General features: G+C 41.6%; 3 protein-coding genes and 1 pseudogene across 5 annotated transcripts; 2 read left to right on the forward strand and 2 right to left on the reverse strand.

Annotated features, from left to right (window-relative positions):
• The first annotated feature begins 6,084 nt into the window (after positions 1-6,084).
• Positions 6,085-45,671, forward strand: DSG2 (desmoglein 2). The gene is made up of 15 exons (XM_061597816.1): positions 6,085-6,385; positions 16,918-16,953; positions 18,429-18,557; positions 19,343-19,504; positions 19,687-19,831; positions 29,136-29,302; positions 30,517-30,651; positions 30,749-30,934; positions 32,823-33,085; positions 33,961-34,103; positions 35,610-35,837; positions 38,558-38,785; positions 40,462-40,589; positions 41,514-41,852; positions 42,905-45,671. The coding sequence occupies exons 1-15, from the start codon at positions 6,338-6,340 to the stop codon at positions 43,838-43,840; spliced, it is 3,273 nt and encodes a 1,090-aa protein (XP_061453800.1). The 5' UTR covers positions 6,085-6,337; the 3' UTR covers positions 43,841-45,671.
• A 1,839-nt stretch (positions 45,672-47,510) lies between these two features.
• Positions 47,511-47,627, reverse strand: LOC133375862 (5S ribosomal RNA; annotated as a pseudogene).
• A 15,964-nt stretch (positions 47,628-63,591) lies between these two features.
• TTR (transthyretin) lies at positions 63,592-74,418 on the forward strand. Of its 2 annotated transcripts, XM_061598571.1 has the most exons (5): positions 63,649-63,718; positions 64,984-65,026; positions 65,718-65,857; positions 72,148-72,283; positions 74,168-74,418. In XM_061598571.1, the coding sequence occupies exons 3-5, from the start codon at positions 65,754-65,756 to the stop codon at positions 74,273-74,275; spliced, it is 348 nt and encodes a 115-aa protein (XP_061454555.1). In that variant the 5' UTR covers positions 63,649-63,718; positions 64,984-65,026; positions 65,718-65,753; the 3' UTR covers positions 74,276-74,418. The 2 variants fall into 2 exon arrangements, with proteins under 2 accessions (XP_061454477.1, XP_061454555.1); XM_061598493.1 differs by lacking the exon at positions 64,984-65,026 and having other exon boundaries at positions 63,592-63,718.
• A 1,072-nt stretch (positions 74,419-75,490) lies between these two features.
• Positions 75,491-103,674, reverse strand: B4GALT6 (beta-1,4-galactosyltransferase 6). 2 transcript variants are annotated; one of them, XM_061598792.1, is made up of 9 exons: positions 102,926-103,674; positions 97,810-97,926; positions 93,819-93,932; positions 89,467-89,591; positions 87,518-87,634; positions 86,844-87,031; positions 84,500-84,622; positions 82,304-82,405; positions 75,491-76,640 (listed from the first exon to the last, which is right to left on the reverse strand). In XM_061598792.1, exons 1-9 carry the CDS (start codon positions 103,038-103,040, stop codon positions 76,556-76,558), a joined length of 1,086 nt encoding a protein of 361 aa, XP_061454776.1. In that variant the 5' UTR covers positions 103,041-103,674; the 3' UTR covers positions 75,491-76,555. The 2 variants fall into 2 exon arrangements, with proteins under 2 accessions (XP_061454776.1, XP_061454690.1); XM_061598706.1 differs by lacking the exon at positions 75,491-76,640 and adding an exon at positions 77,570-78,350.
• Positions 103,675-125,918: the final 22,244 nt, after the last annotated feature.

A 125,918-nucleotide genomic window follows, 5' to 3' on the forward strand; every position in this document is an offset into this window, starting at 1 on the left:
GATTTGCTGTCTATGGCACAAGTCCTGTGGCACAGCAGATGACCGGAAGGTGACATTGCAGCAACTAGCTTGGCTGAGATCTTTGGGTTGTTATGTGCCTTCAAGTCGATTATGACTTATGGCGACCCTGTAAATCAGCGACCTCCAATAGCATCTGTCGTAAATCACCCTGTTCAGATCTTGTAAGTTCAGTGCTGTGGCTTCCTTTATGGAATCAGTCCATCTCCTGTTTGGCCTTCCTCTTTTTCTACTCCCTACTGTTTTCCCCAGCATTATTGTCTTTTCTAGTGGAGCATGTCTTCTCATGATGTGTCCAAAGTATGACAACCTCAGTTTCATCATTTTAGCTTTTAGTGATAGTTCTGGTTTAATTTGTTCTAACACCCAAGTATTTGTCTTTTTCGCAGTTATCTGAACAATTTATGCCCAGACTACCAGCTTGCCTTCAGACTACTAGCCAGCTGGCTCTTATAACAACATACAGCAAATTTTATATTGAAGCCCACCAGCCAAAAATTTAGATCCATTAAAGTCTAATACAGATAACAGAGTAGAAACATACACTATTTTTATAGTGATGGTAAGACTTTACAGAGGTGAGGTATGGGCTCTTTTCAAATGGATGACTCATGTTTTAAAGTATAGTTTTCCCTAAGCCAAAGCTTTGAAGCAAATGGCAACTCAAAAAAGATACACATTGGTCCAATTACTATTTTTAATGAGACAAAAAATACAGTGGCCTTAATTGTGCAACCTTCCACTGGTATAGCAGTTGCTTTGCATGCAGAAGGTTCCAGGTAGAGTCCCTAGCATCTCCAGGTAGGGCAGGAAAAGACTCCTGGCCTAAAATCCTGGAGAATCACTTGTGTCGCCAGGTACACTCATCACAGTCCATCAATGGAGGAGGGTGCCCAGGCAGCACTTTGCCCAGATCCCTATAAAACCTGGAACTGGCCCTGTCAGGTTGGATTCTGAGGGGAAACCGACCAGAGGGGGGGGAACATTTGTGGAGAGAAGTCAGCAAACACAAATAAGCTTATATATCCCCTCCTTCCACCTACTGCTTCTCCCCTGGATATACCCCCACCCCAGATAATTCCCATTATCTCAGCAGAAGATGGCTTGGGAACACATGTGTGCTGAGATATCATGGACATAGTTCTACCCTGAGTCAGAGACTGAAATGTGTTATCCCCTTGTCCAGGGAACTGTTTACACTCTACTGGAAGGGCCATGGTTCAGTGGTAGTACACATGCTTTGCATGCAAAAGGTCCCACATGCAGTCCTCGGCATCTCAAAGCAGGGCTGGGAGAAGACTCCTATTTGAAACCCAGGAGAGCGGCTGCTGGTCAGTGTAGACAATACTGAGCTAGATGGACCAATGGTCTAACTCAGCTGTCTGTTTCCTGTGTATCGTAATACCAAATTGTATTCTAAAACTGTGAGGACTCACTATGAAATGACTACTTTAATGTGCCATACCTGGCATCAAAGCCTGGTGTTATAGGTATGGAAAGAAAAATCTTCCCCTATAAACTATGAACAAATAGCTTAGAGACATAATCAGAGTTTCTTTTTCTTTCTTTTTTGCTTGTTTTAGTTATTACGGTACTTTATGATACAAAACTATAAAAAGTGATCAGTTCAATGATAAAAGAACATTGCATCTTTTTTTCTTGCTTTTGTCATACAGACAACAAGAACCTTTGCCAGCTCCTTTTTGCCAACAGCAAGAACTGCAGAACATTGTACTAGCCTTACCAGTTCCAACCTATTCATTAACCCAAATCTTCATAACTTCTATTATTTAACTACTATTTTTTCCAAACTTAAATTCTTTTTTTGTGTGGGTGGTGGGGTGTCTTGTTGCATTATTTTTGTACTAAAAGAAATAAAGTTGTTCCACACACCAACATATGATTGTTTCACTAGTGCTGTGATCACACTTACCTAACTAGTAAGCTTTTCTGATACTGCTGTCAGATGGCCACCAAAGCGGATGGCTTTAAAAAAGGATTAGACAAATTCATGAAGGATAAGGCTATCAATGGCTACTAGCCATGATGGCTATGCTCTGCCTCCATGGTCGGAGGAAGTATGCTTTTGAATACCAGTTACTGGGAATCACAGATGGGGAGAGTGCTGTTGCACTCAGGTTCAGCTTGTGGGCTTCCCCCAGGGATCTGGTTGGCCACTGTGAGAACAGGATGCTGGATTAGATGGGCCTTTGGCCTGATCCAGCAGGGCTCTTATGTTCTACTTCCCAAAGTTTACTGTATTGACGGTCTGTGGATAACTCTATAGAACTTTTCCAATTTTGTCTAATAACAAGTCTAGCTGCAACCAACATAAAGCATACTAGTTCTTTTGGTATCATGTATGTTGTCTGCTTCAAACACAGAAAGCAATATTAGTTTTGAAATTTTCACAATGATTTGCCGTATAATTTTAGACATTTCTCACAGCGCTCTATTCCAGAACCTCTGTACTTGCAGACATTCCCACCAAACATGCGTGAGAGTCTCCTTTCCCCCACCATCCTTTACAACAGCTTAGGAGACATTTCTCAGCACACATATTAGCTGCACATACAATACCATCTATGCAACATTTCAAAACATCATCCCAAATATACACCAACACAGATTTCATTTTCATTAACCACAAACTTTCCCACTGCGTTGGAATTATTTCTTCTCCCAAATCCTTTCCTCAAACTATCTTTAATCCTCCATGGTCCCCATTACTGCCTTCACTAATGCTGAGTATACAGTAGGGCCCCGCTTTACGGTGCTTCGCTTTATGGTGCTTCGCTAATGTGGCGGTCTCTATTAGACCCAATTAGACTAAAGCCCCACTCATACGGTGCTTGTTCCACTTTTATAGCGGTTTTGGGCGTTGCACACCATTCTATTCAATGAGTTCCACTTTTTGGCAGTTTTCGCTTTTCGGTGGGGGTCCAGAACGTAACCCACCGTATGAGTGGGGCCCTTCTGTATTCTGGATACCAGTCACCTAGATTCTGCATCAGCATCCAATACAAATGATTGAAATGGAGGGGGAAATGGACATTTAACCTGTGTTATACATTTGTCAGAGTATCCCTGATGTGGTTTTTAAAAATGTGAGATGTATAAACAAAAACAGCATCCTCCTCCTATCCTCCATAATTCCTCATCTTTGTCCTTTATCCCATCTTTTAAAAATCCATCTTCCCCCTCTAATCTGCTCACAACTTTTCTTCCTGTCTTTTATTTGTTATTAATTTATATTATGTGTCCCACACTTCCTCCAAGGAGGTCATAGCAGCATGCACGGGATTTATCTTATTTTATCCTCACAACAGCTCTGGGCTGGGTGAGAGAATGTTGCCACAGTGAGCTTTGCAGCACAGCAGGAATTCATACTTATATTCAACTTTTTATCCATTTCACAACACTGCTTCTTTTCTGTTTGTTTTTTCATCTTGTCTTCACCATCCACAGCTTCAATCACATTACTTTGGTCTCACCAAAATTTAAGGAGGAAGAGACCAAGGAAAGATTCCTGGTGGGGTATGGACCTGTGCAGGGGGAGTGTTTGAAGGGAGCAGAACATCTGTAATAAAACAAACATGAAGTCTTTCCAATAAATTAGAACTACCACAATAGTTTTAAACACCCCTCCCTTCCTAAGATCCAGTGCTCTGCAATGCCGCACCTTTAACAAGAATTCACATTGGAAAACAATGTTGAACACATCGTAACACTTTGTGACTTGCAGTAAGTTTTTAGCTTTCATGTAATACATATAAAATCCCTCACCTCTAACTGTGGATGCTAGCCTTCCCTCTTATCAAAGACACAAGCGGGACCTGCAATGAACTGTTGCGGTGTATCATCACACCCTAACAGCAGTGCCCCTTTTCAGGGTTCCATCCAGTCACCAAGGCCTCCTCCAAGATACTGCAAGTTCTAAGGGGCTCAAGGTCATTCTGTCCTCCCACCTCTGCAGTTCTGTTTTTCTTTTCCAACTGACATTTCAACATTCCATGGCTACTAAGAATGCTCTGTCTGCATCGGGTGTGTGCGTGTGAGAGGTGATTGCCTCCTAAGAGGGCTTGCCTTTTTAAACACTTCTTGTACTTCTGCAATCCTTGGTGTTTTCTCAACACATCTGCTCATCTTGTTTCTCATTGTCTTCATTTTGTCTCCAATTCTATCAGCATCTGAACAGTTTGATAAGAACTACCTTGTTGGTTCAGATGAAGATCCATTCAGGTGTATATGGCTGCCTGGATGCAAAGTGGTGATGATCACAAGAATACATCATCTCTGGAGCAGTGGTTCCCAAACTGTTTTTTCCCCATGGACCACCTGAAAATTGCTGGTGGTCTTAACAGACCACTTCATGATTTTTCTGCCCGTTGTAGCTACAGTATTGTAATGTGCTGTACTGATTGATTTCAGTTGTATTTTTACTGCTTCTTTTGTTTCTTATATTGATCAAAGAGGTGCAGCAACTGATATGATTTGCAGATAATGCCAGGATGGCATTCCATAGAATGCAAGTTGTAATACAATAAAACAGAATATAAAGAAGACCTATATGTTGAAAGGTGGGATTTAATTTTAAAACATAAATAAATAGATGAAGCAATTAAAATCAATATGAATATTGAAAGCAGACTTGATGCCATGGACCACCTGGATGAAGCTCATGGATGACTGGCAGTCCACAGATCACAGGGGTCTGGGAACCCCTGATCTCAACAAAAGGCTAGAAAGGTTGGGTTTGTTATGGTTTAGAAAAAAAAGGCAATTAAGCAAAATGATCTCACTTTAGATATAATATTAGGGACAATGTGAAGAGAGTGAAATGGGAGAGATTCTTCTCATCTATTATACTACAACTCATTCAACTAAGTTAATTGTCAGCAGGTTCAAGGCAATAATGACTCCAAACGTACAAGCAGTCCATTGGGGCTAATATGGTTAGGAAGCAGCACTCCCGAGAGTTACCTTCTCAAAGTGCCATGATCTGCAAATCATACCAGTGGCTGCACCTCTTTGATCATTTGGCTGAACAAAATACCTTGGGCCAGCACTGAATTCAGAAGGAAGGATATTGTGACTCCATCCCCCTTCAGCTCCAGCCAACAGGGCCAATGATCAAGGGTGATGGGAGCTGTAGGTTAACAACTTCTGGAGAGCTGCAGGTTCCCTATCCTTGACCTAGACAAGGGCAAGCCACTACGATTTGCCATCATCCTTCACGCTTTGCTTGCCTGCTATTCAGGGGCATCTGGTTATTGCTGAAGACAGGATGCTGGACTAGATGGACCATCCAGCAAGGCAATTATTACATTCTGTGAAAGAAGGAAAAATTCCTAAATAACCAACGTTTAACGTTTTTACTTTTTGTTTTGATTTTCAGTGGGGGTGTTGAAGTCCTGATAATCTTATAACTTACTTACAGTTTTCCCCCTTGGTCTGGCATGTACTTTTCCTTTTCTCTTCGAAGGAAATAAAATCTCAATCATCACTCTGATTTGCATGAAATACTGGTCTGGCTTTGCTGCAGGGCTAGGATTAAGAAACCTCCGCCCTCAGCTGGCACTGACTGAATACCATTGTTTCCAAGAGGATTTTTTTAAAAAGGCAGCATAAAGGTATTAGCAGAGGAATATGTTGCGTCCAAATCAAAAGTTACAAAGAAGCCAGGAGGCTCTTGGAATCCATCAAAACTCATCATCAGGCGTGGAATCGTGAGGAGAAACTGTCAGAACGTTTCTGTGCAAGATCAAAAAGCCGTAGTCTACCGTTTGTTTGTGATAAGTCTTAAACGTAGAATTGGAGGGGTGGGGGCGAGCGCGGCGCAGGCTTGGTCAGGGGTAGGCTGTGCTTGATGCAAAAAGATCTCAGGTTGCAAGGGAGGAGAAATGCGACTACTCTCCCCCCCTTCCCTTGGAAAAAAAATCAAGAATGATTCTGCCGCAAGGCTGCCTTTCAGGGCCAAGAGCTGCAACTATCCCAACCTCTGTGCCCTGTAGGCCTGACTCACAGAAGAAGGGCGGGGTTCCCCGCACCCACCAGGTGAACCCTCCCCAGGAGGGCAAGCGATACACTCCGCCCTCCGCGGCTCTCCTTTTCCTCCCAAGTTGCATCCGCCCCCATTTTCTTATCACCACCGGGAAAGGGGGTTGGACCAGGCAGACGCTCACGGCAAAGAACTCTTTCGCACACAGATATTTCTCTTCGGGAGGGTTCACCCGGCGGGGCTGCTACCGCTTTGGGCCCAGAAAGCGAGACTTGGGGCCGAAGGAGAGCAGGGGAAGAAGAGGCTGAAGCGTTTGCCATGGCTTGGCACCTTGGCTCGGGAGGACTGGGGATTTTGCTGCTCTTGGTGAGTTTTGAAGGCCACCTGTGGCTCCCCCGCCCTGCGTTGTAGAATTTTTTAAGCAGATCTGTCCGAGGTCGATGAGAAACAAATGGGAGGGAGCTTGCAAACTGTAGAAAGATCTTAGGAAATGTAGGAAGAGCGAGGTGGAAAAGATTGCGCTGCAGGCGAATAACGGCTGACTGTGGTGCTGGAAGAGTTTCTACTCTTTAATCGCAGAAGTCCGCGCACCACATCCTGGAACCTGGGCGAGGAAGTTCTACTGTAACCTTAATGGCCGCTTGCGCGGAAACGCACCTAGGAGAAGCGCGCAGGGTCAGAAATCTGCATTGTGTGTTAAAATGGTTTGAATGTGCCTTTTGAGGAAACAAAAACGTTGGGAAATTGAAGTTTTGGGGGCCTTGGTATTGCAGAAAATAATATATTTAAAGCGAAATCTGGATAGCCAGGAGTTTTTCAGGGGCACTCCTATTATTTGAATAAACTTAACGTAAAAGAGTCTATCAGTAGATGCGAATTTAAAAAAAACTTGAGCTGCCTTTTAGGTGGAGAGAAGTATCTCTTGCTAATTGTTGCTAATTTGCCAGTCTCTGCTTAATTCCCACATTTGTAAGAACCTTTCTGAGCATGAGTGAAGCTCTGATTGTAAAAAACCTTTCTGAGCATGAGTGAAGCTCTGATTGTAAAAACAAAACTATAAATAATAACCTGGTCACCTCTGGTAACAAATGGTCATCTGCAGGTGACCATGAAGGAAAGTCTTTTTAAATAGAAAGGGAATTGAGTTTTTGTTGTATTTTACTTTGTGCTATCAATGATGTTCTGTACATGACATGGAAGATGGGTCTATCCGCAGGCATTGGACAGTGTGATGTAGTAGTCAGGCTGTGTTAGAATAAGATGGAGAAGACACAGGTTTGAATCCCCACTCAGCCTTTCTCTCGCCCTAACCTATCTCACAGGGTTGTTATGAAAATCAAATAGAGGGGAAGTACCACATAGGCTGCCTTAAGGTAATTAGAGGAAAAACAAGATATAAAGGAAAATATACATTTTAAAAAATATGGCTAAGTGGAATTTCACCTTCAGAGACAGTATGCTAGAGGAGGGCAATAGTGCGGGGAGGAATACTGTATTACCTTCATATCCTCCATGTGGGCTTCCTGAAAACTTCTGTTTGTCCCCTGGGGGAAACAGGATGTTGTATGAGATGGATACTTGATCTGATCCACTAGGGCTTCTTCTTAGGTTTTTATGGATTAAGAAGCCATATGTGGGCTGGCAGCCTATAAAACATTTTAAACTAATAATTTTATGGGCTTTTACTGGGTCATTGTAAAAAGCAATTCATGTAGACTTTTCTCTGGCTTATGATGCCCAAGACAGTTTGATGTTTTCTCTTCAGAATAAATAATGTTTCTCCCCTACACTGATGGAAATAGCAGGCACTCAATTCTGTATCTTTTTGTTTTGTTTTATTGGAGATCTTCCTGAAACAGACTAGTTAGGAATCAGAAATCCCTCCTTCCTCAAAACAGTAAGAAACAAAACCCATCTATCTTGTCAGCTTTGCTGTGAGTTGCATCTCTTGTTCAATATGCTGATTCTTCTTCATTATTATGTCACCTTGAGGTGTACTTTGACAAGCTGGTGCATATTGAAGCTGCACCCAGACTTTTCCTGGCTCATATAATACTTTGAGGAAATGACAAAGATTCCAGGAATCATGAAGCAATTGTGGGTTCAGGTACATGTAGATATTGTTGTGGAATAATAAGACACCTTGCAACCAGTATTCCTGGCATTGTCACCCAGTGTATTAATTTTACTTGTCCTGGAATATGTTTCTCTGGAATTTGGATTTCCCTGGAATATGTTTCTAGTGTCCTGGTTCAGCCCTAGAACACATGATGTAATGGTAAAGAAAAGAATATATCTCAGAACATATACAAAGGACCTTTTACTACCTGTAGCCAAATCACTGTTGCATCTTGCTGATTATGGTAGGCCTGGGATGATTCTCTACTAAAATCCATTTTTGTAACATAATGAGGGAAGTAGAACCTGCAGCTACAAAAAATGCAGTGTTCATGCTGGGAAAAAGAAAATATTGGATATGTATTGGGCCAGGAGTAGCAAGTCACTGGCCTGGACCACTACAGCTTTGAATCTGGCTTGCAGCCTCCTCTGCCCCCCCATGGGGCAATTAGGCTTAGGGAGGAAATTCCATTGGCACTAATGGTAACTTTTCCCTAAGCCAAATTGTCCCACAGAGGGTAAGACTGCTGGGGACAGAGGGTGTAGAGAGAATGGATGGATGAGGGTGTGGGGGTGAGGTGTGTGTGTGTGTAAGAAAGAAAGAAAGAAAGAAAGAAAGAAAGAAAGAAAGAAAGAAAGAAAGAAAGAAAGTGTTGGGGGTTTAGCCTCACCTATTGTTGGCATCCAACCCCAAAGATTACCCCTGAGGGAATGTGGAGGTTCCCAACCCCTGTGTCAGGCCTTTGTCATACATGTTTTAGCAGTAATTAAATATTTAAAACAAGATGTGTCAGAGCTAAAAATTAAGCACTCCTTGAATTTATATGATGGACAGAGGTCAACCCAAACTAAATGTTTATTGTTCTAACCTCATATGAAGACTCTCTTTTTTCCCCCACGCTCACCTGAGCTTTGGTTTCCTGCTTTGTAATACTTATGCAGATTCTCACTTCTTCATATGCTGAACCATTCTACAAATTGGAAACATCTAGTTCTTCTAGATTAAATTATCTGATCCTAATTTGTACCACTTTCATATTTGCGAATGCCCCCCCAAATAAAAAGTTCTGTGTGAGTAAATGAGTATGTTGAAGAGAAAGATTTAGCACAGTTCTCTTTCTGATGGTGAAAACCCAGATGGAATACAAAGTGGTCCAAAATGTTCTCTTCAAACTGGGTGAATGGGCAAGAAAATGGCAAATGGGGTTCACTGTAATTGTAAAGCGTTGGGGCAAAACTAGCTTCATATACTAGGATTATTCAGACATTTCCCTCCACATATATACTATTTGCTTTGCCCCAAAGCAGTTCCAAGCATTTGGCACATCCCAAAAGGAGAGTTGTACATGTGTGGACTGTCTATGAGGTCAGCAGCCTAGGATTGTGCAGGGTTCCCATACATGTGGAGAATCTATATATGCATATCTATATCTTTTCAGAGGTTGCATCACATTGCTGGACTTTGAGGTGGCAGGAAAAGTGGGTCACATCACATCAAGGCAAACAGGTGTGTTCCTGCGCTCTGCTCCACATGTTTAGTGTACATATGGAAGCAAACATCTAAATAGGCCCGTTTCAAGAGAGGGCAACCAAGAAAGAGATCATGGGTTCATGGGTCTTCAACAAAAACATCAGCTCACAAAGCTGCTTATCTGGGAATAAATCCAATTGAACTCAGTGAGACTTAATTCTAAGTAGACATTTATAGGACTGTGCTGTCAAGTGTATACAAAACAAGTTCCATGCTAGAAATGATTAGGAAAGGGATTGAAAATAAAGCTGCCAGTATTGTAGTGCTTTTTTATAATCTATATAATCTTTGGAAACCTGAATACACCTCTGGTCACCACACCTCAAGAATACCATAGAGCTAGAAAAGATGCAGAAAAGGGCAACTAAAAGGATGAAGGGTTGGAGCAGTTTCCCTACCAGGAAATGCTTTTCAGTTTAGGGGGAAATGCAACTGAAGGGAAGGCATGGTAGAGGTATAGAAAAGTATACATGGCATGGAGAAAGTTGACGAAGAAGTGTTTTCCCCCTCCCCATCTCATTATATTATAATTGTATTATTGTATTATAATTGTTGTAAACCACAGTATACAAATTGCGGTATACATTTTTTAAATAAATAATATAACATGGACATCGCTGGAGGAAAACGTGATGTTAGAGATGGGTCTACTCAAAACATCCTTGCTTCTGCGAGGTGTATATGGAAGCAAATAATGCTCGCAGTCTAATTTCAACTGAAGAGTAATATGCAAGAAGCTCTGAGATCAGAATCTGACATAACAAAGTATATAACAAGCAAGAAGTGCACTCGTTCTTCTCTGTCTGTTTTCAGAGTGCTTCCAGTTTTTGGCTTCTCCAGCAATGATAGCACCTGGAAGCACAACAGGAAGTCCCTCTAAAAAGAAAGCTGTTATCACAGGGTGTTTGGCGCTACCATTATTGGCTTTTGCACACAATCATGTTCCTCCCATAGTGATGGGAGTAGTCAGTAAGGACTAGGAGGTATCAGCATGGGCACTACTACCTTTGATCTCTGGCTTGTGCATATGTGGTGTGCTAATTTAGTCACCCACAGAGTAACCAGATAAGGCCTGTGTATGAAAATCCTCCTATTAGCAAGTCAAACTGGAGCTTCATAAGTGAAGTGAATTGGGCAGATACAGGCATGTAGCCGCTGTTAATCAAATTTAGAATAGACCTATTGAAATTAATGGGCATTACTTGCTTAGATCCATGACTTTCATTGGGTCTACTCTGAGTAGAACTTAGTTGAAAACAACACCTGGTTTGCACTCTGAGAATCTTAACTGTTTTTACATTTTTGCAGTTTGTAGATCTTGGAGAATAATCAGTATTTTATTCAAATACGGAAAAGCTGTTGGAAGGGGGAAGTCTTAGAGTTTGTATCTATGTTGTCAGAGAAATGCATTCAAATATAGTTTAGTTACCCTCAAATTCTTACATGTAGACATGTGACAAGTAAAATTCATTTAATCCTGCCAATCTCTTTGTGTAAATGCTTAATAAAACAGAAACTCATATCTGCATACCTGCTTGGAAAGGTCACTCCTCAGGTGAAAGCAATGAAACTGCTAATATTAGAATGATCAATTTTACTGTTTTGTTTTTTATAAATGCATTTTTCAGTCAACACAATCATTTGATATGCTTCCATAACAACCACTATTTTTAGTATTAAGGTTGTTTTCCCCTTCTGTGGTTTTGATCATGGATATCTTAAAAACTTTACAAAAGAAAAACTTCTCCAATCCATATTAGGCAATTAGCATGGCAGTAACTTTTCAAAACTGGTATAGAAAGGACCCCTTTTCTCTTATTTGTACACACTAATTTGAGCTTTATTCTTGGTTTTTTTATATTCCTACACAAATTTATTTTATCAGCCATTGCCATGAGTCTATTTTTATTTTCTGTTGTTGTTAAGGAGATATGCTGTAAAATGAAGGATATTCATCTTTATTGCTGTAATTCTTCCAGGAAAGATCAGTTTAGATGTCAACTTCTCTCTCATCTGCCCTTAATCTTACCTTTTAACACGCTGTAGTTTAGGTCTTGGTAACTTGTTATTTGCTTTAGAAAACACAGTCCCTAAATGTTTCACTGTAGTATAACCTGCGTTTTTGTCTTATCTTCCACCCCTTTCAATTCCTTATCTTTAAGATGAAAGACTAAACGCTCTACCTTATTATTTTTGTATAGCCTGCTCTTTGATTAAAATATTCAACAATATTTAAAAATTCAATTAGGGATTTTTCAGGTTCAGTGTTTGCTAATGCTAGCAGACCTTCATTTCCTGCCCTCCCACCTTTTGCACCTTTTTGTCTCTGATTTTCCCTGCATCATGGTCAATAGACAAGTTGAAACAAATATGGGGATAAAGGGCATTCTTGAGAGCTGAGAAGGACGGCAATGGTAAACCACCTCTGAATACTGCTTACCATTCATATGGTCATATGGACCCTATTCATATGGACCCTATTCATGTGGTCGCCATAAGTCGGGATCGACTTAAAGGCAGTCCATTTTCCATTTGAGAGCTGAACCTCCCCCCCAATGAAGACACAACATGTAAAGTGGGATAAAGGGATCACTTTATTGAACAATCGGGAACTTGCAGCAAGGAAATGATAATGGGTATAAACGCAGGCATGATAAACTACCTGAGGCTCAGGAGGCAGCATGTGCTCCCTACTCACGTGGTCTCATTCCTCCCAATAAGGAAGGAAAGCCAAACTCATCTGCAGCAGAAACGGGGAACATCCTTGCGAGGTTTTCATGTTGTTCATCATCTATTTTGTTTGATGAGCACGATATCTACTTCTTCTCCATGCTATCTGGTGTGGGGCAGGTGGGCATGGTTAAGTTGCAGTCATACTGGTTCTCGGCATGCATCTCCATGATACATGTCTTTGTCCCATGCATATGTTGTTGTTGTTTATTAAATTTATATTCTGTCCTTGTCAGTATGAGCCCAAGGCTCATACATTTGTAAGTGTAGAGCATTTAGTAATTTTATACAGCACCTAAAACTGCTAATTGCTGTGTAAAAATTAAAAAATAAAGACTTGTCTGCAGACTTGAACTCTAAAGATAAGGACAACACATGTTAGGGAGGAGAGTAAAAAGTAAATGTGTCTCTGCATTTAGGCTGCATGCACACCCTACATTTAAAGCACATGACTTCCCAAAAGAATCCTGGGAACTGTAGTTTACCCCTCACAGAACTACAATTCCCAGCTTCCTTAACAAATTACAGTTCCCAGGATTCTTTGGGGGAAGTCGTGTACTTTAAGTGTTCTTTAAATGTGTGCATGCAGCTTTAGTATCCTCTGAAACTGGTATTTGCATTGGGAGGAAATCCCACCCCCACATACCTCCTCTTCCCACCCCCATCCTCAAGGAAATACTGGCTTCAGAGAAGAACTTTTCCTCAGGGCTGCAGCTGAGAGGAAAGGGTTAAATTCTCTCTCTGTGCCGGCTGTGATCCTCATAATTTATCAGCCCACACCAGCTGATGCTATTTGTGTTGTTACTGTTTTTAAACTTGCACTTTCATTAAAGAGGCACTTCCATGTAAAAACAAATAAAAGAGTCAGGTGGAAGGACTGTGCTGAAAGAAAACTGCAGCATGTGATGGAGTTTTACTGTGGAATTAGATTGTGGAAATAAGTTGGAAAGCAGTTCTGTGTGACAATTTAAGACCGGCCCATTTTGTATTGATGTTTAGCAACAGTATAAATACTGAGTTCAATGTTGAGTCCCATTTTGGTTGAACATGGGATACAGCTCACTTGCTGCTGGGATTAAAACCCCAGCTCAACAACCCTCTTTTGTCACATAAGAAATGTCTATAAGGGAAAGTATGCGAAATGTAGTATTTGGGCAAAATATTTTTTTATCAGTCTGTGTAGGCAAAGCACTTCCATTTTGAGCTAAAGCTTCTCAAAGATCCTTACAAGATCTTCTGCTTGTTTATACCCATAAATTCCTGACAAAAGTCATGAATCAGGTTTAACTATGTTGTGACAGAACGATTAGAAACGTAAGGGCAGGGTTGCTTTGACATAAGACAAAGAAAATGCATTTCTCTCTCAAAACAAAGAAATCCACCCTGGAACAGAAACCTCCCCTTGGTTAGAAACACATCTTGGAAATGTGCTGAGACTTGTAAAACAATGATTTAATATGGGCACACATAGATTTCTGCAGTGAGGACAGGGAGTTGCCTGAACAAATATTTATTGTATACACTGCCAGTTTCCTCAATGCCATTTATAAAAATATAAAGGGTGTATGTCTTCCCGCATTAGAAGTCTGGGTGTAGAGCATATTTCCCAACATCAGAAAGTACTGAATAAGCCCTGCCTTTTTGTTTGGAAGTTCTGTTTACCCCCTGATATATTTATGATCCCTTTCTCAAAATAAATTCTGCAGAACGACTCATCTGAATGAGTGAAAGCTCATTCATTCAGATTGCTTTTTGAAATGTATGTTGACTTTACTTTAAACGTGACTTGTAGATGGGTTATCTTCAATTCTGTTTGTGAAATCTAATCTTGTTTAGTTGCCTTGCTGCTGACAAAGGGCATACATAGACCACTAGATTACTGGTTCAAGTCCTGCTTGGTGCTATCATATATGGGATGACCACTATTTAAGCAAGCATCATGTGACCTGCTGGCTGCGCTGAAAATGGCTATTTCAAGGGTATCAAAGTATTCAGAGTTAGCAGAAATAGATAAATTAACTGATCTAATCTATAGGAAAAGTGGGAATTTTCAGAGAGCTTTGCGGATACCATGGACTGCGAAAAAGGACAAATATTGGGTGTTAGAACAAATTAAACCAGAACTACCACTAGAAGCTAAAATGATGAAACTGAGGTTATCATACTTTGGACACATCATGAGAAGACATGATTAATTAGAAAAGATAATAATGCTGAGAAAAACAGGAGGGAGTAGAAAAAGAGGAAGGCCAACAAGAGATGGATTGATTTCATAAAGGAAGCCACAGACCTTAACTTACAAGATCTGAACAGGGTGGTTCATGACGGATGCTCTTGGAGGTCACTGATTCATAGGGTCGCCATAAGTCGCAGAGGCACATAACAACAACAACAGCAAAGTGTGCTGAGAGATGGATGTGCTTTTTCAACTACTGGAACATAAATTATCAAAAAAGGCTAGCTGTAGGAAGTAAGTAGAACTATGCAGCAGTATAATAGCTAAGCCCATAGTTCAAATCTCACCTGTCTAGCCTGCCCCTAAAATACGGGGGTAATAAAGTAGCCTATTTTATCTTACAGTACTATAAAAAGCACTTTGAACCCTTAAAAAACCCTGCTGTTTATTTATTCTGAATAGTTATATCCCACCTACATTTCTAAAAGTAGCAGAATACGAATATAAGCAGCCATTTTACCAATTAGACATCCTTCAGCAATGAAAATAATTCAGTACCGCAAGTTTAATGCAGGAGCTTTAAAACCATTCATGTCCCCAAAGCCTCCTGCAACAGAAAGATTTTATCCATCAAGCAAAAGGCCATTAAGGAGCAGCAAGATGAGCCTTCTCCCCATGCTTTAATTTAAAAAACAATAATTTAGTAAATCAACACGGTTGAAAAATTGCAGCCTCTCCAATTTAAAGGCTTTCCATAACTGGACCAAAGTGAGTGATGAACTGAGTATATAGCATAAACTACTTAGCTATCTGTAAAAGGTTTATCATGCCTAACGCTAGCAAGGTATCCTTTTTTTATTTGTCCGTAGCATGTTTTTGCTTCAGTAAAGTTCTTGAACAGAATGAAACTGGCTTCCTTTCTGAACAATGAAGTTGTAGTGGAATTCCAACTGGTCCAAAGCTGCTTACGTCAGGGCTAACCATTGTGGGATTTTTGGCATCATAAACCTGGAAGATTGAGGCATTGGAGATCACGATCTTATCTTTGTCAAGACAGCCACCTGATCTGGTCCCCAAAATCAGGACTTGGATTTAACTAGTTAGGTTTAGTAGTTGTGCCTCAGTTGAGATGCCTTGAAAATATTGACCAAGAGTTCACCATTCCCAGAAAGCACCTCAGTTCTGTAATGTTAGTCGCTGCTTTCAGCTCAGTTAATTATATTTACATTAATTGGGTATGGCTTTGTCCAGTATTGTGTGATTACTTGTCCCTAGAGCTCTTTTTGTTTTTTGAAAGCTGTTTTTAACTATTTTAGATGTTTCCATTATATTGATATGTTTGTTACCCTGGGCTCCTATGGAGGAAGGTGTGGGATATAAAAATAGTAAGTCTAATCTAATCTATTTCACCATAGTGAAAATATGTTTGTCCTTGTTTGCTTGAGCCCAGATTTATAGATTCAGTTACAGACAATGACCAGCATTTTGTCATGGTCTTCCACTAATATGCCATCCATGAAGACAATAACTCCTTTTATGCCTCGTAAAGAGTTCCTTTGAAAAACCTTCCTTTGAAAAATCTCCTGAGCACTTGTGATTCCAAATGGCAAACACTGACAACAAAATCGCCCAAAGGGTGTGATAAACATAGTCACTATCTAGTTTATCAGAGTGATTTGCCAGGATACACATAAGGCATCCAATTTGGAAAATACTTTAGATGGTTCTCTCTTAAAAGAAAAATCCTAAGCATGTTTGTTGTAAGTCCTACTATGTTCAATTGTGCTTATTCCTGGGCAAGTGTGTAGAACAGGTATGGGGGACCTCAGGCCCAGGGGCCAAATGCAACCCTCCAGGCCTCTCCATCAGCCCTCATCACTCCCACTATCTCGGCCACGCCTCTCACCTGGCTAGGGATGCCAGCTTTTTGCAGCAGCCCTTCATATCTTGTAATGCGCAGTTCTAGCCTGAGTTGAAGCCACAGCAAACTTTCCAGAAGTGATTTATTCATAGAAGTCATTGATAAGTCAATGGAGTATTTTGTCTTATGACTACTTAAAATAAAATTAATTTAAAGCTGTTTTGGATTCAGCCATACTACACTTAGCAAGATTGTCCAAATCGGGGAAGTTCAGTGGGGCCAGTGGATACCTGGATGGGTTTACATAAAATAATATTTAAGCTTGTTCTGTTTTATTCATTTTTAACATTATTGGGTAGAAGCAGGAGGAGAAATGAATTTACTGAATTTCTTTGCTACTGTGCAGGGATATATTGTTTTGTAATTTTTTGTTCTTTAAAAATACTTACTCTTATAGTTACTTGTCTGGGATTTTTTTACAGAACTGTGTAATCTTTGGGAATGGACTTGATGTAGAGGTAAGAGATCATTTGAAATTGCAATGAATAGAGCATTAGTGTGTAGACATGGTGGAGTGCCGTGTATCATATGAAAGGATGTCTGGGCAGTTCAGATGAATGGATGGTGATGTCTTGGCAGAGAAGCAAGGCAGTTAAATGCCTGACCACTTCTACACAATAAATAAACATACTGAAATAACACATGGGAAGCTTTTTAAGCACTTAAGAAAAAGTATTTAGTATGAGTGTTTATTTCCAAAATTTATATACCATCCATGTACCAAGACATTGTATACACACACACAAACACTGTAGCCCATAGACTAAAACATTATTACTACATAGCCAGTTGGCAATACTCTCTCTCTCTCTCTCTCTCTCTGTCTCATAATCTCTCAGCATCTCTGGACATACATATTTTAAATAAATTATTTAAATCCCCCTTCTGTAGGACTTTAGGGAAAATGCAAGGAAGTAACCTGTCAGTGAAATCCTCATCAGGTTTGAGTCACATGTAGCTCTATGGGACTTAGCCCTTAGAAAGCCATAGGCTATAATTCTAAGCGGGCTTGTTAGGGAGTAAGACCCATTAGACACAAGCCCTCTTCAGGGGATATTAAAGAGAAAATGTGTTCAGTTGTGTGGAGCTGCATGTGCTAACATCCCTGTCATTCCCGGCCTTGGTGCATTGAGCAGCAAGTCTGTAGGGGACTTGTGTGTTCAAGCAAGCATGCTTAGAAGCCCCCTTCAAACTTCCCACTGAATGTGACAAGGTTGAGGGTAGAAGGGACAGGGCTGGTGCATCTTGAACACCATTTCCTGTTAATAAAACCTGAAGACAGCTACATTGAGGCTTACTTCTGACAAAATGTTCATCATGCTGTTTGACTGTGCTTAAGTAAGTAGAGTACTATTTTTTTCATCTGCTCTTCTAATGAGCCTGACTTTATTCTTAAATGGGGAAAAATACAAACATGCCCTTTTGAAATAGTGTATTAATTTTGATTCAACAGCAAGGCCTTAAGGAAAAATTAAGACTGGATGCCCAAAGTATTGTAATTTTTTACTTACATGCCACTTAATCAACAAAAACCTTTATGCCAGAGGTTGTAAATTGTGGTCCATGAACTTCATTCTGGGGTTCCATGGCATGTCTATAGATTTGTGGCTGAAGACAGGAAATGACACATCTATCACACTAAATATTCATATGGATTTTTAATTGTATTTTTACTCCCTTTCTTTTTATATTGTGGTACAATCTGAATTCTATGGAATAAAAATACAATTCAAAATAATATGGCATCTAGCACAGCACATTAAAATTGCTACAACAGGCAGAAAACCATTAAGTCGTCTGCCAAGCCTCTCTGCAGTTTTCAAGTGGTCCATGGGAAAATAGGTTTGAGTACCACTGCTATAAGCATTTTACATAAAACAGTATAAAATATTGATCAAAATATAAGTAGAACTGAAACTTTTTTTTGTGACAGATTCTCGGTGGCAGAAATGACCAGCGCCATCATATGGACAGCCACATTAGACAAAAGCGGGAATGGATTGTCCCACCTGCAGTCATCTGGGAAGAGCGTGACAACTCCAACAGGAATCCAATTGCTAAAGTAAGTCAGAGCCAAATGAACTGAATCCTGAGAGATGTCAGGCAGCTTGTTATGGAAATGGATATTTCTTTGACATCATATAGCACCTCCTGGGTTTTTTAACAAAAACAAACAGTTAAATTCTATTATTGTTTTGTGTAAGCAACCTTGTGAGGGTTTTGATCGAAAAGGCAGCCTAGAAATACCTAGATGGAATGAATGAATGAATCCGTGGTGGAAGCCAGTTGATTGCAGATTAAAGAACTGGATTTTTCATCAAACTGTAATCAAAACTGTTCTGTTCTGATAGCATTCCAGTGATGGTGGTAGGTATCGCATCCTGCAAAAACTCGTCTTCGCTTTTAAGCCTATTCCTTACTTCCCAATCTATATCTCTATCTATAGCCATCATTCATCCATTTCTGCTATGTCAATGTTTCCTGCTGCCTTTATGGGCTCCACACTTTCTCCCTTGCTTTCCCTTCTGCCTGGAGCTTTCTCTCAAATTAGCACCATAGTGGCACTCTCTAGCCATATTCAAGTGTTTGTCTGCACATGCAGTGATTAAAAATGGGCACACGTACAAGCTCGTCCCCAGCATCCTTGCATGTGTCATGCCCCCTCCCCACTCCAGTCCCTGATCTTTTATGTGATGTATGAGGGGAGGTCTGCAGGGAACTTCTATATTATGCATCAGAGATGTGCACCAAGTATTCTACTTATAAAGAAATGTCTCAACTACCAAGGAATGCTGGGACATTTAATTTCCCAAAATACTGAGTGTATGTTGTTCATGTTATTTACAGATACGATCTGATCGGGAACTTGATTCAGGGGTAATTATTACTTACACCATTTCTGGCCCAGGAGTTACAGAACCACCATATCATTTGTTTGTGATTAATGGGAAAACTGGAGAACTAAACATAACTCGAGTAGTTGATCGGGAAAAAACACCAATGTTCCATGTAAGTAACATGTGTATATTCAATGTTCCATGTAAGGAATTAGACTTCCTTTTCCTGTTAAGCACTTAGAGTGATGTCAGCCACCATCACTCAACTTTTACTGCATTGATTTGAATCCACTCATATGGCTATTTTTACTTTCCCATTATGTTTTTTTTTTTTTTTGGTCAATATTGTTTCAGGTGAAAGGGTATGCATTGGATCAGCATGGTAATAACATGGAAAAACCATTAGACCTCAGAATTAAAGTTTTGGACATAAATGACAACAGGCCAGTGTTTTCACAGGAAGTTTTTGTGGGTTCTGTTGAAGAATTGTGTGAAGTAGGTAAGTCCTAGAATTTGATTTATGTTTTCATTCATTCTGACTTGATCACAAATTTTGCATAGTTTTCTGTGCATTTCTGTTTGGAATTCATTGTATTTTTCCTAACTACGCTCTCTCTTGTGCCCTTGTGTATGGTTGAAATCCTGTACTAAATTACACATGTGTCTCTTCTGATTTCAATGAGATTTCCCACAGATGGGCAGGATCATAGTATTGTAATAGATTGGCAACATCTCATACATTTGATATGAAGATGGTTTTCAGAGAGGGAAATTACCGCCCTGTGCTCCTGCTGGGAGGAAGGGCGGGATGTAAATCAAATAATAAATAAAAATAATAACTACTAGAAAATGGAGTGGAGATTAACACTGCAAGGTAACCTGTTAAAATCCCCTCTTCTACAAACTTCCTCTACAAACTTTAATATACAGGAGCCCTGCCGTCTTCTCCATATGGCCATCCTACCCTGCACTGGTCACACAGGATGAATGATGAAAACCCAGTGCTTTCTTCCCTTATGTGATGCTACCTAGAAAACGATGGTTGTAAGGGATAGGGTATTTCCCTTATGCTTGAACTGTTTACTTTTTATTGTCAGTTCATAAAAAATGAGATGATAGAATGTTGAATCATGCCTGCAAGTGGTGGATACCATTTTTGAATGGTCCCTTAGACAAAAGAGATTCTTGCAGGTAGAATCATAGCACAGTACAGATAGGGCTGGGCTAGAACATGTTTCTCTGATGTGCAAGTTTTCTGCTTTTTTTCTGGACTGGATCAGATGATACCATTGTCAGGTTCTGACCCCTACTCAAGGCGGAGGACACGAGTTCACTTTTCCTTAAAGCAGCTCAGTCCTGCCCAGAGCTTGGAAGATTACTTTTAAAAAGTAATAAATTACAGTTACAATTACTTGGCCCAAAAAAGTAGTAATTACCATTACAATTACAATTGCTCTGAAAGTAACTGATTACTTTACTTTTTCTCAAAAGTAATCACTACAGTTACATTTCAGTTACTTTTTTAAAAAAACTCCTACAAAGTGCTGGCCTTGGCTGCTGCACATCTAAGTAGCCTAAAACAATATTAAAAACAAACACACACACACACACGGGATAGTAGAATAAAAAAAATTATCCATAAGATTAACAGAATGGCATAACAGAATCTTACATCCCCCCACCCCTACCTCACATTTCAGGGTAGTTGGGTTGATCCAGTGGGCTGTTACCCCAAAGAGGGAGAGAGCAGAGACAAAGGTGTCTCCTCTCTCTCAGACAGTCGAAGAAGAGAAGAGGGGGAAAGGGTGGAAGGAGGAAGGACAGATAAGCTTCCCTAAGCATATCAGTCTGCAAGGGAAGGAAGTCAGGCAGAGCATCACAGGTAAAGGCAGGCAAGCCTAGCCAAGAGTTTTATCTAAGAATTATGGCTTCAAGAGCTGGTTGTTGGGACAGCAAGAAAAGTTATCTCTTGGAAGCAAGCTTTGTTGTTGTTATTATGTGCCTTCAAGTCAATTATGACTTATGGCGACCCTATGAATCAGTGACCTCCAAGAGCATCTGTCATGAACCACCCTGTTCAGATATTGTAAGTTCAGGTCTGTGGCTTCCTTTATGGAATCAATCCATCTCTTGTTTGGCCTTCCTCTTTTTCTACTCCCTTCTGTTTTCCCCAGCATTATTGTCTTTTTTAGTGAAACATGTCTTCTCATTATGTGTCCAAAGTATGATAACCTCAGTTTCACCATTTTAGCTTCTAGTGACAGTTCTGGTTTAATTTATTCAAACACCCAATTATTTGTCTTTTTTGCAGTCTATGATATGCAAAATGTGTGTGTTGTACCAATCTTTCAGTAACAGTTCCACAAAGAATTTTCTGAAGCTTGCTTGCTTTCTTTTGACAGATGCTCATTCACTTGAAGTGAATTTTTTTAGTCAATAGATTCCTACAAGTCTGAACAGAAGTGAGAAATCAATACATCTTATTGTCATATTAATATTGTCACAAGGTCTTCAGCTGCAGTTTCCCGTAATAAAACCTCCATATGAGGAGGGCGTGGAATGAGTTTCTCCTATGAAATACTAATTTTATTTAGCAGAGAATAGACTTAAGCTCAAAGTTCTCTTGCTGAATAGCATCTTAGATCCAGGCAGCAGTGTGGGGGTTTGTCTCTAGCTTCGCAAAAATGCTAGTCATGGTAGTTGAAGGGAAAGAGGTGCAGGTAAGGGTAGAAACAAAGCAGAACTAATCTTAATGATTTTAAGACAGCAGGTGCTAATGACTTACACCTCAGGGTGCTGAAGGCACAGGCAGTGGAAATATCTAAACTGTTAGCAACTATATTTGAACATCTGTGGAAGACAGTATAAATCTCCGATGACTGTGAAAGAATGTACAATATATTTTTTCAAGAACAAGATTTGGTGATTTACAAATCAATGCATATAACTCATTTGGAAAGTAGTTTGAAAAACTGTTTTAAGAAACCTAATCATTAGCTTATAGAGGGAAAACAGACAATCACTAGAAACTCAGGGAGGTTTGAAATAGTTACAACTTGCTTTGGAAACATTAACACATCATGTACACACTGATCTTTCCCTATATTCTTTCCTTATGACTTACATCTTTAAAAATGTATTTCTGACCAGTCTCAGGGCATGGTCTGAGATCACATGATGCAACAACCTGAACTGAAAGTAAGCCTGGGGTCAGGTCACTGCCTGAATGGGAATCGTTTGTGAGATCACTGAAAATATTTTTAAAGCTATTACAGGATAATAATAATAATAATAATAATAATAATAATAATAATAATAATAATAATAATAATAATAAATTTAATTTCTGTGTCGCCTATCTGGCCAATGGCCACTCTAGGTGACGTACAAGGCAGTTAAAACACAATATGATAAAATACAATGGTACAATATAAAAACAATACAGCAGCAGACAATAACATTAAAACAGGGTAGGAGGCATTTCAGTCTCAGTAATTAACCCTCCCCGGAAGTCCCAGAGGCCTGTTGAAAGGCCCAAAGGATAAGCTTGCTGTATATTTTAAAGACCTCTGGAACTGTTATCTAAAGTGGCACCCTTGCTTTTCCCACTTTGGTCCAGCCAAAACTCTCTGGAGATGGAGCCAGGAGCTATGCCCATGAACAAAATTCTAGTTTGGGACTGAAACAACCTATTGGGCATATTGAAGATGACTTTGTTGAGTGGGTGGGAGTCTTCAGACAGAGATTCTGGCTTCATACACAGACTTGCTTTGTCATGCATTACAAAAGTCTTTTTAGCTTTTGGGAGTGACAAGAGTTTTGACAGCACAATCCTGTGCATGTTACTCAGATATAAATCCCACTGAGTCCAGTCCTGTATATAAGATTCAGCCTAACTACACAAATCTTGGAAATCAGTCTTGTTTTCTCCAGTGGGTCTTACTTCCTAGTAAGTGTGTTTAGGATTGCAGCCTGAGCGTAACCACTCAAACAGCTAACTGGCCAAGTGTACAAAATTCTTCACAACATCATCAAGCTGATCTTACTGATGAATGCGGGTGTTGTGTTGGAACCAGAAAATGTGGGGGAACACTCTTGATCTTAGCTTTCAAAGCAGACACATGAAAAGGTAAATGCAGAAAATCCTCATATTACATGTTCCCCAATTTGTCAAGTCATGGAATTTGCCAACAAGAACGGAAGCCACTTGAGTGTCTTTAGAAGGTATTTGCCCAGTTCATGGGTGTGTGTATGGATGATACCCAATGCTGATGACACTCAGGTAGACCTATTGAAATCAGTGGACTTAAGGAACTTACATCTATTCACACACAGACACACACGTGTATGTAACATCCAACATACAGACACACATACCCTGATTAAAAGTCTGCCTTCCTTATCAACAAAGGTCAACTTGGGTCAAGTTGTGTCACTAAAAGAATATGATTCCGCTTCCACACACACAGAGCCACCCACCCACATCAGTTAAAAAAAAAAATCCATCTGTGAACAGGGGTGTACAAGAACTAGGATGAAGCGGACTCTTTGGCACACCCACAGACCGACCACCTGCCTTGCGGCGGAGACTGCGGGGGTGGTGGTGGCTGTCTGCGTGTGTTCCCTCGCCTGAGAAGAGAGAAAGGCGCACTCTGGCACAGCAGCTGTGAGGCAAGCCGCCGTGGGGAGCTCTGACTGGGCGAGCTGGGGAGTGGAGGGAAAGCATTGCCGTCGCCCGCTGTTTGCTCGGCCGGCAAAAGAGACTCTGCGGAGGAGCGTTACGCAGCTCTACATGCCTGGGAGCCACAGCAGGACAAGGCACAGCCGGCTTGGGTTGTTCGAGGCGCATGTTTCGGCGGCAGCAGAAAGTAGTTGCCGCGTGCCACGAGGGGAGACGGCATGAAGGCTGGTGCCCCAGGGCGCCCTCCTCAGCCTTCCTGAGAAAGAAGGGGAACGGCGGCAGCGGCTCCAAGAGGAAGTGCGGCACGGCGGCGGCGGAGGGGCGCGTGGTGGCAGGGGCGGGAGCAGGACACGCGGTGGGGGCGGCAGGAGCTACGGGGGTATGAGCAGTGGGGGGGTGGCAGGACACACGGGGCACACACGCACACACACCATCCTCACTCACCACAGCTCTCTTCCCCTCCATTCTGCTGCTGCCTTCTCCGTCCATTTTTTCTCTCTCCGGCACTCCACAGCCTCCTCCCTCGTGCCTCCCAACACAGAGCACGAGGGAAGAGTGACGCTGCAGAGACCTCCAGTCACTAGTGACATCATGGGGCGGGCCCTAGTGACATCATTAAACATGATACATTGTATCAACCACAGTTGCTTGGAGCATACCATTCAAAAAAAAATTCTCTGGAGATTAAAATAGAAATCTTACCTAAAATAGGGTGTTCATAGGTCCATCTGAAGTGACAAGGTCATTCTTTCTCACAAACTTAGGGTGATGCAAAATGGAAATGGACTGCCTTCAAGTTGATCCCAGATAGGGTCTTCATGGTAAGCAGTATTCAGACAGAGGTGGTTTACTATTGCCTTCCTCTGAGTCTGAGAGGCAGTGACTGGCCCAAGGTCACCCAGTCAGCTTCATGGCTGTGTGGGGATTCAAACCCTGGTCTCCCAGGTCACAGTTCAACACCTTTAGAGAACATTTAATCTAGCTTACTTGCTTCTGGCAAGAAGCGTTTACATGCCCTCAGACCAGGCCATTATTGGAAGAAAGGAGTTTAGTGTTGCAGAGATGTTAGATGGGAGCACAGATGGATGCCCCTGAAGGCAGCAACTGTAAACATGCTTATTAAGGAACTAAGCCCCATAGAACTCAATAGGAGTTACCTCTGAGTAGATATGGTTGCAGCCATGTTAAGGACAAGGGAGGGCATTCTAGGCAAAACAGACAAATAATTGGGTGTCAGAACAAATTAAACCAGAACTATCACTAGAAGCTAAAATGATGAAACTGGGGTTATCATACTTTGGACACATCATGAGAAGACATGATTCACTAGAAAAGACAATAATGCTGAGAAAAACAGCAGGGAGTAGAAAAAGAGGAAGGCCAAACAAGAGATGGATTGATTCCATAAAGGAAGCCACAGACCTGAACTTACAAGATTTGAACAGGGCAGTTCATGACAGATGCTGTTGGAGGTCGCTGATTCATAGGGTCGCTATAAGTCGTAGTCAACTTGGAGACACATAACAACAACAAATAGCTCCCAAATGTGTCCCTTGCTTCTGATTGCATGGGACAAGAGAGTATGTGACCTATAGCTGTTCATTCACACAATATGCCACCATGGTTTAGCATTACATCTGAACATAACTACTCTGTCTTCAACAGCAGCCAAACAAATTACTTCAAATGCCCATAAGCAAATCGGGATGTGCCAACCAGAAGTATACAGCCTCTGAATGTAGATTCCATTTAGCTATCATGTGCTTGATACACATAATCCTTCATAGATGCATCTTTTTTTTTAAGCCATCCAAATTAGTGGCCATCCAGCCCTGAATTCCTTAACTTGATTGCATGTTGTACAAAAAGACACTTTATTTTCTTTCTACTTCTAACCAGAGATGTAGTCATCCAGGGTTGGGGGGGGGGGTCATAGACCCCTAACTTTTTTGGGACCAGGGTCCCAGCCAGATTCCTATATATGTGTCAATCAGCATGAAAGGGGGGCACATTAGCCACTGAATCGAGTCATTGTTCTTTTATGATGATTGGAGCCAACAGAGTGAAAGAAAGTGAGCCAGGCCCTGAGAAGACTCTTCTCAATGGCTAACATGCAGCCCCCCCTTATTAGCTCCAAGTGACATCTATTGTAGTGAAGTGCGGACTTGGAGATGACAAGGAGAACAAGGAAGATGAGAGAAGATGGAAAGTGGGCATAGCTGTGAGAGGGCATGGAGGCACTATTATGAAGAGACCCTGCACTTTTGAATTTGCCACTAAACACTAAAGGCTCAGCTAGCCCTAATGGGGTGGAAGACACTTCAATAAGTGCAACTGGAGAATTTCTCATTATGAGAATGCAGGGATCTCATGTTCCCCAGCCCTCCCCTGCACCAGGGGTTGGTTAAGAGCTGTGTACAAATAAGGACAATGGTTTCCTGTCCCACTGCAGATAAGGGGTCTCTCTCTCTCTCTCTCTCTCTCTCTCTCTCTCTCTCTCTCTCTCTCTCTCTCTCTCTCTCTCTCTCTCTCTCTCTCTCTGTCTCTGTCTCTGTCTCTGTCTCTGTCTCTGTCTCTGTCTCTCTCTGTCTCTGTCTCTGTCTCTCTCTCTCTCTGTCTCTGTCTCTGTCTCTCTGTCTCTCTCTCTCTCTCTCTCTCTCTCTCTCTCTCTCTCTCTCTCTCTCTCTGGTTTCCTGTCCCACTGCAGGTAAGGGGTCTCTCTCTCTCACACACTCTTTCTGGTTTCCTGTCCCACTGCAGGTAAGGGGTCTCTCTCTCTCTCTGGTTTCCTGTCCCACTGCAGGTAAGGGGTCTCTCTCTCTCTCTGGTTTCCTGTCCCACTGCAGGTAAGGGGTCTCTCTCTGTCTCTCTCTCTTTCTCTCTTTCTGGTTTCCTGTCCCACTGCAGGTAAGGGGTCTCTCTCTCTCTCTGGTTTCCTGTCCCACTGCAGGTAAGGGGTCTCTCTCTCTCTCTCTCTGGTCTCCTGTCCCACTGCAGGTAAGGGGTCTTTCTCTCTCTCTTTCTGGTTTCCTGTCCCACTGCAGGTAAGGGGTCTCTCTCTCTCTCTCGTTTCCTGTCCCACTGCAGGTAAGGGGTCTCTCTCTCTCTCTGTGCGCGACGCTGCCCCAGCCACGGCCTACCAGCAACCCGGACGCTAACCGCCTCCTGCAACCGAGAGGCCTTCTTACCCCGGAGCCGATTCGCCTCCTCTGCAAACGACGAGGTGCTCTCATCGTCAAGCGAACGCCCGGCACTACTGCTGGGGGGGGCCTGCAGGGGCGGCAACAGAGCGGGCAGGGGCTGCTGCTCGGGGGGGCCTACAGCAGCGGCGGCAACTACGGCAGCGCCTCACGTCTCTCCAGTCCAGTCCCTGCCTCAATCAGAAACGGCGGGAAGGCGGCCAGCCACAGCCTTCATGCATGCTTGTGTCAATCACGCATGCATGGCTGAGGGAGAAGCTCAAAAGCCGGAGATCGATGTCTTCAAACCAACTGTGGCCGGAGGCCGGAGACGGCCCCTGGAGTCCAGTGTGAGGCACATGTCTTCTGTCCACCAGTCACATGAGCAGAAGACTTCCTCTTCCTCTCGCCCCTAGTAACGTCCAAATATAACGTCAGAAACGTTACAGTTACTGCTAAAAAGTAGGGAAATTGCTAGTCGTTCTATTACTAGCAAAATGTAGTGACGTTACGCCCTCGTTACTTAAAAAAGGAACGAATTAGAAGTAACTCGTTATTTTTAACAAGTTACTTCCAAGCTCTGGTCCTGCCTTAGATGCCACTGAAAATCCAAAGAGCTTGCATATTGGGGTTCAGAAAACCATGGGCAATGCATATTTATTACCGGCAGGAAATGCAACATTGAGGGCAGGGTAAAAGTGCTCCCCCACTCCAAGTAAACACATTGCTTAGAGCAGGATCCCTGCTACAGATGTTCCCCCTTCAATGCATGGAAATTGTAACGGACGTGTCAGAAAGAGTGGGGCCAGCAAGTACGGCATGTTCTTCCCCAACATGCTATTGCATGAAGAAGAATGCCCAAGTAGGATGATGGTGTTGGAAGCCGGACAGGTGTGCAATATGGGCAGGATGGAAAGACACACTCTTGCTCACTGCCATGGGTAGGGGTGCATCTGGAAAAAGGTATTCTGTAATCCTATCTGAGGGATTAAAACATTTGAAGTGGTACAGTCCATTGTACCAGATCCAGAGGGGGGAAAATACTTGTTGAAAAGAGACACAGTAGTATTACTCTAGCCCTTTGAGATGGCATAACAAATTGCAGCTATATCTAACATCTGTTTAAGAAGGAAGACATTTCTGGGGCAAGGAGATGAGAAATATGCGGGGGAAATTAAATTGGCACTGCCACATGCCCCAATCAAACCACAGAATGTATATTATTTTATCCAATCTTCGTATTAACATAGCTTTTATTTCAAAATATAACTTTTAGTGCATTCTTCATAATGTGGTCCAAGGGAATGACATCAAAAATTCTTAAACCAGTGGTTCCCCAACTTTTTTCCCCACAGACCACTTGAAAATTGCTGATAGTCTTGGCAAACCACTTAATCATTTTTCTGCCTGTTGTAGCAGTTGTAATGCGCTGTGTTAGAAGCTGTAGTATTTTACATAGAATGAAAACTGTAATACAATAAAATACAATATAAGAAATAAAAGAAGCAATAAAATACAATTAAAAATCCATTTGAATTTTTAATATGGACATGCTGCTTACCACCTGAATGAAGCTTGTGGACCACTGGTGGTCCATGGACCACAGTTTGGGAAACTCTGTCTTAAACCATACAAATCTTTTAGGATCTAGATGCATTGGTCTAATGCAGGGATAGAGAACCTGTGTTCCTCCAGATTTGCTGGACTGAACTCCCATCACCCCTGCCCATTAGCTATGCTAGCTGGAACTGCTGGGAATTGGAGTCCAGCAAATCCTTAAAGCCATCCTAAGCTGCTTTTTGACTGAGCATCTATACTTGAGCCAAATCTTTTGAGTGTACCATATATAATTTAGGAGGACAATATTCAGGCATTTGAAAACCTTCAGTTCAATTTAACATGTAAAGCAGCCCTATATAGCCAAGTTTTATTTGAATTCTTAGGTACTCTTGTGATGAAGATAAGTGCAACTGATGCAGATGAGCCAAATACCCTCAACTCCAAAATTGCCTTCAAGCTTATTTCTCAAGACCCTAGTTACCCTCCTGCATTTGAAATTATCAAAGGAACAGGCGAGGTTCGGACTTCAAGATTTCAACTTGACAGGGAGGTAAATTCTTTTACTCTCGTGGTCCATTTTAATGCCTATGTACTTCTTCATCTATGTGGCAGAAATGTAATTGACATGGGGTTTTATCATTATCTCTACAAAACAAAACCAATTAGAACTTAGTCCTGATCATTTGATTTTCTTGCTTGAATATGATTTTAAGAAATAGATTATACTGCCCTTCCACTATAAAAATGTTCAAGGCAGCTTACAAAAACAATGAAAAATGGTGTCAGGCATCTCTACTAACAATAAATGGACTAAAAGCTAATATAGACTAAAAGTTAATATTAAGTTAATATATTTATAAAACAGCAGTAAATACGGCATCCCCCTCTAGGATGCACACCTTAACGTGGTGAGGGGGGTTGAGAGTGTTGAAGAAGCTAAGAGCAATGCCGTCAGGAGTCTAGACCTTTTGGACACATACAAAATTCAACCTGAGCATTTTTAGATAGGGGAAATGTTGTTAGTTCATTTGTTTTTTAGTGTTGGACCTCCACTGGTATGTTCTAAACCAAAATGTGGTGGTGAACCCTCTTGAACTTGGAGGGCAGAAGGGAGAAAGTCACCTTGTCTTGTGATGGGCCCATGTAATAAATGCATTGCCTCTCCTTTCCTAGCTTTTCCACTGATTGTACCTTCTGCCATCACCTCCCTCAGACTACGCAGTGGTTCTTAACCTGGGGTACACACACCCCTGGGGGTGCGAGACACTTTTTCTAGGGGTGCGAGGCATTGTTCAAGAGATTTTAAAAATCCATTTAAATAGAAGCAGAAAATTAACTATACAACCAAAGATTTTGGAAAACTGTCATTTATCTTAGCTTAGTTAGGCTAAAACACATGAGAGCATATTTTGGAAATCCAAGGGGTGCTGGCAGTAGAAAAGGTTAAGAACCACTGGACTAGAGGACTGACGGAACCAGACAGCACTTGTGTATGCATCTCCCTGTAGGAAGAGGGCGGGATAAAGAAGTAGTTTCTGCAACTTTCTGGTATTTCTGAAGGTGGAGCGCAACTTCAAGTGATCATGGATGACACCAATTATCTGGATCCACGTCTAACTGGATTTGGATTTGGGATTCAGAGTTATCCAACTAAATCCTACTTGGAGTAGACCCATTAAAATTAGTCATGCTCATTAATTTAGATTTAAAAAAAACTGTATCCCCTTACATTCACATATATGTACCTCCTTGGATGTCATGCAGGTGCAAAGTAGCTACTCCTTAACTATAGAAGCAAGAGACCGCGATGGACATGTAGATGGGAATGGTCAACAGACGACCGTACAGATCAAGGTTTTAGATGTCAATGACAATATCCCTGTTTTTGAAAAAACCTTGGTAAGTAAATGAATTTGGCTGGAAGGCTTGCATGTGTTTGTGGGCAAACCTGCCCTGATCAAATGAAGGAGATGTTAAAAAGCTTGTTTCCTTGCAGTATGAAGGGAGTGTCAAGGAAAATACAGCTAATGTGGAAATTATGCGAATGAAGGTCTTTGACGACGATGAGCAGTTCACCGATAACTGGCTGGCAAACTTCACGTTTGTGTCTGGCAATGAAGGAGGCTATTTTCGTATAGAAACAGATTCGCAGACTAATGAAGGGATTTTGACTCTGGTTAAGGTTAGTGTTTGGTGTGGAAGGGTTAAAGTTTGAGCCATTGGTCTCAGTCTAGACACGCTTCCATGTAAAATAACTGGTGGCACGTGAAAGCAAAAAGTGGGCTGCTAGTCCAATGTGAATAGACTTCCTGCAGCTAAGGTAGTCAAGGTGTACTTCCAGAACTGGCTATAACTCCCTACTACTATTTTGACCACTTCTGTGCACCAAAAGCAAAACAGCAGATCTTAAATTTTCCCATCTGCAGTGGAATGATGTGAGATGATGAAATATTTTGCATGTAGAACAGCTGTCCCATGCACACAGCATCCCAACACATGAGGAGAATCACTTCAATTGATACAGCTAATCTTAGCTGCTACTTTTACAAGCACTCTGGCACTCTGTCTGCTGGTGAATAGAAAGCATTTCACACAAGAGTAATCTCTGCATTCTGCTGTTCCATTCAAGATTTATACACACACATGAAGCTGTCTTATACTCAGTCAAATCATCTGTTCCATCTAGTCCAGTATTATCTGCTCTGGCTAAGTCCAGGGACTCCAGCAGAAGTCTTTCCCAGACCATTCCAGACCTGGTGCCAGGAGTGCCTGTATCTCATTCTGGACCCGGATGCTTTTTCAAGCTCAAGGTCCCTGAAGTCATTGGCTAGAACTTGATGATAGATCTCTAAAATGCAGCAAGCGGAATATATTGTTGTGTTGATTTTAGAAGATCAGGCTTCTATGATACATATTGAATCAGGCCAATCCAGAGGCTTCTTATTGCCTTCTCTAGTCAAGGGAACTGATGATTGGTACCCCTGTTTCCTCCTGTGCCTGGGTCCCAACATCACATGCTAAGATCTCTACCTTGACCCTTTATTACAATACTTGATAGGTCTGCCTGATTATGTGTTCTTTATACTCCAAATATCATGGGGATTTAGTATGTGTAATGGTGCCCATCTGAGAATGCAAATGGGTTAATTGCAGTTAATCTGTCTGCAAGGACCCTGCCGATGAAAAAGGCTGCTTTGGCATCCATAGACTTGTTATCTTTGTTTATATTATACAGAAAGGGGCCTTGACTCCTTTAGATTTTAAAAATGCTGCCCTCTTTGATTGCTGTTTAATGCAGAGAGCTGAATGTTTTGCACAGAAAAGATGGTGCATGTGGGTCTTCCGTAGTACAACTGTGAATACCAAAGAAAACACCAAATATTTTTGTAATGTTCTAATTGGATGTATAGAGGAAGGCAATGGTAAACCCCCTCTGAATGCCACTTACCATGAAAACCCTATTCATAGGGTCACCATAAGTCGAGATTGACTTGAAGGCAGTCCATTTCCATTTTCAATTGGATGTATTGAGGCCTTTTGCACGTATCCTTCTACTGTCCAGGATTTGTACAAAAAAACTTGAAATTTCAAGGGGCACCTGAAAGTACACACACAAAATGAGGTGCTTTTGATTATTTATTTATTTGAATTTATTGCATGCTCTTCACTGCAGAGCAGAGTAGATGCGTTAACTGAAACATGTTACATACCATTAAAACATACTGCTTAAAACATCACTTAATGATAATTAAAACATCAACAGAAATTACTACGCTGCAGAAGGGGGAAATAACTCATTCTAAAATCATTCATCTGCTTGGGCAAAGAGGTGCCTCCTGACAAAAAGTGTAAATGTCAGATGCACCTTCAAGAGGAGGGACTTCCACAGCCGGGGGGGGGGGCACCACGGAGAAGATCCTCCCATGTGCTGCTGCCTCTCAGACTTCATAGGGCAGTTTCACCACAGCTCTGATTTCAACTTTCTGGCATAGTGAACATTATTCATTCTCCAACTTGGACTTTAGAGTGCACATTTTCTGAGTTGTTTTTTTTCCCCATTCACCCTGCAGGAAATTAATTATGAAGAGCTGCAGCACATTGATTTGAATATTGTTGTTTCTAACAAAGCGGCATATCACAAATCAATAATTACTCAGGGTATCCAAGCAAAACCAATTCCAGTTAAAATTAAGGTGGAAAATGTGAGGGAAGGCCCTGTATTTAAGCCCCAAACGATGATCATTAAAACAAGTGAAACAATGAAAGTGAGCCAAGTGATTGGACGTTTTCAAGCCTATGATGAAGATACTGGAAAAATAGCAGAACACATCAGGTAAGATCCCTTTCTTTTACCAAGAGGCAACACTTAAGCTGCTGTGGAGCAATCAATCTGGCTGAAGGTCCATAAAATGAGCCATAATTTTTCCTCATTTATGCCAGTGCCTTTTGTTTGTAATATCTAGGCTGCAGTCGCACTCTTCGGTAATAAACTGCAGTATCCACAAGATGTAAAGATTTATGCAATCAATTTGGCTCCATTTCAGTTGCCTACCTCCTTTAATCTTATGGCTTTAGTGATGAGTCTTAAGCCCAGGGGCCAAATGCAGACCTCCAGACCTCTATGTCTAGCCCTTGGGACTCTCACCAGCCCGAATTCATATCCTCTTTGAGAGTTTTCACCTGGTTGGAATGTGTCCTTGAATTCTAATAATACCTCTCAGTTGCCTGGATGTTAAATAGAGAGGGGTGTATATAAATTAAAGTGGATGCTTGCCCACTTTTGCCTCTGGCCCAGCCCACCACTAATATGTGGCCCCCAAGAAGGTTGCCCAGGTGGGATTATGGCCTTTGTTCTCCATCTTCTGGCATGGTGGGGAATGTGCTGGACAAGCAAAGTGAATGGCAGGAATCCACGTTCTTACTGTGGAAACCCATGGTGGCATGATGTTCTCCAGGCAACTTTTGTAACGTTACAGATGCATGACTTGCTTCAGAAATGGATGCCTGTGTTATCTTCTTGCATTACCCTGACATGTATCATACACGTGTGTTTATATGTATTTTAAAATGTATGGGATCTGGCCCCAAATTGTTGGAGTAAACCAAATGAAGATGTTTCACTATATCCCCAACCAAGCTTGTGTGTCCTTCAGCTTGCTGTACACTGCTTGCTCTGAACATTCTAACATACATTAAAAATCTGCACAGGTATGCCAAAGATCGTGACATTGCAAACTGGTTTACAATAGATTCTAAAACGGCTGAAATCAAACTTATTCGAGTGCCTGACTATGAATCATCTTTCATTGTGAATGGTAGTTACACAGCAACTATTTTGGCTATAAGTAATGGTAAGTGATGATTCTTCCACTTCTTCCTTAAGAATAATTCATCAGCAGTTCATTCATGCCACATGTTAATTAGTTCACTGTTAAAGCCCAAAGCTAGCTTTGGGAAGTGGCAGCAACATATAAGCAGTGTGCTTCGGGAACGGGTAATGGCTCAATAGTAGAGCATCTGCTTTGCATGCAGAAAGTCCCAAATTCAGTCCTCAGCTGGGAGGGCTGGGAATGTTTGTTATCTGAAACCTTGGAGAGCCACTGCCAGTCCATGTAGACAGTACTGAGCTAGGTGGACCAATGGTCTGACTCAGTAAAAGGCGACTTCTTGTGTTCCTAAGTTTCTGCATAGGGACCAGTGGCTCCATAAACTTTGGCTACGTTTACTAGCTGGACATTATTTGTGGTTGCCACCAATTGTCTTGCCTCCTCCAAAGCCTCTGGAGAGATAGGGTCTTCTTTCATTTGAGCTGGGATATGGAGAAGGCAAGAAACAGAAGGATTATTTCTCCCTGCTCAGGAGAGACTGATGTTATGTCTTACTTTCTTCAAGCCACTGCAAAAAAGAGAGCTCCAGGGAAGGGATCTCTATACAACTAAGCACAGAGCCAGGGCCATCTTCCCCTGTTGAGTAGATTTGTGGATACCTAATAGGGACCAAGTCCCTTTTTTGTTTGGTAGAGTACCTGGCACATTGTTAGCATTTAAGTAGATGCTATAGTGGTAGAAAATGGAAATGGACTGCCTTCAAGTTGAACCCAACTTATGGCGACCCTATGAATAGGGTTTTCATGGTAAGCAGTATTCAGAGGTGGTTTACCATTACCGTCCTCTGAAACTGAGGGGCAGTGACTGGCCCAAGGTCACCTGGTGAGCTTCATGGCTATGTGGGGATTCGAACCCTGATCTCCCAGGTCGTAGTCCAACAGTCTAGCCAAGCTCAGATTACATGCTTAAGCATGACGAAGTCAACATGATTGCACATGAATGTAAATCCTGTATCATGAGTGCTACTAATCCAAGGCCATGAGGCAAACTTCACTGACGTGCTTTTCACAATATCAGTCCTGTCTAATATATATTTTGGAAAGTTGTTTGTTCACTCTGCACTTGGACATCTCTTCACATACTGTAATTTAAGTTTTGTGTGACGGTTCCTGAAATCAAGGAGCACGTTTTTGTCTATGCTTGGATACAACTGGACACCATTTTGAAACAAGATGTTGAACTGAACCTTTCAAAACAGCACTGATTTTAACCACTGATTTGAAAACTACTGATTTGGGGGGGGTGTCTAGACTTCCCAAGCAACACCAGGTACAAGGTAGCTAGCCTTGAATAATTGTCTTATGTCCTCAGAACCCCCCAAAAACTAGAGTGACACTATGGCATCCATCTCCCCAACTTGCATGTCAGTAGCCTTTATGAACTCAAAGAAGCCAATGAACCTCCACAGCAGTAAAAGATTTTGTATTCTTAAGCAGTGAAATACAAATGTTCCACCTTTTATGTTTGCAGACCAACCTGCAAAAACGGCTACAGGTACCATTGTTATTCAAGTAGAGGATACTAATGACCACTGCCCGACTGTTGTGACTCCAAGGCAAAATGTATGTACTGATGCAAAGTTCATTAACATCACTGTTGAGGATCGAGATGCTCATCCAAATGGTGGCCCTTTCACTTTCACTATCATCGATGGGCCTGAAAGGATGTCAGACAAGTGGATAATTGGCCGAGTGGATGGTAAGTAAGAGTCAGTATGGCATGTTTTACAGTAGGGGGTGGGGGCCCTCAGGCCCTGGGGCTAAATGCAGCCCTCCAGGCATCTCTAGCTGACCCTAGGAATTCTTCCCGGGCCATACCACTGACTGGCCCTGCTTCACACCCCAAGAATTCTTGCCTTGCTGGATTATGTCCTTGAACACTTACAGTGCCCCTTGCTTGCCAGGATGGAGGGTAGAGAGGGAGGTGAGAGTGTGTGTGTAGAAATTAGTCCACTGTACAAAGTGCCACACCTATTTTTGCCTCTGGCTCCAGCACCCCACTGGCAAGTGGCCCTGAGACGGCTGGCTAAAAGAGAATGCAGCCCCCAGGCTGGAAACAGTTGCCCACCCCTGGTTTACAGAGATTGGAGCAGTTCCTTGTGCCTCTCCCCCCCCCGCTCGCCCTCAGCTTCAAATCTTGCCAGTTGAGTGCATTGTGGGAAGCATTCCACCCCAAGCTAGCCTTGTTTCTGGCTAGATCGGCTTCATGCCCAGCTCCTCTGGCGGCTGCTTGTGCAGTTGAAAGTTGGGGAAAGAATGCATCTGTTCTTGCGTACATAAGTAAATATGTGGGAAGCAGTGGGATGCTGCCCCACGACAAGCCGTTTCCCAGGGTATTGCAGAGCAATTCCAATCTTTACAATAGTGGGAGTCTATACATGCATTCAACTGGTGCCTGCCTTTTTCAGATTTCACTTGGTGGCATTCTTTTCTCAACTTAGTGCAATGGTAGCAGCCCTGGATCTTTCTCTCTTGATTTTTTATTTTTTTTTAGTTTGCTATATTTGCATTGCTATGCATGGATTGAAGCAAGTTCTTAGAAAGCAGGGCAGCGTGCTGCTTTTTTGCAGCTGTGCGTGTAAACCAGCCTTTCCCAACCTGATGTTGCTGGACTAAAGCGCCCATCATCTCTGACCGTTGGCCATGTTGTCTGGGCATGATGAGAGCTATAGTCCAAACCATCTGGAGGGCACCAGGTTGGAAAAGGCAGTCTGCACTAAAGAAACTAACTAACAGAGGAAGAAAGGATGGCCGGGAGAAGAGGAGAAATTTGGAGCAAAGGGGTGGTTTGAGAAATCATCATAACACCATTTTGTTATCTGAGGTGCAAAATGGATACAAAAACACGTGTTCGCTAATAAAGCAAAATGTGTAATATTATAGTGCTTGCTGCTACCATCCTTGCTGAGCTAGTATGGTGGAATGAGTTCTGTGCAGTCTGACCAAGTTTGCATGCCCGAGATGTTCCCTTTTTAAACCAAGCTTCTTCTAGTAGCCCATAAACTGAATGTGTATATCTGTACTTTACTTTGTACTTTTTAAAATATTGTTTTATTGTAGAATTCATATTGCAGGGTTAACTCCATTCCAAGGAGAAGGTCACACAATTGTACTACCCGTAGATTTCTCTGTTGCTGATCACTCCCCCCCCCTTTTTTTTTCCCTGCTCCCTGGCTGGCATAGTGTTCCAGACCCTGGTGCTAGGAATACTCCAAATGCCCTGGTTGTAGTAGAGTCTAGGCAGAATATCTCATGTTCCTTCTCCAGCATCTCTAGTTAAAGCATCTCATGGAGCTGGGCTTAGAAGGCATTTCTACCAGAGACCTTGTTGTTCTGTTGCCAAACAGTAAACAACACTGTAACTAGATGGACCATTGGTCTGGTTCAATATAAGGCAAACATGTACATTCTGTCATTTTAGTTGCGATTCAGCTGATCCCATCTTGAAGAACATGCGCAGGCCAAACCAGTGCAGCTTAGGAAGTAGAGGGTTAGCCTCGGCAGAAGCAGGGTCTAAAGTGTCTGAAGCTGGCAGTTGAGCTGGTTTGTCCAAATAACAGCCACCATTGCTTTGTTTAGATCCTAGTGATCAGTTTTCATGCTAGGGGAGAGTCTCTCCCAAGTTTTTGTTCCCACTGAAATAGCAATAACTTCCTGATCGATCTGAAATCTCAAGGACTTCATTTCAAATTAAGCCAGACTCTGACGGATCCATTGAAAAGAAGTGAAATTGTTTCAGTTATACCTGAAAAGATGTCCACATTTGAGCACTTCTTGTAAATCAAGAGAAAGAGAAGTCCTTGGGGCTTTTCTGCTGTTCTCGTTGAGATAGGTTAGGAAGTTATCCCAAAATCAGTCTCAAGAAATTAGCACGCAACCCTGAGAAAGCTATTCTTCACATTCAGTATGGGTGACAGATTGGGCACTTGTAGAAGGGATGCTCCTTTAAAGAGCAATGTTTAGTGCACATTGATAATTGTAGTTTTGTAAAGCTTTGTACTGATGATTTTGTGTAGACCAGGGGGCCGGTGGTCCTCCATATATTGGTGGATTACAACTTCTATCAGCCCTGATCATTAGCCATGTTGGCTGTGGCTGATGGGAGTTGCAGACCACCAACATCTCGAGGGCAACAGGCTCCCCATCCCTGATGTAGAAAATGCATTTTTCAAAAGTGTTTTGCGGCTGTCACATAACTTAGAAACTGGTATACTAATACGTCCATCTCCTCTCTGTTCTGTCTCATTGTATGAGTTTGTTCTTTAGAATATCAAGATAGTAACCTTAAAATCAATTCTTGCTTACAATTCTGTAATGACAACTTTTGTTAACTAAAAGATTTCTGATTTCAGCCGCTTCTATTACATTGCATTATTATTATTATTATTATTATTATTATTATTATTATTCCCTGTGAAGGATCTAGAGCACAGCTTATACCACAGGATGTAAAGCAAGGCATATATGACCTTCAACTCTTGGTGAAAGATAACCAAGGTTTTAGCTGTCCTGAGCATCAAATTGTAAGACTGGACGTTTGTGAATGTGCAGAAGGTGGTGGTTGCCAAGGAAGATCCATCGGCTCATCAGTTATGCTAGGACCTGGAGCGATTGCGCTGATAATCCTGGCCTTGTTGCTACTGCTGCGTAAGTAACTAGCATTATTCCATAAGCACTAGCAGCATGCTTTCCACTACACAAGGCTCTGAGACAATGGCTCCATCGTTTGGGAGCTTGCACCCTTCTGTTTGATGGACATGATCCAACCAAAGTTAAGCCCCTTCTTAATTTTATCCCACTAAATTCAATAGGACTTAAGAGTGCTTAATGTTCTCATCGTTTACATATGATGCAGTAAGGAACGTAAAAATACACAGAAGGAACATTGTTAAATTTCTCTTTGGTTGTGATATACTTTCCCCACTCCTTTTTGGAGCTTTTAGAAGCTAACCAGCCAGACATGAAGTCTTCCAAACTGGGAATAGCTAGATAAGGTCCTGAGTGCAAACACTGTTCATGTAAAATAATGATCAAAATACTGTTCCACGAAGAGCTGAATTCTGCAAACTATTTTTATTTATTTTTATCTATAAAATTTCTTACTCGCCCCTCTCCATAAGGTTCCAGGGTGAGTTACAAAAAAAATCATACTATTAAAAACAAAACAGTTTGTACAATTATGAAAACAAGAGAAACCATTCCAAACAAAAGCAGCACAGTATAGGTTAAACAAACAGAAGAGATGGGTCCCACAAAAATAGTTTGACTGTGAAGGGCCAGGGTAAACAGACGCAGCATCTTTAGCATACAGAAAAAGCAAAACACAATGAAGATGCTACATAGACCTCTTGGGGGAGGGAGTTCAACACTTTAGGGGCTGCCACAGAGGAAGATCTTTCCCAGGACACCATTCCCCACTCTTCTGAGGGTGGTGGAATGGCCAAGAGAGCCCCTTCTGCAGAAGGTTTGTAGGGATGGAGGGGATCTTTCAGACATTTGGGCCCTTAAGTCATCTAGGATTTTAAACATGAATGTGAGCAAGCACCTTGAATTAGGCCTGGAAACAAACTGGCAACCGGTACAGCTGGGGAGATTATTTTCCCATGCTTGCTTATCTGACGCAGTTCTGCTTTTTTGCTAAAAGTGGAACATAGGAAGCTGCCTTATATTGAGTCAGACCACTGGTCCATCTAGCTCAGTATTATCTACACTGACTGGCAGCGGCTCTCCCAAGATTTCAGACCAGGTTCTCTCCTTGCCCTACCTGGAGATGCTAAGGATTGAACCTGGGACATTCTGCAGATGCTCCATCACTGAGCTACAGTCCTTGTAAATGCAAGGAACTTTACAGGACAATAAGAGCACTAAAAAGCCTAACCTCCGATTGCTGAAAATATTGGTCAGCCCCTCAGTTGGCGTCTTTTAGGCAGCACGCTTGTACCTGATACCGAATTTGATGTTTGCCTGGTGTAGTGGAACATGCACATCTCTGAATGCATAGGAACTGCTCAACAGCGAGCAAGCTGAAATGAAAGGAAATTGCTTACTCTTGTTACTGTTCAGTTCCGCAGTGCTCTCACCTCACTGGAATTTTAAAATCTGCTATGCCATTAGAAAGAGTGGATTAGTATGAGGTTGGTACGCAGCTTGTTGATCATAGTGAGATACTTGCGTAACGTGGCTCTGTTGTGGAGAGCATTTTAACATTTTGAATAGATGATGGAGTATTTGGTTATGTATGTATGCAGACTTTGCTTTCACAAGTGCAAACGTTGCTGTGACTGTATCCTGCCGTTTCATTGATGTGCTGCTTTCCTTTACAGTTGTGCCTCTCTTACTGCTGGCCTGTGGCCTTGGGTCACATGCTAAAAAAGGCTTTGCAGCAATACCAGATAACAGTGAAGAAATGTTGCGCAACTGGAACAGTGAAGGGGCAGCCCCTGAAGACAAGGTATCTTGTGTTTTACCATTGAGGGATGTTAATCTCCTGTTTAACAGCACAACTCCATGCATGTCTACTAAGGAGTAAATCCTATTGAGTTGAATGGAACTCATTTCCAAGAAAGCGTGCATAGTGATGCAATCTAAAAATCTGCTTTCAACAACAATGGGTTAAGTTACTCAAAATAATATGGTGCTTTTGTCTTACATTTTATTAATTTAGATGGGTATGGTGCAACTACTTTACAGCATTAAAAAGAAAGAGTGTATAAAGCAGTTGTACAAATGTAGGTGGAGAGAATGTGAAGTGACTAGGCTTGTAAATACGCAGGATCGGGCTGTGAGGCATCTATTCTCAGACTAATTTTTCTGGTGCAGCTGTACTGAAGTATGTGGGAAGGAAGGTAGCCATCTAGCAGATAATTCCCAATGACCTGGGAAGCTGCCACACTCCAAGCCCGATTGTTTGGAAAGGAACTTGAGAGGAGCGTATGTAGCCGTGGGCATCCACAGAGCAGGGAGCAAGAGGACAGTTGTCCCCTGCTGGATGAACTGTAATCCGCAGATTCCCAGCTTTCATTTTTTAAAGTTTTGATCATTTGTAGAACCTGAGGTATGAGGCAAAACATACTGGCGCTATGATTTGTAATTTTTGGTGAGAAATTAGCTTTTCTGTGTTTTACTTCCCCACCCCCACCCCCTAGGAAAAATTCCTGGAAACACCCACACAGTTAGCCAAACCTTTTGGTGTTGTTCCAGCATGATGTTTCCTTTTGTGGGCTACAAATCAGCTCCTCCTTTTCTCTAAGCAGGAAGCACATAATCTGACACTGAATCACGTTTGTCTCCTAGCTAGCTGTGTGCTGTTTGAGGATGACTTCAGCAGTCCTCCTTAAATAAATTTTACATTTTTCCTTGTTTCCTTTGATGTTAGGCCATCCTAAACCTCATGACTCCCGTGGACAACTCAGCCCTGATGGTGGGCAGTGGAGCAGCAGGACTGGGCACAGGAGGTGCTGTGGGTGGCGGCAGCTCTTCTTCTGCAGTCAAAGAACATTACAGTAATGCCCAAACAGTCGAGAGACGGTGGGAAGAGCAAAGAGCACTTCTTTCTGGTGCAGGTTATGGAGGCGTGGAGGTTGGAGGAGCCTCAGCCATGGCAGGAGGAGGCACGGCAGCAGGGAAAACCATGACAATGGGTACCGGAAGGTCTGTGGCCATGGAAGCTGCAGGAGTCACGAATGAAGAATTCTTAAGGAGCTACTTCACTGAAGTAAGATTTCAGCTACTTTGAGAAGTTCACTGTCTTGATTGACTCCTTCACCCTTTTTTTTATTGTGAGACCTTTATATTTTTCCGCTCCTTGCTTCATGAGGATTGGTGTGGGTGTTCTCTCATTCTCAGTGTTATGGGCTTTCTGGAAAATTTTGAATCTGAATATTTTCCAAGGCAAATCATGGCAATTTTCCAAACAGTTTCAGTTAGCATCAGAAAATTTCCTGATGCCCTGGAGAGTGTTATGATTTAGCATGTCTATTTTACTTGCATTTATTAAACAAGTCTAAAAACTTTGAGAACTGCCACACCTGCCTAATGTGTAGTCTCTCCTACTAAGGAACTTACAAAATGGAACATTTCCTGCAGAAAGCTTAAAGCACTGAAAGATTTCGCACCCTGCATCACTGCTTATGTTCTCTCTCAGGCAGAGTTAAGCCAAAAATGTGGCCCACTTCCATGACCCAATCTGGTAGCCACAGAAGTGGGGTGGCATTTTCACCAACTTCTAAAGAGAGGAAATTCTCCACATTTTCCAGGGGCACGTCACTTACCAGGACAAGCTGCATTACTGCTGTCTTTCTCCTCACAAGCACCCCTCCTTTTTTCAAAAGTGATGAGAGCTACCACTGGGTGGCCAAAAGCGGGAGGTGGGGAGATGCTGACAGCACAACTTTTGGGATTGGAAAAAGGCTATCACTGTTCTTTGCCCCAGGAAAGCATTCAAGAGACAATTAGGCATTCAGGAGGTAACTGGACAGCTATCTGTCAGGTGTGCTTTAACTTGTATTTCTGCATTGAGCAGGGGGTTGGACTCGATGGCTTTATAGGCTCTTTCCAACTTCACTGTTCTATGATTCTAAATACCTATCCCTGAAAATATGGAGAGTTTCCTTCCTGACTCTCCACACCCCCAAATGGATGGATTTCTGTTATGCCTTTCACCTCAAAGGGTTTGTGTAATCTCCATGCTGACTGCTGTTTTCATTAAAGAAAATTATAATTTCCTAAATACAAGCTCTCATGGTTCCTGTTCTTCCACATTTTTAGAAAGCAGATGCTTTTGCCGACGAGGATGAAGGGCACCTTGCAAAAGACTGCCTGCTTGTTTACTCTCAAGAGGAAGAAAGAGAATCTCTCCACGGCTCTGTTGGCTGCTGCAGCTTTATTGAGGAAGACTTTGATGACCGTTTCCTGGATGACTTGGGAGATAAATTTAAGACTCTGGCTGAGATCTGCATGGGAAAACGCATCGGCACGGAAGCTGGACTGCACAGCTCTCAAGCCCTGAAAGATTGGACTCAAAATCCTGCAGCGAAGGAATCGGGTGTGCAGTACTTGCATCAGAAGAGTGCAGAGCACACCTACACTTCAGGCTCTAGCTACCAAGTACCTGAACCCATGAAAGGCTTTGGTTCCGAAGCGGTGACTGAGGAAACAGTAACTGAGACTACCTTTGCGCCTATGCCTGACATGCAGCCAGTTAGGCCTATACCCAATCCTATGGTTAGCAGCAGCAATGTTGTAGTGACAGAAACATCTTACGGGGCAAGCCCCCCACCAGTCACCTTTGACCCTCAGTTTAAAGAGAATGTGGTAGTGACAGAGAGGGTGCTTGCACCAGCTTCTAACTTGTTAGAAATGCCGACTGGAGTCTTTCCTGACCTTCCAGATTCGAAATACGTTGTTGTAAGAGAAAGGGAAAGGGTCCTTGTGCCTAGTTCCGAACTAAAGGGTTCCTTAAGCATCCCTAATTTATCAGAAGGACAGAATGTGGTAATAACGGAGAGGGTAGTCACACCCACCCCTGGCATGTGGAGCACAACAGAACAAGCCATCTATCCTGACAGTGATAGACAGGAACAGATCTTGATCTCAGACCCTTTCTTTAACCAAGCCAGCACACAGGAAGCAGTTCCCCCTGGTTCTACCTTGAGCAAGTCCTCGAGGGTTAAATACAGCTCTGTGCAGTATACATGCTCGTAGATGGTATACTTTCATCCATCATTTACATTTAACTTTGACGGGTTCATGGTTTGGGTTTCCAAAGTAAATTGCTTTACTTTCCTCTCAGTAGTTTCAGTACAAGAAAGCTCCCGTCACACCCAGAGAAAAGATATCAAGTTTAAGGATGCAGTCCTAAACACGCTTTCTTGGAGTGTGCTGCACTGAATACAGTACCACTTCTCAGTGAAATATTCATAGGCTTGCACTGTAGAAGAACTATTTGAACTGCAAAGCCAGAAAGAATGTTACTAATAATTTTTTAAAAAACAGCCTGAGCCTATGTATGGTATCATAAATTGCTAGGGCCTGGGTGATGATCCAGTGGAAGTCAATTTGATTTAGCTGGTTATCAGCAAACTTTAAATAGTTCTGTGTGATCCTAAAAGACTTGCTTCAGGATGCAGTTGCTCTTGGTTTTAATTCCTAGTAAGTGTGTTTAGCAATACAGTCCATGGCCATATATCAGAGTATTCAAATTTAACTTAGTCATATTGACTTCAGTTGTCTTGCAGTGCAATCCTAAGCATATTTACTTGGAAGTAAGTTCAATTGAAGTCAGTGGGGCTTACACACTACTAAATGTGTTTAGGATTGCAGCCTTAACAGTACAGTGTAGCTGAACTGGTTTGTTGCTCAGACTGTTTAATATCAATATGCCTGTTCTCTAGAAGAGTGGGTATTTACCTTCATTTTTAGGTTGCTTTTTAAACAAATTTCCTTCTATAGATATTCAAACCCTTGAAAAGCAAAGGTAAATATAAAGAGAGGTGGAGTGAAAATAGGAAACCAAGCTAATCTTGTTTCATGTATTTAACAGATATTGTACTCCTTTTACAATGTGTATGATCAGCATATAGTTAGCACCAGTTACTTCTACTGGGCAGTACAAAACTTTAGCTTAAAACCAGAAAACACACACGTTCCTCTGACCTCTGAATCAGGGAGCTTAATAGTTCTAAGGTATCCGTGGAACTCCACTCTCCACAAGGGCTGTCCATTAATTTCCATGGAGACAGCTGATCCTTGCGTACATTCATTTGTGTATGCAGACTGGCTTTATCCATTGAAATGAATGGAATCCACCCATGATACATATCCATCTCTGGGTTGCAGGAGGGCTGCCTTTTTTCAAAAGACACCAACATGTAATAGCGAAATAATTTGTATGTAGATCTGTATAGTACAATCAAGTGTGATGTAGCGGAGAGAGTGGTGGACTTGGACCAGGGAGAACTGCATTCAAACCCTTTGTCCACTCAGTCATGATACTCCCAAGTGCCTTGTATTTTTTTGTTGTTTGTATCAAGCCCTTTGGAGTGTAGTGCCACTGAGCTAGTCAGTTTCTCTTCATCTGCCGTGTACATATCTATTGGATCATGAAAACCAAAGCAAAAATGAATGGGATGAAAATGTTTATCATGATAAATGTATTTTAATTTTTTTTAAAAAAAAAAATAAACTTGGATTTAAGAAACTTTTTATAAGGCAGAAAACAGGACGTCACTTATTTTAAGCTTCTGTTTTTAATCCAGTTTCATCTGTGGTTGGTTGTATAACCAACTAACTGAACTAACATTAAAACTGCGCTGGTAGCCTTCAGAGGACTTGCAGATAATTCCTATTTTCCTTCTCATCTGGAATGGAAGTATAACCGTGTGTTCAATAGGTAATCATGACATTTCTGGATCTTAAACATTGTGGTCTGTTTTATTTTAAGTAACTAGACTTGGTTTTGCACTGATTGTGAGATTGGGGGCAGTTGTGCTATATTTTTCTTTTTTGTGGAATTTCAAATAAAAGAAAAAATTAATTGCAGTGTTGGGTTATTTTAACATTCTATAAAAATGTAACTCAGCTAACAGCTCAAACTACTGTTAGCATTACTGAGAACAGGTCACCAAAGATGAGTAGTCACTACTGAGCCCCATTGAAACTTACGTGATACGACATGCAGCCAGAATCTATGCATGTTAGGCAGAAATCTGAGTTCCATAAGATTTACTCCCAAGTAAATGAGCTCAGGGATTGCAGTTTTAGCAAGATTTCATCTCTGTCTGACAGGCTTGCAATCTGTTATCTTTAATGGCACGTGGGGGGGCAGACAATTCCTGGTGAGCAACAGTTGAATATTTAGTCAGTTATTGATTAAAGTGTTGAGACATGGGTCTAGTTCTCAGCCATATGATAAGCCTGTTACTTAAGCCTGTTACTGACAAAAGTGTGCACAAATTCCACACTGTCAATGGAAGCCAATGCATTTCTAGTTGGACTGAAGTTCCACTTTGTTCAATGAGGCTTACTAGCAGGTAAGTGTGCATGCCTGAGAGTGAACCCTACTGAACTGAAAGGGGCTTACTCTGAATAAACATGCATAAAATTGTGCTGTCAATGTAGTATTTCTCCCCAAAGACACACACTTTCTAAGTCACATGTTTTGTCACATCACTGACAACTAAGTGGTAAAAACAAGGGGGAAATTAAAAAAGAGACTAATGATGATCAGATCAGCATACATTCCACATGGATTATGAATCAGACATACTAATTCAGCACAGCTATCATTCAACAGATCCTTCTACCTGGAAGTGTCCACTAAGAGACAAGAGTGGCAGATAGAGCTATCCAGAGTTGCATAATATCTTCAGTCCTTTTCCATCAGAGATTCCTGGGCCAAGCAGCCCAGGAGATCCATAAGTGGATTTCCCAGTGTCCTTTTCCAAAAGACAGCTGCAGTTTGGACCAAGGGAGGGTGGAGGTTACCCTTTCCCCATTGTGCCAATTTCCTGATGCCAATCACACACACTGCAGCTGCTGTTAGCTGCGGAGGGCATATGGTACAAATATGAGTGACTGTGTTTTCCCCTCTGCAGCTAAAAAACGCAGGGGGCAAACAATATGCATTGGTGAATAAGAGGAACAGAATACCCCTACAAACACACCACACGTATACCATTTCCCTGGCTCAAAGTGGAAAAGAAAAAGATGTTTGGAGAGCCAATCACAGATTTTATGTGTGGTTAGTCTGGCCCTATGTTAGCCAACCAGCACAAATCAGGCATTACTAAAGGCTTACGAAGCCTTGTTGTGTCAGATGCTGTAGTTTAGCTTATATTTCTCTAGATGCCTCTTGGACAAAGAGGAGCAGAGCAATAATTTGCATTCTTTGGGGTTTCTTTTTTTTCCCCAAGACTGGTTTAAGATAAATTAGACCAAGTCAAACAATCACGCCGCCAAGTTCCTCAGTCTCAATGCAAATTTCTCAGTCACATTATCCTTTCTTCTTCCTAATTTGTGCCACTAGATGGCATAATTATCATGCTTGCAGGAGTTACTACTCATGATACCAGAGGTGGACTTGTGGCTAATAGCCTATGCAATTGGCAGTATGCAGCTATATGTAAGAAACACTGGTTTTGAAAGTGAAAAGGGGTGGCGAACAATGACACTATCAGTATGTTTGCACTAGGTTTGCAACCTTTAGCAGTATGACAAAATAAAATAAAAAGCAGGAGCTGCCCCGTTGTTGTTGGTTGTTATATGCCTTCAAGTCGATTACGACTTATGGCTGCCCTATGAATCTTTTTTGATATATTCATAGGGTTTTCATGGTAAGAGGTATTCAGAAGTGGTTTACCATTGCCTTCCTCCAAGCCTACGGCACAGTATTCCCAGGCAGTCTCCCATCCAAGTACTAACCAGGCCTGACCCTGCTTAGCTTACGAGATCAGACGAGATTGGGCATGTTCAGGATAGTATGGCTGTAGGCACCCCATTCTAAAAACATCATAAAAGTAAACACCTGAAGCAAGTAATGAACTACCTTCTAACCCTGAGCCAGCCCTGGAAACATCTTTTCTACTTAGACTGGGAGGTTAAACACACACATACACTCACCTTTCAAGACGCTGAGGTTTGATGAATACTTAAATCTCAGCATCAAATCACGATGCTGAGATTTGAGATTTATATACTCTGGGAAAGTTCAGTTCTTAGACATAAGGAAGGCCCATAGCTCAATGGCAGAGCATCTGCTTTGCATGCAAAAGGTTCTACATTCAAACCCTAGCATCTCCAGATAGGAAGAAGAGTCTGCCTGAAACCCTGGAGAGCTGCTGCAAGTCAGTGCAAACAGTACTGAGCTAGTTGGACCAATGATATGCATAAGGCAGCTTCCTGTGTTCCAGTGAGATGGTATTCTCACGTGTAAAACGCAACAGGAGCTGTGGTGGACCTGTGTTTGCCAGGCCTCCTGTGAGCCTTTCTGCAGAAGCAATTAATGTGTGCATGTTTCTCATTTATTGTGCACGTCTCCTGTAAAGGCTGAGCTTCTGTTCTATCAGATCTTCCCAGCTCCTTACTAAAACAATATTTGGGGGTCCTGCAAGTACCCTGTTTATTTAGCATTCATCCCGATTTGCTTGCACAAAGCTTATGTTGTAGTTAGACTATGTCCGGTCTTTTTGGGCATTCATTCTGTTTATGGGACGGTTATACAACAATGACCTTTCACACATATGCAATATACTTTGCTAGTCAGCCCTGCAGCCAGGCAACTAAGAATAATACTCAAATGCACAGGTATAGAATGGGGAATACCTGGCTTACCAATAGTACAAGAGAAAAGGATCTTGGGACTGTCATTTATCAGAAGCTGAACATGAGCTAAACAGTAGGGTGCAGTTGCAAACAAGGTTAATGCATTTTAAGGCTTTCCAATGCAATTTAATTTCCAAGTCACAAGAAGTAATCATTCCTCATTATTTTGCACTGCACAGACCTTATATGGAGTACTGTGTCCAGTTCTAGGTGCCATACTTTAAGAAGCCAAATTGGAGAGGTGGAGGCATGGAAGATTTCTCTATTTAAGGCATTTATATCCTGCCCTTTAGCAAAAAAAAACCTCTCCAAGCAGCTTACAAAAATCAGTTCTAAGATGGTGCTTGCCCTCAAGCTCACAATCTAAAAAAACTACGAAAAGGGAATTGGAGGGAGGAGGGGAAAGCAAGCTCAAGCATTTGTTCTTAAAGTTACAGTTCTTATAACACAGTCAACTAGTTTGTCTGTGCAGATACTGGCTGTCTAGCAGAGCCACTCCTTGACAATGTGCATGGTGGTTCTGGCTGTCTAGGCCTTGGTAAACAGCAGCAGCCCCTCCCCTGAAGCACTCTCCCCCCCTATCAGATCCATAAGTAACATTGGTGACGGTGTCCAAGCCAGGAAGACAAGGCAGCTCCTGCTACACAGTTCTTCCCTCAGATGGCTGTAGGGTTGCCAGGTTCCTGGCCTGAGACTGATCCTGTATCTTTAGGAGAAGAGAAAGTCAGCAAAGTGCAGGTGTTCTTGCAACCCTGTAATGGGAAAAACCACAAGGTGGAATTCTCCCTTCCCCCTGTACAACTTTTAAAGATAAAAAAGACCTCTTGGTTGCCAGGCCCAGCCTCCAAGAAGTCTTTTGTATCTTTAAAAGTTGTACAGGGGGAAGGGAGAATTCCACCTTGTGGTTTTTCCTATTACAGGGTTGCAAGAACACCTGCACTTGGCTGACTTTCTCTTCTCCTAAAGATACAGGATCAGTCTCAGGCCTTGAACCTGGCAACCCTACCATGGCACCATAGCCCAACTCACCCATACAGGCAGTGCAGGGCTAATAAACTCACCCGCACATCCCACCTACCTCTCCTGTCCCTGTGAATGAAATGTATGCTGTGAGCGCATGCCTATCATCAACCAAAATGGCAACAGGGGCATCAGCCCCTTAGGGAGCCTCTGCCACCATCTTGGTTGATGGCAGACATGTGTGCGCCGCATGCACATCATTCACAGCAGCAGAAAAGATAGATGGGGTGTGCATGTGAGTTTATTGAAGCCCTCATTGACTGTAATGGGGGGGTGCATGGAAGCTGCACGATGCGTGGCAGAGTGGGAAGCTGATGCTGCCGTGGATCGCAGGAGTACTACCCTCCCACCCTAAGGAGGGGCCCTTCTGGATTTCAGGGGCCCTTGGCCAGGGCTTAACCTGGCCGCCCTTTGGCACTGGCCCTGCCCTTGTGTTTTTTTAAGGGTACGGAAAAGAAGTCCTGTTATGAGGATTGGATGAAGGAGCTGGGCATGTTTAGTCTGAAAAAGAGAAAACTAGGGACATAGAGTGATAATAGCCCAAATTCTCTGCAGCCCCAGAGTACTACATACAGATCCACGACTAACATCTTGATGGAAGCTTGGGCAGCCTGAGTTGGGCAGCTAGCACTGTATGAGAAACTCACTCAATGCTGCTAGGCCAGCAGAGGCCCAATATTCAAAGATAAATTTGATCTTACTTGGATGCCCTTCCTTCTGTGAGTTGGGAGAGAATCCCCACCACAAGCTCATGGGACCTTTGGAATGATCTCAATCCAAGGGTTAGTACTGAGGGCCAGTAGGAAGATGATAATTAGTCTGTGCTTAGCCCAGAGCATTCTGGAGCCATGGTTTGGATTTAAATGATGGATCCACCAAAAACATTACACACATTTCAGATTTAAACACTCTGAGAGCTCACCCATCCTGTCTCACTAGCTTTAGGCAGGCAGCAAGTAGAGCACCATGCTTAGAGTTAGGCATGACCTGGTGGTCTTACTATCCTTTTTCAAAAAAGAGAGAAAAGCCATTTTATGTAACAGTCCCACAGGCAATGAACAGAGAAGTCAGGCAGGCTGCCAAAAAAGATTAATCTATCACAGTGGGAAAGTATGAGATGTTTATTAGAGAGGGGAAAACTGCAAACAGTAAATGAAATTTATAATTACTGAAAGGTACTGACTGCCAATCTAATTCAATTTATGAGCTGTTAATCTTCTTTGGCTGGCACTTAGGAACAGGCTTTCACATTGAAGCAGCAAGCTGGATTTATTAATTTATTTAGATTCTGCCCAATCCCTGGGGAAAAAAGCCTTTTACAAGCATTCTACTAGACTGGGAGTCAATTACACAGCCCCACCCCAGCACTTACATTCTGTACATAATGTGGAGGAGGGGGCAAGGGGAGCAGGCAGAAGGGGGAGGGGAGGAAAAGGGCAGATTTGATCATTTGCATGCTTATTGAGTTCAGTGGTATTTACTCCCATGCAATCATGTTTGGATAGGTAAAACTGACGGATGGAGGGACGGCTGGAGTGGTCAGGGGAGGAGGAAGAAAGAAGAGGAGAGGAAGAAGGGAGGAGGAATAGGGTTGCCAGGTTCAAGGCCTGAGACTGATCCTGTATCTTTAGGAGAAGAGAAAGTCAGCCAAGTGCAGGTGTTCTTGCAACTCTGTAATGGGAAAAACCACAAGGTGGAATTCTCCCTCCCCCCTGCACAACTTTTAAAGATACAGAAGACCTCTTGGTTGCCAGGCCTAGCCTCCAAGAGGTCTGTTGTATCTTTAAAAGTTGTGCAAGGGGAAGGGAGAATTCCACCTGGTGTTTTTTCCCATTACAGGGTTGCAAGAACACCTGCACTTGGCTGACTTTCTTTTCTCCTAAAGATACAGGATCAGTCTCAGGGATTGAACCTGGCAACCCTAATCGGAACTGAGCAATGAACCCCATTCCTAGTGGGAGTCAGCGTCAGCTTCTCTCTGCAGCTCTTAATTGTTCGAGGTGGAATCCACAACTGACAGGAATAGCACCTGTATTCTTGTTAATTAACCAGCCATGTCACCAAAGCAAGGAAACCTTTAAGGGTGCCTCCAGGCTGTTGCCATTTTGCGGGAGGGATTCAAGTGCATATTGAAACTGTAGGTTTGTGCAAATAAAGTGGATTACCAAATGTAGACATCTATCTTTTTTTAAAATAGTTTTATTTGTGCATTTTCAGTAGTAAATACAAACATGAGGAATATCTGAAAGGAATAGCTTGAGACACTGTTAGTCAAATTATGTCACACTTTTTCAATTAAGGGGGGTTAAACAATCCCAGGGTATGGTCATAAGGCATATGAGACCACTACCTTGCTGAAGCTAAGCACGTCCGGGTCTGGTCAGTGCCTGGATGGGAGACCGCCTGAGAACTATATGTATGCTGCCTTGGATTGCTTGATGAAAGAAAGACAGGGTATAAATGTAAGAAAAGAAAATTAATAAATGCCACAGATAAGTCAATATCCATCTTTCTCTCTTCAACTACTCTCTCACTGTTGTGTGTGGAGTGGAAGATTTAAAAGTATCCAAAAGTGGTTTTAATGACACAATTTTTATTTTTTTATTTATTTTATTTGATTTATATCCTGCCCTTCCTCCCTGCAGGAGCCCAGGGCGGCACTAAAAGAGAACTGCCATAAGGTATTGATAAACATGATCATTTTTCTGTCCTAATTGGCATACCATGAAGCTGGAGCATTGTAGCAGACCCCTTCCCATGAGAAGCCCCCAGATAACTAAATGGGAAGGCTCTAGCCTATGATCAAAATGCATATTCTGGGTGTTCATCCAGTCTCCTCCTTTCTCCTCTCCCACTTATGTGTTTGAGAGAGGAGAGTATACAAAATCTCCTAGCACATGGCTAGTCCCTAGAGATCAAATTGCCACCTTTCTGGCAGGGCTTGTGAGACTTTAACAACATGGCATACAGAAATTTAACCTGATGAAGCTCCCCTCCTCCCCCCACAATTCTATCTTCATTTTGAGCCATTGTGTCCAGAACCTCTGCTATATTTTATCTCTACAATGAGGCTACTCAAATTGTCAGTGGTGTGCAATAAATACCAACAGCTTGGTTCCCAATAGAAAAGGGTGTGAGACCGAGGTGTATTTTATCACCCTATTTGTTTAATCTGTATGCAGAACATATCACACAGAAAGCGGGATTGGACCAAAATGAAGGAGGTGTGAAAACTGGAGGGAGAAATATCAATAATTTAAGATATGAATACCATACTATTAGCAGAAACCAGTAATGATTTGAAAAGAATGCTGATGAAAGTTAAAGAGGAAAACACAAAAGCAGGACTACAGCTGAACATCAAAAAGACTAAAGTAATGACAACAGAAGATTTATGTAACTTTAAAGTTGGCAATGAGGACATTGAACTTGTCAAGGATTATCAATACCTCGGCACAGTCATTAACCCAAATGCAGACAATAGTCAAGAAATCAGAAGAAGGCTAGGACTGTGGAGGGCAGCTATGAGAGAACTAGAAAAGGTCCTCAAATGCAAAGATGTATCACTGAACACCAAAGTCAGGATCATTCAGACCATGGTATTCCCAATTTCTATGTATGGATGTGAAAGTTGGACAGTGAAAAAAGTGGATAAGAGAAAAATCAACTCATTTGAAATGTGGTGTTGGAGGAGAGTTTTACACATACCATGGACTGCGAAAAAGACAAATAATTGGGTGTTAGAACAAATTAAACCAGAACTGTCACTAGAAGCTAAAATGATGAAACTGACGTTATCATACTTTGGACACATAATGAGAAGACAGGATTCACTAGAAAAGACAACAATGCTGCGAAAAACAGGAATAGAAAAAGAGGAAGGCCAAACAAGAGATGGACTGATTCCATAAAGGAAGCCACAGACCTGAACTTACAAGATCTGAACAGGGTGGTTTAAACAGATGCTATTGGAGGTCACTGATTCATAGGGTCGCCATAAGTCATAATTGACTTGAAGGCACATAACAACAACAATGTGCATACACTTTGGGTATGAATACACGCACACTCCTGTGTAGTATGCGGACCACTTGCACATATATACATGATATATCATGTTTTGGGTGGATGCTTTATGAAAATGAGTATTGAGACCAAGACATCATAATGCAAAGGTGTATACAGAGCTACAGCTGTTGAGTGTGATTTATCTGAGTCTTCTCTTGCATAGCTTAGCAAATTGTGCCTATGGCTTTTAATGGAGTTCAGTGTTCATCAGCTTAACAGCACTATTTATACAAGGTTTAAAGAAGCATCTAGATAAACTGCTCAAGTGCTAGCCAATAAAACATCCATTTCCACGTGGCTATTTGTAGTGGTTTTAAGCAGCAGAAAAGGACCTGAGATAGATCCATTGGCTAAGCAGTTTATAACCTTAACAAGAACAGCAAACAAGCAAAGTGCAAGTCTCAACACCTGAGCCCAAATTCACCATCCACAGTGTGTAAAGATGACTGTGGTCCAGTACAGTATAAGTCTGTTAATGATAATGAGAACCAGAACCAGTAGTTAATAAAGGCAATCAAAAAGTAATATTCACTAATAGGCAAAAAAAACCCTTGTGGTTTAAGAATATACCAATAGCCAGCAGATATTTCTATCAAACTTTAAAAAGCAGGGAAATTGGGCAGCTATAGTGAATGCACCAGGGGAGTAGGAGACCTGACCTCCTTTCTGAGATATTGTACTGCCCTACAAATTTGTCAAAATGCAAACACAATTTGGGTTGGTCTTTTACAGTCCAATCCACGTCCTGTGTAGCTTGGAAGAATTTGGTACCAAATTTGTGTTTGCATTTTTACAAATTTGTAGGACAGTACAATATCTCAGAGAGGAGGTCAGGTCTCCTGCTCCCCTGGTGCATTCACTATAATTACCCAATTTCCCTGCTTTTTAAGTTTGACAGAAATATCTGTTGGCTATAGGTACGTTGTTACACTACAAGGGTTTTTTTTGCCTATTAGTGAATATTAATAGTATGTCAGCATGGCCTAGTTGATATGACTGTGACATGGGTTCAACTCAATGCTCAGCTGTGAACACACTAGATGTCTGTAGACTAATGTCAATCTTTTTGGATTTGGGTTGCACTTGGACATGTGTACAAGCCTCCCATACTTGGGTGTGTGTGTTATGTGCCTTCAACTGATGGTGACCCTATGAATCAGTGACCTCCAATAAACCACCCTGTTCAGATCTTGTAAGTTCAGGTCTGTGGCTTCCTTTATGGAGTCAATCCATCTCTTGTTTGGAGGAAGATCCCATACTTGGAAGCACTACACAATCATGGGATCCTGATTGTTGCAAAGCTTGTAAGCATCTTCACACAAATATGCTTATAAGCACCCCTCGGACCTTGCCACTGAACACAACAAAAGTTACAACTTTTGCATAAACTTGCATGGGATCATGCTATTACTTATGAGTCAATATTAGGCTCAGAAGAGTAGACTTGTGTGTATTACAGTATTGTTATGGGTTTGGGGATTGAGATAGATGAATTCTATGAGTCCCCTTCCAGACTCTGATTTGGAATCCTGCACCTGGAGGTGGGCTCTGCAGCTGAGAAACCTGCTCCTCTGGTCAAACGAGTCTCCTTTGTTAATCTAATAGAGTAGCCTGGTGGGCTAATGGGTCTGTCAAGTGCCCATAGGGAGATCCTATTGTTATTGAAATTCTTCAGGAGACTCTCCTTCCTCCTGGGGCCAAAGAAAAGTTTGTGTTTTTAGCTAGCTGAGGAAAGGCTGAGAACTGGAGACAACCAGGGAGGCCTGTTCCCTGCACAATAGCACAATAGCTTCAGGATGCCTCATATAAGTCTTATGGAAAATCAAGATCTGTTGGACTGCTGATGCTTTGAACCCCTCCATCTTTTGCTCAGGCTATGAATGTGTATAAATAAACCATATTTCATAAAGACACCATAGTCTCCGCTGACCTTCATTCCAAGGAAACCAAACCCTGGACAAGCGCAGGGACCCCTGGAGATCTCTCACAGCTCAGAGATTGGGGTGGCATACAACAATATAATCTTATACATGCCTACTCAAATGTAAATGGTGTTTATCCAGGTGAGTGAGTACAGCACAGCAGCCTTCATCAAAGTTCTGATGCCTTCTTTACTTTGTGCCTTGAGGGCAACTTAAATAATCAAAACAAAAAAAAGTTTATAAATAATAAAAATTGCTAAGCTGTGACAAAAAGTGATGATTACTTTACTTTAGGGTTGTCAGACGCAAAAGAAGATCAGACCTACATCTTTCGTAGCTGTGTATGGAAGAGGGAATTTTAGCAGGTATAGCTTAAGCTACTGCTCCAATGTTCTGCTGGAATCTTAGAAATTAATCATACAAAATAATAATTTAGGGAATCAATTGCAGCAAGAAAATGGCAAATAGGCTCACCCATGTGTTTGGGGATGTGGGAGTGAAGTGCATAGCAACCACAAAGTGGCTTTAATGCAAACAAGAGAATTACCACCCCCACCCCCCAAAAAAAATCATTTCAAGAACAAAACTCACTTCCAGGGAGGTCCTGTTATTAGATTTTTTTAATTTTAACTAGCAGCAGGTGGATTTCAGATGCTTTGGAATCCAGATAATCCACTAGGTGTTTGAATATTTGTGGATTATTTCCATAATGAATATTTCCATAAATGCCCCCTGCTTCCCACTATGAGTAAGCCTGACAACCCCCCCACACACACACACAAACTAATCCTTAGCTTTTGTCTGATTCTGAACAGGCCGCTGTTTTCATCACAATTCCAGCTTCCTTTTGCAATCAATGGACTATGAATTGACTCCATAATCTAACTCCTGTTAGTAACTTGAGGGTTCCTTGCATGTATGGGAGCTCCACATGTGGACCACAAGGGCTTTCCCATTCATCAGCAAGCCCAGAGCCACACATGCTATCCACTGCATGCACAGAGCTGTCCCTGCCTATGCACAAGCTTCATATGTGCATTGGAACAACAACAACAACAACAATAATAATAATAATAATAAATTTATTTCATTTATATCCTGCCCTTCCTCCCAGTATGGAGGCTTGGTTTGAATATACAATGTATAGTTTGTTAAATTGCTCCATTGAGTTCCATGAGACTTAGGCATAACTGAACTACGTCAGATTTGTACTTGTATGCACAGCCTGAGTCACAGAAAAGAACCTCAGAGGCCATCTAATCCAATTTGCTGCCAATGTTGGGAATCCACTAATTGCAGCATCCTTGATAAGTGCCCATCCAGCCTCTGCTTAAAAATCTCTGATGAAGGCGATTCCACCAGGTGGTCTGTTCCACAGTCAAACAGCTCATACCATCAGGAAGTTCTTCTTAATGGTTAATCTAAATCCTTTTTTGAACCCATTTGTTAGGTCCTAACCTCTGTAGCAAATTTGCTCCATCATCCAAGTAACAGCCCTTCAAATATTTGAAGATGGCTATCATAGATTCTCTTAATCATCCCTTCTCCAGACTAAACTTGTTCAACCTTACCTCGTAGGACCCCTTTGTTACACTCATCTGTACACATTCCAGTTTGGCAATATCCTTATTAAACAGTGGTGTCCAAAACTGGACACAGTACTCTAGAGGAAGTCTGACCAAAACAGAATATGCCAGTACCATTACTCCTCATGATATGGGCATGATATGCCTGTTGATGTAACCTAGAATTACATTAGCCTTTTTGCTGTCACATCCCCCTACTGGCTTATGTTTAGTTTATGGTCTACTAAAAACCCCAAATCCCCTTCATGTGTACCACTGTTAAGCTAGGTATCACCCACCCTGTAATTGTGGATTTGATTCTTCCTACATAAATGCAGAACTTTAAATTTATCCTAGTTGAAATTCATTTTGTTAATTTTGGCCAGTTAGGAAGATAAACCTGAATCCTGTTTCTGGTTTACGTATATCAGCAGCACAAACAGAAGCAAACAAAATCTATACATATAAGCCCCAATCCAGATAGTGCAAGTTCCTGATGAAATCAATTTGGTTTAAGTTATTTATAACTTGCTTGTTCCACTAATTTCCACTGCATGTAGGCTCAACCAACGTTCTCTGTTTCTGGTCCATATGTAATCCAGCCAGAAGTGTATTTACAATTTTATCTGTGTTCCAAAGCAAAAATAGCTCTAAGATCTGTTGTTTTTTTGAAAAGGTAAAGGACTTCATTCATTCATTGGCGATCACTCATGGCTGAGTAAGATTGTCTTCTAAGATAACATCCCTTTCGCCCTGTACTCGTGCTTCTTCAAAGGCCATAGCACCTTTGATAATGACTGACTTCCAATTGGGACACTCATGGGCTAAAGCTTCCCAGGTCTCGATGCGCATGCTACATTTTTGTAGAATTGCTTTACGAACATCTTTAAACCTCTTTTGCTGTCCACCAATATTCCCTTTTCCATCCTTAAAGTTGGGAGTAAAGTAGGTGCTTTGGAAGACGGTGATCAGGCATTCGAACAACATGGCCAGTTCAGTGAAGTTGATGTTGAAGGATCATTGTTTCAACACTGGTAGTCTTTGCTTCTTCCAAAATGCTAACATTAGTCCGTCTGTCTTCCCAAGTAATTTGCAGAATTTTCCTGAGGCAGCATTGGTGGAATCTTTCAAGAAGTTGAGAGTGGCATTTATAAATGGTCCATGTTTCACAGGTGTACAGTAAGGTTGGAAGTACAATGGCTTTGTAAATAAGCATTTTGGTCTCCCTGCGAATATTCCAGTCCTCGAACACTTTATGCTTCATTCGGGAGAATGAGGCACTCACAGAGCTCAGATGATGTTGAATTTCAACATCGATGTCAGCTTTTACAGAGAGATGGCTGCCAAGATGGGGAAAGTGATCAATGTTCTCCAGCGTCACACCATTAAGCTCGATTGATGAGGGAGAGATAGAAAGGAAGGACGTTGGGGAAGGGTCAGTCTCCTGAAATCACTATAGAATTCTGCATACTTTCTGCAAGAGAAGGAATGCTGATTGTAAGTTGCAACTTGGCTGTCTAAGCTGTCATTCCATTGGACTAGAGCAGAGAAACAAATGATAGCAGGGCCACTTCCTGAAAGACTGGTGCCACTGAGCCTTCCATCTGTCCCTCTGCTGTCATCTTGCAGCAGCCATTGCATCAGACCACAGCAGAGAGAGGGAGAATGGAACCAGGGAAACCATCATCTCTGCTGATAAGCCAGCTCCATCTGTCTCCTCCCTTCATCAACTGTCTCCTGGCAGCAGCCATTACATCAAGCTGCAGCAAAGAGAAGGGAAGTAAGGCCATTGTATCAGTTCTTCTAAACAGACCAGCAACTTTTGGTTCCTCCTCTCCTTGAACTGTATCCATTCCAGCTGGTCATCATAATAACTTTGTAACTAAAAAATAGTGTTTGAGTTTGCTTGTTTTTTCATCCTGTCAAACCCCCTTTCCTTTTTTGTCATGTAGGGTTGCCAGGTAACTGGTTTTCACCCATAGACTCTGGTTTGTTGGGGTCCTCTCTGGGTCTCTGGGTGAGTCACCTGAATCTCCAGACTCTTAGCTTTCATTTAATAAAAAATTAAGTTTCTAGGTGGTCTGGTTCAAAAGATATAAACCAAAATGTCAGTTGCACCCCCCAAACTTCTGTTGGTACCAGCTGCTCTAATCCCTGCCCTTTCAGGTTTTTAGCCAATACATGAAGTCAGGGTTGTGACTGACAAGATCTGTTGACCCCTGGCAATACTTAAACCCCATTTCAAGTTCTGAGAACGGTTTCCTTTTCCTGCTTGTCTCACATCAGGAATTTAGTAAATATATAGGTTTTAGCAGCATAAAGAGTACTTTCTATGTACATGATTGGGACTTGCTTCTGAGTAAACATGCATAGGATTGCACTACAACAGAAGATCACAGCAGGATCTTGGTGGGCATACACAGTAAACAATTTTAGTTATAATTATAATAAAAGTGTGCATGCAGGTTTTTTAATTACTTGCAAAAACGGTATATTATACATTTTATCTTTCAATTAAATTTTTAACAAAAGTCTTAAAAAGTGTACATGCTGCAGTGTTATACCTTTCTAATTAGGGAGTCAAACAAGTTTAAATTTTACTGGACTGTTGAAGAGGGCAGTTTATTTGTCTTATTCATAACCTGTTTTGAAAACCTTCCCAGTATGAAGTTTTTCTGGGAGTAAAGCTGCAATGCTAATTACACATGTTATTTATTGTTAAACTTTTAAAAACAGGGCTGAAGCTCAGTGGCAGAGCACATGCTTTGCATGCAAACATCCAAAATTCAATCTCTGGATGAGACTATTGCCTGGAATCCTGGAGAGTCAATGCTAGTCCATGTTAGCAGTACTGAGCTAGATGGTATCATAAGAACATAAGAACATAAGAAGAGCCTGCTGGATCAGGCCAGTGGCCCATCTAGTTCAGCATCCTGTTCTCACAGTGGCCAACCAGGTGCCTGGGGGAAGCCCACAAGCAGGACCCGAGTGCAAGAACAGTCTCCCCTCCTGAGGCTTCCGGCAACTGGTTTTCAGAAGCATGCTGCCTCTGACTAGGGTGGCAGAGCACAGCCATCATGGCTAGTAGCCATTGATAGCCCTGTCCTCCATGAATTTGTCTAATCTTCTTTTAAAGCCATCCAAGCTGGTGGCCATTACTGCATCTTGTGGGAGCAAATGGCCTGATTCAGTATAAGACAGATTCCTTTGTTCCTAAAAGAGGAAAGAGACCCAAGGGCCACACTGACTCTGAAATTTATTTTTGTATTTTATTTACAACTTTTATATTCTGCTTTATTGTAAAAAACAAACAAACCTCAAAGCAGTTTATAGAAGAAATTAACACAATAGAAGTATTGGCCACAACAGTTAAGGACAGGTATTTAAAAACATTCCAGATAATAAAACCAGCAATGAGTTAAAAACAGATAAAAAACTCAATAGCTTCTACATACCTGGGTAGGTTTGCCTAAACAAAAATGTTTTTAGCAGGTACCAAAATGAGTACAATGAAGCACCTGCCTAATGTAAATAGGCAGGGAGTTCCAAAGATACTGCCACACTAAAGGATCAATTTCTTACAAGAGCAGAACAAGTACTATGTGGAACCCGTAATATGGAAAGCACACCTTCAACTTGCCCCGATTTGACAACCAGTGCAGATTTCAGCAATTGTGCCGCAGCATTCTGCGCTAACTGTAGCCCCCAGGTCAGGTTGTGCTGCATGGGGATTTCTGTGACTTGGCTGACTGGCTGCCAGCATTTTTTTAGTTTTGGTGAGGAACCCTGACTGGTTGTGGGATGCTGACTTTTCTGTCTTACTCACAGGGATCTTGTTGTGGTTGGTATGGTATTGCATTTAGGAAATAATCACTGTCTTTTGTTTTTATTTTTCTATTTCATTTAATTCTGACCTTACTCTCTTACATCCATAGAAGCAACAACAGTGGTTCCACATGGTCAGCTCAACCCTCTTAAACCTACTGATGATGAATCTTGTTATCTGCATGATAGTTTGTTTCTTGCCCAATAGTGGTAAAAGAGAATTCACATACTGGGAAGTGTGGCTTCAGTTGCTGTTGTTCCCAATCTACTGCCTGTGAAGGTAGACCAAACCATGTGTGTTTTCTCTCTGTCAATTATTACTCACTGGAATTGGGTTGGCTTTCAAAGTGAGTTTATAGCAGCCTGCAGAGTAGGCAGGAAAGAGTAGGGAATCTTCTTAACTCTTACTCATTTCTGAAACCTCTCTCTGCAGTGAAGGGTCAAATCTGTAAAGAAGTTTGGAGTAGCCACATTAAAAGGTAGGGGCAGGGCATTCCAGGCAGGGGATTGCCAACCCTGCTTTGATATGGATATCTTTGCAGAGGATCCCTAGTCAAGCCTTACCAACAGCAGAATCCAGAAGTAAGTCCTGTTGAGTTCTATGGGGCTCAGTCCCTTAGAAAGTGTGTTTAGAATTGCAGCCTTCAGGGCATCCATCTTTACTCCTGAGTGCTCCCATCTAACATCTCCACAACACTAGGCTAATTTCTTCCTTCAATGGCCTTCTGCTGAGTGGCTTGGCCTGAGGGCACTTAAACCTTTCCTGCCAGTAGGCTAGATTAAATGTTCCTTACCCAGGCTCTCTAAGCAGGTGAGAAGGAATGATCCCGACACTTCAGCTGGACCTGGAAAAGCCCTCATTTAGCTAAGATTTCTATTTTAATTTCCAATCAGAGAATTTTTTTTGTTTGCTTGGTATGCTCCAAGCAACTGTGGTTGATGCTTAATGTATCATGCTTAATGACATCACTAGGACCCACCCTATTACAACACTAGGGCACATCCCCATACCATCACTAAGGGCCAACCCTGAAATCTCAGGGTTTGGGATGCTTCTGACCTGGCAACCCTAGTGTCATGTCTTTTAGTTGTAAGCCTCTCATATTATTGATCTTTGTAAGCTACTCTGGGAGCCTTTTTTGGTTGAAGCGTGTGGTTTAAATGCTTCAAGTAAATAATGCTGTATCCGCAAATACATACAGGTTATCAATGAATCATCTGTCTCCACGTGGGAGATTACAGAAGGCCATAGAAGGAAGGCCTGTAACATAATTATGCCTCTTCTGTCAGGACCTCCTCAATGTATGTCCAGCACCAATCCTGACACAATGCAGATACTGACACAGCACATACCTATGCAGACCACATCCAAGTTCCAAAGAATCACAGAACGCAATATGTTTGGCCATGGGGCATCAAAGATTGATCCATAAGGCAAATGAGGAACTGCCAAGCCAACCTCATTCTGTCCTCAGGCAGCTGCCACCTGCCTGCCTTCAACAGGCCAGGGGGTGGCACTGTCTCTCAGCTTCCTTCTCCTTAGCCTCAGGGTTGCCCTGTAGAACTCAGCAGAGAGGATGGAGACAAAACTGGAATTAGTTGACTCATTTCACCCATTGTTGGCTTCCCTGCCTTCCATCCTTCTAGTCTCAATAGGCACCAACCACCACTCCCATGAGGTCTTCAGACTTGAAGTGGAGCGGGGATGTTCTAAAGTAGTTTGTGATATGAAGGGTTGCTGTCTTGGACACCCTATAACTGGGACAGAAAGTACAGGATATAAACATCTTCATAAACATAAGAGGAAAAAATGGTCTCGCTTCATTTTGAGCCTTTAATAACACCTTGATCTACAAAATCATCAGCTGGAGATTTAAAGGCATGTAAATAGCCATCATCACTAGCTATTATCAACAGATCAAGCTTTTGATAAATGGCAGTGGAGCAACAGAGAAGTAAAACAAAAGTTGCTAATTAAAGGGGTTCAGTTGTTTGGGGGTGGGCTGGAATCTTCTGAATGAGCTTCAGCAACATTTTCTATCTTCCTGGCCAATGGGTGTCTGCTGGCCGTTAGACATTATCCAATTTGTGCTACAGATTTGCACTAATGGAGATACCATAATCCGTGATACCATACATATAGCCACCAGTTCATAACTATTTGTGAAGTAATATGCATATAATGCAGACTACTTCCCAACATGAAGCAGACAGCCAATAAGCTGCTTGTCCTGAAGACCTTGTATTGGCAAGGAGAATCCCAGAATGTTACAGTTAAAAAGAGCAAATAAAAACAATCATGGTACTTGGTCCACTGCAGAAAAGCAGGATCTATCATGGCCAGCCAGACCATAACAGATAAAACTGTGTAAGAATGAAGGCAAGACTGATTCCAAGTTAGAAGTTGCCATAAACAATGGGCATTCTGCAGTCAGTAAAATGTAAGTAAACAACAGTTGCTTAACTGTTTTCCCCCCACTGATGAGTCCAAACATCCTAATCCCAATAGGCAAGGTTCATGTTTGTGTGGGTTACTCATTTTCTTACTCTCAGTGCCTGTGTAGGCTCTCCTTCCATATTCTATAATCCCATGGATTTCTGTGAGAGGCCAACGGATGGAAGTACTACACAGCTGGACTGCTTACTAAGTCAATAATCAGAATCAGCAGGTTTAAAGTCATATGGTCACCTGATAAGTAGCTTGTTTTGTAGTAAGGTGGAGTATAAAAACTCAAATCCCACTGGCTTCTAGCTGCTGACAGGAGCTTGCTGACTGCTCACGCGTGCACACAATGGCCTCCTCCTCTCTGCTTCTTATTTTCTTGGCTGCAATGGTGTACATTACTGAAGCTACACCACTAGTAAGTATTGCATTAGGGGGGAAAGTTGGATCTTCTCACAAAATTATAAAATCTGTACCATAGACAAATATGCTGAATCCTACCGTGAAATGCCCTTATCTTTTGATTGCTGCATCATTCACCAAGGGATTTTATGGGTTCTTTCATGTTGCTGAAGCACATTCTCTGTGAAGGAATATATATCAAATTGCTGGCAACTAGTAATTTAATCATATTGAAGAAATTAAAAGATTAAATTAAAAGATACTGACATAATGTCTATCTTAGGCAACATTCACACCATACATTTATTCCACTTATTCCTGTTTAAACAGTCATAGCTTTCCCCAAAGAATCCTGGGAGTTGTTGTTTGTGAGGGGTGCTGAGAGTTGTTAAGAGACTCCTATTCTCACAGAGCTACAATCTGCAGAGTAATTTAACAATCAATCCCTCTTTCCAGAGAACTCTGACAATTTTAACTCTGTGAGGGGAACAGAGCTCTCCTAACAACACTCAGCACCCTTAACAAACTACACTCCCCAGGATTCTTTGGGGAAGCCATGTTAATGTGGAATAATAGTGGAATAAATGTGTGGTGTGACCGTGGCCATGGTATAATGTATGCTCTCTAGTGCACAGAGAGAATTCTCTTAGGAGTTGCAGAAAACTTCACCTTTCAAGGAGATATCATTTCTTTGAGGAAAGTTACCCATAGATCCCAAAGTCTTTTAGTGCACAATGCAGAAAGTGGTAACTCTTGCCATTTACAGATGGAGAACTAGATACATTGCTTACGTTTGACATCATTTAAATATATATATATATAATAACCATTTTTATCTAGTACTATATCTTTAATATCTATGTCTTTAATAATATTATTTAGCAGAATTACACATGGCTTATGTGGTAATATATAATGTTATTTCTTGTATATATTTTAAGTTGTTATCCCAGTATGTCTGTAGTTTGGGGCAATTTCAAAATATATTATCAGGAGAATAAAGACCCACACAAATTATTTTAATCAGTTTGATAAATATGCTATAAATATGCATATTTTTCTTTCTTTTCTTTTTGTAATTGGTAGAATTTTTATTGAAATTTCATCTTCCTTTGTTTATGAACTTATATATGTATTTATTTTATAATAAAGTTAATAAAAAATAAAATAGCTCCCTGTTTGTGTTTCACATATGCATATTCTGAACATATTTAAAATCTTAAATTGCTACCACTTTTTGAGGAATTGACAGTGCAATCCTATCAATGCTTATCTTCTCAGGTCAGAAGTAAGTCCCACTGAGTTCAATGGGACTTGCTCTCAGGTAAGTGTACACAGGAGTTCTGTTCTATTTTATATTTCTATAGTTTTCACTATTTTGGGTAATTATTTAAAACATTTAAGATGTTGATATATATGGCAAATGTTTCAACTCTAAAATATCTCAGTACAGTTTATGACAGTGGCAAATCTGTTAATTCTTTGCAGTTCATCTTCTTACTGTATAAAAGGAAATTCATTTTTACTTTTACTTACTGGAAGATGTGAAGTTTGATTCTGAATTATTAATAGTTAATAATTAAACATTAATGGTGTGACACTCAACTTCCTCTATCAACTTGAAGAACATTGTTTGTGTCAGATGAATATTCATTAACAAGACCCATGGAAAAGCTGCCTTTGGATCAGAGTAAAGTGGGGAGGAGGGGAAATGGGACTCTTTTTCAGCTCAAGAAATAAGAGAATAATCTATTTGTTAAAGGCAATGCCTGTACTGACCTATCATTTTATTTTGTTCTTGCTTTTAAATATCCTTAAGAGGCCATTTCTCAAAGCTGCATATGTGTCTATCTTTATATAAATGTCACTTGCAGTAAAAAGCTAAACTTCCCCCCCCCCCCCAAGACCCAGGAAGTGTCCAGGCAGCTGAATAATTTGTATTGTGCTCCTCATGCGCACAACATAGGCTATGAACTACAGATACACTGATAGATATTTTTGCTTGCCATATCAAGGTTTCCCACGGCTCCATCGACTCCAAGTGCCCTCTTATGGTAAAAGTCCTGGATGCCGTACGAGGAAGCCCAGCTACCAGCCTAGAAGTCAAAGTGTCCAAAAAGGCTGAAGATGGGAACTGGAAGGAGTTTGCTAGTGGGTAAGTTGCCTGGCATGCAAAGTGTCTTGACAAGCAAGTCAGTCTTGCCAAGATGGCATCGCCAAACCATGCAAATCCACAAGACTGCCACCAACAAACCTGTTTCAAATCTCACTGTAATTTTCAACGGCTTATACAGATTATATTTTCCCAGAGCAGCAGAAACAACTTTCCACCTTATCACTGTGGGGGCATAATCACCCTGTATCAGTAAAATAAACATGTGATGGGGGTGCCTAATTGTTATATATCTACCATAGACTGTCTTCCTAGTTACGACTGGTACTGTGGTCCACATTTGAAAGTCACATATCCCTGCAACTATAAAGGCTAGATATTTGCTATCTTAAAAAGAAGAAAAACTAACATTTTTCAATAGGGGGATACATGTGGCGAAAGCAGGAGTGCAGTCATCCAGGGTCTCAGGGGGGTCTTAGATCCCTTACTTTTTTGGGAGCCAGGTCCTAGCAGGGTCCCTATGTCTCCAGCATCCTATGAGCCAATTAGCATGAAAGGGGAGCGTGTTGGTCACTGAGAAGAATCTTCTAACTTGTTTCCTTGTCATTTTTTGCTGATTGGAGCCAATCAGAGTGAAAGGAGTTCCTACAACTTTCTAAAGAACAGTCAAATGGTGAAAGTAATAGAGAAGCAGAAAGCAGTATTCAAGCCTGGCCAGATTATTCTATAATTCACTAATAGGCAAAAAAACCCCCACCCTTGTGGTTTAGGAACATACCTATAGCCAAAACATATTTCTATCAAACTTTAAAAAGCAGGGAAATTGGGCAGCTATAGTGAATGCACCAGGGGAGCAGGAGACCTGACCTCTCTGAGATATTGTACTGCCCTACAAATTTGTCAAAATGCAAAGACAATTTGGGTTGGTCTTTCACAGTCCAATCCATTTCCTGTGTAGCTTGGAAGAATTTGGTAACATGTGCCTCTGAGCATATGGTGAGTGGTGGCAACACCTGCACTCAAGACTGCATCTCCAAAGATGGAGTATTAATTTTTTTGTATGTTTGTTGGTGTTGTTACTTTGCTTCTTTCCTATGTTACTACTGTTTCTACAGAAAGTCTAACTTAGAAAATTACATTTCTCTCATTATTCATTCTAGAAACCTGTGTCAAATTTATTTTTATTAATTTGAAAGCCTTTTTATTGGTCAATGTCATATGATGGTGAAGACACCCTTTTGTGTTTCAAACTCGAGGCTATGTTCTATTTCTAGCTTGGGCACATTAACAGTTGAATCTGAAACTGCAGTTTGATGTAAAATCAGGCTGATTACAATATGTTGCTACTTAAGCAATGAATCTAGCTTTTGGAAAAAAACAAACTTGGTCTGCCCAAGATGCATGTGTTCAGTCTGCTGTGCTTAACTACTCCACTTAAGGAAGGGTGGCAATGGTCAATTAAAAACATACAGCACACCACGAACTTTACTAGATAAAATGGGGGATACTTGGCTCAGCAATACTACATGTGAGAAGGATCTTGGAATTGTCATTGATCACAAGCTGAATATGAGCCAACAGTATGATGTGGCTGCAAAAAAGGCAAATGCTATATTAGGCTGCATTAACAGAAGTATAGTTTCCAAATCACGTGAAGTATTAGTTCCCTCTATTCAGCACTGGTTAGGCCTCATCTTGAGTACTGCGTCCAGTTCTGGTCTCTGCACTTCAAGAAGGATGTGGACAAACTGGAACAGGTTCAGAGGAGGGCAACAAGGATGATCAGGGGACTGGAAACAAAGTCCTATGAGGAGAGACTGAAAGAACTGGGCATGTTTAGCCTAGAAAAGAGAAGACTGAGGGGAGATATCATGGCACTCTTCAAGTACATGAAAGGTTGTCACATAGAGGAGGGCCGGGATCTCTTCTCGATCGTCCCACAGTGCAGGACATGGAATAATGGGCTCAAGTTGCAGAAAGCCAGATTTTGACTGAACATCAGGGAAAACCTCCTATCTGTTAGAGCCATACGACAATGGAACCAGTTACCTAGAGAGGTAGTGGGCTCTCCGACACTGGAGGCATTCAAGAGGCAGCTGGACAGCCAACTGTTGGGAATGCTTTGATTTGGATTCCTGCATTGAGCAGGGGGTTGGACTTGATGGCCCTATAGGCCCCTTCCAACTACTATTCTATGATTCTATATTTCACCTCCCACTGTTTTATCTTGTGCAAACTGAGACACTCCTCATGTCCATTGGAGACTATTCTGCAGAATAGTCAGTGCCATTATTCCACAATTGTTTTTGGAGTTTGTTTAGTGTAAATTATGCAAAGTGTTGCTGTACTTCACATACTCACAGAAACAGAAGGAAATGAAAATGATTTACTATAGGAAACTTCAATAAAATTGCAAAGTAAATCAAACATTTTTAAAGTGACTTTCTGAACTATATCAACTGCCTTAATATTGTTGCTTTCTCCTTGCTAAAACAAGATCTGCACAGCACATGTCTTGTTTCTGTTATTTGGGATGATTGCTTGTGTTGCCATGACTCACCATATGCTCAGAGGCACATGTTACCAAGTTCTTCCAAGCTACACAGGAAGTGGATTGGACTGTGAAAGACCAACCCAAATTGTGTTTGCATTTTTACAAATTTGTAAGGTAGTGCAATATCTCAGAGAGGTCAGGTCAACTGTTCCCCTCGTGCATTCACTATAGCTGCCCAATTTCCCTGCATTTTAAAGTTTGATAGAAATCTTTTGGCTATAGGTATGTTCTTAAACCACAAGGTTTTTTTTGCCTATTAGTGAATTTCTCTGTTTTTAATCCAGGAGATGAGAAATGGGATCCTGTGCAAGTTTGCTCAGAATGGATTGATCATTTGCATGCTTATTGAGTACAATGGGATATCCTCCCATGCTTAGGATATGTGAAACTGACCATGGGCAGAAGAGGGAGAGGAAGAGGAAGGGCAGAGGGGAGGAGGGGGATGGGAGCAGATGGAAGGGGGAGGGGAGGAGGACTGCAGGTTTGATCATTTGCATACTTAGTTCAGGGGGGATTTACTCCCATGCAATCATGCTTAGGAAAGGTGAAACTGACCACGGGGGAGGAGGAAAAGAGGGATGGAGGGCTGAAGTGGGCAGGGGAGGAGGAAGAAAGAAGAGGGGAGGGGAGGAGGAGAGGAGAGGAGAGGGGAATGAGGGAAAAGAGAGGGGGAAAGGAGAGAGGGGGAGGAGAGAGGAAAGGGGAAGGCAAGTCTGATCATTTGCTTGCTTATGAGTTCAATGGGATTTACTACTGTGCAATTATGCTTAGGATAGGTAAAACTGACCACGGGGGAGGAGAAGGGGAAGGGAGAGAGGGAAGGAGGAAGGGAGGGGAAGGGGGAGAGGAAGGAGGAGGAGGGGAATGTAAAGGGAGGGGAAGGGGGTAGGAGGGAGGACAGGAGGGCAGGTTTGATTATTTGCATGCTTTTTGAGTTCTGTATGATTTACTTCAGTACAATCATACTTAGGATAGGTGCAACTGACTTGTGGGAGGGGCAGGGAGGGAGGAGCAGGGGGAAGGGAGTAAGGGGGAGGGGAGAGGGGGGAGGGAGTGAGGGAGGGGAGATTGGGTGAGTGTGCACTGGGCAAAGGGAAAGCCCCTTTCCTTTCCAAAAGGAAAACATTGTGAACAGTATCATTGTTTTTCAGGCTTTCCCCCACCTTGTTGTAATCTTCCACACAAACTTAAATCAAAGCTGTCCCTGGCCACATCCACACCAGATCTTTATTTCACTTTAGACAGTCATGGCTTCCCCCAAAGAATCCTGGGAAGTGTAGTTTGTGAAGAGTTGCTGTGAGTTGCTAGGAGACTCCGATTTCCCTCACTGAGCTACAATTCCCAGAAGAGGGGCTGACAGTACTGCTGACTTTAAACTCCTCTGACCACTGGAGCTGTCAGGGTAATAGGAGTCTCCAAATAGCTCTCAGCACCTTTCACAAACTACACTTCCCAGGATTCTTTGGGAGAAGCCATGATTGTCTAAAGTGAAATAAAGGTCTGGTGTAGGTATGGCCCCTGATTAGCCTGGCCAAGCAGCTGTGAGTCTAGCTTTCAGAATACTGACAGTTGGTCCTTACTGAGCATGCCCGGGCTTATCATTGACTCCAATGCTAAATTTCTTAAATTAAAAATCGGTCAAGCATTTTTCTAACTTTAAATTGCAGAAAATGAAGGTCAGAGTATGGGGCAAGGTCAGTAATAGGATTACAGGTACTCTGTGAACATGGCTGATTTTTAATTAATTTCAACAAATTATGAGAAAAACTGACAGAAAGAAGTCCAAAAGGGCTCCGGGGTTTTTTCCCTCTTGTTTTACATTTTGAACTCTTGATTCTTTCTGAGTGTTTTGTGTTTCACCAAGAAAACGTAAAGGTTGTTACGCAAGCATTTCTGAGTTCAGGATTATAAATTTTGTAAGGTTTTGTTTTGAAATAAGTTTATGGGAAGTATCAGAATGGCATGGGGGTATTTTCAATTTAACATTGTGGAATGCGAAAATCCATGCTGGCTAGAGTGCCTGTATAATCTAAGAAGGTTGTACTTTTAGAATGGGATGTGGCTGTGGCGATCATGAACAGACCCTGCACTTCTGAATTTGCCACTACACTACTGGGTGAAAGGGCTGAAACTGCCCACCCATCCCAGTGTACCTAGAGCTGTATCAAGTGATAGTGGGTAGGTAGGTGGCATAGGTGGTACAGTTGGTGATAAACTGTATTTCAGCCTTGGATAAGAATAAATTTAATCCATGTTGTAAGACAAGGTAAGTCAGCATTCCCTTCTATGTCTAAAATTTATTACGGAAGAATGTAGAGCCCAGCTATTGTCCAGAGAGACTAGTGATGCTAAGGGCCTTGCATGCATTTTGCATGTGCAGATTTTTCAGCTTTCTGGCAACTTTCTTTTTTAATTAAACACATTTTCACTGATACAAACCTCAGTCTTTGCATCTGGCAAACCAGCCTTTGCTCTGTGCTACTGAGGCTGCTTGAACTTCCAGTAATCCCCAGACTGTGAACCTGAGCCCTTGAGGACTTTTCCTGGTGCCTGCAAAGCCTGTGAGCTCCATCCCACTTACTGCCCCTTTCATTGTGACATGGTCAGGAAGAGTACCTTCTCCCCCCCCCAAAAGTAAATAGATGTTATGTTTCATGTAAATGTTTTTATAAAAAACAGGAGACAAGATGGAACACTGCAAGATGCCAGCGCATGAATGCCATAGTCTCCCAGGACCACCTCCTAGAATCAGCCCTATAGACAGGAATGGAACTACAAGAACACTCCCAAACTCTGTTCAGGAGGAGGTTAAGGTTGATGATACACAAATGCTACTGACAGATTCCAGAGAATTAGCAGGGTTGCATTTCTATTGTCCTTCTCCCAGTACAGATCCTACATCAGTGAGACCAAGGACATTTCAGTGCTAAAACCAGGCCTGAAATCAAATTGAAATGTACCCAGACAATCACTTTCTTCTAATAGCACCTGGAAGTGGATGACAACCACCCACTCAAGCACCATGCTCAAGAAAGGGATACTTGCAACTGCCCAATAATTTTAATTTAAGGAGGACTTCTTCAGCAGTGACCTGCAATTGCACCCTTCAAGTCTCCCTCTCATAAAGAGACATTTAATACCTCCCGAACACATCCAGTCAATTCCATTCCAGCTAGCTGTAAGCCAAGATAGGGTGCATGAACATGGTAGGCTGCACTCCTCCAAACACCACATACCAAGGCCTCACCTGCGTTTAAATGCTAGGGTTTCTGTGCTGGAGCAATGCCATACCTGCGGCCAATAATGGACACAGAAACATAGGAAGCTGCTTCATACCAAGTCAGATCATTGGTCCATCTAGCTCAGTGCTATCCATATCTACTAGCAGCACCTCTCCAGGATTGCAGGCAGGTGACATTCTCAGCCCTAGCTGGTGTTCGGGGGAATGACCGAGGAACCTTCTGCATGAAAAACAGATACTCTATCACTGAGCTATAACCCTTCCCTCAATTGTAGTTAGTTCCTGCCCACCACTGTGAGTGGCAGCTCAAGCAAGTTTAAAAGAGTAAGCTGAGTGTAGTGCTGTTTGCATCCCTGAAGTCTAGCTAGTTCTGAAATAAAACTGGATAAATTTGTAGTTGAACCTTGAATTGCAACGTAAAAGCACAACCTTATCTTCACAGACGTCTCAGAGATGTCCATAAAATAACCTATCTACATATTGTATCAATGTCTATAAAGACACCATCCTTACAACTTTTCTAAATCTGTATTATAGGAAAACAAATGAATTTGGGGAAATCCATGAGCTTACAACAGATGAACAGTTTACAGAAGGTTTGTACAAGGTCGAGTTTGACACCAGCTCATACTGGAAGGCATTTGGTGTTTCTCCATTTCATGAATATGCTGATGTGAGTATTTGGATTCCCCCCCCATATATAATGTAAAGCACTCACATGGTTTTTATCCCTTAATATAATTGGTTTCCAGCATCAAATATCATCATGGAGCTGCTTGATTTATTAACTATGCAAAGGAGTGGTGGTGGGAGAGAAGGGTGCAAGCTGAGAGCTGCAGTATGTGCAGATTAAAAGAATAGCTACATGTTAGTATGTGATCCTGTTAAAAACCTCATCCAAATCTGAAGTTCACCCTGTTCAAGACCAATAAACCTTGCATTACATATTCAGCTATACTACAGTTATAATTTCATTGTGTTCACCATAACAGCGAATAAAGATTTTTTTATTAAAAAAAATTTTTTTAAAGCAACAGGCAGTATTCAACTAAAACGTTGCACTAGTGCAAGAGTTAACACTAGCACAATGATATTTCCTCCCCACTCTTGTGCACACCCCATGCCATCCCCAAATCTGCTCTAGACTGTTGGGGAAACCACCAGAACAGATTTAGATGGGGCACAGGGGAGAAGATAAATTCGTTGTGCAAGACGAAATTCTTGCACCAATGGAACAAGTTGCTTAGTGCTATGCTGAATACAAGCCAATGTGGTTTACTAAGCCAGTTTCTGTTGGTTAGACACTGCAAGCTTTCAAGCATGCATAGGGAAGGTCCCAGGGTCTGGAATATGTAGGCAAAACAGGCCATGGTGGCCTTAACAAGTGGACTCTGCCAAAAAGTTTTCAAAGTGCAAAAACATTAGGAAAGCCACCAAGGTACATTCACTTTATATTCTGCTTGATAGCTAGCTGGCATTGCTATTTTTAATGGCTCTCTAACTTCATATGCATGTTCAGAATGAAAAGTACTTATTACCATACTATTATCATAATGATATTGTTACCACTGTTTTCCTTTTGGAAAGGAAAGGGGCTTTCTCTGCCTGGGGCGCACCCACCCACCCAATCTTCTCCCTTCCCTCTCCCTCCCCCTCTGCCCTTCCCTCAGGTCAGTTTCACCTCTCCTAAGCATGATTGCACAGGAGTAAATCCAATTGAACTCAATAAGCATACAGTTGATAAAACTTGCCCTCCTCCCCACTCCTTCCCCTCTCCCCTTCCCCCTGCCTAATTTCCCTGCTTTTTAAAAGTTTGATAGAAATATCTGTTGGCTATAGGTATGTTCCTAAACTGCAAGGTTTTTTGCCTATTGGTGAATATGTATTAAAGCTGGGCACTTCTTAAAGAATGGGTGGGGTACCTTTGGCCTCCCAGACATTGCTGAACTACAACTCCCATAAATCCCAGCAAGCATGGCCAATGGACAGGTGATGGGAGTTGTAACATTGTGCAACATCTGGACAGCCAAAGGCTCCCCACACCTCCCTTAATGCTTCTCAAAAATACAGCAAAACCTTCCAATGTTTTGGGGCAGTGCAGTAAGTGGTTTTAATGACTAACCACATGAAAAAAGGCATATCTTCAATGATCAATGACAACGGAAACCACAAAATGATCCTGAACACTAAAAAGTCAATGGGAATTTTCATTAATTTGTTAACTAAAATCTAAACAAAATTGTCCCTATCCAACAATTTATTTCACAGGTAGAATCTGATGTGCACATAATCCCCAATTAGCAAGATGGTACTATTTATTTTAGTGGAGGAAGCCAATCTCTAGTCTATATTAATTTTCTGTGTACAGAGATATATTCCTTCTTCAACTGAAATTAATTGGCCAGTCTAAGAAAAGTAGACAAATGAGAACATTTAGACAGTTTGTAGAGCAGGCAACTGATGATGAATCAGTAACTTTTAATGTAAGAAAACTATAAAAAATGCTTTTTACAATAAAAAACACTGTATGCCCAACTTACGTATTTTCCTCTTCCAGGTGGTTTTTACTGCTAACAATTACGGTCATCGTCATTACACCATTGCTGCTCTTCTTAGTCCCTATTCTTATTCAACTACAGCTGTTGTCACTGACCCAAAGGAATGACGCTATTCATTATTCTCAAGTGTTCTCCCTACTATTTGACTCTTCTAGAACTGTTTTAGAGGCAGCAATTAATTTGTGTAATCAATGGCTTGTTTGCTACAGTAACATCTATCATTAACATCTTGGCTAAACCTTTTTTGAAATGCACCAATAAATGTTTCTTCTCTAAATAGCTTGTGTCATTTTGTGTGTTACAAACAAGAGACAATTATGTTTAAACCAACATGTGAAGCACCCATTACTCCTTCTCAACTATCGTAAGTACTATACCCATTTCACGTTCCACATCAAGCTGCTAACATACCCAGTGATCACCAGCTCAGTAACAATGATGACTGCTCTCTTGCTCAACTTATATATATGCACAGGATTTGCTATGTTCCCTCACAAGTTGCAGGTGTACAGGGACCTGAAGAAAATCAGTGCTACTGGCATATAAGACTAGCTTAAGGCAGAGGGAAGGAGACACCCTACAAGGATCCCCACTCAGTGCTCTTAGTGATATATGTACCCAAGAGAATAAGTGTACCCTGAAAATAGTTTCCACTATGAGTGCAAATTACCTTCTGTGAATGGAGCACAGACTTAGGATCCAAGCCATTATCTGCATTTAAAATCAGTGACCAACCTAGTAGAAGTTTAGGAAAAGCTAACCTGAAAAACATCTTCAGGCACTTGAGAACAGCTAGGCATGAATGAGGAATCATGAGCAATAAGCTGAGCTGTTTCTTGAATAATTAAGGGTATGTTTCTAATACCAGGCAGTGAGTGTTTGCTTGCTCAGAACAAAAAATAGTATCCAACCAAAGCATACTTAGAACAGACCCATTGAAATCAAGACTTAGTTATGACTAACTTAAGAACATACGTTTCAATGAGATGCCACCCTAAGACAATGTGAATAAAAAATAAGATTAAAACCTCTTTCCATTTAAACTTTGCAAAATAAAATGATGTAGAACTCCTCTAGAACGGACTTTTTAAAAAATGAAGAAATATATTGTGTATAAGGCAGTAGCACTACAGAACTTACACTATATCAAAACTATTTCAAAACAAAATAAAAGCTACAATGTTAAAAAAAACTCCACTACATCACAGTTTTAAGACACTGTATTTCAAGAGATGATGTATTTAAAAAGTACAAACATTTTAATGTGCAAAATAAAATGTCATAGCATGATTCCATATACAATTGCCAACATTAGTTTCAGTGCATTTAATGAGCATCTCACAGCTGGAAAAGTAAAATGTGAAGTACACTTCCCTCTGATGTGCTGTGAGTGCTTTTTAACAATTCACATAGTTTGCATGACAAATCACAAGTTAAAGTTCAATAATATTAAAAAATAGACCCAAAGAGACAAGGGGGAAATCACATGTCAATGACCTCTCATTTTAGTCCAAAATATCGTAGGGGTGGAACGGGGAATGAGAGAAAAAATAGGGATAATCTGAAAAAACTTGTAGTATTCTCAATGGACTTCAAAGGACATGATTACTATTACTTTAGTTTAATTATAATTTCTCTTTTTAATCTTGAAAATCATATTCTCAGTTAGAGGGATTTTTAATTGTGAACTGCTGGAAACTGGAGAGCAAATTCAGATTTTCAATGGTTTTATAATAGGAGGTCATGAATAAAGAATATAATGGCTTCCAGATCCCATTGTAAGCTACTTCAAAGGCACATGGCATATTAAAATCTGCTACAGAATGGTGTGTTTAGGCAGAAAAAAATGTACATCATATTTTGGAGTTTTATTTTTTGATAGATTAAAAATGTAATTTTATGCCCCAAGGCATAAAATATATATTAATATACACCTATATAAAAATTTTGCAACAAGCTGGCAACATTTTAAAGGTAAGCCTTTTCATTCAAATAATGTGGCCATATTAAATCAGGATGCTACATGATAAACGCATCATATATTTAGCTTTGCAAAAGTCCACAAGTGAATTGGGGGTGAGGGGAAGAAAAGCACATAATGTGGAAATCTAAATTAAATTTAAATACTTTTTTGCATCCTGATTTGTGTTGTGTCTTCATGACATCATTAGTTTATGGGCAAGAACTGTTCATATCTACCTCTATAAGGTGCCAAGTCAAAATTTGCATATTATTTGCAATGAAAAGTGTCTCTTGTAATATCTAGTAATGCTCAGCCTACAATAAAATATTATGCTGAAGTTCTAAAGAAGAGACAAGAATAAGCAATTTTGAATCCAAAACAGTTGCAGCACATCTGCTGAGGAACTAATTTATCTGTATTCTTTTCATTCTTGATGTAAATGTTTAGTGAAGCATTTTTCATTTTGTAAGGATAAAGAAGCAATTCTTTGGTTCTCACATTGCTGAATCCTGGCAAGAGTTAGCAAAATAAAAACATTACAACAGAAAATGTCATTCATTTCATATGGTATGAAATGCACTAGTATAAAAGTATATTAAAGAATAGCACTCATAATATGGCAAACTTCACTCATTCCACAAAAACTAGTGAACATATAAAAAGGTAAAGGTGTCCCTGCACTTGTAGTGCAAGTTGTTTCCGACTCTTAGGGTGATGTCTTGCGATGTTTACTAGGCAGACCGTATATATGGGGTGGGATTGCCAGTTCCTTCCCTGGCCTTTCTTTACCCCCCAGCATATGCCGGCTACTCATTTTACCGACCTTCGACTTCCTCCTTCCGTTGGAATTGAACGCCGGCCGTGAGCAGAGCTTCAGCTGTGTTACTGCCGCTTACCCAGTTATATGTGATGGGTATAAGAAAACATGAGATCAGAAGAACCCCATGGAATTGTAAGAATGCTTACCCTTTCTAGAGGTCATGAAGAACAGTGTATTGTGGAAAGTGCACAGAACCTTAAAAAAAGAAGCTTTTAACACTTAACGGCAATTATTGTGTTAGAGATTTTCAAAGGATTCCAACTGGGATTAGCCCAAGGGAACCAACAGCAAATATTCTGAAATTTTCATTCTACTAATTTGAAGGCTTTCTACCATCACTCTCCTCCGATTATCACTCATTGACCTTCTAATGAAGATACCGTTTTGCTCTTTTGATTTTGGAAGGAAGGTAGCAAGGTGTTTAAAAAGAGATCTATAAGCAGCAATACAGACTCTTAATTAATAGAATGATTAGGCACAAATCTGACACCAACACTATTGGCAGACAACCAGGACCATAATGAACATTCTTGATGGATTCCCATAACATACATGCAATATGCATAAATAATATTATTTCAAGCATTACCAGGGAATCATTGCATTGCCTCAGTAATAAATAGAATAAAATATTAAAGATTATTCACAGAAATATCAGTGGTAAAATCACATACAGGTATATGGGAGACCTGCAGCTCAAAATAGTTTACCATCTTAAGTAGCAAATCAATCTTTCATTATAAATCAATCCAAGTCTTTGTCTAGAATCAACTTGTTTACATGTTATCTCATGCCAATAAATAAAATCCTGGAGACTGAACACAAATATTCTCAAGCACATACAGAATTCTTGAATGCTGCCAGATTCAAAAGCATATTAATTTAACAGATATTTACATAACATGAAAAACATAAAAACCTTCATTTTAACTGCAGTTTGTTGAAAGCATATTTCATGGGAGAAAATGTTTTTCTTGGCTTCTAAACAAGCAACAAATCTGTTATCTGTAGTTGAGATGAGTGGCTTCTGTTGTGAAAATGTGATCAAACAAGGGTTGAATATTGTTGGTTTCATGATGTAAACATTTTTAGTAGCCGCCACTAGAATTTCTTTTCACAAGGTGACAAATAGTCATACAGACAATGATTTGACTTCTTTTGTAAAGTTTTCAGAAAGATTTGATGCCTTTAGCTTCCGCTGTCAAATCAGTATTTTCCAGTATTGATCCAATAATTTATTCTGCTGTTCTATTAATAATCCTGAACAGGAGCTAGTTCTGGCATAAGGTTTACAGTTATATTTGTATACAATCTGCTCACTAAAACAGTAGACATATATAACAGATTATTCAACCCATCAATGTATTGACGTTCTCGGGAATATCTTAACAGTTTATACCTGTGGGAGGTAAAAATAAGGAGCATTGCTGAAAGCTATGAAAAATCATGTTCAGTTGATTACAGTAGGAGAGTAATTTTCAGTCTCAAAACAAGCACATAATTGATTATTCTACAAAGATAAACATATTAAAAATAAAAAGTTTTAAAAGATATATAAACAGTATCTTACACGTTATGTAATCTGCTATTACTTACCCAGCACAAAACCCACAGTGCAATTACATACATCTTTATTCAGAATAAAGTACAATTGAATTCAATGGGGCTTACTTCCAGATACGTGGGTATAGGATAGCAGCCTATGGCTAGGAATATGCAAACATAAAATGAACTAATATTATTTGGTGCTTATTTGGACATCTTAAAAATGTCTTTAGTAGTATGAAATATAACGCAAATCTGCCCAAGACAGCTGAATCTCATTCCCCAGAACAGCTATGCCTTAGCCTATCATTATGATCTTAAGTTCAGTTGAGCAGTAGGTGAAATGACGCTTGTAGTCTCCCCAGTGAAATGACTGAAAAGGTAGAGCCTATCTAAAGATATTATGCTTGTGACTAGAGCAAAGACATCTGGGAGGAACTAGGACAATTCAGGAACCTATTTATTTATTTATTTATTTATTATTTGATTTATTTCCCGCCCTTCCTCCAGCAGGAGCCCAGGGCGGCAAACAGAAGTGCTAAAAACACTTTAAAACGTCATAAAAACAGACCTTAAAATACATTAAAACAAAAAGTTAAAAACATTTTTTTAAAAAGCTTTAAAAACATCTTTTTTAAAAGGGTTAAAAATATTATTTTTAAAAACACATATTAACAAGCAATTCTAACACAGACGCAAACTGGGATAGGTCTCAACTTAAAAGGCTTGTTGAAAGAAGAAAGTCTTCAAAAGGTGCCAAAAAGATAACAGAGATGGCGCCTGCCTAATATTCAAGGGGAGGGAATTCCACAGGGTAGGTGCTGCCACACTTAAGATCCATTTCCTATATTGTGCAGAACGAACCTCCTGATAAGATGGTATCTGCAGGAGGCCCTCACCTGCAGAGCGCAGTGATTGACTGGGTATATAAGGGGTAAGACGGTCTTTCAGGTATCCTGGTCCCAAGCTCCATAGGGCTTTGTACACCAAAACTAGAACCTTGAACTTGGCCCGGTAGCAAATGGGCAGCCAGAGCAATTCTCTCAGCAGCGGGGTGACATGTTGGCAATACCCTGCCCCAGTGAGCAGTCTCGCCACCACATTTTGCACCAGCTGCAGCTTCCAGACCAACCTCAACGGCAGCCCCACATAGAGTGCATTACAGTAATCCAGCCTGGAGGTTACCAGTGCATGGACAACAGTGGTCAGGCTATCCCAGTCCAGAAACAGCCGCAGCTATATAATTAAGAATTAATTAAGAAGGAAGCCACCATGCTTGCCTCAAGCCATGAAGGTTTGTCAGGTGTTAAGATGCAAATGGGATGTCACTGCTCACTTTTTCAATCTTCAGAGAGATGGAATTGCTTAGGATTGAGATGGCGTGGAGCACTCTGCAGGAAGAGATCTAATCCCTTGAGAAACTAAGGATCTACTGCTGACAACTCTGTTAGGTCCAAGAATAATGGCATTCTGAAGACAGATGCCTGCTATCTTATTGCTTTCAGGAGGTGTACTCCCAGTCTTTGCATTTGCTTGATGGAGAAAGTGGCAAAAAGCCTGACTGGTGTTCTGAATTTGCAGACTATTTGAATAAAAAAGCATGAGATCGGTGACAGATACACCTGCTTTTCTACAGCCATTGCACTCTAAACCAGGATCTCTGGATATTGGAAGCCTCTAAGAACTATTCTGTCTGCACTGACCCAAGCTGGGAGAAGCATAGTAAGTTGGAAAGCCTGGAGTACAGTCTCCCCACTCCAAGAAGGTTGCCAAGGGTAAGAGCTTTGCTGTACTGTAACTCTTGTGTTAAAGAGATAGCCTTTCTGTTCTTTCAGACTCTGGGTGAACTTTTCAAGAGGACCAGATGCTGGAAATCCTGGGACAGGCAGCGCTTTGGACACCTAAGCAAATAGCTATGCTGTTTCAGAACCTGAGCTGTTTTGGCTATGTTCTGTATCCCTTCTCTCTAGATGGAAGACCATCCTGGCACGAGAAGACCTACATCCCCCTCTTTCTTTAGGTGTGTTAACTAGAATCATAGAGACCTTGTGGAATATTATAGGTATTAATGTGAGGACTAAGGACCTAAAACCAGTTTTCTATTTGCTTTGCTTTTGTATGCATTTCTCAGCTTCAAAGCCAAAACAAAACAAAAAAACAACCTACCTTCCATGACCAAGCAGGAAAATAAGAGGAGAACTGGGGCAAGGTTCTGCTCCTCAGGAGTCAATTGCTAGCCCTACCTACCCGGTCCTCAAGATGGGACCTTCCTGAAGATGAATGACCTCCTGCCTGTGAGGGGAGAAAGTACTTGTTTCTAAACTATTTTGGTTTCACTTTTTAGGGTTTCAGAAAGGTAACAAATCAAAATTATTTTTGTTTTGTTAAATTAGTGCTGGGACCTCTGCAGCCCTTAGCCTAATTTCATGTGGGTGGCAAAGGGGAAAATGGCACTGACGTGCAGGCTCTGACAGATTACTCCCAAGGTGATGCAGCCTTGGACAGAAAAATAGTCTCCCACCCCTGTCTTAAATGATTTATTCTGGGAATATCATGAAACAAAATGGCCAGTGTCTACATACAAAGGCAAAATATTTTACAGACTCTGTTTCAACTCCAGTCCCTGAGATACAAGTAGTAGTCTATACTGTCCAAGGCTCCCATTCATGTAAGTTCTAAAATTATGCTTGTTAGAATAGCAGAGGCTACAACGCATGTAATGACTGAAAACAATGATACATCAGCAAATGACTGATACAAAAGATACCTCTGCTCACCAGCTGTCTAGTCATGACAGCATTGTAACATTTTATTTATTTATTAGATTTATATCCCACCCTTCCTCCCAGTAGGAGTCCAGGGCAGCACACAGTAAGAGCCCAGGGTGGCAAACATCAGAGCCAGGATCCCATGTGAGATTGTGTTGCCCCTTCCGTGAACAGAAAAAGTTTTACCATTTTTCTTTTTCAGAGAAATGGGAAATGTTATACTGGTCAGTATATAAGTAAACTACTTATATGAGCAGGGTTTGTTTATTGTCAACTCAGAACTTACTGATTCAATTCCAGAACAAGACTATGGTCAAGTACAAATTTTAATCAGTCAATTCCAACTTGAACAAAAATAACTGCTCACAGAAACATTCTACTTGCATGAGCAGTATTATTGGAACAGCAAAATCATCTGAAATTGCTCTCTCTTCTCTTCCTTGAAAAGAAACATCCAATTTTTTTGTTTTAATTAACAAAATGTTATACAAGTTTGTGGTTCTGATATAACAATGATCTTGCAAGTATATTACTTGCATTAATTTTTCTGTTGGTCAAGATGTCTGCTGGCATATCACCAGAACCAATCAATTCAAATCCTAGCTCAACCATGGTGTTATTTTGACAATCTGGGTATGAAATTCAAGACATAAGCCCTATTTAGATGTTTGTCCTCCTCACCTGTAAACACACACACACGAGTGGAGGAGGTACCCAGCTTCCTCTGGCACATCACCTTTATTGTATTAGCAGCCCTCCATGAGTTTGAGGGCAACTCATATGAAAAGGAAAGCCTCCTCTACTCACAGAGGATTTCCACATGAATTAGAACTATGATTGCACAGGACACGAAATCATGCATTCTTAATCTTGGGTATAACAACTGTATATACTCCACAGGGATAAATTTAAGAAACATTTTGAACATGAAGAAGTTATAAATGGAGAGATATATCAGTTATACTTTACTGCCAGTGACATACTATACTGAAAATGAAATCTCCAATTAGTATTTTGATAATTAACCATCTTTTCTTACCGTCCTAAGAATTGAACTTCTCCTCTGTGGTGATGAGGAATAGACTTATACTTCCCTAGCTCTCCTTCTGGTCTTGATACGTTGTATCCTACATAGTGAACCCTATAATTAAAATAATTAACACGTGTAAGAAGAATTTAAAATTGTTAAGTCATTTTGACTCATTAACTCTATGGTTGCAATCCTGAAAACAATTAGCACAAATGGGGATAAACCTTGTGGATGCAAGGTATCTTTGAGGTGTTCACCACAGCCACTTGGATGATTGGACAGAAAATATTAAACTATACATAGCTTATCTGTTCAGCCATGCAGAAACAGCTGAACATGAAAGATTCCTCCTGCATCATATCCTGTTCTGTTGGTCTTACTGAAAAAGAAAATCAAAAGTCACAAGCAAAAACGTTGTCTAGAGTCTAAAAAAAGATACCTTAACACAGACAGCAACTGCAAACTGGAAGAACAATAGCCAGCCAGCAGGAACACTCAGAAGAGTTTTCCAACATGCTGGCATCAGTTCCATCAGGTGGATCCAGAGGAATGATTCAAAACAAGTGCAGGCAAGGAATCTCTTTTATTTACTGTGTAACTAAAGGAAATACTGTCAAACATATTCTGAGTTTATTTCACTTTTAATACTATCTTTCTTCAGGCATGTTTATTTAAAGTTCTTTAAAAGAGAAAAAAAATATCATTAATACCACCATTTGAACTGCCTAACATACCGTATATTCCGGCGTATAAGATGACTTTTTAACCCCGGAAAATCTTCTCCAAAGTCGGGGGTCGTCTTATACGCCGGGTGTCGTCTTATACGCTGGAATATACGGGTACTTCGCCAACTGAGGCATTGCTGTCTTCTACAAGAAACAAAAGTGGGCGGGCCGAGGAAGGGCTCCCAAACTGACCCCGGAGATGCTTGGCAGGCACGTGAGTCTAAAACATTAAGTCTACGGCCACAAACGCTGCCGGAGTATCGCCGCGCCTTACACCCTACAGGTGGCGCAGTGGTCCAAACACAACTAAGGGAAGAAGAAGCCAGCCAAGGAAGGAAGGAAAGGAAGGAGCAGAAGTGGTTCGCGCGCCTGCGCGTAGGAGGCGGGGGGGGCAGCTTGCGGCTGCCTGTGGTAGGGAGTTAAAAAAAAAACCAACCACAAACCGGTTCGCCGCTGTGAGGGAAAAAAGCACCGGGTGCCTTGGGCGGCGGTGGCGGAGCCTTCTCCTCCTCCTCCTCCTCGCTTCGGCCATGAGCGTCGCAGCGCTGGTTTCTCCCATGCTGCCGCCGCCGGGGCCTCCGCCCCCCGCCGCTGCCGCCGCCGCCTCCACTGCGCTGCCCGCCGGCACGGGCCCCACTGCCGCTGCCGCCGCTGAGAGCTTTGAGGAGGAGGAGGAGCTGGCCAGCCCCGCCGACAAAGAGGATGGAAAGCGCAGCGGCCGCACGCGGGATTCCGACAAAGGTGAGGCTTTCTCCTTGTCTCTTTCCCGCCGATGACCGGTGGCCCCGATCCGGTGTCGTGCTGGCCTTCTCGGGCCGAGTTCTACCGGGCTTGCTGCCCGAGTCAGTGTGCCTGCGGGGGTGCCGTTCGGCCCTGCTTCGTCCTGACTCGAGAGTAGCCCCATGGAAACTAGTAGAGGTAGCTGGCTTAGTTGCACCAATTTCAGTAGGTCTCTTCTGAGTAGTGTCGGATGCAGCCCTAAGCACCGCCCGGTACCATTGGGTTTACTCTTGAGTCAGTGCGCACATAGGATTTTATCCAGTGTTAGTTCTACCCAGAGTAGACCCACTGAAACCAATGGGGCCTGTCTAACTGAGGCCCTTCAGTTGGTTTATGCCAAGTAAGGGCCGAACCCAGGAAAATCTTCTCAAAAGTTGGGGGTCGTCTTATACGCCCAGTTGTCTTATACGCTGGAATATACGGTAATACTTTTTATGTATGGTGTGATCCGTACTCAAATTGCTTTATAATGAAAGGCAGGATAAACACTTTAAAAACAAATACATTAACAGAAAATGTTAGATATGCAGATATTATTAAGGTGATAGGAATTAGCAGTATGATGTTAAATTATTGTAAGATACTAATACACAAGTGTCTAATAGGCCCCTGCGCATCAAAATATATCTTCTATCTCAACAATATATAGCTTGGTCACTTCCATTTAGGAATTCATCCTATTTATTCTATGAACACTCACCTATTCCAAAGGTCATCATCTTCTCCACCCCATCCCCAGAAAGCATTTGGAAATCCATTGATTTTTTTGAATTGTTCTATTGTTAGTCCACTTACACCACCAAAGAACTCATTGTATGGAAGACTGAAATGACAGCAAGAAAATGTCATTCTCTTTTAATACATTTAGGTAAATATCTTTCTTTCCTCAAGTTTCCATATTTCACTAACAATTCACTTTTTTGAAGAAATGAATACACCTTTAAAATCAAAGGTATCACAATTTTGTTGAATCATTTAAAAATATATGGAAGGAAAGTGTGTTTCTGTAAGATGAAGTGGAGCTGTTGCTACAAACACACCATCTCATAGAAATAGCACAAGAAAAGCACTTACTATATAGTCAGACGGTTGGATTTAGGCTTACAAGTAAAATAAAGCTTTGGAAACATGTGGTAGGATCCAAAGAATAGCAGAACTAGTTCCATGCACCCAAATGGTATCTAGGATTGTGTTTCCCTCATGCCACATAATAACCTATTTTTTAAAAAAACCAAGGAGACTTTCAAAAGCAGCTTGTGATATGGCATGAGAATCTAAGTGGAGGAAAAAATCAGACTGGGTGTGCATCTAAAGTATTTCTAGATCCCACTATATTTTTGTAGACAAGAGAAGTGACTATCTGCAAGTACAAGAAAAGAGGAAAAGCAAAGAGAAGCAGTACAAATAATCAGAACAAAACACCATATATATACAAGGAGTGAGGGCAACAGGAATGTAAGACACCATAAAGTAAATGGATAGCTGAATCAGAAATACTGGGAGCTTTAGAAGCTAGAAACCAAACCTGCAGTGACCATTACAAGGTTAAGCCATGGGGGCAGGTTTTAGGTACAGGAGAAGTGAAGTCAGTGCACATATCATTGGAAAGAGACTTTTTGCTATATCACCTAGTAAGCAAGTTTTACTACGGGAGGGTTGTTTGTCAAAGAATGCTAAGTAGAGAATTTCAGTCTATTTGCACAGCAATGTCACCAGCTAGCCCAATACAATATATATCAATAAGATTAAGAAGGAAACCTTTTAGAAAGCCAAATCTCATAGAAAGGAAACTGTCTCAGTAGAAGGCCTATAGGCCCTATGCAGTAAAACTGCACATATTTTGTCAGTGTTTTAAAGCCTTCAAGACTGTACATATTTTGTCAAAGTGTTTTAAAGCCTTCAACTTTACAAAATGTTTTTTTCCAGCCCTCCCTTCTGAACAAAGCAATGATTTCTTATGAAGCAGAGTACAGTATAAGATAAGACGGCTAGGCAGCCAACCAAAATTCAACTAGTTGTTGACACTGGTCATACTTGCCATCTCTAGGAGAAGGCACAGAGAAGCAGCTAGTGCTGCTTCTAGCAGGCAGCATAACTGATAATGGGCCATGGGGACATGCTCCCTCTTTGATAAGAAAGTGTATAAAAGGCCAGGTTTTATAGCACTCATGATCCCTCAGGTCTGCTCGAGTGGAGAGTTGAAGAAAGCAGGAGAATCATCCATCTGTTCCATTCATGACATCTGATAGGTGATGTATTGTGACATGTATTTCCATGTACTTTGTAACTTTGACTCTGTAATTTGACTTAGAGTTCAACTCAGTCCTTCATCTATTGTAACTTGTTTTAACATGTAACTTGTGCCTTCAAAGTCTTATATTTTGATGTTAAATGGATATTCAGCAACTTCTTTCATACTGATACTGTATGTATTTTGATTTTTCTGTTCCTGCAATGTTGGCTAAGGCTACCTAGAATGCATTTTATTAGTTGTAGTGTGCAAGATATGAATAAATAGCATATATTATAAAGCTTATTCTGCTGTCTGAAGTCTGGCTCCCAAATATAAAATTTCTGGTACCTCTCTAGACTCAAGAATGCTTGAGTGGCACCTTGTCTATCCTCCACCTACACTGGACGATTGCTGTTGATAACCTGTGAGCTTTGGTGAGCTAACATTCAACATACAAGGATTCCATGTAGATCTGGAGGAAGGGAGAAAGCAAGAACCCTCGACCTGTGCATTCACTGGCAAGGGGGCCAGCCTTGCTGGTATTATATGGCACACGTGTCTTTTAATTAGTAGTTCATCTGCATGAACTCTTTAACTAGCACATGTTTTATGCTATTCTAGTGAACATGTAGCAGTACTAATTTTAATACATACTGATGGGATAGGAGGGATGATTGATTTACATTTTTATTTTCCAATATTTTACGCTATCTAATGGCAAAACATTGCTGAACTGTAAATATTGTTTATACCTATAGAGATTACGGATGATTTTTCCACAAATTACAAATGAATTGAGTTCATTACTTACATATACATATATTTGTCTAGCTTTGCAGCAAAATGTCGTGGCATCTCAGCACATCCATAATAATTCCTATCATTTTCAGGTAAGTGATCCACATCATGAAAAATTACACAGTCCCAATCACCATCCTTCATGGCTTCTTTAAAACCAATGTTGAAGAGCATTGCTCGATTAAAAGGTTGTGTTCCAATCTTAATAAAGAAGAAAACAGAACATTAAGACTTTAATCCTTACCTAGGAGTGAGCCCCATTGAATTCAGTAGTGCTTCTGAGTAGACATGGTTAGAAGTGTACTATGAACTGTTAAATGTGAACTGCCAAATGTAATTTATTGGTATAAACTAGCCATATAAAAACTTTAACATAAAGGGTTTTGTTAATATATAAAGTTTACTACAGTCCTTCTAACAGAAATTATTTGATACAACCCACAAAACCAGACATGCAAGACCCCAGTTAAAATTATATAAGCTGTAATACAATCTTTTGAAACAAAATAATTTATTTTTTATTACATCTGATTAAAGGAACTCTCTTAAGGCATTTTGCCAAACACTGGAAGAGTGACATTTCTTGGAAACCATGATCACAACACTGTTGAACTTTAATTAAACCAATCCAAAATATATACAATAATGCATTTGAATGCATTCTAAAACAAATATAAAGTAGCTCACCTGTTCAACAACATAAAAAGCAAATTCCAGCCTCTGCTTTTGTAACACTGGTATCAGGTGTCGGAAAAATATTGGAAGATGTTCATGGCGATTCCGAAAAGGAATGAGTATTGCAACCTTAAAAAACAGAAACCCAACTGAAACCTTTTATGCCAGGATTAGTGAACGACAGACGTTCCACTCAAAACTTAAAACTTGTTGGGATTTTTATTATCCGCAGTGCAGAAATTATGTTTATGTTTAGTGTTGTATTTTTGTACTTTGTTGTACCTGAAGAAAGAAAAATGACCTTAAGTGTCAGCTAAGTTCTTTTTTAAAAAACATCCTTTTTTATATTTAAATAAAAAATACAATGAGTAGGTGTGCAATCCAAACTCCCTTTATGCTAGGCAGGAATGGTAGTGGAATGGACAGAGGTGTTCCTCTGTACAGCCATGCTGACCTCCACCAGTCTCTGCTTGCAGTGATGCCATTGTCACTCCAATGGCACGGAACTCCCCATTCTGTGCAGGGTAGAAGTGCCACCAGTGAGCAGTCAGGCTGGCAAAGTGATTTCCCTGGTCTCCATCTTCTGCCCCAGCCAGCATGTGCAGGAAAGCTATTGACATAGCAGTGGCTCTGCCACTCAGTTAAGGTTTACTGGGCAGTGGCTAAGGTTAGGATTGTACCCTAACTTATTTTAAACAACTTCATTTATTTTTGACATTAAGTCACTTCCATTGGGCTTCTGGACACAATTCTTTAAAGACCTAAAAAAATTGTGACCAGCATCGCTTAGGGATACGCTTTCTCCCATACATGCAGCCCTCCAACACAAGTGATGCTCTATCAAATTATCATATTAAATCAGTGTTGGTAAAGAACAGGGCTTTTTTAAAGTAATCATAAAATCATTGAGTTGGAAGAGGCCTATAAGGTCGTTGAGTTCAACCCCCTGCTCTATGCAGGAATCCAAATTAAAGCATACCTGACAGGTGGCCTAGGTAATTGGTTCCATTGTCGTACCATCCTAACAATTAGGACGTTTTGCCTGATGTCCAGTTGAAATCTGGCTTCCTGTAACTTGAGCCCATTATTCCATGTCCTGCACTCTGGGATGATCAAGAAGAGATCCTGGCCGTCCTCAGTATGGCAACCTTTCAAGTATTTGATGAGTGCTATGATATCTCCCCATAGTCTTCTCTTCTCAAGGCTACACATGCCCAGTTTTTTCAGTCTCTCCTCATAGGGCTTTGTTTCCAGTCCCCTGATCATCCTCGTTGCCCTCCTCTGAACCTGCTCCAGTTTGTCTGCATCCTTCTTAAAGTGCATCCTTCCTAAAATAGTATTTGCCTTTTTTGCAGCCACATCACACTGCTGGCTCATGTTCAGTTTGTGATCAACAACAATCCCAAGATCCTTCTTACATATAGTATTGCTGAGCCAAGTATCTCCCATCTTATAAATGTGCTTCTTTGCACTTTTCCCTGTTAAATTTCATTCTGTTGTTGTCAGCCCAATGCTCTAGCCCATCAAGATCACTCTGAATTTTGTTTCTGTTTTCCAAGGAATTAACTATCCCTCCCAATTTTGTAAAGTCACTTAGAATTTTATTGCTGACTAGTCAATTGAATAGCAATGTTGAGGCTTTAACAACAACAACAAAAATACTACTGAGGATTTAAAAATAGATTTGTTTGTTATCCTGCATCTATCACACATATGTGACTTTTAAACTAGAGTTTGATTTGAACTTCTGGTTTGGATAGAAAAGTAGAATCTATGTTATGTACATGTGTATAATTTTTATGTACTATATCCTTCTGAAGACATGTTCCAATATTGCAAACAACAAACAATTTCAGACTTTGAAAAAAGTCACCTATCTTTATAATATCTTTCACATAGATTCAAACATCTTAGAAGAATTTTTAGATGTTAAGAAATTATCATTTTCGCTTTCACCTCACCTTCCACCGTGGTTTACAGTCGCTGGGCTTCCAATGACCACCTGGTTCAATGTCTAAATCTTTCAAAAAGCTCTGCTGAATTTCATCAAAACTAATTTCACTCATATTGACATCAACAAAGCCTCCTAGACAATGAAAAGAATAAAAGATTTTTTTTATTTAAAAATTATCCTATTGTTATTTATAATTAGCACAGGCCCAGCAGGGGTCCTAATTTGGCCCAGAACCACCTGCCCCACAACTGATATCATATGTCATCAGGTGTGATGCAGGTAGAAATGCAGGTGCTAAGAAACAATCAGGAGCCCTAAAGTGCATTCGTGAGCATTCTTTGACAAGTGGGGCTTGCATTCTGCACTTTTTAAATTTTGGCACCAAATGTAAGCCCCACTGGGATTAGGTCCAGTCAGGAGCTTTCAAGTGCAACCAATTTCTGCCAAAAGCAGGGTTTGCAGTCAGCACCAATCAGATGATTGCCGCCAACTGCAAGCCCTTTTCAGCAAGGAACTTCCTTTGCACCCTGGGTTGAGTTCAAGCGGAAATACAAAGGAAGAAAGGAAAGAACTGGGAGTGCACTTAGAGTGCACTCTGGATTCTTTCCTTTGAAATTGGGTCACCTGATATCAAGATGACATTCAGTGATTGACAAGTGGATAGCCCCACCCACCTGTCAAAGTGGACTGCAGGAGGAGAGGATCCAGTCCATGAAAAAGCAGGGGGTGGCTAGCATCCAAAAGAGAAACCAAAAAAGGGGTCAAAGACCAAGATGCTGGAAAACAGGAACTTTTATTATAGATAAAACCCAACGCGTTTCAGCCTATTATCTGTTGATTGAGACATTTGACTTTGACACAGTACAGAAAGTGATTTGCTGGTCTTATAATCTTATAAGCCATTATCCCCTGATGAAAGCCTGCAGATAACAGGCTGAAATGCGTTGGGTTTTATCTATAAAAAAAGTTCCTATTTTCCAGCATCTTGGTCTTTGACCCCTTTTTTGGATCCAGTCCATGAGCCAGATCCTGTTCCCCACCCCATCATAGATACTATTAAATAGGAAAATAGGAAGGAATATAGAAAGCTACCTTATGCCAAGTCAGACCATAGGGTCCATCAGATCAGTACTGTCAAACTGATTGGCAGCAGCTCTCCAGGAATTCAGGCAGGGGACATTCTCAATCCTACATGAAGATGTCAGGGATTAAACTTGGGACCTTCTGCATGCAAAGCAGAAAGAGATAGCCTGACCACTGTCCATGCTCTGGTTTCCTGCAGGTCGGACTACTGCAATAGGTTGGACTACTACTTGCTCCCACAAGATGCAGTAATGGCCACCAGCTTGGATGGCTTTAAAAGAAGATTAGACAAATTCATGGAGGACAGGGCTATCAATGGCTACTAGCCATGATGGCTGTGCTCTGCCACCCTAGTCAGAGGCAGCATGCTTCTGAAAACCAGTGCTGGAAGCCTCAGGAGGGGAGAGTGTTCTTGCACTCGGGTCCTGCTTGCAGGCTTCCCCCAGGCACCTGGTTGGCCACTGTGAGAACAGGATGCTGGACTAGATGGGCCACTGGCCTGATCCAGCAGGCTCTTCTTATGTTCTTATGTTCAATGCACTCTATATGGTGCTGCCCCTGAGGTTGGTTGGTTATTGATTTATTGAAACATCATAAAAACAGACTTTAAAATATATGAAAACAAAACATATTTAAAAGCATTTTAAAGAGCTTTAAAAACAGGTTTAAAAATCTATTTTTTAAAAAAGGTTTAAAAACATTAAAAAGCAATTCCAAAGCAGACGCAGACTGTTAGCATGGAAACTTCCGCTAGTGCAAAATGCAGCAGTTCAGCTGCTCATTGGGGCAGACTATCACCATCATTTTATGCCACTGCTGAAAAAATTGCACTGGGTGCCAGTTAGGTTCAGGTAAGTTCAAGGTGCTGGTACAGGTGCACAAAGCCCTATACAGCTCAGGATCAGCTACTAAAAGATAGTTTCACCCCTTATATACAAAACCAATTACTGTGCTCTGCAGGAGAGGGCCTCCTGCAGATACCATCTAATCAGGACATCTGTATGATGTAGAAATTGGCCCTTTAATGTGGTGGCACCTGTCCTTTAGAACTCCGTCGTAGTACATATCAGACAGGTGTCATCTTTTCAGCTCCTATTACAAATGTTCAATTTTCAATAAGGATTTTGGAAAAATTGTTTTATATATGTGTTTATTGTTGAAATTGTTTTTATGTGTTTTATTGTTGATGTGTTTATGTTTTATAGGTAGCAATTCATAAATTTAATAGATAAGTGAAGCAAATGCTCTATCTCAATATTTTGCTGATACCTGATGCAGTTTTCCAGGTGTTACCACATTACCGTTTAAGAGAAGATATGATGTCCAGTTGTCAATTGCACTTAGACTCATTCAAATAGGATAATACTACTTTGCTGAATTTGTTTTGGACTACAGTAGGGCCCCGCTTTATGGTGTTCCACTGATGCGGCACCTTTCATTTTCAATTTTAAAGGGTTTTTTCCCCCTTTTGTGCCGTTTTGCGCCGTTTTTGCATCATTTTCGTGCGACGCGGCCCATTAAAGTATGGGGTTCCGCTTTACGGCATTTTCCGCTTTACGGCGGGGGTCCGGAACAGAACCCGCTGTATAAGCGGGGCCCTACTGTACTAAATGTTATTGGCCATTTCCCCCAAATATTAATAGCTGAATATAAAAAAGTAAACCCTCAAATTAAAAAAAAAATCCAGCACAACCATGGCATACTGGTTCACACTTCACAGCATGCAAATTTGCCACACTAATAACTACCCCATGATGTGAACTGGACATGAAATCCATCTTTGGAAACATGTACTAACCATGAATCAGAGAACATGCCTCTCCGCATTTATATGCATGTATCTTCACTTTATACTTTATTGACCATATCACTACAAACACTGGCCTTGTTTGGTGATAATGCTAAACTACACTTTAGTGTTACATGCATGACCATGACACCCTTCTCCTTTCCTCCTCTAGCATAGCCACAGGGAGATTAGAAGCATTTGCTTCTGTTTTCAACTAGCTACATTTTGTTATGGTTAAACAAGAAGTGTAATCAGATTTAACAATAGTTGAAATAAACCAAGGTCATAAATCATGGTTTGAAATTTACTTCTTTGGACATCTAATCACAGTGTGTCTCTGTTCAGACACAACACTAAACTGCAACTAGCTGAAAACAGAAGCAAACACTTCAGATCTCCTTCTCTGGCACAGCCTTAAGGTTCATTCATGTTATACTAAATCATACTTTAGTGTTACATCTGTAGCAATGTGCACATGCCACAAATATGCATGCTATACAAAGTGTGAATTTGCCCTATGACTTTATCAGATTCTTGGCTAACAGAATCTGTTAAGCTCTTGCCACAGCCTCAATATTGAGAGAAATTTGCTGTTTTGAGACTATCTATTAAGCAGAGCAAGACCTACATATTAATAATAAAACATTTTAGTTAATGCAAGCTCCATATCACAAGGGTACAAGACAGCTTCATTAAATGCTATCTCATGCCTGTTAAACCCTGTCCTTAAGGTCATTTACCAGTTCCTAACATCTCTTGAAAATACTGCATGACTAACCACAAAACCAAGCAAGGAATAGGAAACTTCCAAAATTTATTTTTCCACTTAACATTTTTTATTATTTAAAAAAAATTCTAACCCGCTTTTCTTCTACTATGACAAGGGTGGGAAACATCCAGCCCACAGATCAATCTTGGCCCACGAAGATGTCCAAATCTGGCCCACAAGGCCATTTTCCCCAAAGTACGGCCACCTGTCAATCAGCTGATGAGTGGGAGGCTGAGGTTCAATACTTTACTGGCTGTGCATGCCTGTTCCCTTCTGGGAACAGGCACCTGTAGCCAATGTAGCAGGATTTAACCCCCCACTTGTCAGCTAACAACGAGGAGTTAAATTTTGCTCAGGGAACAGGCATGTTTCTGCTGCAGGAAAGAAACCTGCATCTTGCTTGCACCTCCTGTAGCAGCAGTGGCGGCAGGAGGGATGAATGGAAGAACCTTTCTCTCCCCTACCTCGCCACTGCCATCACTGCTGCTATGGGAAGCATGAGAAAGAAAACCTTTGCTAGGAATTTTGACAGGTGGGTGGGACAGCCCCACCCACCTGTCAAATTTCACCTGCGAGGCCAATCCTGATAAGGTATTCTAGTTATATAAATTATACTGGTATTCATCTAGGAAATAATTTTAATAAGTACTTTATTGAAAGATACTGTTTCAAAACAATTTGTAATAGTCAAACAAGGTATATGTTAAGGTAAACTTACTCATGTAGGGCAACTTTTCTGGACAAGGCTGGTAAGGAGAATAAGTGAAGTTTTCTGGAAGATACATCGCAGTTTGTGCAAGGTTATCACTTGAATTGTTGTTTTCAAGGTAATCTTAATAGAAAGAAATACAATTTCAAATTAAAAGAAAGGGGAAAAAACTTATTCAACAGTTTCTATATTTGTAAGGTAGTTTTGTTGTTGTTATGTGCCTCCAAGTCAACTACGACTTATGGCAACCCTATGAATCAGCGACCTCTAAGAGCATCTGTCATGAACCACCCTGTTCAGATGTTGTAAGTTCAGGTCTGTGGCCTCCTTTATGGAATCAATCCATCTCTTGTTTGGACTTCCTCTTTTTCTACTCCCTGCTGTTTTTCCCAGCATTATTATCTTTTCTAATGAATCATGTCTTCTCATTATGTGTCCAAAGTATGGTAACCTCAGTTTCATCATTTTAGCTTCCAATGGTAAAAAAGGTAAAGGTGTCCCTGCACTTGTAGTGCGAGTCGTTTCCGATTCTTAGGGTGACGTCTTGCGATGTTTACTAGGCAGACTGTAAATATGGGGTGGGATTGCCAGTTCCGTCCCCGGCCTTTCTTTACCCCCCAGCATATGCCGGGACTCATTTTACCGACCACGGATGGATGGAAGGCTGAGTAGACCTCGACCCCTTTTACCGGAGATTCGACTTCCTCCTTCCGTTGGAATCAAACTCCGGCCGTGAGCAGAGCTTCGGCTGCGTTACCGCCGCTTACCACTCTGTGCCATGGAGGATCTTATTCCAATGGTAGTTCTGATTCAATTTGTTCTAACACCCAATTATTTGTCTTTTTTGCAATCCATGGTATCCGCCAAGCTCTCATCCAACACTACATTTCAAATGAGTTGATTTTTCTCTTATCTGCTTTTTTCACTGTCCAACTTTCATAATCCATATATAGAGATCAGAAATACCATGGTCTGAATGATCCCGACTTTAGTGTTCAATATTAACAAATAATTCTATACACACTGACATCTGCATATTACTTATTTGTAAAACTTCTCTCTCATCTATTTTCTGAGGATCTCACAAAGTCACAATAGAAAAACAGTATTTCAAGGTAGAATACAATCCCCAAATTAAACCAATAAGCCAAAAAAAACCCCAACAATGCAATAATAATTTCAGCAGAGGCAGACACCAGACAAAAAATATTCAGCCAAGGCCTTTTTAAACAACCACGTCTTTAACAGCTACCTCATTCCATATGGTGACAGGGCCTGATGCACCTTGCTTTGCAAGGCACTCCTCAAAGTGGCTGCCACCACAGAGAATTCCCTAGCCCTGGTTGCTGTCAGCTGCACTTTGTGACATCAAGGCATCTGGAGCAGAGCCTCACATGACAATTGGTGAATTCTAGGAGAAACACACAGAATAAGGCAGTCCTTAAGGTTCCCTTTGGCCAAGCCATTTTAACTGAGCTCAGAAGCAAATTGGCAGCCAAATTAGTGTGACAGAATTCAAGTTGTCTAGCACCCATCAGCAATTATCTTTCAATTAATTATCTGCTTCTGACATTATAATATTTTTTGTGCTCCATTAAAATTTTCCTGATTGCGAGACTTCTGGGAAGGGTTGCTTTGCCTGTGCTGCCTCTGAGACGAGCTCTTGTCTCAGAAGAAGCTTTTTCAGCTTTAAAATCAGTCACAACGCTCTTTTTGACTGGTAAAGATTTTCTCCTGGTCAGGGAGAAACGTAGAGATCAACCGCAAAGCCTGTTTTTGTGGGGAGGACTGGATTTCATTTATTTATGAGAGAAGGTTCAAACTGCAATGCCGGACGGACTTTCATCAAGCTCTTGCTGATTACAACGACACGTTTATCTTTTCTTTAAAGAAAAACGGACTTCAACAGGCAGATAAGCATCCTTCTTTCTATTTTCTTTTTTTACTTGGTTTAAATTGGTGTAGCAAAAAAGAGATTTGTCAATGAATCAGCTGTGAAGAACTTCTAGGTGAATTTATGGCTTTTCTCTTTCACTAACGAAATTAAGGAGGAAAAAAATCGAAAAAGCTTATCTTTGTTTTTATCGCAAAAAGCTGTCCTGGAGGTGCATTCTAAAGATACCAACGGAAGAGGGATTTCTATTTCGAGGAGGGGGGAACAAAAACTTTTTTTTTGGTCTATTTCATTTTGACGAAGCTGCTTGTTCACGACGCCACTAATTGTTTTGATGTTGGGAACTAAGTTTGTTTTTGTATTCCTGAATACATAGAGATAAGGTAGGCTGTAATGTCTACACTGATATAAGCAAGCCTGGAACATTAACCCAATTGTGGCTGAAATAATTTTTGTTCCTGTGGTTTTAAGAAAGACAACCAGGAAAGTGATTGAGACCATGGAAGAAATTATGTTTCAGAAAATAATGGCTGAGATTGAGATAACGAAACAAACCCTGAGACAGGGTAGACAGGAGATGAAAATTGAATTTAACAAAATGACGCAGGAGCTTAAAGAAACAATGGATTCTGTGAGAGAGGAGTTTGATGGGATAGGGAAGCTACAAGCCCTGGAGATTGGAACAAATGTGAAATTGGAAAAAGATTTGGAGTTTATGGATGTTAGAAATAAAGTTTACTGTTTGGAATTCAACGTTGTCTCTGAAGAAATTAATGAAGATTTTGGTGGTAAAGTTATCAATGTCTTGGATAATTTTCTGGACTGGAATGATATGATGGAGCTTGACATAGAAAAAATCAATGGAGTTGGCTACAGATATGTGACAGTGGAGAAACTCTTAAGAAATGAGCCAGTGCATTTTGTAAAAAAGAAGAACAGAGATATGACTTTGCAGCAATATTTCAGCAACATACTCAGAATTCTTGACTGGAATGATGTGATGGGGCTTGACATAGAAAAAAGTTATGGAATTAACTACAAATATGTGAAAGAGCAGAGATGCACCCAGAGCAGAGATGTGACTTTACAACAATATTTCAACAACATATTCAGAACTGATGGCAAGGACATATTTGTGATGGGGGAAATTCCCATCAGACTCTTGTTATATGACTATGGCTATGACAGCAAGATCATCATGGGATACTGATAATGGATGAATGGATACTGAAACCACTGGATTTAACAGGACTATTGAAGATGGAAGATGGAATTAATATTGATAATGGAAGAATGGTTGTGGAAATTATTGGACTTGGCAGATTTGACGAGATGGATTAATTGATATGTTTGCTTGGACTATGGCTATGACAACAAGATTATTATGGGATACTGATAACGGAAGAATGGCTACTGAAATTACTGGACTTAACAGGATTATTGAAGATGGAAGATGGAATTAATATAGATAATGGAAGAATGGCTATTGAAATTATTGGGCCTAACAGATTTGAATTAGATGGATTAAGCCATTTGTTTATTTGGAGAAAAATTGAAAGTTATATCTCTCAAGGAATTGAAACCTCTCTTGGACTTTTTGTGGAAAGAATAAAATAATGTTTATGAGATTTGATGATTAATTAAGATAACTACTGGAGGAAAGTGATTTTATAATATAATTTTAGAGATAGGATTGTTATATATTGTAGACCTATAACTGATCTGCGACAAATCGGAAGTCAACATTTTATTTTATTGTTTAATTGTTTTTGTTTTGCTTTGTTTCTTGTTTTTGAAAATTTGAATAAAAATTAATGATAAAAAAATATATTTTCCTGATTGCCTGGGCATTTTAAAGGGGTTACATTTGTATTTGGTCTATTTTTTTTTGTTTTTAACTCTTGTCTTTTAGTTTGTATTATTTGATGAAGAATTATGTTTTGCTTTTATTGCATTTTATTCTTGTTATTCTTGTACACCATCCTAGGATTTATTTCAAAAGCATTTTATAAAATTTATACATTTTAAACTAGATTTCACTCAACAGGTTGTTACTAAAAAGTTATAAGATTATTACTTTTAAAAGGATAAGTAAAACATTCTTACCTGTGCCATTTAATGTAGCATTTTTATTAGAATACAGCCTGATCATATGTCCTATTGTTTTCACATTTTCTTTCAACATTATACCTCTTGCTTGTACCATAAATAGATATGTGTTTGCTGTTGAGGAAAAAAATCATTCAAAATTAGCTCCAGTTTGAAACTAATTGTATAACATTTTAGTAATAACCAGAGTGAACATTTTTAAGACAAACAATCATTGTTAAATATAAAGAAAGGCTCTGGCAAAAAGAAATAAAAAATTTGAGGCCTCAAGAACAGCATGGAAGTAAAATGTACAAAGTTCACTACAGTAGGGCCCCGCTTTACGGCATTCCACTTTACGGTATTCCGCTGATGCGACGGCTTTCAATCAGGGGAAATTCCCCATTTTAAAGCCGATTTTGCCGTTTTGCGGCATTTTGGAGTCATTTTCGCGCGACACGACCCATTAAAGTCAATGGGTTTCGCTTTACGGCGATTTCCACTTTACGGCGGGGGCCTGGTCCCTAACCTGCCATATAAGCGGGGCCCTACTGTATAGAGTACTAGTCTTTTTCTTCACTAACTCTGCACACTTCTATTAGATGTGAGCATAAGGCGATATATTTTTCAAACTTCTTTTATGCAAAAAAAATTGACATAATTAATTACATATAAGTCTGGCATATGTTTCCTGCTGTGTTTTAACAGTGGTTGACGCAGTCAGCACTGACAGTACTTACAGGATCTCCCAGGCAAAAGCACAGAAGACTGTCATACCACCAGATATGCTTCTGCATGGCCCAGTCTCATGATATATTGGTAGCATCCATAAACAGGTAGCCAAATAGTTTGGGCAACTCACTGATATCACCTCTTCTCACACCACTATCTCTCTTCAAGAGAAAGATCACAATGTTTACTGATCCATGTGGCAATCTGCTTACAGACATTGTTGACATGCCACAGGACAACCTATAGGAGTGGGTTAAGAATCAGAGGATGTGATCGCCTAAGGATTTTCTTCCATATGTGGTAGGGCTGTGACAAAGTCAAACAATTTGCGGAGCAGGTTTTCAGGGATATAGGATCAATGACTGGGCAAGAAACTGGATATGATCCAAAACTGGTATTATTAACACTCTTTGTTGATTAATATAAAAAGTTTGAAACATAAGGAATTAATAACCTTTCTACTAGTGGCAGCACACCAAACAATAACCTTCTAATGGAAATCTGTAAATAACCTTACTTTGGACTAAAATCATACAACAAGCAAGCGGACTCTGACAAATTTGTTTACTTGGTACTTCTTTATTTTAAGCAACCAGGACTATTCACTAAATCCCGCATCCACACATGATCAGTTATGGTTTGACCTCTTAAGATGACTTATGAAATGGAAATAGAAATTTGATATAATACCTGAAATTATTTAGGGGGAAGGGTTAATGGGTTCTTGTTACTGTTTTTCAAGTTCTTTGGAATCCAGAGTGTGCACTGTATGCTAGTTTTTGGGGGGAAATCATAATTAAAGAAAAAAGAATCCTGCATAACTGTACATAAAAATATTTTTTACCCAATGCAAGATTTCTTGTAGCATAAATCATGACAAGAACTCTTAACAGTGTTTACAGCTAACTGAAATGTCATTGCTAAAATCAAGAACTCAAAGTATCACATAAACTATATAAACATATGTAATTTTTGTCTATCTACATTCTTTTAGATATCCTGAAATCCAGCAATATAACCCTGAATGCAAACAAATTGAAGAAAATTTAGTAAACGAATTGCAATCAAATCACACATCAAAATAAAAAAGGGTAAGAAAGTATCATAAAATCATGGGACTTTCACAGTGGATTATCTTTTCTGAAATCAATTAAATTTTAAACTACACCTCACTGTAGTCTAATTTGTAGGCAGACAATCCCTAAGGAAATATATTTCCTTTGAAACCAGTGTGAAATCAGTTTTGTTCAAACAGTAAATAAAAGGTGCTATAAACAAAAATGTGAACCTGATCTTAAAAATAGGTAGTTTTTCAATAAGGTGAAAGTTCAGTGCAAGTGAACATTAGGATTCTCATAAAGGTAAAGGTGTCCCCGCACTTGTAGCGCGAGTCATTTTCGACTCTTAGGGTGGCGTCTTGCGACGTTTACTAGGCAGACCGTATATATGGGGTGGGATTGCCAGTTCCTTCCCCGGTCTTTCTTTACCCCCCAGCATATGCCGGGTACTCATTTTACCGACCACGGATGGATGGAAGGCTGAGTGGACCTCGACCAGAATAGAAAGATTAATTTTCCTACTAAACACTCTTATGAATAAATGCTTTATTAAAACTCTAATATATCGTAGATCCTATAATCTAAATCTTATAGATCTTCCCAATTTTTTATTTATTCTTTTTGAGGCATATTCACATCCATATGTTTCCAAATTTGCCATTTATCTGTACCAAGAAACATATTAAGTAATATGTTTGGGTGCAGGTGGTTTATTTATTTATATGCAGCTCGGCACTACTCAAGACACCACAATTTAAAATCATCATGTCATAAAGCACAATAAAATGTATAAACTGTGCATTAAAAATACAACAAATGTAGAGACTACAGAAAAAGGATAACCTTTAAATAAAACAAGATATTTCAGCTGTTTTAATACTTGATGCAGTTCCCAAAAGCAAGAAAAACTTTCTGTGAACCTAAACCAGTAAAAAGGAAATCCCCCCTTCCAAAAACCCTTTAACTTACTATTTCCAAGTCATCACATCTGGCGTCTTAGAATAATGAGTATGTCCACTAGCTTTCATTGACAGAAAATGATCAGCTAAGGCAGTAACTTGATTAACACAATACAGAACGGAAAAGCATCTCCAGCTCATATCAGTCCTGTCCTGATAGCATCAAGACTCCTTTGCTTCTTCCCTTTCTCTTCTGTATCCCAAGTCTTTTTTGCCTTCCAGTCATCTCTGCCAAGAGACTTTTGCTTCTTCCTCCTGCTTCTGTCACACAAGTCAAACCTCAATTCTGCTGTTATATCTATTATGCCATTACACTCTGGGCAGTGCATGATACAGGGGCCAGGTAAAATTTAAGGTTTGTGTAGTAGCTGCTAAAAAAGCTATGATAAGATCTGCCGCTCAAAGAAAGAATTATTTTTAAAAGCCCTATGAAGCAATTCTGCAAATCAAGGACAATGACTGATTAAATTCAGCTGGTTACAATGATGCTGAACACTGCCATTTTTTCTAGCAACCTCTGAAGTGTCACTACTGCCATATGATAATCTCTGATAACAAGTGTCCCCATAGTGTGGTGCAGTGGTTAAGGTGTTGGACTACAACCTGGGAGACCAGGGTTTGAATCCCCACATAGCCATGAAACTCACTGGGTGATCTTGGACCAGGCACTGTCTCTCAGCCTCATGAAAATCCTATTCATAGGGTCACCATAAGTCGGAATTGACTTGAAGGCAGTACATTTACATTTTTTATCATCATTCTACAAATAGTATAATACTGTGCATGTTTGTTTGGAGGCAAATCCCCCTGAGTTCAATGGGGTTTATTTCCAGGTACATGAGCTTAGTAAAGTTTGCCCACCAGAAAGTAATGGTATTGTGTATCAGTATTTTAACTATTCTAATGGCCATTTCACACATTATGCCCTGGGAAATCCAAGTTTGCCACTAAACACCAAGAGTTACAGCCAGTCATGATTCTCTGACAAATGACACTGTATGTTTCTTTAGTAAAGCAATGTACATCTAAAACTGTAATGAGACCATCCCTACAAATAGATGTGTAGATGAAGCCTAGAAGCAACAATGTCCACAATGGTTTTTTGTTTGTTTGTTCTGAAGTATTTCCTAAATAATTTCTACTCAACCTCTATGAACACACCCCTTCCATTTGCCAGTTTATTTTTGGATTTTTTTTTTTTACAAATGTATTGAATTTATATCCCACCCTTCCTCTGGAAAGAGCCCAAGGTGGCAATAGTGCCAACAGTATGATTTTGATGAATGATACTATTTTGAACCAACAAAAGACCCAAAAATCAGAATAAAAATATTTATATACATGAACGGAATAACTTCCCTCATTAAACCAATCTCATTATAAGCAGGTAAAGACACATTCTCATTCCTATGAGTGTTCTAAATACTATGCACACTTTTTTCTTTGGTGCGGTATCCAAAAATATTAGTGAAAATGGGCACATTTGTGCTTGTCTCCAATACTGGGAAGCACCAGGACACAAAAATGAATACTAGAGAAGAACAGTGAGGGTACTTTTAAGGGGGGGGGAGTGCTGACTGATGTAGTAAGTGCTGCCACACTGTCAGGAGACTTTTTTTAAAAAAATGACTGCTGTAGAGCACTTTTGTGGAAATGCTGAGAAGTAGTCAACCTTTACAGAAATCTTATTTAAAACTATCCAAAGCTTTCTCATTGTGTTTGCATATGCTGTTCTCTTTAAAAATTATGTCACAAGTACTGTCCAACACACACCCCTAACTTACAAGTCAAGCATCACCACAAACAGGGAGGCGGATCTGATTTTATCAGCAGCAAGAATGACCAGCTGGAATACTGATCAAACTGGTATTTTCTCCTCTTAGAAGCCCCATTCCTACATGTTATCATTAGAACAAGTGTGCATCTGTCACAACAGGCGAATAAGAACAATCCATGACTTTGAAACATAGCCTTCATATGCATTTATTGACCATGTACTCACTAGGATAGACGTTTGATCATCATCATATGCTTTGCTATTCATCTAATACAATGAAATTACACCAGTGTAAAATGACAATTTATGAATTCATACATGCATATTTATCACTTAATAGCTGCAATATTAGGTGATGGCTTGCATGTGTGAGCGCAGCCACAAGATCAACCACTATGGATTTCCGTTATCATCTCCTATAATCTCAGACACAATGCTTTTCAATGGAAAACACTGAGCTTGGGTTCAGCTGTAAAGAAAGATGTCATCGTCGGCACACATGTATGAATTAACCAAGTCCCAAATGAATCCTTGGGGCCGTGTCAGAATGGCATGCCCTTTAATCCCACCCCCGACCTTGAAAAACACACGCGGGGACCTTCTCTTACCTATTCCTGGAGCCACATATATGAAATAGAGACAAGAGGAGGAGAAGGAAAAGAAGAAGATGAAGACGAAAATTGAGCGATTGGAGACTCGCAGCGCCTTGGTGAAGAGAGACATCCTCCAATTCCGGGGCAGCGGCGGCTGCGCTTGCCAGGCAGAAGGTGCCCCCCCTCAAAAAAGAAAAACCCAGCCACCCACGGACTGGATGCCGAGCCAAACCAGCCGCTAAGGCAGACGACAAAGCCAAGAAAGGGACCTCAGGCTAGCAGGAAGCCCAACCAAGGATGGGTTCATAGGCATGATCGGGACGAGGGGGCGGCAGGCTATCCCACACGGCGGGCGGGAGGGATGGAGAAAAGGTCTAACGTTCAAATAAAGGGGAGGGGGCGCCCCAAAGGAGGGAGGGGTCGGTGATGGGTTAAGGAAGAGGAGGACGAGGGTCTACCGCCGTGAAGGGAGAAGGCGATGCTTCATGACGCAGGTGTGAGAGAAGGAGATGTCGCTGGGCACGGCGGCGGCGTAGTGGGTGTTAAACGGCGAGCCCACCTCACTCTAAGCCCGAGCTTGGTCAGTCAGAGTCGGCAGCGCTCCTCCTGGCCGGGGGGAGGGAGCAAGAGGTCTAGTTAAGCCTGCTGAGGAGAGGCTGCTGCTGTTGGGCTCCGGATCCTCTCAGCTCGCCGGAAGCGATCGCAGCCGCCCCTGGTGGTTCCGCTGCCGCTACCCACAGCCACCACCCTCCTGGCGGCCGGCGGCGTCAGCGGCTGCAGTAGCGCCATCCCTACCCCTCTTTCTCCGGCTCTTGCCCTTTCCCTTTTTCCCTTCCGGAGGTCGCCTCCGCTCTCCATAGGAGCGGGACTCCTAGACTACGGCGGTGAGAAGCGGGCGCGCGGGGGGCTTTCCAGCGAACTGCAGGAGTCTGTGGCTCGAGCGAGGGCGGGAGCGAGCGCGCCGCTCGCACTTGCCTAGGTTGGCAAGGCGGTGGACTCAGCGAGGCCGGCAGGGAAAGAATGGCTCCGCTCGCCTGTGGCCGAGCCAGTGCGGAACCAGAGTGAATGGGCGGAAAAATGGCAAATGCAATTCAATATAAACAAGTGTAAAATTATGCATATTGGAGCAAAAAATCTTAATTTCACATATACGCTCATGGGGTCTGAACTGGTGGTGACCGACCAGGAGAGAGACCTCGGGGTTGTAGTGGACAGCACGATGAAAATGTCAACCCAGTGTGCGGCAGCTGTGAAAAAGGCTAATTCCATGCTAGGGATAATTAGGAAAGGTATTGAAAATAAAACAGCCGATATCATAATGCCGTTGTATAAATCTATGGTGCGGCCGCATTTGGAATACTGTGTACAGTTCTGGTTGCCTCATCTCAAAAAGGATATTATAGAGTTGGAAAAGGTTCAGAAGAGGGCAACCAGAATGATCAAGGGGATGGAGCGACACCCTTACGAGGAAAGGTTGCAGCATTTGGGGCTTTTTAGTTTAGAGAAAAGGCGGGTCAGAGGAGACATGATAGAAGTGTATAAAATTATGCATGGCATTGAGAAAGTGGATAGAGAAAAGTTCTTCTCCCTCTCTCATAATACTAGAACTCGTGGACATTCAAAGAAGCTGAATGTTGGAAGATTCAGGACAGACAAAAGGAAGTACTTCTTTACTCAGCGCATAGTTAAACTATGGAATTTGCTCCCACAAGATGCAGTAATGGCCACCAGCTTGGATGGCTTTAAAAGAAGATTAGACAAATTCATGGAGGACAGGGCTATCAATGGCTACTAGCCATGATGGCTGTGCTGTGCCACCCTAGTCAGAGGCAGCATGCTTCTGAAAACCAGTTGCCGGAAGCCTCAGGAGGGGAGAGTGTTCTTGCACTCGGGTCCTACTTGCAGGCTTCCCCCAGGCACCTGGTTGGCCACTGTGAGAACAGGATGCTGGACTAGATGGGCCACTGGCCTGATCCAGCAGGCTCTTCTTATGTTCTTATGTTAGTTTTATTGTATTGGACAAAAAGTTGTATTTGGATAATGCAAACACTTAGTAATGGAATTGAACAGAGAGATCAACCGCTTTAATGTATTTATATGAAAATTCCTAGTAAGCGCGTTTAGGACTGTAACCTTTTCCCCCTGCCCCCTTTCCAACACTTTTCTGAAATGAGCAAAGCTCACTTCTTTCTGGGTTACCCAGAGGGGTACCCCCTATTAAGTCTTTTGCAACAAAAACAATCAAAAGAGTCTTGGCACCTTAAAGACAAACAGATTTATTTATGGCATATTCTTTTGTGAAAAGCCCACTTCTCAGATGCATGAAGTGAAATCTTGGTTGGCAGGTACATAACAGAAAATAATTGTGAGGTGGGCGTGGGATGACAATGAGATGCAAAAAATCCTGTCAGTGATAATTAGAACAAACATGTTAAATACACCTGTAACCTTGTACAGTAGCAGACTGGTGATTGTATTAAAACCTGTAGCGGGACAGGAAGCCATTTGCAAGAAACACTCATGGAAAGTACATATATCATGGCATTGTTAATTAACACAAGGGTGGGGAATCTTTCAGTGTGAGGTTCACATGTCACTAGTGACATCAGAGGGTCACATGCCAGTCGTGAGCCGGACCAAGGCAAAAATGGAGGGAGCAATTAGTGTATATAATAATATTAGAATATTATTATAAGAATAATTGAAGTCTATGTGGAAACAAGATAAAACAGGTCTCCTCCTTTAAGTACCTTGGAATATATTTTGACAAGAAAAATTCTTGGAACATTCACCTACAGAACAGCACAGAAAACAACCCGAGCTATTTTAAAAAAATTATTCTAGGGTAAGTGGGTTGGTAATTCCAGTGTTAGGTCCAAACCCAACAACGCAAGCCGTCACTACTTACTCACCTCACATCCACCCGGGAAGGTGCGGAGTTGAGAGCAATGTCCCACTGCCAGAGGCCCAGGAAATACGACACAATTATTTACCTTTGCAAAGGGGTCCCAACACACCAGCAATGAAAGTGTTCCTTGGGAAAAGGTTGCTCAAATCCAATACGGTATCAAGATCTGGGGGATGAGGCAGAACAACTTGAAGGAGTTGGAGGTCTGCCAAAACAAGTTTCTGAGATACTTATTGGCAGTACCTCCAGGGACCCCAGCCTCATTTCTTAGGATAGAGACAGATGTGGAATTGGTTAAAGGTAGGGTTCAGAAGGCAGTACTTCTGTATTATAAGAGGCTTTTGGATATCACAGAAAACCACCTTCCTAAGCTTTGCTTGAGAGAACAATGGAAGAAGGGTGGTTGGTCCAAGTTATGCCAAGAGTTGCTGACCTCTAAAAACCTCCCACCAGATATCATTCTGGGAATTAAAAACAAACTGAGAGACTGGATATACAGGATGGATAATAATCAGGATTTAGATTTAATCCTCAGTTTTTTCTCATTGGTATTGCTTGCTGAAAACAAATCATGAAAGAGCTCTGTATTTACAAATGCTAAGTTTTTCTTCTTTGAAAACCGCATTCACAGAATTACGCTTTCAGACCATGCCCTCAGCTTTTTTGGACGGAAGATTAGTTCCAAGAAACCTATGGCTCTGTATTTGTGGTGGGGGAAAGGAAGAGGATATTTCACACTGCCTACTATACTGTCAAATCAAGTTCCTAGGGAGATATTCCTGGGTCAGATTTTGACATCCCTACAGGGTGAGACTACCTCTGTGAAAGTATGTTTGTTACTGTCAGATTGTGATTCATATGTCATATAAAAAACAGCTTTGTTTGCTAAGGTAGCAAAACATTTGTGCAGTTACTTTGAGTGCTATTGCTATTGCAGTGGACTGTACAGGGGATTTGCTAAATTGAACTGTGTCTCTATTTCGTTACTGTTATATATATTTCTCATTTGGTTTGTAATGGCTATTAGTCAAATACAATAAAATGAATGATAAAAAAACTAGTGTACATTATACCTTTGTGCAATAGGCTAGTTTCTACACACCCCTTTCTATGCTCCAAGGTATTACCATATTTCAAGGAGGCATTCCAACCAGGCAAAAACCTCAAGGTATAAAGCAGGACCAGTGTGATCTGGGAAGAATTCCAAGGGCCAGAGAGGCCTGAAGGCCCACATTCAGCCCCTGGGTCTGAGATTACTCACCCCTGAATTAGCACACATAATGTGATCAAAATACTTTGTCTCCATTTTAACCCACAAGTGATGGCATTTAATCTTAATGAATTGTAATCCAGCTGTTTCACACTTTTCTTCTTCTTTTCACGTGCCTTTGTTCCAGAATGGCCATCTTAAGGTCAGTGTCCTGGAAAGCTGGAATTTATTTATTTATTTATTTATTGGATTTGTTAAGACACCCATCTGGCAGATTGACGTACAATAAAATACATAGTACATTCAATATAAAAACATATACACGAAAATTAAAACCACAAACTAATGACTACAAAACCTGAAAAACCTAATGTCAGACTTGTGTCCATTTATTCTTTTGCATAGAGGCTGACCTGTCTGTCCTAGGTTGAATGCAGAAGGGCATTGTGGCAGAAGGTGGCTGTGTGGGGTGGCCCTCTTGGCTCCTCCATGTACTCCAGGGGGGCGCTGGTGGGTGTGCCTGGCCGCTTTGCCAGGCACTGGGCTGGTTGTGGTGGCAGGTTGGTGATGCTCTCCCATTCTGTTTCTCTCAGAGTCTTGCTTCTGACTGGCCCAATAAGCCTCTTGCAGGTGGTGTCAGTGGTTTCCTTCCTTCCAGAAGCTACGCTGGGTGCCCTGAGCATGTCCCAGGAAGGTGCACCACCTCTTGACTCTGCACTGAGGCTGACCCTGTTCTGCCCGAGTCTCACTCAGTGCCAACATCCAAGTAGCCAGTAGGGATGGAAAGATCTGCCAGTTTCAGTTCTCTCAGTTCCTCATGTTTCCAAAGTTAAATTCAGATCTCTACATTTCTGCAGCGATTAAAAAAAAAATCCTCATGAAAATTCTCCATCATTTTAGTGCAAATTTCTCCAAATAAACACATTTTTGTAGGCAGTTTTGACAAAGGTACACATTTTTGCAAACCATTTCTCATCATTTCATGCCTTTTTGCATGTTATTTTCACTCATATATCCATTATTATGCATACTTTCCCTAATATATGCATTTTGGTAAATGTTTAGTTGGCGAACTGCATCCCAAAATTCTAATAAATGTGGATTTTGAAAGATAGTGGTGTTTCAGTTCTCATGTTGTTTCAGAAATTGCGAATTTGATAAATTCTGCTTGAAATACAAACTGAATTGAAATTCTCACCCATCCCTAGTAGCCAGTGATAGTTGCAGAGGAGCTATCACCTGAGACGCCTCTGGAGGGACTATTTCCTTGTAATGCTTGCCTGAAGCCATGCCTCTCACCAGCCATGCTCTGTGCCTCTTCAAAGGCTTTTGTCTGCCTTGTGATAATGTCTCTTCCTTGCCAGGAGAGGTGTGGGTGTGCATAGAAATCTCTGGCTTTTGCATGGCTCAAATGTAGCCAACCACACATATGTGGGGTTGGACTCAATAGCCTTGTAGGCCCCTTCCAACTCTACTATTCTATGATTCTATGTAAGAGACCCATCTTTTGTCCCACCCACCACTGGCATGTAGCCTCCCCCCCCCCGAAGGTTTCCCGTGAAGGGATGCAGCCATCAGGTTGAAAAAGATTCCTCACCCCTGGCTTAAGCATAACTAACACTGTTAGATTGTAAACTTGGGTGTAACGTACCTAGGGTTAAAGTACCAGTAGCCCTCCCCAACCCACCTTCCATGTAATGTGCTGAGATGCATAACATGGTGAAAAGGAAAGGAAGAAAAAAACCATTAAATTACAAGGTGTGATGCCTGTTTAAAATGTTATAACTATGTAACAGTATGATTGGAAGAGGGGGAAGGTATGGTGGAATAAATACCAGGCACACAGATACTTGATAACAATAGCTAATGCTGCTGGGGAATTTGTTGCAAATAGGATTTGACTCAACAAGCATTTGACTCAACCAGTTAACTCTCAACTATTCTCCCTCCCATGCAAACGGAAAGGTAAAAGGTTTGGCATAGAGGGAGACACAAACAATGACAAGGATACAGCTGAATCCTGCAAGGGTTGCACAAAATTCAAGCAGGCAGAGATGGGGCAGGGTACTAGTGGTAGTGCTAGTCATCATAGTTTCTATAGTACCAAGGTTTACAATCCCAGACTTATGATCCTGTGTATAAACCAAGTGTTCCCAAACTGGTCCGTGAGCCTCATTCAGGTGTTCCACAGCTTGTCTGTAAAAATGCAATTTAAAATCATACACTATCTAGCACAGTGCATTACAAGTAGGGGTGTAGTCTGGGATAGCAGAGGGTAGTAGACCCCTTACTTTTTTGAGACCAGGTCCTTATGCATGAGCCAATTAATATAAAAGAGGAGTATGTTAGCTGCTAAGAAGAGGCTTTGTCCTTTTGTGCTGACTGGAGGCAATCAAAGTGAAAGGAGATGAGTCAGTCACTGAGAAGACTCTTCTCAATAGCTAACACACATCCTCCCCTTTCATGCTGCTTCACACCCATAGCCAGGGGTGGGCTGGGGGGGAAATAATTAAAATTTTCTTTCCCCTACTTTTTTGGTTCCCCCCCCCCAAACTTTTAGGCTGGCTACAAGCCTGTGCTGATTGGCTTCTGGGAATCTGTTACAATGGAGTATGGACTTGGAGACAACATAGAGAGCAAGGGAGACAAGGGAAAGGGGGTGTGGCTGTGAGGGGGGCCTGGTGTGACCATCATGAAGGGACCTACCCTGCACTTCTGAATTTGCCACTATACTAAATGTAAATGAATAGGGTTTTCATGAGGCTGAGAGGCAGTGACTGGCTCAAGGTCACCCAGTGAGCTTCATGGCTATGTGGGGATTCGAACCCTGGTCTCCCAGGTCGTAGTCCAACACCTTAACCACTACACCACACTGGCTCTCACAATTGCTACAACAGGCAGAAAAATAATCAAGTGGTCCGTCAAGACCATCAGCAATATTTGAGTGATCTGTGGATTAAAAAGTTTGGGAACCAGTGCTTATAAACCATGCAAGGTTGCTCTCTAAAAATGTAAATTTTAATTCAAACACAAGACCAGAAATCAATGCTGAACCCTTTAGAACAAACAGCACTTATTCCTAAATGTGCCAGGAATACAAACAATATCAAACATAAACAATAATCCCATGCCTCTCCTAGCACCCACACACACACTGCAGTCAGCTGACCAATTCACGACAGCTGTAATACCTAATTTTTTGTTTGGTTCATTTCAGTGGACCAGGGCAAATTGTCTTTCTTGTGCTGCACTTTGAGAATCAGCCCCTTCGTGGCCTCTATCAGGCTTGCGGCTTAGGCTGCAATCCAATACATGTCTACCCATAAGTAAGCTCCATGGGGTTCAATGGGACTTACTCTCAGGTACATGTATATTGGATTGCAGCCTTAAACTGTAAAAACAAATTTCCTGACTCCAGAGATTACAGTGGTGGTATCTATGCAGCAGTAAGGAAGAACTCTAGATTCCTTCAGGATAATCCTCTCTCCAAACAAACAATGGGACCAGTCCAAATTCCAGTCTATGGAATCTGTGAGACAAAGTTTGTTTTCCCCAACTACAGGAATTTATACTTACATTTCACCAGACAGAATTTATAATCTTTAACATACCTGATATGGACAAGTCCCAGAATTACAGTTCAAAGGAATTCTTTCATGTCCCGTCTATCATGTCAGAATACCCCTACTTCTTTCCCTGAGACTAGAGTGTTAGGAAAAAGGGATAGGTTTTAGCCCAGTCAGTCAGTTAGTCATTATCATCATCATACTTTGTCATTCTTGCAAGCAGCATCCACCAGACTGAGATGCTTTGAGCTAAGGAACTTCTATTGCTGAATTTTCCCTCCTGGCTGCCATTCTAACTCAGCAACTGCTCAGACACAGCTTGTGAGTTTTAAGAGGAAACTTAAGCACAGAAACTCCTGATCCTAATCTCTGGTGTTGGCTGCACCACACACTTACAATCACACATACACACTCAGGCATACTCATTTGAGCTTCACCCTACTATGCATGCTATTCCAACAAGGAGCATCTCAGCTCAACAACAGACCAATTTGGAGGTGGATAGCTTTATAGCCTGATTTTCCTTCATTGTGATCTTAACCCAGAGTAATTAAATTGTAGAGTTTATGGGTCCCTTAAGGAAACTCTAGGCATAGATATCTTAGCCTAAGCTACTGGTTCTGACTGCTGCACGTACATATGATACCATTAAAAGCTTCAAGAGCCTCTCCAGGAACAGGATAGGTAAAAATTTGCAATCTTTCTCGGTTTTCTAGGAGTGTCATAACTCCATTGCTTTATTTCTATTATAGATTAGGCTCGCTTATTTCTTTAGATGTGGGGTATGAATGTGTCAGGATATTAAATTGAACATACTCACACTTGGTCTTTTGTTAAATCACACCTTTAACCTTGCTGCACTGCTTTCTTGTGAAATTATTTAGTATAATAAAAAATCTTGGTTTTTGCACATAATTGGCATAATATAGCTTTTATGGGTGTTAGAACTGTTTAAACATATTTTTGGAACAATAGTTTTGGAACTTTTGACTGCTGCAAAAGTTCCCAGCTCTCATAAGTGTGATTTAGGGTCATGTGTGAAGTACATGCTTGCATGTGTATCACTACATAGAGAGATAAAGATGACAAGCAACTTGGGCAGCTCAAACAATGGGGTGAAGATTAGTTTGCATAAGTGGTGAAAAAAATGGAAATGGACTGCCTTCAAGTCGATCCCAACTTATGGCTTCCCTATGAATAGGGTTTTCATGGTAAGCAGTATTCAGAGGGGGTTTACCATTACCTCCCTCTGAGACTAGTTCTCCCCAGCTGGTTAGGGCTTGCTCAGCTTGCCACAGCTGCACAAGCCAGCCCCTTCCTTGTCCGCAACTGGGCTCCTTGGGACTATGCAGCTTGCCCAAGGCTGCACAGGTGGCAGGGCACGTAACACCTGAGCCACTCACTGTGGGGGTGATCTTTAGCTGGCCCTTGACACCCTGGAGATACAAGCAGGGATTTGAACTCACAGACTCTGGACTTCCAGCCAGGCTCTCCTCCCCACTGTGCTATACCAGCTGTCTGCATAAGTGGTAGCAGAGGAGAATGGTAACAATCTTATCTGGGCCATAGAATTGGGCTGCAAGAGTTAAAAATAATGGGGAAAGATGCCTTTTTCAGAAGTAATTGAAAAGTTCAATAAATTGACCCATTTATTAGCATTGCATTATGGACAAAAATAAAATGCTAATTAAATCTGTAATGGAGTGTAAAGGTTAATTGCTGTGTTTCCTAAATATCTGTGGGAAAGATATCTGTGGGAAAGAACAAACGGAAAGCTAAATTTGTTATTGGACTGTCTCTAAAGCTTCATTTTGCTTGATCTCATTAGAAAGCCCTAATATTACCTTACTACCTGAATTTATATTGTATATGCAATGGAAATAATTAAAAAGCAAAACAAAAATCTAGACTGCCATGGAGATTCAATCAATATTTTAAATAGAACATAAAACCATACATTTTCACATTCCTTTTCAGTGGGTATAATGACAAATAAGATTTTGCAACAAGGAACAATCGGTAGGCTCAGGAGAACTCCAAGGTTTGCATAAGTACATAAACCACAACACTTCATTTAAAAAGGTCAGGGGGGGATCCTAATAGCACAATGAGAACTAAGCATACTCAGGCCTACAGCAAAGCGTTTCCATTAGCCACACGGGGGGGGGACAGGTTGATCTGCTGATCAGTTGCAAAATCTCTTTGAAGCTGATTTTTAAAAAACCACAAAAAAACTCAAGCTGATCCCACCAGGTTTTACAGTAAAAAGGGACAGAGTTTGACTAGCATCATGTGCCCCCGTTTTCCGAAGAGAAAGGTGGAGATGCACTGGAACCATCAGAACAGTAAGTGTGTCTCTACCCTAAGTGGGCATAAGCATGGAATTCTGACTGTGGGAGGGAGAAATGGAAAACCGGAAGAAGGGGGAAACAAATAGAGTATCCTGGAAAATAATATTTCTGGCTGGCTGGATTGGTGAACAGGAGCACTCCACAGTGCAAACATTTGTTGCAAGCCCTACTTGTCTTACAATAATACTAATATACTGGTTTCAGCCATTCAAACCATCTCACATATTAGCTCAGTAATCCTTACACGTATACTGCAAGGAATATCAGTATTACCTCCACATTATGTAGAGGATGCTGAGCCATAGGGGGTTGCTAAGGCCTACTGGAGCCTAGATATTTATCAGGAACTTTCTCATTTATAGCACAATCTCTGCCTATGATTCATGACTTTTTCCATTTCTCTAGCTCTATACAGCATAATATGGTGATATATTTTCTCACAATGCATTTCCCCATGGAATGTTTACTCACAAGAGTATAGTCTTCAGCAAAAGTCCCTTTCAATTTCAATTAAGTTTATTGTTTGCAGATTCAATAATAATAATAAATAATAAAATAATAAACTTTTATTTCTAAGCCGCCTATCTGGCAGACTTAACGGCCACTCTAGGTGGTGTACATAAAAAATTTAGATACAACATATAAGTACAATTACAACATCAACCTCTAATTAATCAAACCCACCCATATCTTTACAAAATAAAACTAGATTACCCAGGAGTCCCGTAGGCCCGCCTAAACAGCCAGGTTTTCAATTCTCGGTGGAAACCTGCCAGGGAAGGGGCATGGCGAAGGTCATATGGCAGAGAATTCCAGAGGGTGGGGGCCACAATCGAGAATGCCCTCTCTCTGGTCCGCACCAGCCTAGCTGTTTTAACTGGTGGGACCGAGAGAAGGTCTTGAGAGGCTGATCTCATCAGGTGGCATATTTGGTGATGCTGGAGGTGCTCCTTTAGATAAACTGGACCGAAACCGTGTAGGGCTTTAAAGGTTAACACCAACACCTTGAATTGGGCCCGGTAAACAACTGGTAACCAGTGTAGGTCTACTAGTACTGGAGTGATGTGATCACGGCGGCGGCTGTTTTTAATCAACCGTGCCGCCGCATTCTGTACCAGCTGTAGTTTCCGGACCGTCTTCATGGGTAACCCAACGTAGAGCGCATTACAGTAGTCTAAGCGAGAGGAGACCAGGGCATGTATCACCCGTGGGAGCAGATGGACAGGAAGGTAGGGTCGCAGCCTCTGTATCAGATGTAATTGATACCAAGCTGCCCGGCTCACTGCCAAAACCTGAGCCTCCATGGACAGCTGGGAGTCAAGAATGACCCCAAGGCTGCAAACCTGGTCCTTCAGGGGAAATTTTACCCCATTTAACACCAGGTCAATATCTCCTAACCTTCTCTTGTCTCCCACAAGCAGTACCTCGGTCTTGTTGGGGTTCAGTTTCAGCCTATTACCTCCCATCCATTCACTTATGGACTCCAGGCACTTGGAAATAGTATCCACAGCCAACTCTGGTGAGGACTTAAATGAGAGATACAGCTGAGTGTCATCCGCATATTGGTGACACTGCAACCCAAATCTCCTGATGATGGCCCCTAGCGGCTTTACATAGATGTTAAATAGCATGGGAGAGAGGATAGAACCCTGTGGCACACCACAATTGAGAGGCCAAGGGTCTGAAACCTCATCTCCCAATGCCACTCGTTGGTGCCTGTCTGAGAGATAGGAACGGAACCACTGTAAAACAGTGCCCCCTATTCCTATTCCCTCCGGGCGATCCAAGAGGATACCATGGTCAACGGTATCGAAAGCCGCTGAGAGATCCAGGAGGACGAGCAATGAATGTTCTCCCCTATCCAACGCCCTCCTCAAATCATCCACCAGAGCGACCAAGGCTGTTTCAGAGTTCCATGTCCAGTCCTGAAGCCCGATTGGAATGGATCTAAATACTCTGCTTCATCCAAGTGTGTCTGTAACTGTTTGGCCACCACTCGCTCGATCACCTGGCCCAAAAATGGTAAATTAGAGACTGGGCGAAAGTTGTTCAACTCTTGGGGATCCGAGGAGGGCTTTTTCAAGATGGGCTTTATTACCGCCTCCTTGAGGGCAGATGGCATTGCACCCTCCTCCAAGGAAGCATTTACCACTTGATCCCTTCGCTCAGTCTCTCTTTGCAGCCCACAATGAGCCATGTAGGGCAAGGATCAAACAGACAGGTGGTCGGCCTCACAGTAGAGAGCACCTTGTCCACTTTCTCAGAGGGAAGAGGCTGAAACCGATCCCACCAGACCGGGATGCAACTGGCCAGCTCTGGCCCACTTCCTGTATCCACGGCATACGGAATCGTGCTCTTCAGGCGCTCGATTTTATCAGCAAAGTGTTTGGCAAATGCGTCACAGGATGCTTTAGAATGCTCCATGGGTTCCTGCGCAACTGGACCGACCAGGCTTCGGACCACTTGGAACAACCTCCTGGGACAACACTCTGCTGATGCAATAGAGGCAGCAAAGAAATCCCTCTTTGTTGCCTTTGTTGCCACTTGGTAGACAGCTATTGCTGCTCTAACCAGTGTCCAATCGTCTTCGGAGCGAGATTTCCGCCACCGGTGCTCTAGTCGTCTCACCTCCTGCCTCAGACCCCGTAAGCGTGGTGTATACCAGGGTGCAATCTGAGTTCTATTCAGGGGGAGAGGACGTTTCGGAGCCACCCGGTCTATTGCCCTGGTGATCTTCCTATTCCACTCTGCCACCAGGGTTTCGACCGTGCGACCTTCTGACGGCTCCAAATCTCCCAGCACATTCAGGAATCCCTTTGGCTCCATCAGGCGTCTGGGACGGACCATCCTAATAGGTCCCTTTCCCCTGCAGAGGGTGTGTGGCAATGAGAGGTCCATGTTCACCAGATAGTGATCTGACCACGACACAGGGTTCAAAGAAACAGCGCCTATTTTCAGAGCACTTCCTCCCCCTCCCGAGACAAATACAAGGTCAAGAGCATGACCGGCTACATGGGTAGGCCCAAAATTACTAAGGTGCAGTTCCCAGGAAGTCATGGTTTCCATGAAATCCCGAGGAGCTCCTATGAGAGCCGCCTCAGCATGCAGGTTAAAGTCCCCCAAAACCAAAAGGTTGGGGGAGAGAACCCGCACGCCCGAGACAACCTCGAGCACCTCGGTCAGGGAGTCAGCTGTGCAGCGGGGTGGGCGGTACACAAGCAGAATCCCTAAACTGCCCTTAGGGCCCAACCTCCAGTACATGCAGTCAACAAACTTGGTCTCATGGAGAGGGAGTCTGGCAAAGCTCAAGGACCCCCGGTAGATGACTGCCACTCCCCCTCCCCGCCTACCCATCCTCGGCTGCTGCGCGTACTGGAAACCTGCTGGACACATGGCCTCAAGCACAGGAGCTGAGGCCTCATCCAGCCAGGTTTCCGTAATACACATCAGGTCTGCGTTCTCATCCACAATCATGTCATGGATGAGTGATGTTTTCTGTACCACAGACCTGGCGTTACACAACAACAGTCGAAGGTTGGATGGAGTCGTACATCCCCCAGTTATCTTCTGGTGGTGAGCAGGCCCAGAACAGGGGATGGATATTATGCATTTATCCCTTGTTCCCCGAAACTGGCATGGCCTGCCCCTCACACCCCTCCAGCATCTGCCGCCTAGCCTCCTAATATCGTGGCTTCCCACCCTCCCCACAGGAACCCTCTCTGATATGCACATGTCTCCCTCCCGCCTGGGACTCAAGCAGAATCCCCCACCCCCAGACAAGACAACATAAAGATGTCAAAGTGCTTCGTTGCCCTGCTCCTTTTACAATCCTGTTCTACCAGAGCAGCCGGAGCAGCCATATCGATGGTACTCTTTCTCCTCCTCTCTTCTGTGTATAAGTCACAAGGGACAGGCAAGCAGCGCCCCAACCCGCTGGTCCACGTCCTCCACGTCCTCAACCAGCCGACTCCTACACTCAAGAAACACCATCCAGCAGTGACAACAGAGTCGCAGCGGCAGCCGGCGGTGGAGAACGCCAGCGGCCACCGAAAAGACACGGGCCAAGGCGCCCGCCGAGCCAACGCCCCCCAATCTCCCTCGTCGGCACAGGCCATGTCCAAATTCCGGCCATTCTCCACGGTGTTCTCTCGCCGCCGCCGGGCCTTCAGACCACGCCCAAACTCTGGCCACTCCGCGTTGAGGCAAGGAAGGCAGGCCACGCCCAATCTCTGGTTGCTCTCCGCGGCGCTCTCTCGCCGCTGCCGGGCCGTGCCCAAGCTGCGGCCGCTCTTCAGCTGCCACCGGGCCCGATGCTCTCCACAGTCCCTCCACGCCTGGTTGTTCTCCGCAGCGCTCTCTCGCCACCGCTGGGCCAATGCTCTCCACGGCCCTCCACGCCAAGGCAAGGAAGTCAGGCCATGTCCAATCTCTGGCCGTTCTCGGCCGCTCTCCATGGCAATCTCTCATCGCCGCCGGACCAATGTTCTGGCCGCCCTCCACCTTCCGCAATGTTCTCTCGCCGCCACCATCGCTCTCGTTCTCGCCCCAACGCCACACAAGGTAGGGAAAGTAGGCCTCATCAAGTAAAGGGGGGGGTGAGGACTGTTCAGCTCCACTCTCGTGTGAGCCCCCAAAAAGATGTTAAAAGACGGTAAAATAGATGTTAAAAATTTGGCTTACGGAGCTCCGACTATAGCATTGTCCTCCAGCCTATTTATTGTTTCCCATTGAGATTGGCGGCAGGATTATTGATGAGTACCTGCTAGTTGCTCCTACTCTGAATAACCTTTGTTAATTGCCCCAGGATCAGTGTCTGTTCCTATGAGAGGGAGAGACTCTAATTACAGATTCTACCTCATTCTTTTTTTATAGCAAAAAAGTTGTTTTCTGCAAACAAAATCTGCAACAAATAAGGTTTAAAAAACACATGAAGATAGAAAACACTAGTATGCAATGGACTGCTAACAACATCATCTGGGTGCTCCATTAAGAGTGGAAAGAAAGCTTACGAAATCCAGATAAAAAGGGATAATGAGTATACAAGCTTGCTCCACCCTGCTCCATCCAGCCTTTTCATAGATCCTTGCACAGTGGTCTTGTGCCTGGTCCAACAGCACTCTACCTGTTGCCCCAGTGGATGGGCACCCCCATATGACTCTGATGGGAGTAAGAGAGGGCTTAACCTTGCAGAAGCCATACTAGTTCTGCTTCCACAAGACTTGATCTTCTGTGTGCTTGGTAATTCTATCTTTAACAAAGCTTTCCATCAGTTTTCCTGGAATAGACATTAAGATAAACGCCATGTAATTTCTTAGATCCCCCTGGACAGTGAAAAAAGCGGATAAGAGAAAAATCAACTCATTTGAAATGTGGTGTTGGAGGAGAGCTTTGCGGATACCATGGATCACGAAAAAGACAAATAATTGGGTGTTTGAACAAATTAAACCAGAACTATCACTAGAAATTAAATGATGAAACTGAGGTTATCCTACTTTGGACACATAATGAGAAGACATGATTCACTAGAAAAGATAATAATGCTTGGAAGAACAGCAGGGAGTAGAAAAAGAGGAAGGCCAAACAAGAGATGGATTTATTCCATAAAGGAAGCCACAGACCTGAACTTACAAGATCTGAACAGGGTGATTCATGACAGATGCTCTTGGAGGTCGCTGATTCATAGGGTTGCCATAAGTCGTAGTTGACTTGGAGGCACATAACAACAACAAAAATGGTCAATAAGGCCTAGAACGTCATCTCTGTGGCACCACTATTTGCCTCAGTTCCTCAGATTCCTTTCGTACGAAAGGTCTGCTACTAATGTGGTTTTAAAAAATGTTAACCCTTGAATTGTAGGGTGGTGCTCTTTTCTTTCTTTTTTTGCTATCCCCTATTGCCTGCTTGTATTTTTCTTTTTCTTTTTTGCAAACTTTGTGTTCATTTTTGTTCTCATTTGAACAAGACTCTCATTTTATGAAGGAAGCTTTCTTGACCCGATTTGTTATCCATGCTGGCATCCTCCTGCTCCTGATAGTACCTTTTCTGATCTGCAGTATACATTCTACCTGAGCCTACACCAGGGAACCTGGGCAGCTAGAACTGGAAGCATTGCTAATATTTGATACCACCACTGTCACCATTTTAACATACTCCAAAGTTTTATAACTAACAGATTTTGTTTTACATTTGAAAATTTATAATAATCCTTTTGTAGTTGTCAAAGCAGCAGTGGCATACCTAGCACATTTGACACCCGGAGCAGATCATTTTTTAACACACCCCTCCTCTGTATGACAAAATTATTTTCAGTAATAAATTACCCATGGCAGCCAGCCGCTTAACCCCCTCGGCACCAGGACAAAAATATAATATAAAATATATTACAACAAAACATCCTTAAAACATATTAGATACAAAACATCTTTAAAAGCATCTTTTTAAAAAAAGCTTTAAAAACATATTAAAAAGCAATTCGAACACAGATACAGACAGGGATAAGGTCTCAATTTAAAAAGCTTGTTGAAAGAGGAAGATCTTCAGTAGGCGCCGAAAAAATAACAAGAGATTGCGCCTGCCTAATATTTAAGGGGAGGGAATTTCAAAGAGTAAGTGCCACTACACTAAACTAGAGCTACGGTGCCTCTGATCGCCTCTCCATCGGTTCCAGGGTCCGTGCGCCCCGAACTCACCCCCCCTCCATATCTCTATTAGGCTGAGATCGAGCCAAGAGATACTCTTGGGACAGTGGGTCTCGTTGCGCCCAAGGTATGTGCACTCTGGCCCCAGAGGCGCAGATGCTAAACAGCCCCCTCCCCCCTTAAAGTAAGCCCAGCAATCATCGTGTGGCACAACTAGGCATTTGCCAGGACAACTTCAAGAAAAGGCTCAGCTCAACATCATCATTCTCACTTTTTACAAAGTGCCCAAAGGCAGTGTGAAAGAATGCCTGGTTTGGTTTGGGTAAAGGGGCCTTTTCTCTAGAGCCCCCAAATCCTAAGCTGGTCAGTGCATTAAAACAATGGGACTTATCACAGTATCTCTCAGTTCCATTCTGTTTGCCTCTCAGGGTGTCCTGAATACACAGCCTATTTCATTGAACACCTGGAAGGAAAACAGTCAGACAAGATGCACTCATCTATTCTAAGCTTGCCTCTAAAGTAAAATTTCTCATCGGCAACATCTTTCAGTCTTCCCAGCTCCATGTGAACTCTGCAGTTGGATATCACCAGCTAGCTCCAAGCCGAATACTAAAAAAAGAAAGCAAGTTCTCAAAGGCTTTCATTTTCCAGTGAGAGTAGACAACTCTGGGTGCTCATGACAGTATCCCACAATTGCCTACACATGAGTTTTCACTGACATGCAGGTGAGAGGCAGGGTAAAAATAACCCTGAACAAGAACACTTATTAATAATCCATGAGGAGAAAAGTAGTAAGAGCCTCAACATTATAGGCTGTGACCTTCATTCAGCAGCCACAGTCTGCTACACGTAACAGGTGACTCCACGTGCCTGCCTGAAATGTTCCTTCAGCAGAGTACATGTTGTGAATAAAAGTAATGCAAAGCTCAGAAGATAGCCTCTAAACTTCCCCTATATTCCACTAGATTTCTGGAACTAATTTTTACATTGTGTGAAAGGTCAAATATAATGCGCAAATTGCCAGGTAAGAAATCAATGGAATAGAAGAATAAAGTGTGGTTTGAAAGCAGCCTGGGTGGGATTGAGCCAGCTCAGGATCCATTAGATCCCAAATTGGCCCCCACTGCTGTCACAAGTTGGCATTGAGCCTTATCTGGGCCCAGTTACTGCACCAGCTCCAAGCAGGCACAGCGACCTGCCTATCCCCCTTCACTTTCCACCCTGGCCACTGTCTGTGCCAGGGCTATGGCTGCAGCGGTGGTCCCATTGTTCTGTAAAGGCCCACCAGGATGGGGAGTTAGAATTGCTCCCTAAACCTGTAGTTGGGGAAATGACTCACACTTTCTGGAGGAAGTTTTTTTTACAGCCCATGTTTCTTTGGAAGTAAGTCCTCTGGATTTCAGTGGGACTTACTTCCAAGTATCCTTGTTAGGATTGCACTGCAGCCTTACGCTTGAATCTGAATTGTGAAATCTGTTTCTATCATGGTGCAATGTATTGTTAACTGAAACTATTCTCATTGCACTCAACAATGAAGGGCTCAATATAGTGTTCATATTTTATTTCTGCATGTAATATTGCATTAGAGTTTATTCCTTCTTTTAGTGAGTCTATTCTTTGGCACAGGATAATGTATTTATTTTATTTATTTTATTTTTAAAACTTATATACCGCCCGACTAGCAATAGCTCTCTGGGCGGTGAACATAGATACAATAAAATACAATATAATACAAAAACATCAGTCTAAAATCAAATTTCACAATCTAAAAACAGCAAAGGCTAAAATCAAATTACAAACATTACAATCATTAACAAAAAATTAAAATGCCTCGGAGTAGAGAAAGGTTTTAACCTGGCGCCGAAAGGATGATAGTGTCGGCGCCAGGCAAACCTCCTCGGGGAGACTATTCCATAGTTCGGGGGCCACCACTGAGAAGGCCCTTGATCTTGTCACTGCCCTCCGGGCCTCCCTATGAGTCGGGACCCGGAGGAGGGCCTTCGTAGCAGACCGTAGTGTACGAGCCGGTTCATAGCGGGAGAGGCGTTCCGACAGATATTGAGGAATATATAATGTAGATGTTCTCAGAGAACAAAATTACTGACAAAATCAAAGATGAAAATAAAGGAGGTCCAAAAAGATGTACATAAGTAACATCCACAGGGGTAGCTACATTGTTGCTGTAAAAAAGCCCACAAAGAATCTTGTAGCACTTTAAATATTAATAGATATACTGTGGTATAAGCTTTTGTGAAGTAGAGTGTACTTCATCCAGTGCATGCAGATAGATGCTGTGTGCATTATTCCTCCCTTTATCCAGTTGCTGGGGTTGTCCACATGTAGCCTTATCAGAGAATTGAGCTAGTTCAGCAGGTGAAGCCTTAGTGGATGAAGTGGCAGTTATGGGAACTCTGGGAGGAAGTGGCCATGTTATACTTGAATTCTTGATGTTAAAGGAAGCAAAACCAGAGTATAGGCATACGCATACCCTGGGCTTCAGAAAAGCCAATTTTCCTTTCATTTTGTTAAATCAGGTGATGCCAGACCCTTTAATCTTATTGACTGAGGACTTTAACACCAGACTGGGAGCAAACAATCTCGACATAGGAGGAAAACTTGGGCTGTTACTGGAAGACTTATCTTCCTTTCCTATTAGGAACTCCAGGGACTCAGTTATAAACCCAGCAGGCCACTCCCTCTTTGCCCTTATTACAAATACCAGCTATTTATATGTAATGGATCACTTAGAAGTCCGGCTTCAGACTTATATACGTACATAGGCCCCAGAGGTAAGAGTGTCATTGATATTATGATCCTCTCCCTACCACTCATCTCCTATTTTGAGTTGGTTGCTGTTCTGGCCAGACCTGAGAGCGACCATATGCCCACCCACTCCCTTTTTACCATCCCAATGGTCCCCACTTCCAGTGTATCTATACCCCCTGAGAATCATACTTCCCAGGGTGGTAAAAGGATCTGCTAGAACGGGAAGATTCAAGATGATATAAATTTACGTTTAAGCTCGCACAGGATACTAACAATAAGGGATCACCTCCTGTCCTCGTCAGACCCACTGGAATTTTACAACACCATAATAATGGATATAAGGCCTTTGTTGACCCACATTCGTCCATCCTCCCAGAGGAAAGTTGGCTGGTTTGACAATCAATGTGTCGAACATAAATGCAACTTACTAAGAGCTATAAGGAAATTAAGGAAGGTAGACTCCCAAGGAAACTTTAACATCTATATATATCTCCGCAGGTCATACAAAAATCTATTATGCTTAAAAAATGTTAATTATACCCATCAACAATGGTTGGAGCTCGGTCTCGCTTCTTTGGAACACAACTCGGCCAAATTTTGGAAGCTAGTAACAAAAGGTATAAATGGGGAACATACCTCATTGGATAACCAAATAACATTGGCCCAATGGTGTTCACACTTCTCTGCCCTTTTTAACCATTCTACGTCCACTCACTTGATAGACACTCATTTTAATACAGAATCTCTGCTAATCCACTCCTGCCCAGAATGGGAACCTGTCACAGCACAAGAAATATCTATTCTGATTAATTCCCTGCCCGGAAAAAAAGCTCCTGGAGAGGATATGCTCCTGACAGAACTGTTTAAATCCAACCCTGACTGGTGGGCTCCAGTGTTCACCAAAATGTTCACTTTTATTAACCATCACGGAAAAGTCCCACAGGGCTGGGGTGTCAGCATAGTGGTTCCTCTCCATAAAAGGGGCTCTAAGGCCGACCCAAAAATTTTTAGGCCGATCAGTCGTCTCGATGTGGCAGCCAAAATTTATGCCAAATATTTGTTTGCCAAACTAGAATCCTGGGCTGTCAAGAACTCGGTTCTTGTGGAGGAACAGGCGGGATTTGTCAAGGGAAAGTCCACCATTGATCAATGTTTTACACTGTCTCACCTAATCCAGAAATATTCGCTCCAAAATAGAAAAGAATTATTTGTTACTTTTGTCGATTGCACATCTGCTTTCAATCTCATTGATAGAGATCGATTATGGCAAAAGGTATCCGCCACGAATATAGATAGACGGTTGTTTTACTTAATACAAATGCTCCATACAAACACCTCTCTGAGGGTCAGGCTAGGTGCTAACGGGCTCCTCTCAGAAGCTATTCCAACTAATAGAGGGGTCCGTCAGGGCTGTCTTCTGGCCCCATTCCTTTTTAATTTTTACATTAATAATATTGTTCAGGAACTGACTGGCCCAGACTACTTCCCGACCTCAATTTTAGACGTCAAGCTCTCGGTGTTGTTATACGCCGATGACTTAGCCTTGATTTCTATCACCCAGATTGGGATGAGGAAATTACTAAGAAGCTTGGGAAGGTTTTGTGCCAAGGAGCATTTATTAATTAACCACACCAAAACAAATGTGGTAGTGTTTGGGAAGAAAAGAAAAATTCATGCCTGGAAACTCAATGACAAGCCCATTAAACAGCAGTGCAGCTTTAGGTATCTTGGCCTCAGCTTTAACACCAATCTCACATGGAAACCCCATTTTGATTCAATTAAGCTGAAGGCCTCTCATTCTATTCAATTGCTACTCTGCTTCTTCAAATTCAAAGGAGGGAGCTTGGTCGCCCCTGTTGTAGAGGTGTTCCGAAGGAAAATAATGCCTCTACTCCTTTATGGTGCTGAGATCTGGGGGCATGCAAACATCTCCCCTGTAGAGAAAGTCCAGAATTTCTTTATTAGATCTATCCTGGCTATTCCACAATGTACTCCTACCCCCTTTTTGAGGACAGAGACAGGACTAAACTCTGTAGAATCCTCGGTGCACGAGGCTTTGGCTGTTTACTGGCTTAAACTTGCGTGTATGAGTGATTCACGCCTTCCCAAGAAGTGCCTTTTAGAACAACTGCAGAATCCATCCCATAACAGCTGGTTAAATAGGACCAAACTCATTCTGTCCATTTATGGGATTAACATAGAACTTTTACCCTCCCATCCTTCCAAGCGTGTGAAACAGATACTTAAGGAAAGAACCCACCTGTATGCTAAAAGATGGGATCTTCATGCCTCTACCCAATCGTCTTTCTCTCTGTTATACCCTCTGTTCAAAACTACTTTTATCATGGAGCAATATTTTACCTTTCTAACTGCACCACTACTGAGAAAATCTTTTACGGCGTTATGTTTTCAATCTATGCCCACTACTTTGCTTGACGGGAGATATGCAAAAGTTCCAATCCATCTCCGACTCTGCATTTGCAAATCAGGTGAAGTCGAGGACATCGTCCATTACCTATTAAGATGTCCCTTCTATAATGCCCCGAGGCTTAAATTCCTCTCTACTATTATCCACTCTCTCTCAAACAGGCCACCTTTGGAGCAAATATGCATCCTTTTAGCTGGTAGTGACATTTTTTTAACTTCCCAAGTAGCAAACTTTGCTCTGGCTGCAGGGAAAATCAGAGCCAGTCACCACAAACAACTATTGGCTGCCACGGAGTTACCTTGATTTTTGAAGCTTTTAAAGTTTAAACTTAATTGCAATCCTTGATTGGTATGTGAATTTTTAATTTAAATTTGCTACATATTTTGTTTTATCATGAACATATTGTCTAATTTGTATTTGCATTTGTATTTCATTGCGGTGGCCGATGGCTATGACCAATAAAGACTTATTCTCATTCTCGATGTTAAAGGAAGCAAAACCTGAGTGTAGGCATAAGCATACCCTGGGCTTCAGAAAAGCCCATTTTCCTTTCATTTTCTTGAGGCAGTTTACAAAGATGATTGAAACCATGTTGTTTCTACATTTTCCTAAAAACGGAAAGATATTCCATTTTACATCTCAAGCTGCCTTTTATTAGGCATGACTAATAATATACATCAAAGGAAGGAGGAAGTCGAATCTCCGGTAAAAGGGGTCAAGGTCCACTCAGCCTTCCATCCACCCGTGGTCAGTAAAATGAGTACCTGGCATATGCTGGGGGGTAAAGAAAGGCCGGAGAAGGAACTGGCAATCCCAACCCATATATACGGTCTGCCTAGTAAACGTCGCAAGACGTCACCCTAAGAGTCGGAAACAACTCGCACTATAAGTGCGGGGACACCTTTACCTTTACCTTTAAACATAGATTTAAGAGAGAATGATGTGTTTGCATAGAAATAAATAGTATGTCACATATTACTGTCCTGCTAAAACAGGATAGGTAATTGAAGTTTGAGAGAGAATACATACTAAGACAGATGTTAACATGGCCAGGCAAATTGCCTTGGAGTTCTGACTATCCAGGATATTTCAATTCAATTAAATAACAATTAACTGAAGAAAGGGGCCACTGTGACCTTGT

This window comes from Rhineura floridana, chromosome 1 (genome assembly GCF_030035675.1).
Source record: "Rhineura floridana isolate rRhiFlo1 chromosome 1, rRhiFlo1.hap2, whole genome shotgun sequence".
Taxonomy (NCBI): domain Eukaryota; kingdom Metazoa; phylum Chordata; class Lepidosauria; order Squamata; family Rhineuridae; genus Rhineura; species Rhineura floridana.

Excerpts from the sequence above, each read along its gene's own strand:
- DSG2 (XM_061597816.1), top strand. The coding sequence starts at position 6,338 with ATGGCTTGGCACCTTGGCTCGGGAGGACTGGGGATTTTGCTGCTCTTG. Across the intron at positions 18,558-19,342 it reads ACAGGAATCCAATTGCTAAA|ATACGATCTGATCGGGAACT; the intron begins GTAAGTCAGAGC and ends TGTTATTTACAG. Across the intron at positions 35,838-38,557 it reads GATAATTGGCCGAGTGGATG|GATCTAGAGCACAGCTTATA; the intron begins GTAAGTAAGAGT and ends TTCCCTGTGAAG.
- TTR (XM_061598493.1), top strand. The coding sequence starts at position 63,650 with ATGGCCTCCTCCTCTCTGCTTCTTATTTTCTTGGCTGCAATGGTGTAC. Across the intron at positions 63,719-65,717 it reads TTACTGAAGCTACACCACTA|GTTTCCCACGGCTCCATCGA; the intron begins GTAAGTATTGCA and ends TGCCATATCAAG. Across the intron at positions 65,858-72,147 it reads TGGAAGGAGTTTGCTAGTGG|GAAAACAAATGAATTTGGGG; the intron begins GTAAGTTGCCTG and ends TCTGTATTATAG.
- B4GALT6 (XM_061598706.1), bottom strand. The coding sequence starts at position 103,040 with ATGTCTCTCTTCACCAAGGCGCTGCGAGTCTCCAATCGCTCAATTTTC. Across the intron at positions 84,623-86,843 it reads CTAGACAAATATATGTATAT|TCTTCCATACAATGAGTTCT; the intron begins GTAAGTAATGAA and ends CTGTCATTTCAG. Across the intron at positions 82,406-84,499 it reads GATGATGACCTTTGGAATAG|GGTTCACTATGTAGGATACA; the intron begins GTGAGTGTTCAT and ends TTTTAATTATAG.